Below are 106,235 nucleotides of genomic sequence, written 5' to 3' on the forward strand. Positions count from 1 at the left end.
ATGACAAAGCCATAATTCATCATATTTATATAGAAACATGCTCAGGTAGTGTAGATTCAATTTTGTTCAAATCATGACCCCCGGGGGTAGGGCGGGGCCAAAATGGCCGACCAAAGTTTTACATAGAAATATATAGGAAAATTCTTTAAAAATCTTCTTCTCAAGAATGACAAAGCCATAATTCATCATATTTATATGGAAGCATGCTCAGGTAGTGTAGATTCAAGTTTGTTCAAATCATGACCCCGGGGGGTAGGGCGGGGCCAAAATGGCCAACCAATGTTTTACATAGAAATATATAGGAAAATTCTTTAAAAATCTTCTTCTCAAGAATGACAAAGCCATAATTCATCATATATATATGGAAGCATGCTCAGGTAGTGTAGATTCAAGTTTGTTCAAATCATGACCCCCGGGGGTAGGGCGGGGCCAAAATGGCCGACCAAGGTTTTACATAGAGATATAAGGAAAATTCTTTAAAAATCTTCTTCTCAAGAATGACAAAGCCATAATTCATCATATTTATATGGAAGCATGTTCAGGTAATGTAGATTCAATTTTGTTCAAATCATGACCCCCGGGGTAGGGCGGGGCCAAAATGGCCGACCAAAGTTTTACATAGAAATATATAGGAAAATTCTTTAAAAATCTTCTTCTCAAGAATGACAAAGCCATAATTCATCATATTTATATGGAAGCATGCTCAGGTAGTGTAGATTCAAGTTTGTTCAAATCATGACCCCGGGGGTTAGGGCGGGGCCAAAATGGCCAACCAATGTTTTACATAGAAATATATAGGAAAATTCTTTAAAAATCTTCTTCTCAAGAATGACAAAGCCATAATTCATCATATATATATGGAAGCATGCTCAGGTAGTGTAAATTCAAGTTTGTTCAAATCATGACCCCCCGGGGTAGGGCGGGGCCAAAATGGCCGACCAAGGTTTTACATAGAGATATATAGGAAAATTCTTTAAAAATCTTCTTCTCAAGAATGACAAAGCCATTATTCATCATATTTATATGGAAGCATGTTCAGGTAGTGTAGATTCAATTTTGTTCAAATCATGACCCCCGGGGGTAGGGCGGGGCCAAAATGGCCGACCAAAGTTTTACATAGAGATATATAGGAAAATTCTTTAAAAATCTTCTTCTCAATCATTTTCTAAAAAATAGCAAATCCATGATTGGTCATGGGACTACTTTTGGATTTAAACTTTACAATAAAAAGCCATTTTATACTAGTCCTACCCTTGGTGCTCAGGTGAGCGATGTGGCCCATGGGCCTCTTGTTACTAGTATACGTGACAACAAATTCTCAATACCTTTTTAAAGGGGGGGGGGCTAAATTAATGATGGATATCTGGCAACCAATTCTTCGTTCTTCATATGATTTCAATGAGTTGCTTAACCTAAATGGTTATTGCCTAAATATTGGGTTTAGTGCTCAAGCCCTGGATTCAGGGTTAGGCGTAAAATAAAATTGAAAATACACTGATATGTACAGTAAATTTTGAACATCGTTTCTTCAGTACGAAAACCTGTTGTGTAATCAGTAGTGGCATATTTCTGTGTGTCCCCTATGAGCAAGATAAATTATATCATAATTTTTTAATGCCAGAAACTTGTTTTTGTGAAAAAGACAGTAAGTTCCAAATATGGAACAAGTCTGGTAGTGTCTATCCATAGATGCAAGATCTATCACAGTATATAGCTTATATGATAAAAGGGCTACACCCAAGACGTTACCATGGTCCCTCATTTGGAGAATGTGTGTATATTCAGCATCTGAGGCATGTCTGGATGTTTATCCTTAGGAAATTATTCCTTCTAAATTGGTAAAAATATGGCAAAATTCACTCATCTTGAAAATGTAGGTCAGATCAAGAATCCAAAGCAAGTTTGGTAGTGTCAATGCCTATATGCGTCATCCATTAAAGTTTGATACAGGTAGAGCTTATAATTACATGGGAATAAACCTGCTCCAAAAACTTTCACCTGGTCACTAAACTGGCAAATAAAGGTCGGCATCATCCGAAGAAACACTGGTAGTGTACATCCCTAAATGTATCATATAAGCAATATAGGGCTTAAAATTACTTAGGAACAAGATAATTCAGAGAATTTGTGTCCCCCGCTTAAGGAAAAAGTAAAACATGCGCAGTTCGGGGGGAGGGGGGGGGGTCGGATCCCCCTCACTGAATTTGTAGAATTATTAAATGTATACATGCATGTATACTGAAGCAAACAAAATATACCATTATGGATATAAAGATTTAATTACTTATTCTTTATTATGTGTATAGAAGATTCTTTTTATATGGAATATTTATCACACTGTAATGATGATTTTATAAGTGTGTGTAAGTTATGTTTGTACAAGCCAGACCTCGTAAATTTTTCATTTCGCGTGCTGAATACTATTATTAAGTAAAAAAAAAAGTATTTCTTAAAAAAAAAAAAAAAAAAAAAAAAAAAGCGATCCGTCCGGGACTTGAACCCAGGACCTCTCACATGAGTTACGAGAAACATACCACTAGACCACGGAATCACTTGACATGGAGTGAGGTATATGCAGAAGTGAAGTCACATACATGTATATATTCATGTTCGGTATTGTCAAAATTTTACACAATCCATGGTGTTTGATTTATTTAGCCTTTATTAAACAGTTCTAATAGATGTAATAAGAAGTCCGCCGAGAACCTGTTTTACACGCAATAACTCTCCTCATGCAACTCGGATTTCCTCGGATGACTCGTACCTCGCACATAACCTCGGACGTCAACGGTGATCTACCATCTTGCTGATTCAGTCATGTGATCTTATTTGAATTTCTTTCACGTCAGTTATTTTGTGGTACACTCAACAGTTTTTTCTTGCTTTCAAAGCCTATTAACATGAGGATGTAATCAAAATCTGTTTACGATAAAGAACTGCACAAATTAAGAAACATTTTCGAAGAACGTTATGCAGAGCGAAATATGAAATGAGTGATAAGGCAGTTTCCGGCGAAGAAATGTAAGGATCTGTTGCGTATTCCTCCACTAATCACATCCGAGGTTTGAATGGAGCATAGCGGAGTCAGCCGCGGATTGCCGATTGCTCCTCATGCCCCTGTGCTAAAAATAGCGACGTGTAATACTATAAATACTAATAAAACAAACGGGACGGGGCACTTTGAGAGGGGTGAGAGAGGTCCTAGGGAGTTTTGGTATAAGATTACATTGCATGAGCTCAACATCTTCTTGAAATATCGCCCGGAAATGATAGTGTTACACACAGACAGAATGTATAAATTTACGACATTGAACTTTAACCTTTTGACCTCAAAATCAATAGAGGTCTTCATTAGGCCTTAGGGAGTTGTTGTGTAAAATTTCGTTGCAATAGCTCAAATGATTTTAGAGATATATCGTGTGGAAACGAAAGTGTTATAACAGACAGAATTTGCTTATTTATGACCTTGACCTTTGGACCTCAAAATCAATGGGGTTCTTCTTTAGTCCATAGGGAGTTGCTATGCTAAATTTCATTGCAAAAGCTCAAAGGGTTCTCGAGATATCGTGTGGAAACGAAAGCGTTACAGACAGACAGAAAGACGGACGGACAGACGGACGGACAAACCCAAATTAATATCCCCCACTTTTCAAGCGGGGGACAATAAAGTTCAATAAACCTGCCCCAAAAGTTGAACCTGTTTGCTATAATAGCTGTGTGATGCGTACAGTGTGTGTGTTTGTGGCTGTGCTTGTCACTCTCGCTTTCAGCACTACCCATGGCTAACAGTTTGCAGTGAAAAGGAAGTCAAATATGTAAATCTTCCCTGCCAGGTACAGGGGGTACTGTAATCCATAATAATTACGGAAAAAAGGACAAGAAATTCATGTATTTCTACTAACGTCGAGTCTTCAGCATATCAGCAGAATATCGCATGTTTGACTGTGAACAGTAAAAGCTGATAGAAAGCAGTCCACACGAGATGTATACTGAACACACGAACTATCAAAGTACTCAGAAGTACAGAGAGCCGGGCTCATTTACAGAGTAGAATGGATTTCTTACATGAATCACGTTTATATTCTGATAAAAAAATTATTTTAAAATTATAAATATAAATGATAACACAATGACAGTGAGTTTTTCAATCCTAATACCACGGTCCGATTTTGTCAGAATCAGAATTAATCTGGTACCGCAGCTGAATGTAAACAAACAGGCCAGTCTGGTTCCCTCTCCTGCTTTACCTCGTATGTGTAAAGAACTACGGTAACACTGATTATCAAAAATCCTTACTCTAATGAACTATGCTCTTTGACTTATGAAGTTTTCAAAGTCATTACTACTAAGGTTTATTTTATATAGATAAAACTTCGTTTTATTTTTGTTGCTTTATTTAGCGTTTGTATTATCTCAAAAGCGGTTGAGAGTAAGAACTATATTTTTGCACGTAACTTTGAAATGGCGACTATGGGGTTAACATCCTGCCTTGAACAGGATCACATAAGCTGGCAATTGCTCTTTGAGCAATAAGCCCGGCTAAAAATGAGAGTCGGTTTCTGGAGTGTACGAACCGTGTATGAAACAGGTAAACAAGCTCAAGTTCTTAGAGAGATGAAGAAAAACAGGCTTAATGTACTAGGCATAAGTGAGTGTAGATGGACAGATTGTGGGAAGAATATTGCCAGTACAGGTAAAGTTATTGTGTATTCTGGAAGAAGGAACAATCAACATCATGAGGGAGTAACAATCATAAGTAAAACCGCAGCAAAAGCATTAGTAGAATTCCATCCTGTAAATGAAAGAATCATCAGAGTAAGACTAAAAACAAAACCTGTACATACATCTATAATACAGCTTTATGCCGGTATGCCCCTACAAATGAAGCAGAAATGATATTAAAGGGGAATTCTATGAGGCTCTACAAGCCGAATTTCAAAAGGTCCCAATGCAAGATCTGACGATCGTCATGGTAGATCTCAATGCGAAAGATGGAAGCATAATGTCGGTTATGAAAGAGTTATGGGGAGGAATGGTTGTGGAAGTATGAATGATGAAGGTGAATACTTCACGAAATTCTGTGGAAGTATGAATGATGAAGGTGAATACTTCACGAAATTCTGTGGAAACAACAACTTGGTCAAAGGTGGAACACTGTTCCAGCATAAGGAGATATACAAACACACATGGGTGTCACCTGGAAGGAGAAATGAAAACCAAATCGACCACATTGCTATCAATGGAAAATTGAAAAGGTCTTTTAATACAAGATGTAAAAGTGAAGCGTGGGGCTGATGTAAGAAGTGATCACCACCTTGTTGCTGCCAACATAAAGCTCAGGCTGATGAAAGTAGCGCTAAAACAACATTAGGCGAATAGATACAGCCAAGCTGGGAGAAAACAAAGTGAGACAAGACTTAGATTAGAGCTCAAGAACAGATTTCAGGTCTTACTGTGCGGTGATGTTGAGAATGAGGAAGTGGTTGACGAGCACTGGGGTAAAATCTGCAATTGATTCAGTGAACCAAGCAAGGTGACTCTAGGGTTGAAAAGACAAGTGCATAAGGAATGGATTACACCAGATACTTGGAATATCATCGACAGAAGGAAAGACCTTAAAACTAAGTTATGTAACACGCACTCAGAAAGAATAAAAGAGAGACTGAGAGAACAATATTCCAACTGCAATTGAAATGTGAAGAAATCAACAAAAAAAGAATTTAAAAAAACGAAAATGTTTTATAGCAGGCATAGCAAGAGAAGCTGAGAAAGCTGCTTCTGAACAAAGAATGGGAGATCTCTGTCAAATAACAAAAAATTTAAGGGGGATGTACGGCCACCTTTAGTGCTGTGAGAACAAAATGTAAACATTTAATCAAATGGCTACAATACATCATATTTTGATCAAATTTTAAGTCCTTATGATAAAGATACTATAAATATTCATAACTGAATACATGTTGTGCATATATAATCTATACTTTTGCAGAAAAATGCTTTTGATATGCTCCTTAGAACTGCGCAGCTACAGAATTCAGCAGAGCCTTAAAAAATCCAAAAAAATATGCAAAATGTGCATCAATATTCTCTCTACAACCATTTGCTGAGAAAATGTCTAAATTTTGCACTTTTAAATGATAATTTTAAGTTCAAAACAAGGTATCGTTGTCTTCAAAAAGAGTGTAAAGAACCATGAAAGTAGTTTATGGATAGCAGCACGTGGTCTATTTTTAGCACATAATTTTGTTTTCCAGACCTCTTCTTAATATGGAGGGACATAACAATCTTTAAATGTAGAAGAGAATTACAGTTGCAAAATATTTCAAATAGTATGAACACTTTTAAAAGAGGAAATGTGTTATAGTATGGCTTGAAGTAATTTATTTAGTATTATTATAGAACGGTTGTTAAATAATGTACTTATTGATATCAAAGAAAAAAAAATCTTAAACTCTTTGATTCCAGGTAAGGAAAAATGAGCACCATCAAAGTTAAGAATTAAGAGTTTGTAAGTTTGCCACAGATAACATAATATATATCAAAATTTTTATTATCACCAATGAAACACAAAGAAATTAAACACATAAAATCGATATGAAGGACCTTGATTTAGTACCTACTAGTACGAGGGGTGATCACAAAGTACGCGAACTATCTCTATATCTACAAAACCACATTTCAGATTAGAAACAAATTTGATGCACACATAGCCAAACACAAGTTGTATAAAATAGCATATGCTGAATAAATTTTTGCTCATAATGACGTCATTATGCAGGTACTTGTGACGAAAAATGGTTGCCTCAGCGGAACTCGTTTAACAAACGACTAAAATATTTATAGTATATCTTAAAAATGCCTTTGAAGTAGCACATAAGAATTTGTTCATAGTTTATTAAGACAAATGGCTTCCTACAAATTCAATCAATGATTGGGTAGATCGTTTTAGTGAAGGAAGGTATATGGTTTAAATATGATACTTGTTATATTGCCCAGTGATATATTAGCAAGTTTGAAAAGGGATGTGTTTTTAATTAAGCAATATGCTATCAAAGACCTCCAATTTACACTTTGAAAAATACTTGAATATTTCAACAATAATATAACTATCAAATATCTAAGATATATCGTTTACTTTTTGATATACCCTCGTATACTCTGTCAAATAAACATTTACAATTTTGATTTTAGCGGAGCAACATTTGAAAAGGAATGAATTCATTCAGAATGGGTTATGAGATTTAATGAATAAAAAAACTTTTTTATTTGCCCTTTTTGTCAAAATTACAATTTTACAGAGTAAAGAAAAAAATCAACATTAATAAATATTTTATACCATCTTTAAAATGACGTTTGGTGATCCTCCCAACTCAGGGAAAAATTATTGGGTCCGTATTTATAGGTGAGAAAAAAATTCCTAAAATTTTAAACATATTCGTTGACGGAAGAAGAAAAAACATGTAATGGGATGTTAAAAAAAAATAGTCGGGCCATTTCTAGGCAGTAGATCGGGAGAGAGGGCAACCAAATATTTTTATAACAAATTGTCTTATAAGGCTCGTACACTATTTTGAAAAATAAACATAGGATTTTTTTGGGGGGGGGGGGGGGTAGCCTCTCATTTTTTTTTTTTTTTTGGTCGATAGACATAGCATATGCAATGGACTTTTCTTTGCAAACATTGTGCTTTCTTCTAAATTTCAACGAAACATCTCAATATATTTTATCAAGCTTCGTATGTTCAATGAGCGAGAGCTTACAATGTTGTCAACATAATGAGACATGATGCGTTTTTATGTCCAAACATTACTCCATACAATGTGTGGTTCATTGCAAACAATCTAGCTATTTATGTGAGGTGCCTGAAGGAAATCCTATAACTGCATGCCTATTTTTTCTATCTAACTGCTAAACAAAATAGACACATGTACCAACTTTTCGAATGTAAGACATGTAATTACAATTTGTTTTTCATGCACCGCATATTGTATAACATTTTCAAATTGAATGCTAAGCATCCTCCTTGCAGTGCCCCATTTGACAATAACTTCTATCGCCACAGAAAAAAGACCCGCCGTAATCACATATGTTTAGGACATGTTTTATCTTTTTTCTTGAGTTTTAAAGAAACCAACAAATCATCAAGACTTGTTCCATGAAAAATTGAATATAATCATGGTAATAAACGCATCTATCCACAGCAGATATATGCACATGCCAACCACGTGCTCAGTGGAATGATATTATCGAGGAATCTCGAGCTGTAAACAGAACAGTTTTTCCCGATTTGCTGGAGTAGGGTTTAAATCGCTTTCTTTTAATTAATCAGACGATGCAATGCAACAAATAAAAGTAGTAAGTAATATAACATAATGTTTATTACTTAGTAATTTCTTGTCTTGATGTTATTATGGTCGCATTTATTCTAAAACCAATGCTATTCGAACACTGTGTGACAGAGGAATGGCGGACAAAATAAACACATGGCCTCAGGAAGACACCCATATGAAAAATCAAATTTTCAAGAGTTATGGATAATGATAAGAAAAAAGCGAAACAAATGGTTGTAGCCATATTATCAATGAATCGAACTAACACTATATTCAATGCATTTTTCATCTCGTGAATGCTGTAGCTGCGCAGTTCTAACATGATTAATTTCCTCCTAATTAAAACAAAATAAACTTAATTATTAACTGATTTTGGTCTCGAACAGTAGGTAATTAGTGCATTAGCACTTTGAGTAAATTTGGGCTAGTTTAGTAGAGTATTAAGTGCATTCTTGGTATTTCTTATTTTACACCAGACTAGATCCAATATGGCTTGTACATCCCCCTTAAGTGGAAGGAAAAGAAAAATCACACAGGCCTGTGAAAGACAAGCAAGGCAATCTCATTACATCCGAAAGAGAACAAGATGAATGATGGACAGAACGGTTTGAAGAAGTGTTGAATTTTCCAAAGCCTAACGAGCTGGCAGCTGACAATGATTTAGAAATTGAAACAGAGGAACAATCTAAAGCTGAAATATACAAAGCAATAACAGCCCTTAAGATCAACAAAGCACATGGAAATGACCAACTGCCAGCAGTTATTTAAAGCAGATCCAAACCTTGCAGCAGACATTTTACACCCACTGTGATACGAAGTTTACTGTCCTGTATTAGCAAAACAGAACGGGACTATGGTGGGCGGAGCTATTTTCCGTTCTGTATTAGCCCAGTATACCGTACTGTTTTTGCCAACTATTCTGTATCTAAAATACAGCACGGTCTAAAAATAAATCTGATTCAATTTAGCAAAAGCACATACAAATAGTAAATGCTGATGTTTTCCTATTATAAATTTTGGAGAAATACCCGGTATTAATCCTGAGAATGTAAAATATCAAAATTTCTCAGTCACTTTTTAAAAACTTATTCTACACAGAATCTACACGTAAATTAGATCCAAAGGAAAGGAAAAATTTGAAATAACGGAAAACATCCTCTACACGTAATTTCGATCCAATCGAAAAGGAAATTGAAAAATGGACATCAACAGAACTCTGGCGGAAGTTTGGATGCTGCACAGTTATAAAGTGGGAGGAGCTATTTTTGATTGATCGTGCCACAAATCATTTAGAGAACCCGACAGGTTCTGTATCGTAGATACAAATTTGGGGGTGGAGACTCATGCTACGCACTCGTCCACCCCCAAATTTGTATCTACGATACAGAACCCGTCTCGTTCTCTAAATAATACTTATTAACAAAGATCTGGAATAATAACACAATACCTACGACATGGTCCAAAGGAAATATCATAAAAGTGCCAAAGAAAGAAGATCTAACTAACTGCAATAACTGGAAGGACATCACATTACTATCAATACCTAGTTAAATTTTCAGCAGAATATTAATCGACAGAATTAAAACTGCAATTGATGCCAAAATAAGAAAGAGCAAGCAGGATTTAGGAAAGGAAGAAGCTGTTGCGACCAGGTGTTTACCCTACGAAATATTATAGAGCAATGTATAGAGTGGCAAAGACAGCTTATGATAAAAAAAAAATTTGGAAAAAGTTTTTTGACAGTATCCACAGAGAGCTTATGGAAGATCTTTAAAAAACATTATGGAATACATGTACCATCCAAGATAGTAGAACTGATTAAAGCTCTTTACTTGGATTTTAATTGCTTTATAGGCAGCTCATCAGATGCATGCTTCATAATAAAATCTGATGTGAGGTAGAGATGTGTGATGTCAACTCTCCTTTTTAGCTCACCTCGACGAAGTTGAGATGAGCTTATGCTATACCCCCGGCGTCGGTGTCGGCGTTAGCGTCGGCGTCCCAGGTTAAATTTAAGGAGCAGGTCCAATCCCAAGCATCAATAAGCCTTACCTGGACCAAACTTGCATGGATAATGCATCTAAGAATGGATACTACCAGACTTACCTCGGATGCTGGATCTGACCTAAATTTTTCAGTGATCAGGTTAAAGTTTTTGGAGCAGGTACATTCCCAAGTAACTATAAGCCCTACCCGGACCAAAGGAGTTTTCCACTTAAGTATAGTAGCGTGGTCCCTTTTTTTGCCCTTATTTTACAGAATATACATGAAGATACGGTATTATTTTTAGTTTCATTGTGTATAACAAAGTATTTCTAATTAACATTTTGTACAATCATTATTAATAACTTGCAATATCAAGAAATACAAGCCGATTTCCAACACCTACTGAACACACAAATTCCGGAACATTTTTTTTCGAACAGAGTACGGTTCCTCTATTACATACAAATGGGCGGAGACATTTAAATTAGGTATTATATAAAGGAATAAATAAGGAATGCCATATACGACAGCCAACTGCTTACTGCCAACTGCTAACTGCTCACTGCCAACTGTCAGCTGCTTACTGCCAACTGCCACACATATTTGAATAAATTTTCATATTTATTTTAATATATTCATGTGTATTTTCAAAAAACAGACGCGGATCCAGGATTTTTTTTCCAAGAGGGACACCCGGGTAGAAAAAAAAAGCAACCCAGAAATTTCTTGACAAGAATATATAACTTTTAGTTGGTTTAGTTTGTGAATTAAATAACTTTACAAATTTCAGAGGGGTGTTCCGGACCCCTCTCTCTAGATCTATGCATATAAAACATATTTTATTTGTACAAACAAAGAGATATAAATGTTTGATCGGCGTTTTCTAAGTGGAGGGTCCAAGATCAGCTATACCGGTAGTTCGTTTAGTTTATCTAACGTATGACTGTACAAATTTTAAATGCCCCCCCCCCCCAGATCTATGCATGTGAAACATTACAGGGACGTAGCAACGGGGGAAGGGGGGGGGCAACATTACCTTTACTATTGAAAATGTATATTGAAAGGATGGTTGCCCCCCCCCCCCTCTTCTTACCATAGTATAATGATATCAAGGATTTGTAGTATTGTGTGGGAAAAAATGTAAGTGAAAGGTAGTTGGCATTAAAAAAAAGTTAGCCACCCCCCCCCCTTACGAAATAGGATTTTCGAGTTCGGGAGACATTTCCTTTTTTTTTTTTTTTTGCTTGTCAACTTTTTCAGGTACTCTGGTTGCCCCCCCCCCCCCACTTTCAAAAACGAAGCTACGTGCCTGCATTATAACACACAGAGATATACATCTTTAATTTGAGGAAATTTTTAACTATAGAATATATTGGAAAACGGAAATTTATTTTCAAAACATCTTTCTCTGCGAAATGACAAATATTTTTTTTATTATTATTCTCTCTTCAAAGGTTTTGTTGTCTCCGGGGGAGGGGGGGGGCTTCTTTAAAGATTAAAAGCAGAAAATAGTCATTTTATTACCTATTTCAAATAGGAAAACAAATAAAAAAAAAATAAACAATGTATTTTATCAACCGCATATATTGAATATTACATAAGATAAAACATATTGGTCATTTTATTCAATTCAATTTTACCAGGGTGACCCCTTGGAAAAAATGTCCTGGATCCGTGCCTTTTTTTTTCCTTTTTTTGTGAAAATTCATATAAATATCAATACAAATATAAAATTTATTCAAATATGTGTGACAGTTGGCAGTAAGCAGCTGACAGTTGGCAGTAAGCAGTTGGCTGTCGTATATGGCATTCCATAAATAAAACCGATGAATTGTAGCGTGAGATAAGAAATAATAAGCAATATACGATGGGTAATAATAATCTACAATACGTTTGAATTTTATTTTGCATCATTCGTATTCTTCTTAACTTGGGGTGAGTGGGAGTCTTTTTTAGTACTTCTGGTATTTTTGTCGGGGTTTTAAAAATCCCCCTAATCGCAATAATTTTTTAAAATCTATCATTGTTGAATAAAATGTCAATATATTTTACCCACTACAATAATTTTCTTTTACATGATTGTTTGAAAAGCACAGGCGATTGCATAATAATTAACGGTAAATACACACAGACATACACTACCATTCTTTTGTAAAGGGGGGAGGGGGCTGAGAAAAAGAAAACAAGAAACATGAATTTGATAATGCAAAAGAAAAAGATCGAGGAAATCCTTTTCCAAACTTGAAAACGATTAATGTAGAATTAGGAGTTAATAAAAAATACTCATATTTTTATTTGAAAAATTAAACTTCAACATTAATGTGTGTTTATTCATATTGTAGCAGCGTAAAGGCGTATGAAAGTTTTTTTTTTTTTGGGGGGGGGGGTGGGTGGGTGGGTGGGGGTGGGTGAAGAACTCAAGATTTATCCCTGAAAAGAATGGGTTACCCCTTCCCCAGATACTATCTGCCTGACATGTATATATATTTCTTAGCTTCGCTGTAAATTCTGCAATGAATATTCCGATTTACTTATCGATTATAAATGCATTCGAAGTTTTTCCGAGTTTATATAAAAAATTTTATGCATTCAGCTAGCATCCAAAAACGTGACAAGAGTATAAAGTTGCTTTGAATATTGAAGTGGTCAGTATGCGAGTGCATTAATTTTGTTTAGACAGTGATTAAATGTGAAGAAATTATTACGTCTTTGGTATTTTCTGCTTATAATATTTTGTTTCTTTTTCGCAAGAAATTGATTAAATGTGTATTTATATACATCTACGCGTGTGCTTTAATTTTCGCAATGAACAGGAATATTGCGATTACGTGCAGGAGAATTAAAAAATGTCCCGGAAAATCGTCAAAGTTTATCATAAGTGATATTCATCGAAGTCTATAGAGAGTCTTTTTTTATTTTAAAAATTAAAGCTGGTGTCTGCACTTTTCAAATACGAGCTACAAGATTGTGTCACTGACTCGCTTCCTATAGAAAACACGCTTTCCAAAGGTATTCACCTGTGGCGGAATGGAATCACGTGACATATTATCTATTCTTAGCAGGTCAACAAGAGGTTAATCCTATGTAAATATACTCACCGAACAGATACAAAATCATGATACTTTTAAGTAGAAGACATAGAGCGCAATGTTGTTCAACAAAGATATTTTCACACAATCTGTATAAATATAATATACACATTATATTTTGATGTCGACTTTAAACAAATCTGCGCTCGATGTTTACGAAAGCTCTGAAGTGGGTACCTGTCACATATTTCTTTTGATATTCATGAAAATCAAAGGACCCCACCTTCAAAACACAGGTTCGCGTGTTCTTTTTTGCAATTATTTGAAATTTTTAAACGTTGGACCATATACTACAGACATAAGAGATCAATGTAATTTACTTTTTAAGCTTTTTAATGAAAGTTTAAAATTTGACGAGTAACCGGGGACCAAAGATAATGGCTTATTGAGACTTCTTCTTTGCATGGGTGATACATCTAGGGATGGAAACTACCGGTACCAGACTTGCTTTGGATGTTGGATCTGACCTACATTTTCCAGATGAGTGACCAGGTTAAGTTTTTGGAGCAGGTTCATTCCCAAGTAACTATAAGCCCTACCTGGAGCAAACTTGCATGGATGATGCATTTAGGGATGAACACTTCCAGACCTGCTTCGGATGCTGGATATCACCTACATTTTCCAGATGAGTGACCAGGTTAAAGTTTTTGGAGCAGGTCCATTTCCAAGTAACTATCGGCCCTTCCCGGACCAAACTTTGCACTGATGATGCATTCTAGGGATGGACACTACCAGACTTGCCTAGGATGCTGAACCTGACCTGCATTTTCCAGATTACTGACTAGGTTATTCCCAATAAACTATGAGCCCTACCTGGACCAAGCTTGCATGGATGATGCATCGGAGGATGGACAATCGAAACTTGCTAAGGATACTGGATCTGAACTACATTTTCTAAACAAGTGACCAGGATTTTGGAACAGGTTAATCTCCAATGAACTTTAAGACCTATTTAAACAAAACTTTCTTGAACATTATTGTCAGGATAAATATTTGTTAAAAAATATGAAGTGAGATTTGCATCACTTAAACTGATAACTTTCGTCGAGGTGAGCTTCGTAATCTTGGATTATCTATGTTTATACTAGCAATTGACTGGGTAATGAAATCAACCCTTAGTTGCAATAACACAGGAATGAGACATGGACTCTTTTTTACCAGTCTTGAAGACCAAGACTATGCAGATGACTTGGTCCTACTATCACATTTAAAAAGCATATACAAAGTAAAACTTCAAAATTACGGAGTAATGCAGAAAAATTGGATTAAAAATCAATACCAAGAAAACTGAAGTTATATCATTAAAACACCAAACAGTCAGCAAGAATACAGGTTGATGGAAATGACCTGAACAACACAACAACATTTACCAATCTTGGCAGCATAGTAACATCAGATGGGGGTGTGGACAAAGATATAAAGGCCAGACTAAGTGAAGCTAGAGGTGCCTTCATCAGCCTCAAGAACATCTGGAAAAAAATTGACGTAAGTAAAAGGACAAAAATAAGAATCTATAACAGGTGCGTTCTGTCTGTCTTATCTATGGGTCAGAATGCTGGAGAATGACAGAAGGAGACATATGCAGACTTTCTAGTTTCCATAATGGATGCCTCAGAAAGATCATGAGGATTTTCTGGCCAAATAAAATTATCAATGTGAAACTCCATGAGAACGCAAACACAGATGATATGAGAACTTTATTGACAAAACGGAAATGGCAATGGATAGGGCATGTGTTGAGGAAGCCAGCCAAAAGCATCACCAACGTAGCTCTTGGACACTGGAAGGGAAGAGGAAATCTGGTCGGCCAAAGACCACCTGACGAAGGACTGTTAAAAAGGAAATGAGAGATCACAAACTAACTTGGGGAGAACTGGAGATAATACTCAAGACAGAGAGAAGTTGAGAAGTCTAGTCCTTGTCCTATGTGCCTGCGGGCATAACAAGGACTAAGTAGGTAGGTTAAAGTTGAACTTTGTGACTCATCTAGAAAAAGTCTCAAGCAAATCTGTTAGTGTCTATCCCTAATGTTGGATGACATCATCGATGGAAGTTTGCTCCATTACTTGGGAATAAATCTGCTCCAAAAACTTCAACTTGGTCACTCATCTAAGAAATGTAGGTCAGATCCAGAATCCGAAGCAACACTGGTAGTGTTCATCCCTCGGTGCAGTATCCCTGCAAGTTATCCGTATAGTTACTTGGGAATACACCTACTCTAAAAACTTATACCTGGTCAATGAACCCGAAAATGTATCAGCTCCAGCATCCAAAGCAAGTCTGGTAGTGTCCATCTACATGCATCATTCATATACCGTTATGTTTTGTCCTTGTAAGCATTAGTTTCATTCTAAAGTAACTATAATGCTTACAAAAGAATTACGAAAATATCACTTTATTTTCCTTAATAAATGATACAAACATAAACAATAACTGACAATATACTTAACAATTCATACAAAACAATTCCTAGATAAAAACACATTTCTAAACAGAGCAAACAATATAAAAAAATCATACAGATTCCAAATCTTTTCAGCTTGACCTTTTCACAGAGGAATATGGGTGGGGTGTTTAACACATTACTGTTTTAGATTGTTTAAAACATTACTGTAAATATCATGGGCTAGAGGTTGGGAATTATCTTCGATGAGTACTACAAGACTACAGGAACTCGATGTAGAGTTTAGAGGTCCAGTAACACAGTTTGTTAGCAATACTGAGCAAGAAGGGGATGTAGGACACGAGGCCGTGATATCTGTGATCATGTAGGGCAACACGGTACGTAAAGAGATTGTGACGGTCGTTCGAGATTGAGGTGAAGTCGTAGTCCTCAGAAAGGAACAAGTTGAGGCGTTGGTGCAAACGGTCAATCTCGTCCTTTAATATTGGTTCTCTCAGCCGACGAATGCTATTACAAAAGTCACAAATCTTTCTATACAAAGCGTCATTTTCGCGTTTAAGCATCAGCATTTCTTCCCAGAAAAGGAGAAAGCCAATCATTTTCCCTTTACTGCTGTCACGTGGTGTTCCGTTGCTAGGCAACTGTCCAGAAAATCTCATGACTTTTTTGAAGTTTCGGATGCTGTTGATTTCCCGAGGTAAGAGGTCACCTCCCAGAATGTGAATGAGTTTTATGGAGTCTAGGAAGGACTGCTGGCATCGGAGAAACCAGTCCATGTAACGCATTTTGAGCGAGTTGAGGCGGCCGACATGTCTGTTGGCCTCGTTCTTAAGATCCTCCAGTTCCATCATCTTCAGCTCAAACTTGCTGAAGGATTTGTTGCTAAAGAAGAAATATATTAATACATCTTATTACATGTACATACATTATTGTAGATTATTAAATGTATATTTTACTTTATTTCGAGCAGTAGCTAAATAGAGGTTCGTTAGAATATGCGACTTTCCATCATTTTTACTAAATCGTAAGACTTTTTCAAATATTTTGATATTACTTGTGTATTGATTGTCAATTACGATTTTTGCATTAGAAATATAAAAATTGGTGATATATTTTTTATTCATACTTATTAATTAGTGTCCAAAATAACTTGTCCAAGGTTTTAATATTTATTCATAACACAGGTGGGCATATTGGAATGATTTGACTGTACGTATTTTGACATGAATATGTCGATAACTTACTGGTAATCCCGATAGGTCAGTGCCACAGCCATGTTAATTCTGATATCTCTACAGCAAACTTGTCCAAATTCTGTCGGCCTAGTCAAATGAAAATATTGAAGATATAATAAATCGGACGTGTTTTCGTGTTGACAGTTTAAAAAAAACCTGGTAAGACATAAGGCACAGCACGATTTGGAGTAAAACAACACTTCACAACATTGAAAGTCAAAATTCAAAACGTTTTTGTACATAATAACTTTGATGGATGAAATATATGATGACAAATTAAAGTTCTTTAAACCGGCAATACAAACTTGGAGCAGAGCAATCACGGACCTCCAAAACATCAGCTAGAGGTTGGATCAGGTGCTACGAAGGAGTGAGCATTTCTTAAATGTTATTTTAGACACAGGGATGTAGCGACGTTTTTGGAAAGTGGCGGGGGGGGGGGGGGGGGGGGGAGGGGGCAGACTCACTGTTTTAAGAGGAGTTTGTGACAAGATGATAATGATTTAAAAAACTCGTAATAATATATATATAAAGAAGAACCTCTTCATTAAGTGTTTTGTTGCTATCAGATTGTGCACGTAAGAGGAGGTATACCTTCGTCTCTCAATCAGTGTATATCTACAGCACCCATGGTATCATTATTTTCGTTGACCAGTCTTCGGTTAAGGAAGTTATCTTCAAAAAGAACACAGATGGTTTCACGATTAGACAAAGAAGTAAACAAATAGAAATTGAAACATACAACCTTCAGATAAAACTGAAATCTCATTTAATGAATATCATTTAAATCGAAGCAAAACATTGTCAACAGGATATAAAGTATTATTTCCATTATGTAAATCAAGTGTGCTTTATCAAAATTTAAAACTTGCATTTCATTTGGACTTGTCAGGCTGTAAAATTCATTTAAATTATCGGTTTTAATGTCACCGAAAAAAAGATCAGTGTCATTAAAGTATATGGTTTCTTCAGCTCATATGAAAATGGAATTTTCAAAAAAGATTTAAATGTACATAAAAGGTTAAAAATTTCTCTACCGCGCGCTGTTTACTGTTCTTTTTTCATAATGGTAGGATCAATGCCAGCTGCATCTACCTGAACTGAAATTATGGGACGGTCCGACAATATATCAACACGATTCTTTATTGAAATTCAAATTGTAAATCAAGTTTTCGTTTTGCTGCTAAAGATTTAATCTCGCTGTTTGAAATGAAGTGTATATGATTAGAATTTCCATTTGATGGTGAACGTTAATTTTACATATTGGCATTTTATAATAGTTGATGTACCGTGTAACGCATAATCGAAAACGGCATTAATAAAGATTATTTATCTGTAATATTATTGATTTTATTCAAAGTTTAAAAAAATCAATGAATTGATTGAAACATACTGTCAAATCCTACTAATACACAAGAGTTGATTCCTTGTTGGGAAAAAATCCATTTTTAAAAAAAATTAATCCAGGGTAAATCGGCTTAATATTTGATAATTAGTCAATCCCTTCAGAAATATAGGTCAATAAAAAAGTTACATTTAAAATACATAATTATTTTTATATAGAAATCGACCGTATTTAGCCCTTGTTCTATTCTCTTTAATTTCAACAGTATAGCTGCAAACAATTAACAGTTGGGACGAATCAATAGATGATTTCCGTGTGAAATACGCATTACTTTCAAGACCAAATTTAGTTTTACATACTTTTCCAATAAATCATAAGCACTGCATGATATCAATGCTTCTCGAATGTAACGGAATTACTTTTAATCATGAAACCCCTTCTTTGGAATTTAATTATGAACATTGAGTAGACCAAATTTATCAAAAATATTTTTGTTTTTTTAAATTTATTTTTTGTAATTAGTTTGTTACAAACACCTAAATTATTTAGTTTAAACACATTTAACTCACTTTGTAGAAATTTAATCCATGTTCACGGGTATCTTGCCTGTAAGTGTTGACAAATCGTTAAAACTCCTTTGCTGGACAGTATTATTTACAGTAACTAAGTAAAGCTCTGGGTAGTCGGTAGCACGCGGAGAAACTGCGCACTCCGGGGTAAAAGGCAATGCCGTTTAAATTGACAGCCGTATTTACCCAAGATTTCGATAAATACTTAAGCTTCTCTGTACACCTACATTTGTTCAATGCACCACTTTCTATGAAGCCTGTGGCACTCGTAGATTACGATAATTTGTTCGAACTCGAAAGATTGATCACATCAATTGTAACATTCTAACCACAGGTACTTGTGACCCCCCCCCCCCCCCCAGATATTAATTCAACCCCGGGGCTTATTTTACATTTTTTTCACAATTTATATTTAGTACACTTATTCAACATGTTTGCAATAGGAACAAATCGTCAAAACCCCAAAATAATAGCTCCTCAAAAAAATACCCCACTATACATTATAAGAGAGATCTTATAATGTATAGTGGGGTATTTTTTTGAGGAGCGATTATTTTGGGGTTTTGACGATTTGTTCCTATTGCAAACATGTTGAATAAGTGTACTAAATATAAATTGTGAAAAAAATGTAAAATAAGCCCCGGGGTTGAATATCGGGGGGGGGGGGGTCCTGTCCACAAGTACCTGTGATTCTAACACTTGCATACGAACACGATAGGCACACGCTGTCATAAATATCCGTTTTGAACTTTAATTATTTCACACAACTTCTCATTTAGGATTGAATATCAACATTTATTATGCTGTAGATTTTGTGCTAACTCGCCTTTAGTCACCAGGATTACGTAGAGCAATATTCCAATAACAGCACAGGTCATACAACTTCGCCATGTAACTGATAAATGTCATCAAATCATACCATGATCAACGTCCTTTGACACCTTCTCTGATTAAATATTTTGAAAAGTATTGTTGGTAAATCGAAGTCAGTATTCTATACATGTATATCATTTCTACAGTTCAAGAGTCGTTTACTTACACGTACTAACTTATACTTACATTGTCTTCCTAGTGTCTTGAGCAGATAAAGCCTGGACCGAGGGCCTCTATCTCTGCCTGCCCACTGATATTTGCTGCATCACGCCCCAAGCCCTTTCCTGCATGATTTCTCATCTCTATCTCTCCACTGATCGTCACCATATCTCCTTAAGGCTATCCTTGGCTTCTATCCTCAGTTTTATCTCGGTTTTACCGATATCTCACCTGAGCCGATAGCTCTTGGGAGTTTTTTTTTTCAATTCTCTATTGTCCGTCATCCGTATAGCTTTCCGTCATGCCTTCCATCTGTAAACTTGTTACATTTATACTTCTTTTCAGTAACCACTAGACTATACAGCTTTTACCCTATTTGGCAATATGCATCCCTGGGTAATAGGCCGGGTTTGTAAATTCTCGAAATATAGGGAGAATCTTTCAAACTCTTCTCAAGAACCACTGGACCAGGAACCCTGAAACTTATGTGGAAGCTTCCTGGGGAACAATAGATTCTTAATTGTTCAAATCGTGGCCCTCGAAAGTTGGAGGGAACCACGATGAAGAATCAAAATTTTACATTGAAATATATTGGAAATAGTCTCAAGAAATACTGGTACAGAAAAGATGAAACTTTTGTGAAGCTTCCTAAGGTATTGTAGATTTTAATGGTTCATATCATGGCCCCTGGGATTATAGGGAATCAAAGTACAGGTGTATACAGGGAAAATCTTAAAACCTTCTTCTCAAGAACCACTGGACCAGAATTTAAAGCCTGAAACTTATGTGGCTTCCCAAGATAGTGCAAACTGTTAATTGTTTAGATCATGATTCCGGGTTGTGGGTAGGCACATATATAGTCGGTATTACAAAGAGAAAAATCTGTTAAAAAAATGCCTTTAAACAAGAACAGCAGGGCTATCATGAATTAAATTAAATCATCTTATAGTCGTGTAAATTCATATTTTTGTTCAACTTTGACCCCTCTTCATAGGATGGGGCCACAAAATTCGATCAAAATTTGACATAGAAATACATGTATATTGGAGAAAAAAACTGATGCAGAACTAAGTAGCCCCAAAGGGACGTATGTGAGCGTTGCAGCTCACGGGCCTCTTGTTCTTTAATCTGGTCGGATATGGAGGTTGTGTTTGTTCTTTCATACAGCTCCTCATCACTGATCTTATTCGGCTAGAATATAATATAGTATTGTACCGAGGCGTGTCTTGTTTCTTATTTTTCAACTTTCATAACATCACTTTCAAAAAATTATACTAGTATACAGTATTTACTGTATTGTAAAAATGTACCTGAAATATCCATATTTAAGTTACATCATGGTAGCTTTGCCATTAATTTTGAAGTCTAATCATACAAGATTCAAGTGCAATAAATCTGATAACAAAGGACAAGGTAGGGTAAAGGCCAAGTATGGCCCCTTATTTGATGTAAAAAATGACTGAGAACACTTGTAAATTGTGAAAGTTTGTAGTTACCTCTAGTTTGATGTAAAAATGACTGAGAACACTTGTAAATTGTGATAGTTTGTAGTTAAAAATCAGAATGATGCTGGCTTTAAACCCAGTACCAATTTGGATTCAAGTCTTACATGGAAGCCACTAGAGGGTGCAGAAGTAGGACATTTTCCCTAATTTCTGATAGAATTTCATCATATTTGAGATACTTTTCTCTTCAAAAAATATAGAGCACATGCTTGCTATCTAAGATTTTTAAACATTATTTGCCTCTGATACTTGTTTATAAAATATATAATTAGGTAGATAGGCAAGCTTGTGCTCTATGTTTCTCGAAACAAAATGTGTAGTGAAATTAATGAAAATTTAAATAAAAAATGAGAAAATTCAAAAATTGATCTATTTTCTTCTCTGTGACCTCTGTGAATTTCAAAACTTAGAACCATTACTCATTTTTTGTAATAGGGATGACAACAAGTTTTTATGGATAAAATGTTGCATCATTCTGAAAGACAACAAAAATCAGGGGCCAAAAAGGGTCTTACCCTATCTTGTCCTTTGTGATTAGTGTCCGATGTCTTTTCCCAACAGATCTTGCACTTTTCTATTTCTAGCTCACCTGTGATCCAGTGAGCTTTTCTGATCAAAATTCGCCCATTGACTGTCGTTGTCCTACACTTTTTCCCAAAATATTTTCATAGTATTTTCCAGAACCACAGGGCCAACTTCAACCAAACTTGGCACAGACTACCTGCAGGTAAATTGCAATTCAAGTTTGTTCTAATGAAAACAACACCATCTTCCAATGCCGGGGAGATTTAAATTGACTGAGAACCATTGTGGCAAGAAAAGGTTATATTTACATGTAGATGTAGATAGTGTAGATTCAAGTTTGTTCAAATCATGACCTCTATGGGTAGGGTACAGGCCTCTATATATGGCACGCCAAATTCACAAAAATGAGCAAATCATAGTTTCACAATCGATAAACTAGGTTTATCGGTTGTAAACTATAGTTTACGGACTGTAAACTATAGTTAACAACGTTATTAATCTATATTTTACATCTGTAAACCATAGTTAACGCGATAATCTATGTTTCACAGCCGTAAACCATACTTAACACCGAAAACTATCATTTGCGATTGCAAAACATAGATTATCTGATAAATACAGTTTCACGATTTGTAAACTATAGTTTACAAACCGTTAACTATGGTTAACGATCTGATAAATATAGTTTCACGATTTGTGAAACTATGATTAACAACTCTTAACTATAGTTTACGATTGTAAACTATAGTTTACAAACGTGAATCTATGTTTATCAACAAAATCTATTGTTAACGCTTTATTCAGACAGATAAACTTAGATTAGCATTCGTAAACTATAGTTAACAGCCGTTAAATATAGTTTTGCAGATGAAAACTATAGTTAACGAATTGTTAACTATAGTTCACGGTTTGTAAACTATAGTTTACAGTCGATAAACCTAGTTTATCAATTGTGAAACTAGGTTTAGCTCATTTTTGTGAATTTGGCGTGCCATATCTATATATGCAGACAGATTTTTAAATGGTCACATACATAAAAAAACAAAACTAATCATCGGACAGTATAGACTCATATTTGTTCAAATTATAATCCAAGGGGTAAAAAAAAGAAGGGGGGGGGGGTCAGCCCGGGAAAAAGCTTTTATGGATTACCAAAAAGTTTTTTTTCCAAAGAACGGGAATATTTTCCTAACCCGAAAATCCCATTTTTAAAGGGGAGGGGTTTCTTTTTGTTTTCACAACCAAACTTCTTCATACAATACTATACATAAGCCTTTATCTGAACATTTTCTATAGTAAAATCACAACAAAAATTTAAGACTCTCTTATTTCTCTCTCTCTTTAGCAAATCCAAAGGGGGTTGGGTGGGGTGAGGGCCGGGGTGCAATACCCGTAAGCCCCCTTGATCCGCCCCTGCCATGAGGGATCAAAGTTGATGAAAATCAATAGTTCAGGTGAGCGTGTATATATTCATGTTTTCATGTTCGGTATTCTCAAAATTTTACACAATCCATGGTGTTTGATTTATTTAGCCTTTATTAAACAGTTCTAATAGATGCAATAAGAACATAAAGTCCGCCGAGAACCTGTTTTATACGCAATAACTCTCCTCATGCCCCTGCGCTAAAAATAGCGACATGTAATACTATAAATACTAATAAAACAAACGGGGCGGGGCACTTTGAGAAGGGCGAGAGACGTCCTACGGAATTTTGGTATAAAATTACATTGCATAAGCTCAAAATCTTCTTGAAATATCGCCCGGAAATGATAGTGTTACACACAGACAGAATGTATAAATTTACGACCTTGAACTTTGACCTTTTGACCTCAAAATCAATAGGGGTCTTCCTTAGGCCACAGGGAGTTGTTATGTAAAATTTCATTGCAATAGCTCAAATGGTTCTAGAGATATCGTGTGGAAACGAAAGTGTTTTAACAGACAGAATTTGCTTATTTATGACCTTGACCTTTGACCTTTTGACCTCAAAATCAATAGGAGTCTTCCTTAGTCCATAGGGAGTTGCTATGCAAAATTTCATTGCGAAAGTTCAAAGGGTTCTCGAGATATCGTGTGGAAACGAAAGTGTTACAGACAGACAGAAAGACGGACGGACGGACAGACGGACGGACGGACGGACGGACAAACCCAAATTAATATCCCCCACTTTTCAAGCGGGGGACAAAAAAGGAGACTAAAAGATGAAGATACTGATATTTCAAGGAATAAAATAAAAAAAAAAAATCATTTCAAATTTGGTATTTAAATGTATGAATCTGTGGGGAAAAGTATGTATATGCATAGGTTCATACATTATAATTTAATTTTATATATATATATCACATAGATTTCATAAAAAAATTATTACAGCGTATACATGAAATGGACCCTCCCAGAAAACAAAAATTATATATGTTTACATGTAATATATACTCACACAAATATATATCAATCTATATATCAAATTATCATTGCATATAATTTTTTCTATAATTGCCATTTTGATCAAGTGCCGTTTTGACTAAGTGCCGTTTTCACTAAGTGCCGTTTTGACCAAGTGCCGTTTTGCATAATCTAGGTGCCGTTTTCACCAGGTACCGTTTGAACCATAATTCTGCATGTCCATTTTTTTAAATTTTTTTATCGATTGTAGAAAATTCGGGATCATACTGACCTAGGGTCGAAACAGTCTAGGAGCGACAGTATAAAATCCTCACAAGAAGCAACATGGCGGACACAGCACCGACTCTGACTGTTGGAGGCGACAGAACAACAGGACAGTCCGTCAGGACACAGAATGGTTTGTTATATATATTTCATGAACTCATGATATACTGTTAAAAACCTTTATGACGGTTAGAATATTCTTAATTTTCAGGATATAGTAATTTGTTATTGTTTGTGTCGTTCACATGGGAAGCACATGGGCATGGCTACCTCCAGAATATTCCTCAACATGTATGAACTAGTAGGAAGCATAATGGACTAAACTGTCTGAATGTAAACAATTCTTTAGTTTTTCATGATATAGAAGATATTTAACGACAAAAAATAGATATATATCCGATTCTAATAACAATGATCATATTTCAGTTTCCTATTTTTGTATTAAGGGGGGGGGGGGTAATCATATTATAGGTCACCATGCTCTATATGACTGTGCTCATCAAGTGTTCAAAAAAGATATTTAATTATTTGAATGAATAAAAAAATGAATATCTGCCTAGTAAAGACCTGTTGCCAGAGACAGACTGCACAGCTCAGTCCACAAAGAATAGAGAAAGTCAGCACTAATTTCTGGCCATATATGACAAACAATAATCTGTGTTTTGGAACAAGCCCTCGCCACAGTTAGAATGCCTCCCATCTGTCTGGTTCTTGTGATTTTCATGATTATGGATAATTTTGACCTAATTTTTTTTTCCATATAATGAAAGATTAAGCATTTGTTTTAAAATCTGTTTACTCATTTCAAATTTACATGCTATTTTTACATTCAGAAATTTCTTTATGGTCAGACATGTGTATCACTGAAAGGGGAGGATCCCTGCCAATGAAAATCACAGAATTAATCTCATAAAATTTATAAATAACAGACTTGTCGAAATTTTTTAATCGCTGTCTGACATTTGGTCTGACACAGTCGAATGTTTCGTCGGACCAGTCAAACTTTTGTCAGACCAGATACTTGTACGATATTTTTATGCTGGTAAAATCATATGAATAACAGCACCAAAATGTCCTTTATTATTTTCAATAGCCTTCAATCTAACAAGTTTCCTTTCTTGGGATAGAGAGTCTTTAACATAGACATAAATGACAAGTTTTATGACTTTGCTATAACAAATTTACTTAGCTATCGTCAACATGCTGCGTACGCGGCCATTTTTTCTGTGTTTGTGACCTTGAACTGCGCATCCCGATCCCGACCTTTATTAAATTAGCATTACGCTCATTTTTTTTTCAAACGGTCATCTGGACCGACGTTTTCTAAAATGTTATCGGTCCAGACAAATTTTTACCGGCCTTGCCGACAGGACCGACGGATTTCGACAAGTCTGAAATAAATGACTCTAATAATGGAATTATTCTATTTTAGTCCTTGCTGCAAGTTCCATTGCAAACATTGTCAAGAGCAGTCTTGGACCAGTTGGTCTTGATAAGATGCTGGTTGATGATATTGGAGTAAGTTTATTCAGTTTTCAGCTAAGATAAAAGAGATAAAATATGGAAATGTTCATATATCATTATTTCAGAATAAATTAATACCAAAATTCACTATCAAGAGAAAGAGTTCATAATTAAAAATTGTTATTCATAATATTTTAGGATGTCACCATAACTAATGATGGAGCTACAATCCTGAAGCTGTTAGAGGTGGAACATCCAGCAGCTAAGGTCCTGGTGGAACTAGCTGAGCTACAGGACCAGGAAGTGGGAGATGGCACCACCTCTGTTGTAAGATGATGGTCACTTTGTAATTATTTTGTATCTACCCCAATACTACAACATTGCCAAATGTTTTTCAAGAAGCTTATTAGTCAAATCTTTAATAAGAGCATGATTGTATTTTGATTTACAAAATTATTTTTATGATTAGAGAGTTGAAAGCTGGGATGAAAAATTACTAAAAGAAGGATAAAAAATAGACCTAACTTGCACACATCATTGACTGGTACATACCACAAGTTTTAGTGTATATATTTGTTTAAGTGTTGTATTTTTTTCTATACATGAGGCAGCATGAGCTAATTTTTAATTTCAATGACACTTTGTAGGTGATCATTGCTGCTGAACTATTAAAGAATGCTGACGAATTAGTAAAATGTAGGATCCACCCCACCTCAATTATCAGTGGATACAGACTGGCGTGCAAGTAAGAAATCCATGTACAGCATTGAACAAAATTATTAGTAAATATATAAGAAATGGTTTTGTGCTCTGAAAGTATATTGAAATACCTGTAAAGTTAGTTTAACCTCTATCTGATTAAATGGAAGCCATTATACAGTTCTCTATTTGACTGAAACGAGCTTGTGTAGAATAAATCCCCAGCAACCTATTTCATTTATAGAAACTAATAAAGAATAAGCTACAGTCACACCCTGTTAGCTTGAACTCAATGGGGGCAGAGAAAAATCTGAGAGGTTTCTAAGGATTCGATATACATGTATAAAAAATAGATTACTTATAGAATGTTTTTAGGAATTTCTAATCACGTTGACATATGTATGGTATTAGAGATATTGGTGTTTGAAATAATGTAAATGAAGTTCTACTGTATATACACACAAGTTCCCATTTTTTTGCTGCACCAATTCTATGTTTGTGACAGTTATACGCATGGGAAAAAGAAATTGTCAAGAATATGTGCCAGGGCTCTTGTTATTATTTAGCAAGTGCTGTGACATTTTCACTGATACACGTCCTAAAAGGTCTGAAAAGAACATGAACACATTTAAAGTAGTTTATGAAAGAATAAATATTTAAAATAATTCTCAAAATGATTTGATATCTAGTAAGTGTTCTGTGTAATCAGTTCAAAGTCATTGAAGGTTGAAATGTTTTAGTAATAAGGCAGTGAAATGCCTATGCTTACGCCACAGAGAACTCTCAGTGTCGCATAGTATATTTCAAACTGAGCCTCAGTTCATTGCATTCAGGTCGGGTTAAAGCCTTCCGAATTGGAAATCACTTACCTAAAACTAATCTACATATATGTTTCTTCAAATGCAAAGGAGCAAGATGAAGTTTTCAATGCATTTTAAAAACATTATTCTAAATTTATAATTGTTTATAAATAAAAATATGAATAAAGGATATATGCCTACAGCCTGCTTTTATTCTACGATGAAAGATGTGCAGAATGTTACCAATTTCTTAGGATAAATGCTCAGAGCACAATATTGAATTTTGTACCTTTGTTCCCATTTATTTGCTGCACCAATTCTATATTTGTGACAGTTATACGCATGGGAAAAAGAAATTGTCAGGAATATGTGCCAGGGCTCTTGTTATTTATTAACAAGTGCTGTGAAATTTTCTTGATACACGCTTTAGTTTTATAGAAGTCCAAAATAAAGCAGATTGGGGTAAATTTACTACAGTATGTACTGGTATTTTAAAAAAGTTAAAAGATTTAAAAATAAGAAAAGATTTGCGTCTCAATTATCAAGTCATTTTTCATTTTGTCAAACTTGATAGGCATGTGAATTAACTTCGGATCTGAAATATTGTGAAAATACTGTTAAATCACATATTTTCGAGGGGTCAAATTTTCATGGTTTAAGGGAAAAAAATGTGAGTTTGTGGGGATTTAATTTCATGGATGAAGAATTGTTTTATATTTAAGTACCAGGTAGGGAAAATCTTTAAAAATTTTCTTCTCAAGAACCACTGTGCAAGGAAAGATGAAACTCACATGGAATAATTCTTATGTAGTGAAGATTCAAGTTTGTTCAAATGCTGACCCCCGGGGTATTAAATATAAATTCATTCTCAAGTAGCAGTAAAATACTGTTAAATCACATATTTTTGAGGGGTCATATTTTCATGGTTTAAGGGAAAAAAATGTGAGTTTGTGGGGATTTAATTTCATGGATGAAGAATTGTTTTGTATTTAAGTACCAGGTAGAAATCTGTGAAAAATACATTTCATGGTGGATATAAATTTGTGGGTCTCGTCATACCTTGAAAACCCCAAAAATAAAACCCCCACAAAAAATTAGTGATTTCACAGTAATACATGTACATAAAAGAAAAAGTGGTTGTATCTTCTGATTTACTTTTACTTATATATCGGTGATAGAGAATCTAAAGTTGTATTGTAAAATTGAGTTTCCTATTTCTTTTCAGAGAAGCTTGTAAATACATCCAGGAACACATGACCATTAATGTTGAAGAATTAGGAAGAGATTGCATCATTAATGCAGCCAAAACCAGCATGTCCAGTAAAATTATAGGAGCGTATCCTTTCTTACATGCATTGTCATGCAAATGATGCGCTTATATTTTAATTTTTAAAACAAATAATATATCAATTATTTCAAATCTGTTCACTTGAAATTTTCCTTAGCTTTTTCCAGTGAATCTGAATTCTTTTCAAACATGGTTGTGGATGCAGCCAATGCAATCAAAACTCCAGATGGAAGAGGGGGTTATAAATATCCAATCAAAGCAGTCAATGTTCTAAAGGCTCATGGGAAGAGTTCAAAAGAAAGCATTATGGTTCAAGGGTATGCTCTCAACTGCACGGTGGCTTCTCAGGGTAAGAACATGTACATGTCTGATGTTCACTGCTGAGTTTGTTGTATTGTGGAGGACGTTCAATATTGTCTCGATAATTTTAAGTTTTCCTGGCCTTCAAGTTATTTACAAAATAAACGCTACACAAATTTTTTAATTTCCAAAATTTTTTTTTTGTTTTCAGCAATGGCAAAGAAAGTAGTAGGGGCCAAAATAGCCTGTTTAGACTTCAGTTTACAAAAGGCGAAAATGAAGATGGGTGTTCAAGTCCTGATAGAAAATCCAGATCAGTTAGACGGGGTGCGACAAAGGTTAGTGGTGTATAGGAAATATAGTGTTAAAAAAACATGTCTCCAAATTTATATTTAAGGACTTGTATTGTTTTTCTTTCTGTTTAATATTTAATCAATGATAAGATATGCATGACTTCTGTTATATTTTTAGGGAGTATGATATTACTAAGGAAAGGATACAGAAGATTTTAGCTGCTGGAGCTAATGTTATTCTGACCACAGGTGGAATCGATGACTTGTGTCTTAAGTATTTTGTTGAAGCTGGAGCAATGGCTGTCAGGCGGTGTAAAAAAGCAGATCTCAAAAGGATTGCCAAAGCTACAGGAGGTGGGGCACTTGTCTAGTTACAATGCCATTATTGCTATACAGGGTTTAAAAAAATCTTGCTTCTATCTTAGGGAGAAAAGTGGAATTCTTTGTACAGCATAGGGTAGTTAAAAGTCTCTTTTGCCAGATTCACAAACCAGGAAAAAAACAATCCTCTGTAAGCTTCAAAAGGTTTATCATAAAATATTAGTACATGTATTGGACTGTCAAGGCTTAACCAAGAGAGGGTCTGGAATTTTACAGAAATACAGGAATAGATATCACAAGTTTAAAAGGGTGATACAATAAAAGCTGCTGCTATATTTTTGACCAGTAGTAAATGATGTATAATGGTTCAACTTTTTGATGGAATTCCATTTGAAGTTTGGTCAGCCCCCAGTAAACAGTACCAGTAAATCTTGAGATAAAAATGTTCCAAGTTTTGAATGTGTTTATTTTCTAACAGGTCAGTTTGTAATGACCTTGGCAAACTTGGAGGGAGAGGAATCCTTTGATGCCTCCATGTTGGGAAATGCAGCGGAGGTTGTACAAGAACGTATTTGTGATGATGAACTTCTACTTATAAAGGGGTAGGTCTGAAAACTAAATATGATTTCATAAAAGAAGATTCTTCAGATTGTACTTTTGGTTATTAGAATATGATATTACATTAAACATGAGGAGTATTTCTTTACAGCCCTAAGGCTAGGACTGCGGCCTCTATCATTCTGAGAGGAGCTAACGACTTTATGTGTGATGAGATGGAGCGCTCAGTTCACGATGCTTTATGTGTTGTTAAGCGAGTCCTGGAGTCTAAATCGGTTGTCCCAGGGGGTGGAGCAGTGGAAGCAGCATTGTCTATATACCTAGAAAATTTTGCTACATCATTGGTACGTTAGCTAGGGCATTTTTTGTTTGTGTCATCTTTGTGATTGATTAGAAATTTAGTCAAAAGTGTAGCATACTGAAAACTTCTCTAAACCACGAAACCAAGAATGTTTAAAAAATTTATTACATTGAACTTGTTCCAGCAGTTTCCAAATTATACTTGCATGAAAATATCATTTGAAAAAAGTTTTTCTTTCCTGTACAGGGTTCAAGGGAACAGCTAGCTATTGCAGAGTTTGCACGATCTCTGTTAGTAATCCCTAAACAGCTGGGTATTAATGCAGCTCAGGACTCCACGGACTTAGTCGCCAAGTTACGGGCCTACCATAACATGTCCCAGACCAAGCAGGAACACAGGGACCTCAGATGGTAACGTCAACAAATATGGCTTTGTTATGCCCTCAAAATGAAAGGGCCAGGCAATATATTGTTACCCTCTTCCACCTGTCTTTCTGAAAATGTTGACAGAAAGGAAGCACGTGTATTTATTATCACTGATTTCAAGCAGTGACTGACCAGTAAATAGATGCTAGTATGACGACTTAGAATATATATACAGGTGACTCTCGATGGCTCGAACTCCGATCTCTCGAAGTTCTCGATCTCTCAAAGTGAACCTCCGGTTCCGTTTTTTTCCTCTATATAACTAAGCAAATTTATTCCTGATCTCTCGAACTTCTATCTCTCAAAGTTCTCTATCTCTCGAACCAAAACCTGGGTCCCGTTAAACATATTTAATTGAATTTTACTCTCCATCTCTCGAAGTTTTGATTGCGTGTGTATATATATATATATATATATATATATATATATATATATATATATATATATATATATATATATATATATATATATATATATACGCCGATCAAGTGTGAAATTGAGACTGGACTTACCTGAAAAAACAGTTAACGCCTGGGGCTGGCATGGAGGTGTTAATTGAGTGTTTACATAGATGACACTACACCTGTGGGTCGTCCGTGTATTGATATCATTAATTGGTTATTATTGGTAAATTATAAACGAATTCAGAAAAACTTATTTTGACTTGAAACCGAGAGGATAATTTTTTAGAAAAAAAATTTATAGACGTTCGTTTCATTAAGTTCCCACAGAGTATATAGACTATGAATTTTTACATAATCCCTGTAAGGCAGTTATTGCACAAGAAATTCCTTTCTCAAGGACTGAAAAATCTGATGAACACTGGTGAATGACCCGATCAAGCCGCGGAATAGCCAAACCGAAAACTGCTTGTATTCGGGTTTCATGATATTATGAAATAATTTAATTTCACTTGTATCAAGCAATTTCATTGGCTGAATCATTCAGAGGAACATATAATATTTTGGATAACATAACTTGCCTACGTCACAATGAGTTACATCAAAAACGTTTTACTCCGCTTGATGTTACTATTAAATTATGCTATATTTGAAGCCTTTTTTTTCGGAGGAAAAATTGTCTTATTGTCTACACTGAAATTAAATTTTAAGTAATGAAGCTAATTTCAACTTATGCTATACGATATAACATAACTTGGGGCAGTTTACGCTTTTTTATAAACCGCGAAACTTCAGGAATTCGCTTTATTTATTCGAAATACGGTCATTGTTGTTGATATCAAGTATATTACCTGTAAAATACGATTGAAAACGTGCAATAAGTTTATTTACATATACTTCCGGTATCTATAATAGTAGAACATCAATGATCGGAACGGAAAATTCCGGATTTTTTTAACTTTCTATCTCTCGAACCCTTCGATCTCTCGAACTTTTCTTGCGGTCCCTTGAACGAGAGAGATCGAGAGTCACCTGTAGTAAATGGAACGTGAATAAAACATATTAAAATTTAAGCAATTCTTTACCTATTCAGTATGAAATACATGGTATTTATTCTAACCTATTGTATTCTACATAGGGTTGGATTGGATCTGTATCAGGGCACAGTAAGAGACAACAAGAAGGCCGGGGTACTAGAACCAGCAATGTCCAAAATCAAGTCCCTCAAGTTTGCCACAGAGGCTGCTATCACCATTCTTAGAATTGATGACATGATTAAACTTATAGATCAGAGTCAGGGCCGAGGTAAAACTTACCAAGATGCCCTAAATGCTGGAGAGCTGTAGATCCAGGATCAACAATTGACTGATTAATAAATCCATGCTTTTTGTGAACAAAAAAACCCTGAATATGTATATGCTTGATTAAATGTAATTTATCCTCCTCATATTTTCTTTTTCTTTTTGAATTAAAGTGCAGAAAACATTTAAGATATTTGGCAATACTGTATACTGGGGCAAAATTGTTTGCAAGCATTATAGGGTGAAAATAACTCTGTATACAGGAAGCTTGAAAATTAAGGTTGTGAAGTTCAAGTTGTCTTACTAGACATCAGAAACAGTCTGGAACTATAGGATCATTATACATTAACAAGTATCCTGATCAACAGGATGCAAATTAAATTCATTCTTATCTTCAGTGATATTTCTCTCCTGCAAACAGAAAGAAAGAAGTATTTCTGTTAATACCAGGTGCTAGTAAGAAGGATTTGTCACAAAGATCTTCTACACTGTACGAAAAAGAATAGAATAGACTTAACATTGATGTATATTTCTATAGTAACTATAATTCATAACCAGAAAATTTTTATTAAGATTGTTTTATTTATATGTACAGTTCCGTTCCGATGAAAAATCGTCTGGATACCGAAGCATCTGGATACCGGTATACTGTTCCGATGAAAATCGTCTGGATACCGAAGCATCTGGATACCGGTATCTGGCGTCCGGATATCTGAAGGTCCATTGTATACATTTGGAAAGATGAAGTATTATTGCTAAAGAGCTGTAAATATATGCTGATTTTCCCTCAATTTATTTTGTATCACTAATGTTAATGATAGAGTTTTGTAACATCTATAAACTGTGAAAACTTGGGCAAAATCTATCTAGAAATGAACTAGATATGAGGTCTAAAAATAAGCATCTAGGAAAAACAAGATGTATTTATCAAATACTGATGCATCCGGATGAAGGTTTAAATTTCTCTTATGCAAGTCAAACTCCGAGGTCAAAATTATTGGTATCAATAGGAAGGTCTTCACAAGGAATACACTTGTAAAATAAGAAAATCTAGTACTAATTATTCAAAAGTTATGGCCAAGGTTAAAGAATTTTACAAAATGGGTCAAAGTTCAGAAGATCATCATGACATATTGTGTCAAATATGAACCCCCTACAATATGTCATTCAGAAGTTATTACCAAAGTTGATTTTTTTAAAATTAGATAAATCATAAAGGTCAAGGTCAAGGGGTCAGAAATCATAGCATGTTCATAAATATCGTCACATGTAAATGTAATGCACAGTTTAAATATGAAAGCCCTCTCTCTTCTCAATCAGAAGTTATAAGAACGATGTGTTTGTAAAACACTGATGCCCCCGTATGGCAACATAGCGAAGGTTAAGCTTTCTCAAATGTAGATCAAATATGTTGGTACAAGGTTAGTGTTAAAGGTAGGACAAAGTCATGGTCAAAGGGTCAAGGTTGTTGGTTTCTAAAGAAAGGTCTTGTCTCAAAGATAAAATATAGGAAGCATGAAAGTGCTGGCCTTTCCTGTTCAAAAGTTATGGCCAAGGTTTAAGCTTGTAAAAAGTAGGTCAAACTCCAAGGTCAAAGGGTCAAAGTTGTTGATATTTAATGAAAGGTCTTTCACAAGGATTATGTGATTATGTGAGGTTTGAAAGCTATAGCCCTCATTGTTCAAAAGTTTTGGCCAAGGTCAACATTTGTAAAAAAGTAGGTCAAAATCCAAAGGGCCAAAGGTCTTGCTATCAAATGAAAGGTCCTCTCACAAGGATTACATATGTTTGACCCACTTTTACACAAAATTCTGAACATTTACTTTGGTCATATCCTTTGAACAGTAGATACTAGGACTTTTGTACTTCATATATGTAATTTTTGTGGAAAGACCTTTCATTGGATACCAACAACTTTGACCTTTTGACCTCAGAGATTTCTATTTTTATGAAAAAACTTTAACCTTGGCCATAACTTTTGAAGGGTGAGGGCTAGTGCTTTCATACTTCACATATGTAATAAAAGAAAGATCTTTCATAGGATTTCAACAACTTTGACATTTTTGACCTTGGAGGTTTCCCTACTTATGAAAAACTCTAACCTTGGTCATAACTTTTGAACGGTGAGGGCTAGTGCTTTCATACTTCACATATGTGTAATCCTTGTGGGAAGTCCTATAATGGATACCAAGAACTTTGACCCTTTGAACTTGAGTTTGACCTACTTTTTAGCTCTACTGGTCAGAGAACAGAAGAGCTTATGCGATAGTAATGCGTCCGGCGTCCGTCCGTCTGTCCGTCTGTCTGTCTGTCTGTCTGTCCGTCTGTCTGTAAACAATTTTTCAAAATGCTACTCCTCCTACAGTTTTGGTCTAATTTTAATATAACTTGGCACACAAGTAGACTATACCAAGATACATAATTCTGTGTATCGGTTTTTGATTTCGATGAACGGTGTTGCCGTGGTTACTAAAAATAGAAATTTCTGTGAAATTCTTTCAAAATGCTACTCCTCCTACAGTTTTGGTCTGATTTCAGTATAACTTGGCACACAAGTAGACTACACTAAGATACATAATTCTATATAGCGGTTTTTGATTTCGATAAACGGTGTTGCCGTGGTTACTAAAAATAGAAATTTCTGTGAAATTCTTTCAAAATGCTACTCCTCCTACAGTTTTGGTTGATTTCAGTATAACTTGGCACACAAGTAGAATACACTAAGATACATAATTCTATGTATCGGTTTTTGATTTCGATAAACGGTGTTGCCGTGGTTACTAAAAATAGAAATTTCTGTGAAATTCTTTCAAAATGCTACTCCTCCTACAGTTTTGGTCTGATTTAAGAAATAAGGTATCATTTTTAAACATCTATCGGGATATAAAACTAAATTCCATAAAGCCCGAAGGGCTTTATGATGAATTTAATCTCGTACCGACCCGTATTTATAGCCCGATAGATGTTTTAAAATGATACCTTATTACTTATATTTACATTTGTGACTAATTCATACTTTATATTTGCATAATTGTGACTTTTAACGTGTGAAATGCATTATTTTTCAAACCCAACGGCAAGTATGTAATTCACTGAACGCGCGTCGACCCTTTATGACGTCACTGAGAAATTACGTCAAACGATTATCCAAACGCACATCTATGACCTCTTGACCCCATACCTGTATTTATACAGTTATGCATTCCTTTCAGTAGTGTTATATAAAGGAAAACATTTGCAAATGTAAATATTTCAGTATAACTTGGCACACAAGTAGACTACACTAAAATACATAATTCTGTGTATCGGTTTTTGATTTTGATGAACAGTGTTGCCGTGGTTACTAAAAATAGAAATTTCTGTGAAATTCTTTCAAAATGCTACTCCTTCTACAGTTTTGGTCTGATTTCAGTATAACTTGGCACACAAGTAGACTACACTAAGATACATAATTCTATTTATCGGTTTTTGATTTCGATGAATGGTGTTGCCGTGCTTACTAAAAATAGAAATTTCTGTGAAATTCTTTCAAAATGCTACTCCTCATACAGTTTTGGTCTGATTTCAGTATAACTTGGCACACAAGTAGACTATACTAAGATACATAATTCTGTGTATTGGTTTTTGATTTCGATGAACGGTGTTGCCATGGTTACTAAAAATAGAAATTTCTGTGAAATTCTTTCAAAATGCTACTCCTCATACAGTTTTGGTCTGATTTCAGTATAACTTGGCACACAAGTAGAATACACTAAGATACATAATTCTGCATATCGGTTTTTGATTTCGATGAACGGTGTTGCCGTGGTTACTAAAAATAGAAATTTCTGTGAAATTCTTTCAAAATGCTACTCCTCCTACAGTTTTGGTCTGATTTCAGTATAACTTGGCACACAAGTAGACTACACTAAGATACATAATTCTGTGTATCGGTTTTTGATTTCGATGAACGGTGTTGCCGTGGTTACTAAAAATAGAAATTTCTGTGAAATTCTTTCAAAATGCTACTCCTCCTACAGTTTTGGTCTGATTTCTGTATAACTTGGCACACAAGTATAATACACTAATATACATAATTCTGTATATCGGTTTTGATTTCGATGAATGGTTTTGCCGTGGTTACTAAAAATAGAAATTTCTGTGAAATTCTTTCAAAATGCTACTCCTCCTACAGTTTTGGTCTGATTTCAGTATAACTTGGCACACAAGTAGACTACACTAACATACATAATTCTTTAAGCGGTTTTTGATTTTGATGAACGGTGTTGCCGTGGTTACTAAAAATAGAAATTTCTGTAAAATTGTTTCAAAATGCTACTCCTCCTACAGTTTTGGTCTGATTTCAATATAACTTGGCACACAAGTAGACTACACTAAGATACATAATTCTTTCTATCAAATTTTAATTTTGATGAACGGTGTTGCCGTGGTTACTAAAAATAGAAATGTCTGTAAAATTGTTTCAAAATGCTACTCCTCCTGCAGTTTTGGTCTGATTTCAGTATAACTTGGCACACAAGTAGAATACACTAAAAACATAAAGAGACTTTATCAGCGATCATTATTCTATTCATTGCTGTTGTAAAGTTTCAAATCCCAGCTGCTTAAGTACTTTTCTCTTCCTTTGCTATAAGTTCAAACCAGTAGAGCTTCAGTCTCGACAGAGACTTCTGGTTTTTTTTTAATAAGTTTTTTTTATAATTTTTAACTTTGGCCATAACTTGGAGATTTCTGTACACAAGAAAAAACTTTATCCTTGACCTACTTTCATATTTCACAAAGAGAATCCCCTCCTTTGTATTTCCAGGGAGAATACCCTACTTTAGGTACCAATATATTAAATTTGCATTTAAGAAAAGTTTAATCTTCGCTATGTTGCCATATGGGGCATCAGTGATTCACAAAAACATACTTTTCTTTTCTTAAAATGTTAATTTAATATATTAGTATCAAAAGTAGATTATTCTCACTGGAAATACAATTGTAAAATATGAAAGTATGCCAAGGTTAAAGTTTTTTCTATAACTATGGAAATCTCCAAGGTCAAAAGATCAAGGTAATTGGTAGCCAATGAAAGGTCTTTCCACAAAGAATACATATGTGAAGTATGGAAGACCTAGCCATAACCCTTCAAAAGTTTTGGCCAAGGTTAAAAATTTTAAAAAGAAGGTCAAACTCTAAGTTCAAGGTCAAAGAGTCAATTCAATAGTCTTGGTATCAAATGAAAGGTCTTGTCACAAGGATTAAATATGTGAAGTATGAAAACACTAGCCATAACCCCTTAAAAGTTGTTATCAAGGTTTGATTTTTAAAAGTAGGTCATGGTCAAGGGGTCAAAGTGTTCTTGGTATCCAATGAAGGATCTTCTCATAAGGATTATATATATGTGAAGTATGAGACCACTAGCCCTAACATTTCAAAAGTTATGGCCGAGGTTAAAGTACAAAAATATCCAATGTCAAAAGATCAAGGTAATTGGTATCCAATGTAAGGTATTTTTTTTAAAAATAGGTCAAATTCCAAGGTCAAAGGTCTTGCTATCAAATGAAAGTTCTTGTCACAAGGATTAAATACGTAAAGTATGAAAGCACTAGCTCTAGCCCCTTAAAAGTTATGGTCAAGGTTTGCTTTTTAAAAGTAGGTCAAATTCCAAGGTCAAGGTCAAAGTTCTCGGTAACTAATGAAGGGTATTCTCTCAAGGATTACATATGTGAAGTATGAAAGTCCTATCCCTTACCGTTCAAAAGTTATCACCAAGGTTAAAGTTTTTTTCATAAGTACTGAAATCTCCAAGGCCAATGTCAATAGGTCAAGGCTATTGGTATCCAATGAAAGGTCTTTCCACAAAAAGGTATATATATGAATATAAGTGTCCTGGCATCTACTGTTCAAAAGATATGGCCAAAGTAAAAGTTTAGCATTTTTGTGTAAAAGTGGTTAAAACTTCAAGGTCAAAAGGTCAAATTTGATGGTACCCAAAGAAAGGTCTTGTCACAAGGAATACACATGTGAAATGTGATATTCATAGCTCCACTTAATCAAAAGTTATGCACAAGGTTAACGTTTTTAGGACAAACAGACAAACAAACAGACAAAGAGACAGAAAGACGCAAGAGAGACAGACAGGAAAACAACAAAAACTGTATTCCCCGAAACTTTGTGTCTCTCAAATTTTACATGTGTATTCCTTGTGATGGAACCTTTTGACCTTGACCTTAGAGTTTGACCCACTTTTAAACAAAAATTTCAAACTTTTACTTTTGCCATATCTTTTTAACAGTAAATACATGTGCCAGGACATTTATACTTCACATATGTATATTTTGTTGAAAGACCTTTAACTGGATACCAATAACTTGACCTTGACCTTCGACATTTCAGTACTTGTGAAAAAACTTAAGACTTGGTTATAACTTTTGAAGGGTAAGGGATAGGGCTTTCATACTTCACATATGTTACATCTTGATGAGAAGACCCTATACTGGATACCAATTACCTGGACCTTTTGACCTTGACCTAAGAGATTTTTGTACTTATGAAAAAACATAACCTTGGTCATAACTTTTGAACGCTAAAGGCTAATGATTTCATGCATCACTTATGAAATTTTTGTGAGAAGATCATTCATTGGATATCAAAAACTTTGACCCTTTGACCTTGACCTTTGAGTTTGACCTACTTTTAAAAGGCAAACCTTTGACCATTACTTTTAAAGGGCTAAGGCTGGTGCTTTCATGCTTTACATATTTAATCCTTGTGACAAGACCTTTCATTTGATAACAAGACCTTTGATCTTGGGTGTTTGACCTACTTTTTAATTATTTTTTAAACCCTGGCCATAACTTCTGAACAGTTAGGGTTGGCTTCCATACTTTACATAGTACGTATTTTTGTGGCAAGACTTTTCAATGGATAGTAATGACCTTGATCTTGAAGCATGTGAAGATTTCCGTGAAAAAACTTTAACCTTGGCCTACTTTCATATTTCACATTGTATTTCCAGTGAGAATACCCTACTTTTTAGGGCTGGGTATTGGCCAAAGATTTCGTATTGCGATATATTGCAATATTTTTAACTGTATTGCGATATGTATTGCAATATTTTAAACGTTATAAAAATGTCATTTTCGTATAATATTAACATTAATTTACATGCAAAATTTACATAACTATAATCAGTAAGCAAAAAGAAAAAAATCTTGTTGATTTTATTAGATTTCTGCTTTGAAATACACCCATAAAACAGCTTCTGTTTTACTGTTTGACTTAATAACAACCTGTCAAACATTTATTTTTATATTTAATGATGAAATTCCTTAGTCTAAGCGTTTTGCCAATATACCGATATTACAGAAACGTATTGCAATACGATATTTTTTGTCACTGTATTGCAATATACAGAAATATCGATATTTTTGCCCAGCCCTACTACTTTTGGTACCAATGCATTTAAGCAAAGTTTAATCTTTGCTGTGTTGCCATACGGGGGCATCAGTGTTTCACAAACACATCTTGTTTATTGAACAGGTGCCTGTGATTTATAATAGAGATTCCTGAAAAATTACATTAGGAAAATTTTATCAGAGATCTATATAAATACTGAGTATCTATTTATGTCTCTGTTTTCATATATAAAGCACATTAACAGTGAAAGGGGGGCTAAACGAACAAAAAACATATGTCAACAATTTTTTTCCATATACATGTATATACTAAATCTTTGCCAAAAAAGACGTTCCGACGCCCATTAATAATTCCGGATTTAAATACGTTTTCTCCCCGAATGTTACAACTCATTCGGAACTTTCTCGCAATTTAAAAAGACCCGAGAAATCTTGTGTCGTCCTAGCCTTAGTACATAAGTCCTCGAACCGCTTCATGCTTCACCGGATATCGCAGTGGAGTAGGCTGTGACGTCATAGCTAGTGTCGTCCCAGCAACCCAACCGCGTCAAAGTGTTTCAAAACATTATGTGAAATAAGAAAAACATTAATTTTAAAACTTTGCTAAGTTGTTGGAATAATATTCAATAATGTCTGGTTCCAGGTAATATGCTGCTTTTACTGAAATAGGTCAACGGAATATTTTTCGATTTGAATTTGACATTTACTAGAATTTCCTCTGTTATTTCATCAATCCTGCATTAACGCTGTATAAATAGTGTATCTTACATAACACGTTATATGTTGTAAAGTAAAACTGCTTTGGTGTATCAACATGACATATATGGCAGTTGATATGTAGTTTTAGGAATGTAAAATAGGCACTTATCAAGTTGTCATGTGTCACCTGTAAATCATGCAGGTCCAGCACAATCTCTTGGTTGACGACTTTTCATGAGAACCGAATTTTTTAATGTTATTTTGTCTTGTTTGACTGGTAATGCAGATATCCGGATGCTTCACATATCCGGACAAATTGACTAGGAACCAAAGCGTCCGGATAAATGAGGCTCCACTGTAGCTTTATTAAGCTATCAAAATATCTTGATAAAGCTATTCATATGCAGTTTTTTACAAAAGTGTTTATTACAAAATCTCTCAAGGAGATGCATTTGCCATTTGGTGAGTGATTTTTTCATGCATTATATTCAGAAGAATTAGTTTAATATTTCTATTGCACCAAGGTGCGATTTTTTGCACATACTGAAAAAATAAAACATTTGAGAAAAAAGTCTGATAAAATAGCTTAATTAATCAAGCTATTCTGGTTAGCTTAATAAAGCTAAATAGCTAAATCAAGTTTTATAGCTTAATCAAGAGATTGTGCCAGACCTGTAGATGTAAATGTGATTATTATTTTTTTTTAAAGTTGAAATGAAGTCAACTATTCATGTTCAATCCAAATTATATTCGTTCCCTTTATCCTAGTAACTTTTGTATATGCATTTTGTTTATTCAGTGTTGTTCCACACACACCCAGAAAGAAAACAGAGGCATTGCCATCCATAGATGCCACAAATGAAATACAGGATCCACTTGATTATTCATTTTGTCGTCTAAATAAAGTAGAGGGTAAGGGATAAACACATATTTTCTTCGGGCCTTTCTCTATTGTATGCAGCAAATTAAATATTTTTCAGAATAAAAAGAACCTGAATGCATGAACGTTACTTATTTTATTTATTTAATACACATTTTACATTTCATAGATGCACTAGATGAGGAGCCCAGATCATCTCCAAGAAAGAATCAAGGCCTAAACGAGGATGGCAAATCTACAAGTCGATGTCTCCGTTTAAACAATAACAGCCTTCAGACAATAGAACGACTTGGTGAAGTCATCAATGCCAAATTTGAAAATCCCAAGAATATTGCTTGGATCGATTTGTCTTTCAATGAACTCACAACTGTTGATCCGGTAAAATATAGCGATAATTTTTCTACAGGCATATGATTGGACTTACCTTATAAGTGGAAATTTTAGTGAGATGCAAATTTAGTGATTTCTCCTTAAAAACTGGTATTTTATTTTTGGCGAGAAGTAATTTTAGCAATTTTAAAATGCTCACTAAAAAAAGCTAGTACAAATAACACCCAATTTATTTTTAGCGATATTCAATTTTAGCGATCTCAACAGCCTTGCTAATAATGCCAAAATTAAATCCTTGCTAAAATTTCTACTTATACAGTATTTCCTTCTCACTTAGTTTCAATGGGGTCATTTCTTCTGATCTTTGTTAGGCCTTAGGTTAGAATAGATACACACAAAAGATTACAGAGGTAAAATAATGGCTATACCATTTTCCCACTGCTTTCTTCCTTATTTCCTTCTCACTTAGTTTCAATGGGGTCATTTCTTCTGATCTTTGTTAGGCCTTAGGTTAGAATAGATACACACAAAAGATTACAGAGGTAAAATAATGGCTATACCATTTTCCCACTGCTTTATGCAGCCAAGGACAACCCTTTTGGGCCATCTTTGAAATAATCTTTGCCCTCTTCCAACTCAGGATAAAAAACTTGGATTGGTAGGTAGGGGAGATTTTTTTTTCTCCAAGAAATTTTAAACATCAATGCTTATTGCTGACTCTTCAAAATCTTGTAGTAGGAAAGGAGAAATGCACGAAAAAACATATGGCTGGACCGGGAATCGAACCCGGGACCCCTGTATTACTAGTCAGGTGCTCTAACCACTGAGCTATCCAGGCCGATATCCACGGTCCGTAAAGCCTGAACTTCTACATTCCTCCCTCCTTAAACAGTCTTCGACCTCGAAGACATAAGTTCTAGGGCCCTGCCAGGTATTACTAATTTACACATACACTGTAACCTGAACAAAGCCCCCCACACTGGCCACCAAGTGTAGTAGGAAAGGAGAAATGCACAAAGAAAACATATGGCTGGACCGGGAATCGAACCCGGGACCCCTGTATTACTAGTCAGGTGCTCTAACCACTGAGCTATCCAGGCCGATATCCACGGTCCGTAAAGCCTGAACTTCTACAATCTGTTAAAACTGAAGGTACTTTAATATCACTACAGATCTATTATAATCTTGAGAATAGTTGATGTTTTATTGAGAAAATTTCAAAATGAATAAAAAATAATGATTTCCTAAAAGTTAAATACAGTACTGTTTTGAGCCTGCCCATTTTTAGGCAGTCAGTTGGGAGAGGGCAAATAAACAATTTTTTTAAGATGGCCTTCATAAATTGACTATCTTCTTTTTTTTTCAAAGAACTCTTTCAATCGTATTTGTATTTCTGATTTCAGATATTTTTACCACATTAATTATTTCATGTTTTGAACCAAACCAAAAGCTGCCTTATAACCATTATGACTATCATAAACATTTACAGTAAAACTCGTTTAGTAGTTAGTACGAACACGGATATAGTGAATTCAGGGATATAGCGAAGTTTTTCTGGGTCCCCGGCAAAATTCTTAACAAATCTTTGTAAAATTTTACAGCTATAATGAATTGTGATATAATGAATTTACGGATATAGCAAACTGATTTTGAGCCCCGTTGGGTTAAATATAATGAAATTTACATCTTTTATAACGAACTTTCAAAGTTTATAAAAAGTTTGATAAATTGAACTGACCTTATTTTCTTTTAGCATTTGTACTTAAAATTCAATTCAAAATAAAACCTTGGTTATCGAAGATATGTTTTGTAATATTTGCTTCCCTAACATATTTAGTAGTAATAACTGAAGGAAAACATGCATATTGTGAATTCCCTGTAATGGTTATACGAATTCGTTATACGGATATAACGAATTACAGATATAGCGAAGTTTTACTGTATCTCAATTTCAAGCTGTCTTATAACCATTATGACTATCATAAACCTTTACTATAATTTTTGTAGGTTCTGTTAGAGTTTACCGAGCTTCAGATCTTATATCTCCATGGCAATCAAATAGCTGACATTAAAGAAGTGGCCAAGCTTTCTGCTCTGAAGAATTTACGAAAGCTGACAACCCATGGCAACCCATTGGAGAAAGCAAAGGTATGAAAGAAATGAAAAGTTGCTATATATAATTGGGGAGTGTTATGTATTGAAAAGTTATTGTTTGGCCTATGTAGATTTTTGTTAAAGTTGTTTATTTCTTGGAAAGTTTAAAGAGCTGCAGCACTATTTGTAAAACATTAAAATCAACAAAAAACCTTGAAATATAACGACTCAAGGAAACAAAAATGCACCATTTCTGCTTTGCATTGTAAAAGCCTCTACATTTATTGAAGATAAAAACTGGGTTGGAGTCATGAATCCTGGGAAAGATGTATAATGTTTATAGATTTCCTCAGAAAGTGTACAATAGAATAGTTTATATAAATTGTAACTTTAATAATAAGCCTCATTAATTTATGACCATAGCTTATACAATTGTTGAGAAATTTGGTTAATTAGTTTGCATACAAGTACTCATTTTTTGAGACATAGAATTCAACTTCAGTGGTTTAATAAATAAGCAGTCATCTCCTTTTGGTTTATTCTTTTAATTTCATTATTTTGATGCTGTATGACATGATCTTTGGTGTCTGATCAGGGTTACAAGTACCAGATTCTGGCAATGATTCCACAACTTCAGGCCATAGATTTCAGTCGGGTAACAAAGTGTGATCGAAAAACATCCGAGGTCTGGAACAATCTTCACAGTGCTCCAAAGAAAAAGAAAGAAAAAATAGAGGATGACTGAGAATGTTACAAGGGATGCTCATTTTATTGTTTTATATATTGTTAAAGTATATTTCACATGCATTGTAATTTATTTACTTATTGGAAAAGTACAGATTCACCTAATAATTATTAAGAGTTTACATTACAAAGTAATGTAAATGTTAAAAACTTTGCATTTATATTTTAGTCAAACAAAATGAGAGTTATTTTTAGTATTTAATTTGATAAAAGTTCACTGTTGCCATGTTTATTTCTGTGATATTTTAAATTGAACAGACTTTTTTGTGAATTTTACAATAATTCAATAATTTGCTATTATAATTTGAAAATTATTTTTATACTTGGGTGTAAAAAATTTAATTAAGACTGACATGTACAATGAAAATAAAGTCACGTAAAACATACCAGAATGGGTTAGTATTGATGTTTGCAGAGAATGGGTTTACACTCTGTTTATATTTAGAAATTGTTTGCTCTATTATTCCAAGCGTTCCGACTGGTTAAAATGCATTATTTGAACACATTTTATAGTAATTTAATTACAAAGGGACTAGGCACAAGTTCGGAAAACATTAATGCCCTCTCCCTACATGTAGATTACAAGTTTAAATCGTGTTAGTTAAACATGAATTTAAAAGAATACAGTATTTGCAAAAGTCGAAAAAATGATGCATTTTGAAATGCATATTGATCTGATGTTTCCAAAAAACGGAAATTATCTTCTATTAAACAATGACAGTGTTGACTTTGCATAGTTATTACAAAATTATTGATGTTCCGAATGAACGAAATGCAGAGTACTTTAGTTCTAAATATTGTAATTATATATTACACAGTGTAATTGTTAAGAAGTACATGTAACAATCATACATGTTTCCGATGATGGATATTTATGTACTCTATGTTAAAACAAATTTGATGACTTTCCATAAATGGATGAAAAATAATAGTATATTAATAAAACAAAATGTAGCCGCATTAAACATGTTCAAAGATAATTTCCCTCAAACACTCTGAGTAAAAGTAATACATTGATATTAAACAATACATGTAAGTAAAATTTTATATCTATATGTAAATTTAAATCTTGCTTTTATTATTTTCAAATTCGATCTGGCCTGTCAAACTTTTCTAAAATAATAATAGTATAAAAAATGTAGCCCTTTCATCCAGTCAATCCATAAATATATGGACTACACAGAAACGCATACCCATGCTCGATTGATACGCTTTTTGTTGATCTTTCAAGTTAGTAATGCAGTTCAGTCATGATTTGCAAACTTGTGTTGCATCTGGTGAAACAACAACAAACACATCAAAGTACATGGTTTATTACGAAAGCCTATTAGAATCACTCTAAAGAGAAAAATTGTTTTAAAAGGCGTTATAACGCCTTTTGAAAAGGCGTAGTAACGCGAAAAAAGGCGTTATTACGCCTTTCCATTCAAAATGGCGTTATTACGCCTTTCCAAAAGGCGTGATTACGCCTTTCCAAGAGGCGATATTACGTCTTTCCAAAAGGCGTTATTACGCCTTTTAAAAGGCGTTATCATATACTTAGTAGTAAATACACCGATTCTGCACGGTGTGATACGGGTGACGTCACAATACCCCATATCACGGCCCGGTCCGAAAATCCATATCACGTATCGGACCGGCGGGCCGAAAATCCATATCAAACCGGAAGTAACGCTTGTATTAAGTTCAAAAGTTAATTTACTTTATTTTATTTAAATATTCATGTAAAATATTTCTTTAATGACATCTGTGGTCTTATTTTTTTTTTCCAGTTGCCGAAAATTGGCTCTTTTAGATTTTAAAGAAAAATGTCATAAACAAGCACGAAACATTCTTCAATGACAATATATGAACTCGCACATTAAGTATTTTAAATATATGATAAATAGAATACTACATACTAAAATCCATATCATATGTCACATCAGCCCGAGTGGCCCCATATCAGCCCGAGGGCCGAATAGTATGTAATATTATATAAATATTGCATGTAGTTGAGTGTAACATTGAAAATTTTCACCCCAAGAAAACCATTGTCAACCGAGGCGCAGCCGAGGTTGACAATGATTTTCGAGGGGTGAAAATTTTCAATGTTACACTCAGCTACATGCAATATTTATCATATTATACTGAATGTTTTATACAAATACATATTACAGTGAACCGTACGCGCATAAATTCCGCGCAGTCGCTATTTTTTGGAATACCACCCGTCGTCAAGCAATGTTGACTGTTGCTACGCAGTAGGGCGTGGTTTCATTATTCAGCGGGTAGTAGTGTTTTTTATCAAATGTTTCTCGACGAATCAGATTCAAGTAATTTACATGAAAGTATGATATTCTCTATTTATTGCACCTTTTTAAAAGGCGTTATAACGTCTTTCCAAAAGGCGTTATTATGCCTTTCCAAAAAGCGTTTTTACGCCATTCTAAAAGGCGTTATTATGCCTTTTCAAAAGGGTTACTACGCTTTTTTAATAACTATTATTTTGCATCTAACAGGCCTGTGCTTCTAAAGCCTCCCCCCCCCCCAACTACCACCACCTCCACTATACTGGCCAAACTCCTGGGTGACTTCTCGGTAAAACTTTGTTTATTAAATGCAATAGTTTGCCACAGTTTTACACACTGCAACAAAATGTTCAGGAACTTAGCAACCAACAGTTAATTATAATATTTAAACTGTACAAGACTTTTCCCAAAAAAGTGTGTATGTGTGGAGGGGGGTTACCCCATTTGCATTCGTACTACTGGCCTACTTGAAAAGGAAAATGGAAAGGCGTTATTTTTATGTTAATAAATATATGAAAGATTTAATTAAAACAATCTTTATTTAAGCAATTCTCTATATTCCTGCAGATCTCACTGACAACTGTTTGCATTCGTATTAAGAGAAGGCAACACTCTACTTGTGAAGATACGATATACTAGTAGGCAGATGTATCTTGGAGCTTTGCTTGCCATGTATTAAAATTCATGTCATTTGAAGATATTTTTCTCTCTTCTTGGAAAAAAGCAGGCAGACTATTTGCTATCTGTTTAAATTATTTTTTGAGAAATTAGTCCTATTTTCTCTTCATCTGCCATAAATACAATAATCATAGGTTAACTTTTGAAAGGAATTTGATGAATTTTTTCCATGATAAATATTTATTAATTAAATATATTAAATATGTCTAATACTCAAAAAGTTAAACTTTGCTTTAATAGCCATTGTCCAGAAGTACTGAAAATAACAAACTCATTTATTAAAAAATGTATTACATCTAGAAATGACTGCATAACATAATTATTTTACAAATGATGTACAATTTATCTATGATTATGTATAGCCTTACATTCTATATCAGATTATTGTTTATATATAATGAACAATTGATGATGTGCCTTTGCCAATTATTGTAATTGTGTTTGTGCCAATAAATATTTGTATTTGTATATCAAACTGTGAAATTCATGTCCCAAAGGTAAGATTTCTGCAACACCCCCCCCCCCCACTCGCTTGGGCTATATGAAAATAAAAGACGTAATAACGCCTTTTGGAAAGGCGTAATAACGCCTTTTTAGAAAGGCGTAATAACGCCTTTTGGAAAGGCGTAATAACGCCTTTTTAGAGAGGCGTAATAACGCCTTTTAAAAGGGCATAATAACGCCTTTTAGAATGGAAAGGCGTAATAACGCCTTTTAAAAAGGCGTTATAACGCCTTTTAAAAAAGCGTAATTATGCCTCTTGGAATGGAAAGGCGTAATAACGCCTTCTTGTAAGGTGGGTCAAATACATGTCTATTATATAAAATATGAAGGAAATCCCCCCTCCTCCCACCCAGTCGAGCGAAGAAAAATGAACATGCAAATACTGCATTGAGATGTATTTTTCTAGGGACCAGGCAAAATTTAACACAATGATGGGACCAGTACAAAACAAAATTCTCATTTTAAAAAAGTATGTGTCCCATGGCATTCGTGTTTGAAAAAAAAATATCTGTCCCATGCCTTAAGACTTAATAAAAGTCACTGTCCCATGGTAACATCTTGATTTCAGTGGAATAATTGGAAAAAAAACAGAGTCTTTCAAATTACAGATATTTCAAATATCGATAAAGTTTTTGTTTGTTTGTTTGTTTGTGTTTATACTTTGTAATATTATCCATTAATTTGAACATTTATGTTGCCATTTTCAGAATCCTTTGTTTGACTTTTGAAGATATAGATATTTTTAAATAAAATGAATATCTCTCTTAGGTTAAGTACTGTAACTCATTAAAAAAAAAAAGTACGTGTCCCATGGGTACTGAATGCTAAAAATATTTTTGTCCCATGGTTTTCTTCGATGAAAAACTCTTTGTCCCATGCCTGTTTGTACCGGTCCCATCATTGTGATAGATTTTGCCTGGTCCCTTATATATGAGCAAATGACACAAAACCTCAACTCAGCGGTATGGGTAAGGTTCCAGGCTTCCAGCTTCTTTTAGTACCATTTTTAAAAACTGAAACATCGCATTAATAACCCTTAAATGACCCTTATTTGACTGCAACAAAAGTTGGGGGCAGACTTTCAATGAACATTTTCTATAGAAGACCTTCTCTTGAACCCCCCCCCCTCCCCCTGATGCTACTGACATGCCTGTAATACTATGTTTCGACCCCACTCAAAGCACCAAACCTTGTACATGCCTGTATATTTTACAGTGTTGTAAAAAAAAAAAAGACCTGAGTATGGCACGCCAAATTCACAAAAATGATATAAACATAGTTTCACAGTTGTTAAACTAGGTTTATCGGTTGTAAACTATAGTTTACGGACTGTAAACTATAGTTAACAACGTTAATCTATATTTTACATCCGTAAACCATAGTTAACGCGATAATCTATGTTTCACAACCGTAAACTTTACTTAACACTGAAAACAATGCGATTGCAAAACATAGATTATCTGATAAAAACAGTTTCACGATTTGTAAACTATAGTTTACAAACCGTTAACTATAGTTAACGATCTGATAAATATAGTTTCACGATTTGTGAAACTATGATTAACAACTCTTAAATATAGTTTACGATTGTAAACTATTATTTACAAACGTGAATCTATATTTATCAACAAAATCTATTGTTAACGCTTATTACAGACAGATAAACTTAGATTATCATTCGTAAACTATAGTTAACAACCGTTAAATATAGTTTTACAGATGAAAACTATACTTAACGAATCGTTAACTATAGTTTACGGTTTGTAAACTATATAGTTTACAGTCGATAAACCTAGTTTATCAATTGTGAAACTAGGTTTATCTCATTTTTGTGAATTTGGCGTGTAAGAAATCAAACGACCAATCTATAATTAAAATTAGATGCTCCGAATCCGCTACCGCTAATTTTAGTTAGATTGTCAAATGGCACAACTTTTATAGCGAAAGCTTTCAGAAAAAAATAACATTATAGATAAATATTTAGTGTAAAATGCAATTATGACTCACTAATGACCATATTCTGTATATTCGGATTTATTTCAGAATCATCCACCCGAAATACTACCGACTCGCATTAACAATCGGAATCATTCTAAGTACGTTCTAACCTATAGTGCTCAACCGGAAGTGTAAAACTGCTTTGGCATTTTATCATCATCTTCAAACAAATCTTGCTGTTCATCTACATACTGTAGAAATGGAACAGGATTGCACTGAAAATTCACATTCTAGGAATGTATTGGACACGGATATTCAAATTTACGAAGAACTAGAAATGAAAGTTGAAGAATACGACCCATCATATGAACAAGACTACGGTGAACATTTTTTGGAAGAACAAGGGCCTTTAACAGAACCATTTGAAAATGCAAGGCAATCCAATGACAACTCCAAATCTACTTACCCAAGGGGACAGTTGACAATGGGACAAAAACGAGAAATGTGTATTTTCAAGGAAGAAAATCCTAAATACACAATGAGAAAAATTAGGGAGCACTTCCAAGAAAAATGGAATCGCCATATTGGTCACTCAACAGTAAGCGACATTTTGAAGCTCAAATCGAAATATTTAAGTCTCCCGAAGTTGAGGGAAAACTGTCGGAGAATCAGAAAAACGAGGAACTTCGATATGGAAGAAAAACTCTACAAATGGATAGTGGATAATAATATGCGCGGCATTGGGATTACAAACAATGCAATAAAAGAAAAGGCACAGTCTCTAGGGGAAGAATTTGCAGTCGATGAAACTTTCTCGTACTCAAATGGATGGTTACATTGTTTCAAAATAAGATATGGGCTCAATAAAAGAAAGATAGCCACAGAGACAAGCCCTATAGTAGTAGGATCACAAATTGATTTCATGAATCAGATACATTCAGAATTGAAATTTTATGACTTAAATGAAGTGTACTGTGTTGAGGAACTAAAGCTCATTTATAACTTGAAGCCATATCGTCAAGCATCAACTATGGCAAGTGTCGTAGTAGGTTTGTGTTCAAATGCTAATGGATCAAACATGCTAAAACCTTTTGTTTTCATGCCACCATCAAATGCAAAAAATCTTGGAGAAGGATTTCAGCCAGACAACTATGCATGGTTCAGGATTATCAATAGCAAGGATGCAAATCTCTTCTCTGACTGGATACTTGATTTAGATGAACAGTTAAGTGCCAACAAAAAGAAAGCTCTGCTTCTACTGAAATTTTCTCTCCAGCATGAAGAAATAGAAGGTGGATTAAGAAGCATAAAGCTTATGTATCTCCCTCAAAGTGTTGAAGAAGTGAGTATGAATAATCCGTTTGATGCAGGGTTACTGGATGAATTTAAGACCCGATATAGAGGTTATTGTCTACAGCATTTTATTGAACAGCAGTCTAAAGGTGAACAGGAAAATGTGGGATTGAGAGATGCTCTAAGATACATTTACAATTCCTGGATTACTGTTCCCCCACAGACTGTCCTGAAGTACTGGCAGCAGTCGAAGTTGTTGTCCTGTGTAGAAGTGCTGAACATTCCATCCAACACAGGAGAGAATATAGGAGACGATGCACAAATCTTGCTGCGAAAACTTGAGGGAGATCACAAAATGACCATAGAGCATTACCTTAGATTTGAGGAGATAAATAACATTACACTGCAGAGTGAAATGAGAACAGAAAATAGAGGGCAGGATACGGAAGCAACAAATGAATGTCCAAGAGTCTCTTGTACTGAGGCGAGAGAAGGACTTTTAAAATGTATCAGATTCACCGAACAGACAGAAAACGCTACTCAGAAGTTACAGACGATGTGGAACATGATGAAATGGTTGGATAAACAACAATAAACTTCCTGTAAATTGGTCACTGTCACATTCCTGTAATTCTTATACAAAGAACATTCCTTTCAAAATAATGAAATGCTACATTTCTCAATATGTGATTGATTTATTCTATTATTTGAGGTCCATTCTTTCTTTTTTTGTTAGAAAATATGAAGATAATAATAAACAGTTTTGGAACAAACTTAGACTGTCAATTTTTAGCAATTCCTTACTTTCTTATTATTGTAATCATGGGAATTACTTACCAGAAAGAACTTTGGGCATAAAAAATATGAAGGTACTGTAAACCAAGTTTTATTGGCTTGTGAGAAATTTTCGTGAAGTTTGCGAAAGGATTGTAATTGTGAATATTCACTGCGAACCAGTCCTTAAAGTCTCTGTGTCTGTGAAAACTACAGAAAAAAAAGATTAATCGCGAAAATTAATCGTCGTGAAGTAGTTTATCCCTGGTAAATTGCAAAAAAAAGTTGACGCGAATAAAAGTTGGTTTACAGTATTATGCATTTTCAATGACATGTCCTCACTGCAAGCTGAAACTCTGCAGTAAAGGAATATAATTTAAAAAAAAATGTTTTAAGGCCCATGTTTATTAATATACCAGGCAAACTCTTTACTTGTAAGGATATTCAGGGAAAAACCATATTTCCAATATATGTTTGACTCAGCTTCACCATGGAACTTGAAATTAATTTGAACCCAGAGGCCATGAACTTTGAACATTACGTCCATCCATATAATTAAATAGTGTGCCTACTAATAAATTGAGAATGAAAATGTTAGAAATAGCATTACTTTTGATGGAACATTCGCTCAGGCCATTTGGGGATGGAGAATGTGAATGAAACTTAATTATCCCAATGGTGGATACTGTATAGAAAGCTTTTTTCAGGTGTTTTAGAAAAGGAAAAGATTTTCAGTTGTAACATAAAATGAAAGAGTACATCCTAAAATAATGAACAAAAGAAAACCAAACTCATGTGATGCAAAAAGTGAATCATGATTAACTTAATGAAAGGTCAACAGATGTCCCAATTAGGAAAAAAAAAGATAAAGTAAGCAGTTCTCTTTATCAACAGCATCACTATGTTAGACCATGAGGCATGACCAAATTCAGCTGGACCTCTATTTTTAGGTCACTCAGGTGACCTATTGCTATCTGTTTTCCTCCGTCGTTGTGCTGTATGCATCGTGTGTTAACATTTGAACATTTTTAGCTTCTTCTCTGCAACCACTCAACCAATTTCCACCAAACTTGGCATAAAGCATCTATGGGTAAAGGGGAACAAAATTGTGATTTTCATGGTCCCTGCCCCCCTGGGGCCTGAGGGGTGGGGCCAAAACCACTAAAATTAATGCAATCTTTAAAAATCTTCTTCTTTACTCCTGGACATCAAGCAGTCAAACTGTTAGTATGAATGTAATGACCATTGTGTCCTCTACCAGTATTGTGAAATTCATGGCCCCAGGGTCAGAGGTTCTTGTGCTAGGGTGGGGCTCTATGGATTATATAGAGAAATGCATTAATTCTTTAAAAATCTTCTTCTCTGCTCCTGGGTATTAAATAATCTAACTACGTACATAGGTATGGTGAGCAAGAATGCCTCCTCCAAAATTGTGAATTTTATGGCCCCAGGGTCAGGGGTTCTGGTGTTAAGGCAGGGCTCTATTGATTATATAGTGAAAATACATGAATTCTTTGAAAATCTTCTTCTCTGCTCCTAGGTATTAAATAAACTATAACTAAGTGCAAAGTTATGATGAACAAGTGTGCCTTTACCAAAATTGTGAATTTTATGGCCCCAGGGTCAGGGGTTCTGGTGTTAAGGCAGGGCTCTATTGATTACCGGTATATACGGTAGAGAAAATGCATTAAATCTTTGAAAATAATCTTCTCTGCTCCTGGGTATTAAACAAACTAAGTATATAGTTATGATGAGCAAGAATGCCTCTTCCAAATTTGTGAATTTTATGGCCCCAGGGTCAGGGGTTCTAGTGTTTAATAAGGCAGGGCTCTATTGATAATATATCTAGAAAATGCATTATTTATTAAAAAATCTTCTTCTCTGCTCCTGCATTGGGTTTTAAATAAACTAACTGCGTACATAGTTATGATGAGCAAGAATGCCTCTTCCAAAATTGTGAATTTTATGGCCCCAGGGTCAGGGGTTCTGGTGTTAGGACAGGGCTCTATTGATTATATAGAGAAAATGCATTAAATTTTTGAAAATTTTCTTCTTTGCCCCTGGGTATTAAGAGATGAACTACCTAAATAGCTATGATGACCAAGGGCCATTCTTTCTTCTGAATTTCAAGGCTCCTGGGTCAGGGGTACCATGGAGGGGGGCTCTACTTATATACTGAAAATGAATCAGTTGATTGAAATCTGCCCCTTGGTATTAATCAAACATTTTTGATAAGCAAGGGTGCCTTTTCCCAAATTGTGAAATGTGGACGTGTGGACCAAGGGTCAGGGGTTCAAGTGTGTTAGTGGCACTACTGATTATTGCAGAATATTACTGATTAGTCGAAATGCATCTTTTTTGTTCCCCTACTCTGTCTATGGGTATTAAGTAACCAAAGTAAGCATGCTTAGTGTATAGTTATGATAAGCAATGTGCCTCTTTCAAAATGTGAATGTGAATATGATTGCTATGACATCTAAGTTTAAAACATGAACTAAATTCAATCATTGGAAAAGTGTTGCATGATGCTCAGGTGACCTATAAGGCCTATGGGCCTCTTGTCTAATAAAATACCTACACATGCAATTTTCAACCTTATACATATATACATCCCTACAAAAACTGATTGCTTTATTATAGTTCAAAAAGGATAACTCTGTCAAAAATCATTCAACCATGACCAAATTCAAACTTAACCTGTGTGTCCCCATGACATATCCACTAGGGCTAGGAAAAATATTGGTATTTAGATATACTGCAATACAATGACAAAAAAATATTGTATTGCAATATATTTTAATAGTACTGATATACTGGCAAATGCTATTGGACACAGGAATTCTATCATTAAATATGAACTTGAAAAAGTTATGACAAAGGTTTGTGATTAAGCAAGACATTAAGACAGAAGTGTTTTATGGATGTATTTCAGTATATAGCTAATTAAATCAACTTGATTATTTTCCCCTTTGGTTACTTTATTATCATAATTATTTACATTCTGCATGTAAATTGGAAATTTAGAAGTTTGTATCAAGAGAAAATGCCATTTTAATTACATGTACATTGAAAATATTGCAATACATATCACAAACTGTAAAATCACATAGATTCTTGGGATCAAAGAAGATGGGAGCATTTGGCGTGTGATCTGCAGGAATCATTTGTACGAAACATTTATGGTTTAAATGTCCATGATTTGGTTAGCTGAACATAGCTTGTCATAGGTTTTTTTTCAATTAGTTTGAAAGTGCGAGATTGTAACATTTTAGTCCGTTTTTCCTAGGGGGTACTATAACATAGTAATGTTTCACAAAAAATAAACACCTAAAATATTTAATGCATATTGATGCATGATACGTGTACATGATGTACATTATATAGAATAGAAGATTAGAATTGATTTCGCTCGAGAAGCAAACTGAACCAAAATTAATCAAATCAAAATTTTAATATATCGGTACATAAAACAAAACTGAGAAAATAAATGGTTGTTTGCATGAAAAAAAAAAAAAATTAACGCCCCATGCCAGGCTCGAACCAAAAACTTTTCGAGTGCAGTGCACTGAACAGGTTGCCCTTCCTACTGAGCTATCACCGCTACACATACACAGTTGATTTTAAAAGGACAAAGAAGCACCACATTCACACATTTGGATTTTTTGGGGGAAAGTTCCTTTTTCGTGGTCTCTGGGTCTTCTCTCCATTTTCTAAAAAAGTGTATTCATTTCTTTGAATTAAAATACACACAAATAACGTTTCAAAATTATGGAGAGAAGACCCAGAGATAGAAAATTTTTTAGAAAAACGTGTTTAAAAATGTACAATTTTCTACCAAATGTCTGATCTGGCCAATTTTCAAGCTATTTTTAGCAAATCAAAGCTCAATTTCGGGAAAACATTTTCCTTTCCTGTTGTACAGGAACCCGATAAATAAAATAAATCTTAAAATTTCATGTGACATGTCGATAAATTTTCACTTTTCAATTACGCCCAGATTCCTGCCGAATGCAAATCAAAAGCGCCCTCGTTCTTTTCGTGGTTTGAGGAAAAACTCTTTGTTGGTGGGAATTTGATTTTGTGGATAAATAATTGTTGAATAGTTATTTATGTATAACATTTTACATTTCATGGTAGATATGATTCATGGGTCTCTTCACACCTTGATAACAACGAAAATTAAACCCCCACGAAAATTTGTGATTTCACAGTAGTTATAAATATTAGTATCGCAATACGAAATCTCTGGCCACTACCCAGCCTTAATATCCATATGTCAAATTTCTGATGAATGTGTGCAACTGTTGCCAAGATCATGATGACAGAATAACAAGAATGACAGAACAGGGGAACACTATACACCTCCCACCATTTTGTGGCAAGGGCATAAAAATTTCTTGTTCATGTGAAATCCATTTTCTTTGATGTGTACATTACAGTATATTTTTTATCACAGAAAAATGAGACAAATATTAACCAACACAACACATTCATAGAGAACAACAACTATACTTCATTAAAATATTTTGCTTTATTTATGCAAAATATAATTGTTACATACAAATAATGATCATCCTGAGTATCTAGTACAGAGTGTTACCATGGCAACCTACACTGAGTAAATCAGACTGGTGTTGTCCACATACAGTCTAAACAAAATACTGTGCATTCAACCCAGAATACTAAAGCCTGACAACCCAAACCAAGACGTACAGGAATAGAGCCTCCCCACAGGGCGAAATGTTGTACAACTGAATCATTCAGAAAGGAAATAAAAAGCAGGGTTCAAAACAACCGATAATAACAGGGTTACAAATTCTGAATAAAATACATAAATCTAGATCTGAATTTTAGAATATTAACAACATTCTACACAAATCCAAAGTTCAACTAACTGAGATTCTTGGAAATGCTTGTAATTGATAGTTGTGAAAGTCATTTGTTGTAATTTTCCAAATGTTTGAAATGATGCGATATTAATGCTTGTGAACTCATACAGTTGATAAGCTAGACTTTCAGTCATAACAAATGTATAATGATATGATTGTAAAAAATAAACAAAACCACATATAACAAGAGCTAAAATGAAATAAATATGATCATTCAACATACTAAGCTATAGTGTAAATATATAGATAATACATGTATATAGATATATGGGTATATATATATTAAACATCTAAAACAAATCACAATCACAATTTACTTTCATATGTAAGATATCCAATATATATACAAAACTAGAACGAGTTATAACATAATAAACTAAATTAAAATATATCCAAAGTTATTGCTAAACAAGAATTTCATTCACTGTATTTTAACAAATTAATTTCTTTTTTATAATTTTAATGTTTAAAACAAATCTTGATATAGTGTTAAGCTAAAATCAGTTGAAATGGTATATAAAATGCAACATTCTTTGGTTTCACAATGTTATGAAATTAAAACATCCTTATCAAAACAGTGTATATGATATCAAGAAGTAAGACATTTTGATTACCATTTAAGTAACTGATGTACATAAAAAAATACGAAGTGTACCCTTATTTCTCTACAAATATCACACACCTTTGATTAATATCTTCAATGGTAAAAAATACCAATATTGCAACAATTTGTTCACAAATAAACAACATACACATACTACAGGAAGCTGGTGATGTTGAGTCCACTCGTGTCAAAAATAATGATAGTTTGTAACCACTGTCTGCTTGCATAGATAGTAATTGCACTATAGATTATGACAAGGTTTGAATAAAAATATAAAAATCACTGAATGAATTACACATATTTTATAGTAGTGTAATATTGACTATTTAGTCTTTACCCAACTGTGAATGACACAACCATATCAAGCATGAGGACTCCTAAAGTCAACATCACACTTCGACTCCTCTCCTCTCATGTCAATCAAACATCACAACAAAACTCCTCCTCTTTCTTTTTTAACTGACAGCTGTCAATCCCTAATGCCCATGATGGCAGATCCTGTGGTTAGGCACCAAAAATAGCATTCACCTGCTTGCTCTGTGGAATCTATTTCTTTTTCAGGTACATATGGAATGGTTTGATCACAGCTTGTTCAGCATATACAGTTAAATTAATCTCCATAACAAGTATTGTGTCTCTGAATATTTTTGTGTGTACGTTTCATACTTCCTGTCCAACTCGATCGTCCTTCAGAAATTCCTCCAAGCGGTTTTCTTCATTTGGTGTGACAGATGTTTCATTTGGAATTACAGGCACTGTCATGGAAACATTTGTGAAGAAAGCCATCTTCTCTCTAAAACAGATTTAAATTTAACAATTTAATTTCAAATCAAAATGTTTTAAGATCTATCAAACAGATTAAATCTAGGATTACAAAAATGTAACAAACATAAAAGTTCCTTAATTTTACAAATGTTATATCCCTAAATGGCTGAGGGTAACAAGCCTAAAGGGATGAATGCTACACATCTTAGGTATGAGTGTTGTATACCTGAGGAACTGAGTGTTACATAGGTAAAGGACTGAATATAATTTATATAAAATACTGAATATTACATGTACTGAAGTACTGAATATTACATATGAAAAGGATTAAATGTTATATACCTGAAGGACTGGGTGTTCGAGTGAGGGCTATTCCTTTTCAGCCTTTGAACCTCTCTGGTGACTTTCTTCATCATCTGTTCTGCTCGTCTGTCTTGTTTTGATAACTGCTTGCTGTCTTTATGAGCCTGAAACATCATCATGGCATTTACATGTAGCATTATTTTATATCAATAGGCTTAATTCATATCATTACCTATAAAGTAAATATTCATCCATTCAGACAAAATGTGACAAATGTCTGCAAGTTAATTCTCAGAAAATACTTTTTTCTCCTTGAAATTAAAATGAACCATAACTTTTTTATGTTTGGGTAAGTCCAATTCTTTATAAATCCCTCTCAAACACAGATAATGTTCATTTTTATAATATGTTTTTGTTAGATACATACTTTCACGTAAGTTTAATACATGTACTATGATAAGTACACAACACTGAATGTGTTAAAAGCCTATAAAAATAGATAAGTAAATCATTTTATTGATACATGTTTATATACTGTTAGTGAATACAGCTTCGGGTAAAATAAATTACCATATATATGCTTTATGGTTTATGAGTTAAACTGAAATGCCTATTTTTTTTTTTAAATAGGTTTTTCATTTCAACTAACTTTTTTATGATCATCCTTAGATGTATGTAATCTAATTATAATCTACATACACACATGTTTAATCAGTCAATATTTTTTTATTTCTTTAGGATTTTTGCTACTATGCATTCTTTTGTGAATAACTATGGTTAATTTTAAATGCAATGCCAGTTTACATAAATGGACAAATTGTTAAAAGTCTGAGAGTACAGGGATTGCACATTCTAGTGGACAAGATATATGTCATGCATAGCATGCTGTCGAACAAGTGATTCCTTACTGTTCTAACAGCCTCAAGGTCTCTCAGTTTCTGGAAAACCATTACATTATCTATTTATCACATTTGATCAAAACATCTAATTTTTATCCAAGGCTTCAATCTTCCTTTAATTATGCCTATGTGACTTTGCACAAATAAAGGTTTATCACTACTGACAATGAATGTGCAAGAGAATACGTATGTAGAGAAGACCTTACCATTCGATCTGCTTCTGTTAGAAGTTTCTGAAACTGTTCATTGTCAGCCAACCAGGAAGGGAGCTCAATCTCACCTATAGCAAATACAAACTTGTTCAAGAATTTGTGTCCTCAAATTTGTCTCTCTCTTTTCTAAATATATTCTTCATATTTCTAAGATGACAAAATTTCAATGGAAAATGTTTACAATTATTGGATAAGAAAAAGATAAATCTTGATAAAAATGAAACAATATTCTGCAGATGAGAAGCATTTTTCCCCTTTCTGATATCTGTTCAACACCTACCCTTGGCTTTTGCATTCTCCAGCAATGTGTGAAGCTCTCTCAGTCTCCGAATCTCATCGTGGAGTTGTGCATGTTTAGTTTTGGAAGCTTGTAGGTCCAGTTCCAAATCTATTGAGGTTCTCAAAGGGAGTTTTTCTCCACGGATACCGTGAATAGTTGACTGAAATAGACAACACGTAGTAATAGAAAATATTTCCACAAACTACATCTACTGAATTTTTATAACACAATTTCTTTTGAAGAGTTGTCTCTCTTTCTAATTCTTTTATCATCACAAAATTTTGGGGAGGGATTTTTAAAAAAAATCAATTTTATACAAATGTATCTACCAATAAAGATGAATTTTTATCATCAATGACATGTTTTTCAGTGAATGTCTTACTCTTTTCCATCGCATGCTTCTGCGATCCAGTGAATTTCTCTGAAATGGACCTTTCTTGATATGTGACATAGCACTGTCACTGTCACTTCTGTTCAGCTAAAAACCAACAATTTATAAAATAAATACACACCAATAAACAATGCACAATGATTGCACAACAATGTAGAAATTCTGCTTAAATCAAAATACTCTGTCATTTATTGCTGGGGAAAAATCTTCCCCGTTTGAGGATAGCTTACCCTACAGACATACCTACTGCCTGGTTTATGAAAGCTTACCCTACATACATACTGGCTGCCTGGTTTATGATAACTTACCCTACACACATATTGACTGCCTGGTTTATGATAACTTACCCTACACACATATTGGCTGCCTGGTCTACACGCTGGGGAGAAAGTCTGTGACCTCCTGATTGTGCTACTCCTGGTTCCCTCCTGAGGTCTCCTCTTTATGGTGGCACGGTCCGAGTACATTGACACTGTGTTAGTTTCCTTGTCGCAGGTTCCTGTTGTCATGGCGTCCTCCTGGTCAGTGGAACTCCCACTGTCGTCTTCTATGTGAACTGCATTGTGGAGCTCCTCCATGACTTCATTTATTTGCTCATCATAGTCCTGCAAAATAACGCTCAACTATTTATCAAAATTATTACTTTTCAATATTACATTTAAACTTCACTCTACACTAAATTTCGCTGGAGAGACTTGGAAATGATTGACAGTTCTTGTGAATCAAGGCCTCTGACAACTAAGTACATCTGTATGTTTTTATGTAGGTTAAAGAATGCCACTTTACAACAGTTATTCGGATTATTAATGTTTTTACTATTCTTTATAGAAGTCACGCCCTGTGTCTTGTGTTGATACTTACAGCTTCATTTTCTACATCCTCCTCCTCTTCTTCACCTGTCAATGTGTTCCTGTTGTACAACTTCTCAAAGTCTTCAGGACCTATAGAACAAAGCAAACAAAGCATTACAATCAAGTCTCACAACTTTAGCATTTTGTTCAAGTAAATAGAGGTAATAAACATTGACACATTGAATATGTTGGTAGATTTTAAAAATAGTTGTCAAGACGAGTATATAACACCTGAATGGCACAGCAGGTATACAGCCATGACCTGCTGTAAAAACTCACCATGATTTCGTGTCAGAGTGGATGTCTGGGAAGATATGACTGTGGATTCATCACTACTCTCTTCTTTCAGGTACATCACCAAGGGATGCCTTAAGTGACTGAAAGATAAGAAATTGAGCATTTTATTTGCATGAGAAATCAGACTAAAACTTGTCATATTAAAGCATGTGAGGTTGGAGAGCTGCAAGACGCAGTTAACAGCTGATCTCACACACTTAATGGCCTTCAACTTTTACAATCAACAATACTAAACAATACAGGATAGAGAATTCAAACTGATGTAATATGTGCACTTGTTCAACTTAGCCTTATCTTTTCTCTCTCATCAGAACATAAACCCAGTGTCAGAAGTGGGAGTATGCATTTTAATTCCAGACAAATTGCATCATCGGTATTATTTTCTAGAAGATGTTAACAACTGTCTGGGGCATTTAAACTTCTTATTCTCTCCTCTGTCTAACACATGCATCACTGGTGTTGAGTGCATTTGAAAACTGCTAGCATGCAATGTGTGCATGTAAACCCAATATTGAATTCCCACTGTTCTAATATTTTTCCCCATAGAACTTCTCTTTTTCAGAATCAATTCATAAACTATTCTCGAAACTTGTCAGAGAACACAACAAAACCATTTGTACTCTATATTTCTTAAAATCTTAAATGGGAAACGTCTGAGACAATAAGTTATTTATTTGAGCCACATCAATAGTATGTACCTGCCGTCTCGAAGTCCCTCTGTGGGTGTCTGTCTATCCTCTGTTTTCTCCAACCTGGCAGAAGAAGCTTCCAATAGCTTTGTTATGTCCTCCTGAAGTTCACATAATCAACTTATTCAGAATTTACAAACAACAAATCTACAAATCTTATTTTATTCACTGCATGTATACAGTTTTGATTAATCCATATGGTTTTTATACAATGATCGTATACCTGTGCTTTATTTTGAGACATTACATTAACCCCACCTTTTGACTTTCTGGGGAGGCCACTGGAGTTTTATCTTTGGGGGTATCCACTTGTTTCTGTGTAGAATCAGAGGAGTCCGACTGCATAAATTTAAAGCTTAATACATTGTACCATTTCTGGGACACAGACTTAGGGTCAAAGTCTGCCAGGCTAACCTGTGCACAGCCCTGTAAAAATATAATAATACATGAAATTTTATTTTGTGAAATTGTTTACATAGTACTGTATATTAACAATCTTTCAAAAAACAACAAAGTTGATTTCAGAATCCAGATACCCCACATACCAGACATTCTGAGCCCTGTTGATTGTTTAAGCTCCAAATCTGGACTTGTAGAGTCTTGTTAATGAGTAGTTGTTCTGGTATTGATATCCTGAACTCTTCACAGAACTTGGGATGCTTTAAATCTGATAAAGCCTTTGTTGTCCATGATGCATTCTTAATATTGGGAAGTAATGCTGCCTTTATGCATCTATAAAATATATTGATTCACTTATATTTTTTCCGAAATATGCCAATTTTTCAAAATTGTACTTGCATCTTCACTCTCATCACAAGTGTAAATAATAGTGGCACATGATAAGACCATAAAAGAACAGATATCACAATTCCAAAATACAGCGACCTAAGTCATCAATAAAAAGACATATCATAGGTTAGCTTATAATCTACAAGCACGACGAAAAATATCTTGAAAGTTTCATGTGTAGGTATGACAAAACAATGGGCACATAGGGGTAATACTATATGCACTCATCGTTTCACAGTAGAGCGAAAAAAAAATCATTTCTACAAACAGAATCATAATCACTTTATATGTTTTCCTGTTCTTTCTATTTATATTAATTGAATGATGTTTGTAACAGACCCCACATCAAACACAGGTTATAGAACTTTGATTAGAGAGAACTTACACATTGCTATTCTGTGGGAAAGCAAGTGCTGAGAGATTCCTGGCCTGCTCTATACCGATGATCAGCTGGCTGTCAACACTCTTGTATCTAAAAGTAAACACAAGTCAAGTTCAAGGATTCTCTCACATCACACACTCTCTAACAAGAAAGGAATATCAAAGCTGTGAATACCTCCAGGAATCTAAAGATGTATATAAACAAAGACTGGAATGCTTACTTGAGTTTTATTTGAATTTGGGCACTTTCCAGGTTCATTTCAAACATGTCATCAATGGCATCTCTGTAAAACAAATTATTCAACAATTTTCTTAATGATAAATTGAAATTTGAAACAAAGCCATTCTGATAAATAATTGGAGGTTTGACATATAATTTAACCATATAATTTTTCTATTCAGTGTTAAATCTTGTACATTGGGATCTAAGTTAAAAAAAATTCTACTCAATATATTTAACACTTCAATCCAAAGAGAACTACAAACCTTTTGTTGGAGACATTCATGGAAGCCTCAAATACTCCACTGTCACCAGCCACTGACTCATCACTGACAGCTGCTGACACACTTCTGGTATTGCCACCTGACAAATTATTGCATACACCGGAACTACTTTCACTGATTGGGCTGAGTGGGGGGTTAGACACATCCATGATGTCTGCAAGCTGTGACCTTTTGGCACTGATAACACTTTCATTTACTGATTGTCCTGGAGGGGGACTGGGCTGCACCAATGATCCTTTGCCAGCTTCTATTCTAGGCCCAGAGGGCAGTCCATTCAAGGGGTCTATGTTTGATTGATCTGCTACGAGATTGGCACCGGCATTATATGATAATGGTGGTGGTTGGGGTATGTTATAGGTGTTCACTTTTCTTGGCAAGCCAGCAACATTTGTCATGTGTTGGTGATATGAGGGAGGTGGTCCAGCGTCATAGGGGGACACGGGGGGTGAGGAGGCAATTGAGGATGAAGATGAAATATCATTATTACTGGCCATAACACTTTGGAGATAACTGTTTGTGGCTGCTTCAGTCACATCAGAGGACACCTGCAGTTCGTGTATAGGAGAAATACTGTGTCCTTGTAAGAGTTTCTCCACCCTGCGATGCAGGTCCTGTAAATTTGTGTCAGGAGAATGCTGCTGGCCATAAATGTCCAGCATGTTAAGAGAGTTCAGTGACCCGCGACTACATGATGATAATGAACCTAGTGATCCCAGGCTTGATCCCGATGACACAGAAAGAGTACTGAGAGACAAACTGAAAGTAAACAAAAGTAAATTGAAAGTAAGCAATGAATCTTTTCTTTGATCTCCTAAACCAGCTGTTTAGAGATATCTAATGTTTATCCTGAAAACTAACCTGCGTAACTGTGACTCAAGTAATGATGTAAGTCTGGTGGTCTCTGCTAATTCTTGCATTATTGATGACTTTTCTTCATGAAGTTGGAGTCTATAAACAAATGGTTGAACAATATAAGCAACTGTACTTCAAGTTCTCTAGTGTCTGTATTTGTCAACATTATTAATTGCATAATTTTAAAAAAATATTTAGTTCAACCAAGTACAAACACTGTCTAAATATTATCTTAAAGTACAGCTGAATCCTGATGATCGCAGCAAGTGTGCACCTGCAAAGCACTTTAGGTGCACTTTAAGTGTGGGAATTCATTTTTTTTTTTTAATTGCAATGCCTATACTCACCTATCTGCAATCTGTTTGTTGGATATCTCCACCGCAACATTCAAATCATACTCTAACTGACTTATTCTCTGTTGTACATCCTTCATTTCTACCTGACTTCGACCTTTAGGATTAATTCCTTTAAGCTCTCGAAGAAGCTGCTCTTTTTCTTGCAACAACATTAGTCTGAAATGTCAAAGTCTTACTTTAATAAAATTCAATTTTCAAATTTATACATGTGCTATAACCATGGAAAAACAGAAACAAGGTAATAAAATTCAATGAGTAAATTTTTCAAATTTATACATACATTTGGCTGTGTAACCACCGGAAAAAACACCGCTAAATGTCTTGCACATATACACATAAATAAGAATATGAAGAAAAGCGCTAAATCAAATCCATTACTTATCAAAATTCAACTAAATATCGTACTCGCTTAATATAATAATTATTTCATCATACCTTGCAGGGCAAAACTTGATACACATTAGAATTGAACTTCATAATTTTTAAAGGAATGAAAGACATATATTTCAGTAGAGTTATCTCTCTTATCAGAGGGTTGAAGAACCTTAAATCCATGTTCTTTTTTGAGTTTTTATTCTTATATATTTCTATTTAAAACTTTGATCTCCTAATTGAGCCCACCCAAGACCTTAGGACCAGGACTTGTGAGACTAATTTCCTCTTGAGGAACAATAAAAGATTCCGTTTCATTAAATATAAAGTACAAAATCGCAAGTGTTCTGCAATTTCATTCACAAATCCCTCTAGATTAGCTTGAAAATGATATAAACCTTGAGTTAACCTTGTTTATAGTGAGTTCAGTATTTTATTATAGGAATATAAAAACAAACATGATCCTAAGTTAGTAAAATCATGCTTCTCTGTAGACACTGTATCAGGTGTGTATTACCCCCCTTGGCCACTGACCTGTCTTTGTCTGACTCATTCTGACCAGGTATCATCTGATCCTCAATGTTAGCCAGTTTATGCTTGAGATTCGAGAGCCTTCTCTTAGCTTCATCATACTGAAGTCTCAGGCGTGTGATTTCTGTGATGTATCTGTTGCTGCCAGGTCCCTGCTGCAAGTATCAAATTTTATCAAAATAATTCACAAATATAATACTGAACACAATATACAGTCTTCTTTATCAACTACACATAAACTGCAAATGCACAGGATCACACTCAAAGAATAAACAAATGTAATGTTCTATTCATGAGAATAGAAAATTGTCAAAAAAGTATAACAAATTCAAGATTTATATTTTAAATCATTATCTTAAATACTGTATCTTCTAATATACTATAATGAAGAGGAAACAATAGTTACCTCCCCTCTGAGGTCAGTTTGAGAGGCAGTGCTTGATTTGAGTGGTATAGACAGAGTCGATACATCTGGGGAGGATCCGCCATGTTTATTCATCAAAAACTCGTCTTTCAACCGTGACAGGGACTGCAGAGTAAAAATAATAATTTATAAATGCATTCAAACTCATTGCACCTGTCTTGAAAAATTTTACCATCGTATAAGCAGAATTTTTAGCACGGGTTTAATTTTGGCATTATGCATGGATGCTGAGATCACTAAAATTGAATAACGCTAAAATCAATTCCATTTTATTTGTAATACATGTAGTTTCTTTAGTGAGCATTTTAAAATTGCTAAAATTACATCTCGCTAAAAATGAAATACCAATTTTTAAGGACAATTTTGTGGATCAGTAAAATTTCCACTTATACACTATATCATAGGGAAAAATAATTGGTAAATATTTGCATTTAAAAAAAAGAAGAGTTTCAAATATTAGTTAGATTAGATCACTGAGAAATATGAGAATAATGCATTCTGCAAAGTTATATAACTGCTGCATAAATAGAAAGTAATATTTCATAATACTGTATATATGCACTCCTTATTAACTTGTGGGAGACAAGTATTCACATTAACTACATCTCCAAAGCAATTAGCATCACAGAATGACTCAATACTTGGGTTTTGTTGTTGCCAAAATTACATGCAAGTTATTCTCATACACATCCTGCACAAAAATTGCTTGCAGCTATGCTAGATGCTATGATTCATAACCAGAAAATTGCAATTTCAATGAAGGTTTATGTGAAAATAATTAATTCACTTTTCTCTATTTTACCTAGGATATTCAGGGGAAATAATCTAAGTGTTCACTGAAATTCTTTCTTATTGTGATTTTGCAAGAATTGCTGGCAAATCTTCAAAAGTTATATAATACTGCAGTTCAGCATAAAGCACAGTAAACTCCCATCTCTCACATTGTTAGGTGCACTCTCTACATCCATTCATTTCAGACAGTCTTCTGCTAAAACAATTTCTAAAACCCTTTTTATCAATTATCAGATATTGAAACAGATTTTAATTATTACAACTTTGCCAATCTCTAAATCCTTCAACACTGATCTACCTCAGTGCACCACTAATCCAGTGGAGAGTGAGACAAACAATTGCAGCTAAAGCAGGTTCTGATGTTTTCTGTAGGAGCAGGGAAGTCTAGGAAGGCTTGGCAACCCTCAGAACATTAGAATTTTTATCAATTGTTCTACAGGTGTTAAGGGCTCAGCTTATGTTTTGTAATACATTATAATCATCAACAAAACTTCTGAATGAACAGGTAGTGACTCATCCAGTCAGCCCCCACTTCCCTTCAGCACCTCCCAACTCTGTAAACATCTACCAGCAGTATTCCCATTTCAAAACTGAATAGTGCATTATCAGGGTTTTACACATTGTACTCCAATGCAGAATCACATCAATGTGGCACTGTCACATTGTATTTTTTATGAACCATGATTGGGTAAACATTTAAAAGTCAACTTTATTATCCTTGAGATCTGCCAGGATAATTCATTAGTTACCTGCATAAGGCCCTGCTTTTCTTGTTCTCCGTTAGACAGTGAGTTCTGAAGCTGTCGAATCTCTGACAATATTGAGTGAGCCTGGTCTACACTGTAGAAACCACCCTCTCCAGACAACTTCTTGTCCACTCTGAAACAAACATTAATCCATTCAATTGCTTCAGAGCATTGGTTAACAAGATATCACTAAGTCATAAGTGACTAGATTGCAAAGTATTCAGTTTAAAATCTGAAATGGTTATCATGATCAATTCTGCATTAGGTGCTTCATAAAAAGAGCTCAGAGATCCAGGGATGCTCATCCATCCATCTCTGAATATCACTCACTAATCTCAAGTTAATAGGTCAAGGTCAAAATCTAATAATGGAAAAATTTTAAATACATCACTTTCCATTAGTATGAACTTAACCCATTAGTATAAACTAAATAAAAGTGTCAAGTTTATAATCAGAATTCAACAGACCCGTAAAATTACAATTTACCTACTATTCAGGTCAATTCCAAAGGTACATTGTATTACCAAAATGTTGACCAAAATTTTAATAATATATGGTGTTTGAAGACAATAATTAGGAAATTTTATCATTAACAGGAATTTTTCCCTTTTTACATATGTCAATAGAGCTAAGGTAAAGGAAGAAGACAGCACTTAACACATCTTAAATAACTGTGTACATTGTGAATAGGTCATGCAAAAAGAGCAATAAAGAACAAACTTAGCAAACTTGCTATTATAGGACATGGAGGATGGAAATCACAAGTCAATACTGTATACAGGGAAATTTTCGCCCCCGTTTTATTTTCACCCCTTTCGCCCTACTATCATTTGGGCGAATTTAAAACCGGGCGAATTCAAAGAATACAGTATAATTTCTTAAACAAAACTATGACTGGGCGAATTTTAAACGGGACAAGATTGTTTGCAAGTGTGAAAGGGCAAAAATAAGACGGGGCGAAAATAACCCTGTATACAGTAAATCAGAGATTACTTTGCATTCTGGCAGAATTATACACTGAAATACATGTAATAAAATTGTATTAACGACAGGCATTAATAATCATGAGAATGGAGACTACTTGAAATATGCTAATTTCAAATGACTTTTATAAGTCAACCATTCTAAATATCTATGTAGATGAAATGTGCGAGGAAATAAATCAAGCAAAAACTTTTTTTTTTCTATTAAGTGAATATATTAGGCCACTAATTAGAATCACTGAGGTAAAATTAAGATTTACAGGACAGATCCTGTGACAAAGCTGTGCATTTATTATGCTGACATTACTAGGGGATTAGGGTTTTGATACACGTGTATCTGCTATACATGTTGGACGATTTTTAGTTGTTTGTTTTCCTATGCCTCTAATCCGTAGGGGTCATCTCTTTACACAGGGTGAACTCATGGCGCTTCTCACAAACAACATTCCACACATTCCTGACCATCTCCAATTTTACTTATGATGGGGGATTTTTTGACAAGGCCTAGTCTCATTAGCAGTGATAAAGTCCTATTGTTCACTGACCTTCCAGTGGTACCTGATTTCCTATAACATTTCTACAGTAACATAGATTCTTCCTGTTAAGACATTTTCTTTTGTTAGCTGTTGTGTCAAACAGACAGGAACTACCAGATTTTTGGCATTCTCAAACAAGATAATATATCCTGATATTGTAATCTGTTCTTTTGAACTTTTCAAATAGCTAGGTTATTCATCTTAAATAAATACTCAAAAACAACAACAAATGATAAAGTGTTAATCCCTGAGATTTCAAATTAATTATTTCACATTTTTGGGGGGTGGAGTAGTTGGTAATAAATTGGAGTGACCTTCAAGAAGAAAACACTTATAGGTAAATGCTTAGAACTGTAATTCAATAACTTTGGATACATTTATGAAAGATTTTTTGTTTGAAATATTGCTGCAAATAAACTAAATCTTAAAGATAGCAGTAGACTGGCTGTAAGCACATTGAAACATTATTTAATGGGTAAGGCATGTATTGCAGATTTTATTTCTATTAAATTGAAAATCATTCACAAAACAAAAGGTTGTATATTCAACAAGCTCTATAGACCCTCTGTGAATGTGGGATTGCGTAATATATGGGCGTGTCTTACTGTGCTAAGGTCTCCACCCCCTGCTCCTTGTACACCATCTCAGCCCGGATCTGTTCCAGCTCCCGCTTCAGTCGAGCCACCCTGTTCCTGGCCAGGTGTACATCCGACTTCAAAAGGTCAGGGTCATACTTAGTGCTGCCAACACTGGAGTTGGAATTCACTGCAAAAGGAACACCAATGTGATGCATCATGCAAAAAGTGCAACAAATCATGTAACTTGTAGTATGAAATTATAAAATATTGACAAAAAGATGGTAGAAATCATTTTATGACTTACAGCTTGTTCTTGATGATTTCCATCCCCCCAGTGTGTCATTTAAGTGTTCAAATTCATCCTTTGCTAACTGAAGTCTCTGTTCTTTGACTGAGAAAATCTCTCTCTTAGCCTGCAAGAACATATTAAGTTCATATTTAAATTCATAAGATACTATTATACTACATTGTTGATTTTATAAAGCAATTTCTATGTTTCTTATGTTTCTTAAAATATCATTAATAAAATTAGGTCCATGGTGTTCTCATTAGCATATTGCAGGATTTTTTTTTCAATAACTGCTTCATATACATGTAAACATATTTTTTTTGTTGCATGCCATGCTATGTTCTGATAAATTCTGTTCTATGCTCACAGAAGAATTTCCATATTTCATTCCCAATGTCCCCTGCCTAACAAATATAACCTTGACCTTGAGTTTTGAGAGTTTCTGATCAGAGCAAATCTGAATCACAAACAATAGTATGTAATGTTTCTCTGTTTCTAAGTTAACTTTCACTCAAATTTTTAACTTTAAGGAGACAAAACACCAAACCAACATATACGTCCCTGAAGAATTATGATAATTCTGAAAAGTTAAAAAGATTTAGTATTTATTATCACATATACCCTCAAAGAATTTCAATGAATTCAAAATTTTGTTATTTATAGAATTAAACTTAAGTGAAAAGTTTTTTCCCAGCAGGGCTTGGTTCCAAGGGGTAAAGCAAAATGTGATTAAATATTACTAAAATAATACCATTAATGAGAAACATTAGTCTATTGTAGGCATGAAAGAGAGACTTAATGTCTATGGAATTCTAATTTTCCAATACTGAAATAATTAATGAATAGCATAGTTATGCAAACAGGTTGCTTCCTAAATTAGTAGGGGGTGACAAAAATACTAGTAAAGAATAAAGATCTGCAAACTGTGAAGAATTTTATACAGATCATTGTTTCATATCATACTTGGCCTTATGTAAAGGAAATATTTATAAAACTACAATAGCAAAATTAAAATCTGTTTGCTAAATATGAACAGATTCAAACGTATAGTGGTTATCCCAAAACTTACAGCAATCACCCACAGACAACTGCAGAAGAATCTCCTTGTGATATTTGATTGACTTTTGGCACAAGGTTTATAATTCTCCATACAAATTTCTTTTGTTTATTAGAATTTCCAGAATAAGAGATATTTTTGAAAAACTTATCAAATTTTACACACATCTTCATCTTCTTATTCTCCCATTAGGCTCTACCACCAGACATAGGGACCTGAATTTCACAATTTTGGTAGAAGACACATATGGCTGTCCCAGTTAATCAAAAAGTTGTTAATGTGAGCTGCACAGTTCAAACACCAATAGTTCAGTTTATTGTGTTTCCCTGATTTTGGTTTTGTTTAGATTTTAGAATATCCTGGTAAGAGAGTTGGCTCTCTAGATATTATTGGAATAACTCACTCCCAAGGATATAAATATTAATATTATTCCAAGACTAAATAACTATTTGTTTCAAAAACAGACCTAATTTCCAAAAAGGTTTGTAAAAATCATTTCAGCATGCTAAAAATGTTTTGTAGATTAAATCAAATGAATTCTGCTGATGTTCTAAAGGAAAAAAACACTAAGGCAGCTTGTATTACTCATCAGAAGTCTTGCCTAATAGTTTGTATAAGTAGTTTTCAGAATAATGTTGACACTTCAAAAGGAGTTCAAAACAGTTAAAAAAAAAAAAAAGACTCAACTCTATTTCATTATGACATTTGAAAAATTCATTTAAATTCAACATGTGTAACAAGGCAGGAAATATGTTTTTTTTTACCTTGCATAAAAGCACTAGAATAATGTAGAAAATAAACAGAAAAGAGAAATTAGTCACTTGGTGCTTGTTGACAAGGTCTCATTGAGCCAGACCACCAAAGAAGATGGAGCGTAAACATCAAAGTGAACGTTAAAGTATGAAATAAGAAATGAGCTGAATAGCAATTTTTTTTGTACTTTATGAGGTGTACAGAAGTGTGGAGGTCTAGTTAACACTGATGAGTTGTTGTATGGTAGGAAACTTGAACACATTCAATCATTTCAAATGGTAAACTTATACATCATTTTAAATAAAACCATAATTGTAACACCTAAACTATTAAGCAGCTGATTTATTTGGGCTAACCCTGCTGACATTTGATGTTTAGTGTTTAGACAGGTGTGTATAGGTGAGTTACCTGCAGGTCCTCCTGAGCTGTCACCAGGTATTCCTTCAGCATCATCTCCTGCTGCTCCCGCCATTGTTGTCTGGGATCTTCAAGCTGATTGGATTCTGAACAAATTAAAAAAAACTTTCATTGGGTGTACAACTAACAAAATATATCATTTGGAGTATAGTTAACAAACTTCTCTGTAACTGGGTGTACAGTTAACAAAATACTCGGTCACTGAGTGTACGGTTAACAAAATACTCTGTCACTGAGTGTACAGTTAACAAAATCCTACGACATTGGGTGTACAACTAACAAAATATACCATTTGTAATACAGTTAACAAAATACTATGTCATTGGGTGTACAGTTGACAAAATACTATGTCATTGGGTGTACAGTTAATTATGTACTCTGTCATTGGCTGTACAGTTAACAAAGTACTATGTCATTGGGTATACACTTCACAAAATACTATGTAATTGGGTGTACAGTTAACAAAGTACTCTGTCATTGGGTGTAAAGTTAACAAAGTACTGTGTTGTTGGGCTCAGTGTCCAGGCTGGTAAAATATGAAGTCCACTATGATAAGTACACAGTAATATCTACTACCCACATTGAAGACAGTTTGATAGTTATGACCTCAATCATACAATGTGAATGGTGAAATTCAGAATACTTAGTAAGTACAAATAATTATAAGATACCCCATGTCAACCCATTGCAGAATCTTTAATATTACAGTTAAAAAATCTTAGATCAATCCCCTGAAGGTCTAATGCATAATGCACTGAATTTTTTCCAACCAGCCAGAAACACATCTAAGACTAGATATTCAACAAATGACAGGAATTTCAAATAAAAAGATAAGTTATTGGTGTTTATAGATTGGAAGCTGCTCAATCTGATGGTAAACAGCCGGGGAGATTTCTCTGGTGTAAGCGAGTGCAGAAAAAAGTGCAGCATAAACTGCTGACTCTCTGACTTCTCATGTCATCACAACCACACTACAGCAGCGGTTCTCTGGCAACTGATTCTAGCCAGCCCCTCTATCATAAACACTATCTCAATAAGTATCACTAAATGTTGGATACTTCAATGAACCCCACTATAGTCATTTTGTCATTAATCTATAAAAGAATGTAGAACATGCAATGCATATTAAATGCAGCCTCTTTAGTTTCTAAGCTATAAAACATTTATCAAATATTTTGATTGTATCAGTGATCAGTAAAATATGATATGTATGCAGTGAAGGCTGTCCATCATTTTATTATATCTGACAAACTGCTACCCTGTCTATAACCACTGGCCTGATCCTCACGCATCTTTGTAATAGAACATGTAGCACACATATTTTAATCATCTCTGATTGCCACCTAGACATGTATAGCGCACTATAAACCTGGTGTAAATGGGAGAAGGATGGATGTTTAATTAATGCTACCATCTGCATTTTATCAAAGTAATACTGAAAAGCATGTATTCAAAACCAAACACTTAAGAAAAATTCACAGCCTTGAAATAAACTGATGATGCTAATCAAAACTTATAATGGACAGTCCCCATAATGTCACTATAAATAAAAGTCAGACAAAACATTTTTCTGTTGGAAAATTGAACATTTAATTTATAAGTACCAAATTTATGAATAAACAGATTTCAGCATAAATAACATGAATTATGCTAATAATTAGTCAACATAAACCAATCCTTGTGTTTTCTATTAAAAAAAAAAAATAAAAGTGACATTACACTATCCAGCTAAATTTGAAGACCTTATTTATGAAAACTGGGACTTCACAGCAAGAACGTTTCTAAATATTTCCATATCCAATAAAAGTTCCTGGGCAAAGGTACTCTTCACCATTGGGACAAACTTCACTCAATTTAATTTAACATCTATATATAGTACATCTACACCATTTACATGATTAACAGCCTCCAGGTTTTAAAAATATCTATTTCTGGGTCTCATTATATGGATCAACATTTTAAATTTACAATATTTGCAAGTCAATTAACATGCGACTAATTGCAAGTAAAAAAGCAGGTCATGTACACAAAAATTAGATATAATACTTTTTTGCATATAATACTTTCTTCCTTTGTTTTGGTGATACTTACGTTCGTTGTGGTTGATGAAATAGACACCTATTTGTTGGTCCACACATTCCTCCCACCCGTAGGGGAGCTCATCCCCCACACAATCCGCAAACGTCTGGGGTTTAGTATACCTGTAAAAGATTGCAATTCAATGATCAATGATCATTCAGAGTGAAAATACAATCCCATATATACGAAAAGGAATTACAAAATATTAAAACAAATATCTCACAGTGTTTATATAACTAGTTGTGCATATTATGGTACCATGATTGTTGCCAATAGCTTTTTCAAAAACTTTTCACATAAAAATTACCTAGTACATATTCTTCCACAATTTTTACAGAACGCAATCCCCCCCCCCCTTTTTTTTTAATCAGAATGCTATTAATGAAGAAAATATGCCTGAATTTCACAATGTTTTAAAGATTCAACTTATGATCCAAATTATTTCAAACCAGGGTTATATTTCACGAATTTCCATTACATTTGCAAATCACAACCATCCATTGTTGTCAGTAAAATATGTAACCTAATGCCATACAAATATATTTTTTTTAATGAGTTGCACGTTGTTTTATTTATTTATCAATATTTTAACAATATTCTAGATTTCTTTTTTGCTATCTGTCGGTCAATTTCAACAAGCTCTACTTTAACATTGTTCATAATTTATTTTATGTCCAGGGGCATTTTTGTATTGGTGTGCATTAGATTTTGACAGAGAACCTCTGTTTGTGCTGTTAAACTTTTCTCTATACTATGCAATCAATCTTTGACATACTTGGAATTCTTCACAGTTAACACATTGATCTTGCCAATAATTTGAGATAAAGGACCAGTGAATTGAGTTGTAATGCCATAAACAATAATTCACTGACCACCATTGTTAATGTCACATGGAGTCATACAAGTTCTTTACATTCTATCCAAATATTGACACTTGAATCTTTTGAACAATTTAAAGCAAATATCTTTCAATGTACTAAAGTAAACTGTACATGTATTTTACAGCAGTGTAAATAGACATATTAATGTGTGAAGTTCTTTTTATTCATTTTTTCCTCCTTTCCGATCACTGACATAGTACATTTCCAATAAAAGATGTTTATTCAATTAATCATATCTGGGGTTTAAGCTATCCTTTAATTTCTTGCATTCCTGATTAAAGTGCAAACACACATCATAAAGCCATTCAAAAAATAACTATTCAACATATTTGTGGTAAAATAAAAGAGCGTACAAAAAAAAAATAATGCCAACTTCTACAATCAATTCAAAAATAATCATTGGACTTGTAGACCCTGTCATTACATTAACATCCCACTTGGAGCTTTTAAAAGAAAAGCTCTGCATGTGTAATATGGAGCTTTATTGCAATTAGCATCTTTCTACGTACAACTACTTGCTCAATATTTATAAAGACATGAATATCGCCTCATTTCATAACAAATCTTGATGATGCAGACTTTTTATGCTTCATAACAAACTGAAAATCTGAATCTAATGAAAAAGACATCACTTCTTTTATGAAAATTAAATCATAAAAATGCTTTGGAATTAAATCTCTTTCATCACTTCCTAAAATTCCACTTGTTTTAAAACCACTCAAGCTGAACATCATAAACAATCTAAAGAAAATCTCAGGCACTGTTCTAAATCCAGGTTTTCTTTGTTACACACATTTAATACTCTGATGTGCTCCTGGCAAGGATTAAAGACACTCAGTTCAGAATTAAACACATCATGTACACCAGAACACAGGAAATTCAGTATAAATAAATACAAATAAAGTATCTATCACACTTAAGTAATACATTTATCGCACTTGCATGAAGTATGCATTCTTTTTAAAAGATAATTGACACTCCCTGGCAAAACATACCAAGAAAATTTTACTAGACAAGTAAATGACTGAGTGTCAAATCTATTTCATTGACAATCAAGTTGACAATGTAAAATATTTCTCGTTGTATTAAACACAAAATTTATCAAAAGTTATAATTAGAAATGAAACTGTGTATATCAAACATTCTCCATGCCCCCTCCCTCCCCCACTAGTGGCCATAAAATTTATTTATATAGCTTAATTGTACTTTGACCTTTTTTATGCTTATCGAGTCTTAAGATTTATTTATTGCATTGCAATTCATTTCATCCCATCTTTTTTAATAAGTGAATGCATAATTGAAAATTTATTAAAAACAAACAAAAATAAATGAACAAAAACAAAAAATGTCAAATCTAATTTTCACTTTTTCCATCAAACTTGTTTAACGTGTGTTGTCTTTGATAATGTGCAGACAGCCTTCCTACTTGATACTGAAAACAAAAACATCCTCAGATCCATGCTAATTAATACAATTTTTTTTTTTAATTTTAAATTCTAAATTATAATAATTAGGGTGCAAATAGTGACCTTTGACTTGATCAAATTCATTATGATAATCAGAATCAAAATCAACAAATTACATACTTCTTTCTAGTTCACACCAGCTTTGAATTTTTCATATTCAATTCTTTTTTTAATTTTGAAAATATAATTTACGCCAGAGTAAAATCACTTGTTCAATTTCCAAGCAAAACACATTTTCACTCTTACCAGACAAAGAAAAATATTGAAGTTTTCACATCAAACCCACTTATACCTGTAATGCGTCCTTGATTAAACTTTAATATGGATGTATCAGACTGAGTATGGAATGCAGCATAAATTATGTCTTAACCAGTTTCTCGACTGGATATAAAATTTGAATAGACATACTAATGAAACTATCTTTACATGGTACATCCAAATTTTATTGTAGATACAGTTCTAGATCATTTTGTAACATCATGTATTTTCATTTTAGTTTCCTATTAAGACTCTTAAAGTTATAATTTGAATATAGAGGCGAGAATTACTCTGCCTAAATACAATATCATGCCAGTTGGACCAGTAACAGCACACAACTGCTGTCAACATGTCACTTACAAGTTGCTGATGGTAATAAAAATGTTAAAGTAAGAATAAAAAGCCTGGTATTCAAAGGAACGAAAACATTTTCTTAGTTGATACAAGGTGTCTTTGTCCTGGTCAACACATAATCCCAATAAATAGGTTAATGTATCTATTAACATAGATGTATATTATTCATACAACTTATACTTAAGTGAGACATTCATCAAAACAATGCAATTCGAAATATGCAGGTAAGGACTTACTTCCCTTGTCGGAACGCAATTTCTTCGTCAATACACACTGCATATTTGAGATTGAAGGTGCAATTACAACTCTCTCAAAATATTAAACAATTCCAAATCATACAAACACGCAACAATGCCACTTAAAAAGAAACCATTTGTAGAAAACAAGATAAAACAAAATACAAGGTGCTTCGACATGGGAAACGCCAGGAATAGCTCACCTGTCCCGCGGGTCAATCCAAGTTGTTCGATGGGTAGTATGGTCTATAAAGAACTTTTTTCCATCGTAATCAAAACATTCCTCCCAGCCTTCGGGAAGGGGTAGTTCCCCCTTTCCTCTCTTTGGCATATCAACCCAGTGTTTTGCTTTGCACAATCCATAGACTTGCACGTCTAAATCCTAAGCGAACCACCATTTTCTTTTGGCAATTAGCATATGTGACGTCATCCATTTGTCATGCCTTAGCCAATCAGAATCGTATTGGAATCCCGCGAATACTCGATACACAAAATATTTTCAATTTTTGTAAACAACACTAAAGTTGGAACAACATAATGATAAATAAACAGCCAAACACGTCAAAAAACAGAGATTTTTTCAGTTTTATTTTTATCATTATTTTTAAAAATAAATTATAAACATCAGGGACCTTTATACTTAGTATATATAGGGCCCTGAAACAATATGTATATGAAAAACTTTTATTTAGCAAAAAAAAAATTAAGGTTTACTCGAATACTTTTAGTACACAAGTTCATGTTTAACAACGTTTCAGTAATGATATAAAGGTCGAGGGAACCCATAGGAAGGATAACAAATTAATGTTTTCCATGTTACAATGATAACGTATGGGCCGGACCCTTGTCAAAATGTCAAAGAATATTTTCATTTTAACCCCCCCCCCAAAAAAAAACACACTAAGAATAGTGCCAACTTCTCAACTGAATAAACGACAGCCTGGTCTAAAAATATATAACTATACCGTCCACCTGTCTGTCTGTTTGGCTGTTAATCATAATTAAATCTGTTTGTCTGTAAAAACTTAAACCTTGCTCATAAATTTTGATTATAGTTAATTGGATATATATATATATATCAGTGACTTTAATATTTCACAGTCTTTTCCTTGTTACAAGAGCTTTCTTTAGAATGAATATATTTGACCTTGACCTTGAAGCTTGGCCCAATTTCGCAAAAAATTATCGAATTTTAACCCCGAATTTAGCTTTTGTCTTTTGATTGTACGTTTGGTGAAAAAGCTTTCATACTTCAAATGTGCATTCACTGTGACAAGAACTTTCCTCGGGCATAAATATTAAAGTATACCTTTGAACCATGACCTTGGAGTTTGACCAACTTTTTTGAAAACATCAACCCTGGCCTAGTTGCAATAATAAAAGTAGCCCCCCCCCTCTCCTCTGAAAATATCAGTTTAAAAAATCGGAGAGGGCCAAATTATGCAGCTAATCTTGTCCATGACTTTTGAATGGTTTGTTCTTGGTTGGTTTTCATATTTCACAGATCTATATATTCCTTTCTTTGGAACGCAACATTTTTGTCTTGACCTTGGAGTCTTGCATCTGAGAAACTTAACTCTTCATCAAAAGCTGCCATTAAGAAGGAGACATCAATGTTTCACAAGCACACTTTGTTAATCTGAAAATTTCATGAACAACACACATTATAAAACAGCCAGAGTTACCTCCTCCCTCTGATTTGTTCTTTTACGGTGGGTGCGAGTGTACGTCCTAGTTATGTTGGTTGAGTTTTTATGAAAATTCTAGATTTAGGCTTTAATATTTTTAATAAAAAGCAGAGACATAAACAATTATTTATGTCTCCGTTGAAAATGATTGAACTTTGAAATATTACATGTTATGAAAGAATTTGTGTTATCATAAATAAAAAAACGTTCTGGAGGACATGCAGGCGGCGTTATAATGACAATTTCATTTCATAATTTTAAATTTTACCCTCTTGTTGCCCAGTTATCTCGACTTTTTGAAAACGACGCTTTGGCATAATCATGAAAAAAAAACTCAAACTATTTGCAATCAAAGTCTTGGAGACTTATGTCCAGAACACGATTTTTTGACAGTGTGCGTTTGAAACCTTAAAAGAAGGAACATACTTTTATGAACGAACAATTTCTAAATCGAAGGGACTACTGACAAAGAAGTAGATAATACAAAGTCAACATTTGGAAAATTTATGATCTTTAGAGATTTATGTCCAAAACACGATTTTTTGACAAACACGCATTTGAACATTAAAACAAGGAACTTGGTTCTACGGACGAACAATATCTTAAAAGTAGTCGATAATACAAGGATGGTTGCAACCTCTTTCAAAGTCAACATTTGGCAAATGTTATGATCGATGAAAGGACTTTATAAACAAGTACAATTCATGTATATTGTTAGGCCGTATATTGACTGCTGTCTTGTCTTTCAAACGAATGGTTAGGTTATTTTCACAATGAATTTGTCTATGAATATTTCTGCTTACCCGATATGACAATGGACAGAAGGCGGGTGTGACCGGTCATCAGAAGAACTCACTCCTCCATGGTACCTGGCTTCGGTACCAAAAAAACTTAGACGAGCTCACTTTTGATCTCAGTCTTCCTTTTACATGAGAATATATGCAATGTGAAAAGTGAGACTGAGATCAAAAGTAAGCTCGTCTAAGTTTTATGAACCCGGGGCCAGATCCCGCCTACCGGGTATGTTTAATGCCATTTGGTTCAGATCAAGATTTACCATAATGTCACCGGGTTCACAGATGTGTGAAAGTCAGTCAATTATATCGTGTCTCAATAGCTCAGTGGCCAGAGCACTGACACTGTACGTCAACGGCCCTGGGTTCGAGTCCCAGCTGAGACTTGAATTTTCACCGCATGTGACATTTGGTCCCAACGTGGGCGCCATATATCACAGGGTCATCGTTAAAGAAAACGCTGGATTCGGTTTTATGAGTTTTTAATTAGGATATCAAAAAGAAACATAGAAAACACGAATCATAATTAATGTGACTTTGCAAGTGAAGGTCTAAAGGATCGATGGGAAATTGATGAAATGTACAATAAAACTGCTAAAAAAGTATGAAAAATGAAATAATATCACGTAATGCATTGGTAAAATATTTATTTCTTATCTGTAAGTGGTGATGGCCTGTGGGGGAGTGGGGGGGTGGGGGTTAACAAAATGCGTCGAAGCAGGTAGAGTTAAAAAAAATCAGTGTAAATGTTCCATCAGAAAAGTCAATTATTGAAAAAAAATACTACATACATGTATTTCTAACTTATTTACTGTGTCAATATATCGATACATATCGATATTCAAGATTCATATCGTATCGAAAAATAACTTCCAATACGTATCGGATATACAGTATCCTTTCTAATTCTTTTAAAAAGATGGGAATTTCAATCACCAAAGATTATTTTTCACTTTTTTGAATTAAAACTGATCAGTAATTATATAGTTTCATTAGTTTGTAAGGAAATAACACATTTTTTTTTATAATTATTACAAAGTACAAAGAAAATTTTATTTTAACATGTTGATTTTACAGTCATTAAAAGTTTTAATTTGAAGAGTTATTTGTAATGACAATGAGACAAGAACTTTGAAATGGGTAATAAAACACTTAATTGTTATGAAATTCGTGCATTAAAATGATTTATAAGCCTTTTTTGATGGACTTGTTTTAGAATCCACTATATAGCATATCGTGTCGGATCGAAATTTTTGGCTCAATACACAGCCCTATTATTTACCCTGACATTTTTCTTGTCAAAATTTTAAGAAAGGCTTTCTTTTCTAAATGTATTATTAACAAAAGTTTCATCTGACAAAGACTTTCTTCAGAATTGTCTATATTAAAGGACAAGACAAACTTGACAAAAATGACTGTATGGAAAAGAAAGTGATACATTTGTTGTATCAAAAAAAATATTTATGACGTACTAATTTCAGTAAATTTACTATCAAGTCTTCAGATTTTAATAGATATTGATTTAGAATTTCCAAACACATATTACGGTTCGATTTTAGTGTATATTTCTGTCTAAAAATCATTTCGAGAACAGTCTAGCTGTTCTCTTAGACTTTTACTGTGACATGAAAATAAAGATGTAGGCCTAAAGAATAGCTTTTATTATCTAATTTTTATGAGAAAATTCACAAGACATTTCGGATATATGCCTCGCCCTCATGATTTAATTTTTTTTGTCGGCCGATCATTTTTTTTTTTCAGACACGCGAAAGAAGATTGTACGATTTAGTTAAATCACCAAACCGGAAGTGCAATCCAAAATTGAAAAAAAGGAGCAAAGCTGAAACGTTCAAATGTCGCGTCGAAGAACTGTTAGTAGACTATAAGAAAATGTGTTGAAGTTGATCCACAAGACCTAAAAAGATGGAGAGCATCGGAGAAGAAAGGGAGCAGATCGAAGAGGATATTGAGCGTCTTAATCTTGCCTTGCAAGTTGAGGGTTCTGAAGTAGAACTGCAAGATGAAGACGATGAAGACGTGCTTTGTATTAATGAAGATAGCATTGAGCAGGAGAGAGAGAGAGAGAGAGAGAGGAAGAGAGAGAGAGAGAGAGAGAGAGAGAGAGAGAGAGAGAGAATAAAAATAGATAACTTTTATAAATGAATGACTGAATGAAGGAAAAGAAATTGCTAAAAGAAAAGACCTGTATTGATGATTGATTACTGTATATAGATAGTTTTCGATAGGCCAGATTTTAGCAAGAGTTATTTCCCGTTGGTCGCCATATTGGAGGTCCAAATGCTCATATTCCTTCATTGTTCAACCAATTTAAAATTTTTATATTTGCTATTTTGAATTAAAAATCATTATTTTTTTTAAGTATATAAATTTTAGGAAACCCCATTTATTTAAAGAAAATTATTTGATAAAAATTTTCCACCAAATATTTCTGCTATATTTTCTTAAACTTGATAAGACAAAGAGGGAAAATCAATGAGTCGACCTCCAATATGGCGACCAACGGGAGGTAACTTTCGCTAAATTCAGGCCTATCGAAAACTATCTATTCCTAATTATATGTGAGGAATTAATTATCGCCTAATTTCAGAGAAGCATCACTTGTGAAATAAAATTTCTTGCTTTTATTTCTGTGGTGCTGAAATCTATGTTAATTTTCTTGATCAATAGTCCATTTGCTAATTATAATTCTGGCAATTGGATGTGAAAGAGCCATTTTGCAATATTAAGTACTCAAGGAAAATATGGAATCTACAGTTTATGTTGTTTTACCAAAGGAAAATAGCTTATTTAAATTGCATCTATCAAAATCTATCTATTAAGTATTATGTCAAATAAGTATTCAAATGTTAAATGCTTACTCCATGTTTTCTGTCAACTTGTAAAAGCCTCCTTCTGATTGGTGATTTTCTTCATACTTCTAGGTACCCAGTGAAATAGATCAATTTTCAGGGATGTCTGAAATTAGCCATTTACCCATTAATGCAGAAACATGTCTAGCACTCAACAGAACATATCAAGAACTCATTCTTGAATCATTGAAAAAAATTGAATTGGCACTGAATGAAAACAGGGAAAAACAGGTGGGTTAACATTTTTCTAGTTTGAAAAAAAGGAACATTCTTTGAATATATTGTGATTTTTTCTTACACATTAATTATTATCTTTGATGACCAGACTTTTACGGGGCTTGAAGAGAGTTTGTTTGCAAGTGAATTTCCATATACATGAATGTTTTCAAGGCATACTGTTTCTTGGACAAGTCTTACTTTATCCACCTCTTAAGTTTCCATTTAATTAATTAACAAAGAGGTGTTCTGTTTATCTAAATCTCACATTCTTCCAAGTTACTGTAAACTTGGAAATATTGATATTTGGAATGTTTTTTTTTTTTTTTAAATATCTACTGACATGCATTTTATTATACAGTGTTATGGCATTATAAATTTGAAATTTCAAACATAGATATATCTTTCTGAGAAAAAATATTTGGACCATGACCTTTCAGGTAATGCTAACTTCACATTTTATTTTTTGTTTATATTTTGACATTTTGGAAATTATGAAAATCATTTTAACTTTATCACAGTTTTATGACCTTGAACTTTCCTGAAATTCTATATACAAATCATAATTACCATTGTCCTTAAAGAAGTTTTCAAGTTCAGTGGATATATATAGAATTTAGGTCTGTTTCTTCCTAGATTTACTGGTTGTGTGGAGATCTTGTATTTTGCATGTACAGTATTTAAAGGTTTTCTACATGCCTGGTGGTTGATGTAAGATTTTATTTCTAACTGTGAAATTTCTGTTTTAGAGAGTATTAGAAGAAGGACTGGAAGTGAAATCTGCTGGGGGCTCCAAAAGTACAGAAAAACAAGGAAATAAAAGGAAATGTTCCACCATGTTTTGTAAACCATATTTTAAAGACAAGGATCAGAAGGTATCTTAAATAAAAATACAATTAGATCACACTTATCTTAATAAAGACAAACAAAATTGATATTTTTCCCCTATAATATGCTTTTAAAGATCTTATATGATTTCTTTTTTTCAAGTGTGCACTCCCTGCTTACATTCATTCAGCCAAGTACTGTGGTCACATTGACATTTGAATTTTAATAGAGAGTGGAGACCTTGCAAATTGTACTGCATCAAAACCTGATCCACAGAGAATACAGTTAAACTTGTCTAATCCAGTCACCCCGGGTTCCAAACAAAATGGCCGGATTATGCAACATTTCAGTTTAGACAACACGTAATGAATTTGTTAATTTGTACTTGACCCCCTTTCCCACAATTTTAGGAATTGTCAGAAATTAAAATAATTATAATACTTAAGGAGGGGGAGTGGGTGGTGGTGAGTGGTTGGTGGGTCTAAGTAGAATTAGTTAAGTTAAATGAAACAAAACAGTTTTGTTTTGCAGGTCTGAATCTGTCATGGTCAGTTCTAATAATTTAGATTTTATTTTTATCTGGATTGCAGGTGCCCCCTCCTAATACAGATGTTCAGATGAAAAAAATGACACAAGAACACAAACAAGATATAACACCACCTCTGCCATGTAAGTGATTGCCAACATTTGTCTCAGAAGAAGGATTCTTTTTAAAATTACATTTTTTTAAATCATATTCTCTCTTATACAAATTTTGATTTGTAATTTGCAGAGAACTGCTGAAGTATTAATTATAAGCTGTAATTTGTAGGGAGTGTTATTAATTAGAAGCTATAATATTGTAGGGGGTGTTACTAATTTTATGCTCTAATATTGTAGGGAGTGTTGGTCAAAGGTGTAAACTGCAGGAAGCGGTGAAGGAGGAAGCCCTGAAACAAAAGCTTGTCCCCATCATGAACAGGTAAATGTAGACAGTTATCAGGCATGGATCCAGGATTTTTTTTTGTTCATTTAAAAAGTCTGCAAATTCAAGGGAGAGGGGACCAAACCCCACCCCTTTAGATCTGAGCATGGATGTCTTCTCTTTGTCACCAGTAGGAACAGATAAATTTATGTAGACATTCTTGACTCTTCTCCCAGTCATAAACAGGTAAGTGTAAGTATTTAGATCTTGATTTGTACCCATCATGAACAGGTTAGTATAAGTAGGCACACGTGTAGTGTTGACTCCAGTCTTTGACAAGTAAAGGTCGACAAATGTTGATTATTGTTTTAACTATGAACAGTTTATAGTAGATAGGACTTCAATTTTACAACAAATTTACTTTAAAAGAATGAAAACTATGAGCTTGAAAATAGTAATATGCAAGTTTTGAGATTGTAACTCTCCTACGAGAGAGGCGTAAAAAGTATCTATATCAGTATGGAAGTGGGACAGGTTGGTAGTGTATACATATATGCATAAATAAATGAACGATGTTTACAGCTTTTAAAATTCATTTAATGTTATAGAAAGATAATAATGATAAGCTGTGATGCATTTGATGATTTTATCAAGCTCAACTATACAAATCTATTTTCAATTAGGATACTGTAAAACAAAAGAACTATCATAGTCTTTATAAAAAGTAAAAGATTTCCTTGATTGAACAATCTGTTTCTAAAAATGTAATTGGCTTTTTGAAGTAATAATATAGGAAAGAATCAGTGAGCCATTTAGATTGCCGACATGCAATGATCAGATGCATTTGTACTGTATTTATTAGAGGTCCATATATCTTCCCTCGTCTGAAAAGTCTTACATCCACTGATATTTTTTTTTGGTTCCAATTTATTTAAAAAAAAAAAAATGTCAGACACATTTACATTAATTTGGTTATTCTCAAGTTTAAGAGTGCATCCCAACAAGCATGTAGTTATATTAAACCAGTATATCGATGATGCAATATATCCAATATAGAAATATCTGTCCCACTTGTCTGTTTAGGCGGCATCGAAACTCCCCTCCTCAAAACACACCAAGAGAGTTAATCTCGAAACCTGTGTATTGGGGGAAAAAAAATAAATGAAAAATGCAAAAAACTTTAAATAAATCTTTGATCTGAAGACAAAAAAGGTCAATAAACGTTATTTTTTTTAAAATGAAAATAATGGGGAGCAGTTATAGAACATGGGTACCTATTGGTGCTTGTTTGATATTCACCATGTAAGTTTCATGGCTGTCTCAGGAAGAGGTGTCCTCTGTAAAATCAAACAGTTGTCATTCCACTTCTTTCTTTATGTTGACATATACTGAAGAGAAAGCCTTTTCTGTTGCTGGATGATTTTCTGAACTACAATCTGTCTTTCCTATCCCAAGGAACTGAAAACTAAATGTAATGTTCAGAAAATTTCATGCAGCCCACAGAAATTTATGTGTGTTTCATTAATTTTATGCATATAATATATGGTGTATATTTTATTTTCAATTAGAAAAGAAGTTTATGTTGAAAAAGTCAAGAATCTGGAATCCGAGCTGGTGAAAATAAACATAGATAAGTCAGAGGTGGAAGCTGAAGGGGAAGATGGGTCCAATTTGATTGAACTGAATGAACTACATGAGAGAGGGTAAATATACAGTCAGCTGATTCAGTTCTTATAAAATGACCTGAATCTCTATGGTGACCTATTGCTCTCTGTTTTTGTCTTGTCATCGTGCAACTGTTGTAAAGTTTTGATTATTTTTAGCTTTCTCTCTAGAACCACTAAATCATTTTCAACCAATATTTTGTATAACATGTATAAAGGGGAACAAAAATTGTAAATTTTATGGTTCCTGCCCCCAGGGGTCTAAAATGCCAAATTTTACACTCATCAAGAAAACCCGCTATATGGTATGTTATGAAGCTGTTTTCTTTTAAATGGTGAAGGTCCATAATTATAAATTGTCTTTGTGTAAATACAGTCAATTCTCGAATTATCGCCATTCGATTCATCGCCATTTTCGCAATACCGCCATGATTTCCCAAGAACGTTTTTCCTGCTATATAAAATTCTCTTTATAACGCCAAATTCGCATACCGCCATCCGCCACCCTGTTTTCACAACAAACATCCATTTTTAAGTGTCAATTATCTCGATAATACCGCCACAGGTGCATATGGTCAGTGAAGCTAATTGGTTGACGCTATCCCTGTTGTAAAGCATGCAAAGCCAGTCAAGGTACATGCAATTAACATGATTAAGTAAACAATAATTTTAACATGAACTGTTAGAATAATTTTGTTTTCTGTTTAATAAAATCATATAATCAAGGCTTACCCACGAAAGCGGTCGTTGTAAAGTTTGCCGATAACGATATTATATTGATGATCTCTGCTTTTAAAAACAATGCAAAGTTTGCTTTAAAAATAACTGTAAGTCAGAAATTGTGAACGTTTCATTAACAATGAATTTATTCAAGAACTTATTTTACGTACTATAGGCAATATATCACGACGATCGACCACGCATTTTTTTCAATATCAGACGTGCAGATTTACATGCATACATATGTACTTTTCTTAATTTCATAACTGAATATTTTGTTTTAGTGAAATTGTACATAAAAAAATTACTTGAAGTATTTTCAATATTAGAAATATGTTTATAAATACATGTACATGTAATAATAAGAATAGAAACGCTAAATGGTATTTCTAAGAACGATAACTGTACGTCTTATTTCCTAAAAGATGGAAAATTCAATTCATCGCCAAATTCGTTATACCGCCATGATTTCTAAATCACAAAAGGTGGCGGTTTATCGAGAATTAACTGTATGAATAAATGATGTATTATTAAGGAAAGCCCAAACTTAAAAAAATCAACACATAAATATTGACTGATTTGATTTACTTTTCATTTTTGCATTATAGACAGAAAATGGAACAAGAGCTTGCAGAATGGCAGGAGAAGATAGAGCAGCTAGACAAAGACATGGAGAAAGATAAGAGTCAGAAGCTACTCTGTAACAGCTAGAAGAGACATGGAGAAAGTCAAGTAAGAGTCAGTAACAGCTAGACAAAGACATGGAGAAAGTCAAGTAAGAGTCAGAAGTGGGGGTCATAATCTGTAACAGCTAGATAGAGACATAGAGAAAAACCAAGTAAGAGTCAAGAGTGGGGTATGATCTGTAACGGTAGAGTCAGCAACAGGGATCTGAAATGGCTAGACAGAGACATGGAGAAATATTTAAGTCATTGATAAGTAAAAGTTAGAAGAAAAGGAGAGAAGGTGGGGGATTCAAAAATTGTACAGAGACAAAAAGAAAATCTGGAAGAGTCAGTGTAAAGTGAGGAAGAGGGTGACGTTATAACGTAATAGCTGGGTAGGGAAATGAAAAATTGTTTGTTTACCTTCTCCTGACTGACTAGCTAAAAATTAACCTATTTGACCAATATCAAGGTCAGACATGAGTAGACATGGGTAAGTTTAGGTTCAAGTAAGGTACTCTTCAATAGGAATAATGCACCTCTGGTAACATTGATTTTTACAAGGTTGTCTTATTAGATTATAATTACTTTACAGAGAGACATCAGAAATTGAGCTGCTGTTCAGTGTTGATAGTGAGAAGGTGGACTGGCTAATGATTGCCAACTTCATTGTAAGTATTATTACATAAGTTGAATGATCTGTATTGGAACCAGAAGGAGATGGGAACAAAGTTGTCTCTGTTCCTTTTTTTATACATTTACATGTCTTTTCGTTTGAAATTGCTTACAATGTATATTGAAGTAATATATCATATTAACTATTAAAGCAGGACTATGGTCATTGGAACTGATTTAGTTTATACTGAAATCCTAAATGAATAAAAACTTGGGAACTTTATTCCATTCATCATTCATTTATGCCTTTACAAAGTTTGGTGGTAAGCGAGAGGAGAAGGAGTGTGAGATCATGTGGAACAATGTACTGCACCCCTCCATTAACAAGGAGAAATGGTCCACCCAGGAGACCAAACATCTCCAGGAACTGGCCAATAAATACAGTATGAGGAACTGGCCTGCCATCGCACAGGAACTAGGGGTATTTGGAATCTCATTTTTCTGCCATCTTATTGTTATTTAAGGTTGATTTCCAGCAGATAAAGGCATTAATATGTTAAATATGTGTATATACTATGTATTATGAATGAATGGGATCAAAATGCATTGAAAAGTTGAGTATTCCAAAGCAAAACATGTGTAATTGCATCAAGTTTGACATTGTATTACGTACAAGACTGAATGTGAGATAGGCTGGCAAAAGTCTTAATCTCTAGTAATATAAACATTCTTGTAGAATTTTATCTATATTGACATTTTCCTAAATTTCAGACAGGAAGAACTCCCTTTCAATGTCTGCAGTTCTACCAGCACAGTCTCAATGATGCCTACCACAACAGGTGAGCCCCATGCTTTATAAGTATCTCTTATTTAACACAGTAACATTTAAACTGAAATTTAGAGCCCGTTTGGTTGCCCAGCAGGTGCTTTGTTAATCATGGTATTACAACAATGTTATCTACTATAGGCCCTGGTCAGAGGAGGAAGATGAAATGTTAAAGGAAGTCGTGGACAGTGTCAGGGTTGGAAACAAAATCTCTTTTGCTCAAGGTACATATACAAAGGTCAAACACAGAAGTAAAATCAAGAGAAAGGGATAAATCAGATAATGTCATCAGTAAATTACCAAATACCGTATCTTTTACACTGAAAGCACAAACGTTGCATTTTTAAAAAGTAAAAGTTGCTTCATTTTCTCTCTACCAAGTTGTTGAAATAAGGTGAATTAAGTTTGCATCTCTATAAATAGTGTCCTACTTCATGGATGGGAGGAGTCAGAATCAGTGCTTAGCCAGGTGGAACCAGATTAACCCAAATACGAAAAGAGGACGATGGACTCTTCAAGAGGACTGTGTAAGCTACTCAATGTACTAATAAACAAAACATATTGCATGGTGTTAAGGGAAATTTTTTTTACATGTAGAGCAGTTCTGTAAATTGAATAAAGCTTACAAGAAACTTGAATTCCATTTTAGTTGCTGATGACTGCGGTTCAGATGCATGGTGCTAAGAACTGGCGACTGGTACAGGAGTATGTGCCAGGCCGTACAGCCCTGCAGTGTAGAGACAGATATAATCACTGTCTGAATCCCGCCATCACCTCTCCCGAGCCCTGGACGTACGAGGAGGACAAGAGGCTACTGAAACATGTCTACACCATGATGGATACAGGTAAAAATACCATTTGCTCCTTGTTTATTAGGATTAGACAAAAGTAGTTAAGAAATTATGTTATGAAAATCGATTTAATAATATACATTTTATACAATAGTTCATCTGCTGCGGAATATAAATAAAATGAAATCTTCATAAATTCATGAAGCAGGATACCTTCATGGTTCTTTAAGACTTTTTTAAAAGGATGACAAATTTTTTTTGCATTAATTGATAAAATAAAATCAACAATATAATCAAAATTACTTTAGAAATTACTGATATAAAGATTACAGGAGAAATTAAAGGACTTTTTCACTTTCAGAAAATGCTGTGAAATGGACAAAGTTGGCATTGGAGTTCCCAGGTCGTACGGACAATCAGCTACTCGGCCGATACAAAAGATTACAGACCTGGGAGATGAAGACTTCATGGTTGGCTGAACAGTCGGTAATTAACAACATTCTGACAACAAAACATTTATACCTCATACAGTGATCGTAACTATTCAACAGCAGTTACATACTTGGTTAGAAAATAAAATTTACTTCAGAATAATTGTTTTGAATTAATTTTCATAGTTATATAATTATATTTTAAAAGAAACAGCAAAGAAGAGATTTGGGTGTTATGGAAGGAGAGGAGCTTCAGAAGGAAATAATTAAAAAAGAGCCAAGCATATGTTTTCAGGTATATTATTTCACAATTTTTCATGCAGATTAAATAGTATTGTAGATTCATTTGGTTGATGGTTTTTATAAGACTGTAAAAACTGTAAAACTCTATGTATAAAGATTATACATGTACATTTGTTTGACAGGAGACAGAGCAGTTATTCCCTGACGTTGTTAAAGAGGACTATCTGAAACAAATGGAGGACAGAAAGAGAGGTCAGATAATTCTGTACTTAGATTGAACTCTTCTGTATTTTAGCAAACAATTGTTCATGTAGATGATTTACTGACATGCATTTCCCAATAGTGTATTCTTATCCTCTCTTTATTTTCTTTTGAATTTATTTGTCACCTGATATCTTAGAATGGTGGTCATTAAGTACAAGGGATGACTTCATGACTTTAACATTTGAATGTATGGAGAAAATGCATTACCTCCCCCTACAAACTTTTTATTGAGTTGATAAATGTTCTGGGTTCTTTGGGATAGCCTTTTTTTCGTGGAGATCGAGATGCACAAAGAGAGAGAGTCCTATTGAATTGATAAGTGAGAGGAAATTTTGGTGAAATCTGATTATTAATATTGTTTTTTATAATCCATAATAAGCAGAGAGACTTGCATTTTATGTGAATAGATACATAGTTCCAATGATAAAAAATAAATAAAAATGTTTTATAGTAGTAACGTTTAATGTCTTGACCTGAAAGTTATTTCTGAATTAAATGATTCTGTTCTTTCATGTGCTTCAAATTTTCATAAAAACATTGAGATGACCTGCTATCTGACAGTGATTGAGTTGTGAAAATTCCTGCAATATAATTTCCTGTTGTTGTCCTAAAATCTTTCAGTCTTGAGACATACACAGAAAAATCACACAATGACATAAAGAAAACATTTTGTTTTGTAGGTGATATAGTGGTCCCCAGACCTCCTGTGATGACTAAAAACAACACCCGGTGCTTTAAAGCAGTCTGGGAACGGAAGAAGCAGTTACATAGCCTGGTCAGCCAGCACCTACAGAACCTTAACTCAGCAGTGCCACATAACAGCACTGCCATTAAGGAATTCAATTCTCTTGGTGCTCTGGTAATAACATTATAAGCTTCATAATGTTACTCTTTGATATTTATTTTTTTCTGTTTGGCTGAAAGTATTTTTTTAGATACATACTTAATCAAATAAATTACTGTTTGTTTAAGCTATTTATAAGTATTGAAAGAATGGATTTTTTGAATGTTCAAAGCAATTTTTCAAAGTTGGAATTTAATTTTTTCTACCTTGTTATTTCCTCGTTAAAATAAATTGGAAAAAAAATCCAGAAAATAAGATCTTTGTGGGAAAACAAACTGTTGACATTCTTTGTTGTTTATATTGCAATGTTAATAGAATAAAGACCAACAGAAGGCTGTACAGAACATGATGTCGAACCAACCCAATCAGATTACTGTCAGGGACATGCTTAACCTGACCAGGAAAATAGCAAGGGCAGAAAACTGTCGAGAGGCCCGGACCAAGAGATGGGAACAGGACATTCTGTATGATGAGCAAGTAAAAGACGTCCTGATCTGGAAGTGCTTCCATTCCCTCATGGTGGAGAAAAGAATTGGACGTCCAAGGAAATTCTACTTGTGTAAGAACCTCAGATATTTTTAAAAATATTCATAGTGAGTAAAACAGTGAAATATGTATGTACTCTTTTTCATACATGCCGTTGTTTTTTGACAGTCAGTCCTTCAGGTAGAAAGCCCCATGTTGCTGAAGATGAAGAGGATGAAAATGTCGAAAAAATCACAGATATCACACTGACTCTGTTAATGAATGTAAGTGTGAGATACACATACACAGATATCACATTGACTCTGTTAATGAATGTAAGTGTGAAATACACATACACAGATAATATCACACTGACTCTGTTAATGAATGTAAGTGTGAAATACATTACTGTAAATTCCTAATTTTTTGCGAATACATGTACTTATTATCATGAAATGCCTCTTTAACGTCAAAATGGGAGAAATTATTCAGAAATGGGGGGTTGATCAAGAGATTTTACATTTGGTTTCTGCACCATAAAAATGAAAGCGAGAAATTTTATTTGGCGAGTTATGCTTCTAGCAAAATTACTTGATAATTAGATTAATTCCTTGATTATACGAGGGCTGTTAGAAAAGTTTGCGGACACATTGAATTACGGAAAATTTATTGTGTACTGTGAAGTATGACCTATGTCTGAATAAATTCCTACATTTTGTTTATTAGTATGTAAAAAATCAGGTCCATTTACTCAAATCTTGAAAATTTTCAGCAATTTTTACTATGAGGTCATGGGATTCACGGAGCAATTGCTTGACGTAAGGCGACGTGACAACCAGATTTCAACCTCTTAAACTTTGTCTAGTTCTATAAATCTTTCACTTCTTCAGTTTTTTTGATATTTTTTCTACTTTAAAATTGAATATCTATATCGAGACATGTTTCTTTTCTACTATAATGTCTTTTGTACTGATTCGTGTATTATTGAGATCTTTAAAAATGTCTATGCTGTAAATCGATCAGGAATGAAAACTTTGCAAAACCAGATAGGCACAATGTCCATGCGATAAGGGGGTATTGAAGTATCGATGGAGTTAATCATTCAAAATGTTAATCCTTCCATTCTTATAAAGGTACAACCATTTGAAAACTTTGTGCTTTGTATGTGTAGGAATTTCCCGGTGTCATATAATATTTAAATGTCTTTTTTTGTCAAATCGGTCAAAATACTCGGCTCGGACGAAATATCGAGTACCCCCCTGTAAAAGTGTAAATAAATATGAACAAAATATTATGGCCATAAAACATTGTAAACTCGTGTCCTTTTAATTGATGAGGGAAATAAAATCATATGGACATAAAATATCCGTAAATGAATTTCTGCCCTTTAAATTTGAGCAGGGAGGGAAGTTTAATATTATGGCCAACAATTTTTAAATTCACTTTAATTTTACAGGGATAAACACAATGGCCATAAAATCATAAGTTTTTTAATTGTGATTTTTGTTTAAAAAATTATGGCCATAATTGTAATGTAACTCTTTGCCCATTTAATTTTACAGGGAGGGGTTCAAAATATTATGGCCATAAAACTTGAACTCGCCCATTTGATTTTACAGGGAGGGATTTACGATTTTAGTACACTTATTATGGCCATAATTTATATAGTATTACTGCCCGGTATTTTGTAGTTTGATGCAACGATGGCCATAAAGTTTTTTAAGCCTTTGCCTTTTAATTGTTTCGCATGTAATCAAACACAACCATATCAACAATCGCCATGTAATTCATCCCCCTGCCCATTTAATTTTACAGGGAGGGGGTTCAAAATATTATGGCCATAATTTATTTAAACATAATGGATCTTAAACGATGTTCAGTGAAAACAATAAAATTAATGACAAACAAAAAATAAGGGAAGAAGACAGCCGAAGGTGAGAAAATCCAGGTACCCCAGGTGCTTGGTCACGATAATTACAGTAACTGTATAAACACTGCCACAGGCAATAACGGTCATTTAGAGTCGTAGTAAACCCTAATTACTGTGTGTACAAGTGCAATGAGCATTTTACGTTTTAAAAAGGTAGGGGTTTAATGCATTAATAAATAAGGGGGTTAGAATATATCGCAGCGAAAAATAACCCGGGTTCAAAATATTATGCGATATTTCGAACCCGGGTTCAATATATCGCGGTATCAAAATATTATGCTACACCGGCAGCATCTTGAACATTTTAATGTCTTTTTAGACATTTTCCTGTCTGCACACACAATTCTTACGTAGTGCAATGCTCCATGACGCTCGATGACGTTCCGATTTCTGGCTGTGTTTTTCCACATTAATTATTTATAAATGGCTATAAAACAGTCATATACCCTCCAATGGTATTCAAAATTTCTCCCAGTAACGTTTTATGAATACTGTAGCGACAGGTAAAATATCATAAATCTCTTTGCTCTACGATTGTGCAATTTTTAATTCTAATAAAGGGTCTTTGTGATAAATACGTGCCGAAATGTAGTATGCTCCATGAAGCAAGATTTATCAAAATAAAAAAGCTCTCTTTTTTTCAATGATTACTGGTCTGGAGAGCACCAAAGTTTTGTATATTTACTGGAAAATAGGTTAAGATTTTATCTGGAAAGTTTGACAGGTTTCGTATAAATAGGGCACTCACAATAGAACTTCTAACACCCCTCTTATTTAGGAATCTACAGTATACACTTATCCACTGGTTGTGATTGGAATGAATAGCTCTTTTATCAAACCCATGACAGGAACTATTCATTGAGGGCTTGCTCTCAAATAAATATGAAACCTTTTAGACTTGTACAGTGACAGAAATATACAGTAAAACTTATTTAGTGTGAACATTGATATTGCAAATTCATGGATTTGCAAAATCAATGTTCACACTAAATAAGTTTTACTGTATATTTCTGTGATTGTACAAGAGTTTGTGCTTCAAGAAATTATTAAAAAACTAAACTCACCTGGTAGTGAACGAGGGTATCTTTGAATTTATTTAATTTCATTTTTAATATTTTATGAATATTTATATTTTCATCTAAATGCTGCTAATTTGAGGAAAAAAATAATCATAGGACTTGTCTTATTGGTAAGATTTGAATTATATTTTTATTTCTTACTAGTTTCAAACCTTTTTATATTTTTCAGGCTTTAGATCTTGATTACAAAAAAGCTTTGATGAAGAGCAAGCATATGGACATAAATGATCCCACAGTGAAGGAAGACATTGCTTTCTTGAGAAGAGTCACTCCCAGCATATTACCATCTAATCCAGCTGAGAAACGATTCACTAGTCCCAATATTCAGAATGTGTCTGCTTCACCAGCACCAACTCGTACTGGACCGGCCAGGACCACAGTTCTGTCTACAGGAAGATCATCAGCTTCTGAAAGTCAGAATAATCCATCAACATCCACAGCGCAGAGTTCACAAAGTCAAAACAATCCTTCCACATCCTCAGACAAGAATTCACAAAATCAGAACACTTCATCAACAGAACAAATTTCGCAAAGTCAAAAGACTCTGTCACCATCCACAGTGCAGAAATCACAAAGTCAGAACACTCCTTCATCCACAGGAAAGAATTCAGCAGGTGGACAAAACAAGGGGCCAGACTTGGATCGGAATACGCAGTCTAGTGGAACTCGTCAAGGTAATGTTATATGTCAACAGGATAAAACTACATGTATGTCAGTTAACACACGGAAGAGGAAGGCAGGAGGAGGTGAAGAGGAACAGGTTAAACAAAAGAAATCCAAAGAAACTTCATCTCTGTCAAACAAAAACAAGGACTCTGCTGAATATACAGTTAATACCAGTAACAAAACCACTGTAAATGGTACCACTAAATCACAGGCAGGTAGAAATTCTGTTACAACTGGAGGGGCACAAACAGTACCAAACATAAATCAGGCCACAACAGCACAGAGACCTACAACAGCATCCCAGCCCTCTGCTATTCCATCTGGGACTAGAGTCATTAAACTTCCTCCAGGTGTCAAGCTCAAACCAGGTGACAAAATACAAGACATTCTAGCAGCTCATAAAGCGTCTATGTCTCCAACATCTCAATCCCAGCAATCGCCTCCAGGACAAAGTGTCCAAGGCTCCCAGAATCCACCGCAGACTCAGACCACTGCTGGGAGGGAAGCCACTAGTAGGGGAGGGGGGTCTCAGGCTCAGAAACAGAGTGTGGTGGTGATCAGGCCTCCTAGTGGAATACAGGACCCCAACAGGGTCAAGATCCTGCCCCCCGGGACTGTCACAACCTCTGCCTTCAAAAGCCTGCTACTACACAGAAAATATCTGATGAAAAAAGCAGATGAAGTATACAGCAGACCGTTTTACAAAGTTCGAGGTGAAGAGCTCCAAAAGAGAATAATCATGGAACTGGCCAAACAGTCTGGAGTAAAAGTGGAGGAGAATGTCACCGAGAGTGCACATAGAGCGGGAACATTGACTGAAACAATACATGCTGCTGACAATTCTATAGTCAGTGACGTGACAGTCAACATACTGAAAAAACGTAACAAAACTAATGTTCATAAGGATGCTCTGGCAAAAGTGAGAAGAAGCAAGGAGTATAAGATGTTACAGAAGAGATTCGAAGCTCTGTTTGCCTGGCCTGCCCTATTATCCACCATTTGTCCAGATAATGTAGAAAATCCTGCCAAAAGTATGCCGACTAGTGTACAAAACACTAAGAAGAAAAATGTCTATCCAAAGGTCATAACAAAAAAGGGTACACCATACACTGTTGTTGACAAAAGTGAGTTGAATAAAAAAGACCAACCGGTCTGGAGGAAAAAGGCCAGGTAAGTTTGATTTAGTCATGGAAAGATGTAATAATAATATTCTTTTATAGAATTCAGGTCCTTCCAATTATGAACTCTTAACCTGTAAACAAAATTATATCAAAAACTGTTTCTTGTTTTAAACCTTTGTTTTTTTTAAAAACATTTTCTTAGTCTAACTAAATCTGAGAGATCAGGGTTTGACTGTATTTCTCTTTATCATATGTTGTTATAGGAAGCCTTCTTATCCTTGTGTGAAAAGTAAACATACCTGGAGGAGAGTTGTTATGGACAGAGAACTGAAGAAAATAAAGAGAGAAGCCAGGATGAAAAAGCTGCGGGAAACATTGGAAAAGAAGCGAAGGGGAGGTAAATAAGACTTGTTAAGGAAATATCCTCTGTCTATCCTGTCTTGTTTGAATTAGCCTTCTCTCTTTTTTTTTAAGAAATCCATTTTCAAGAAGTTTGGGAGTTTTTTTTTAAACCAATATCTTATCAGTGTAGGAAACTCACTGTAAATGTAGCTAGACATGCAGGGCTGACTGCTAGTAAAAATTGCCTAGTCCTGCCGATGATTTACTAGCCCTTGGAAAATGATTACCCTTTTTAAAATATTATTTTTATCTTACCTTAATGAAGTTAGGGATCTTATCTTTTATCCTTATGTTGAACAAATTTGCATGGATGATACATCTAAGGATACACAATACAAGGCTTGCTTTGGATGCTGAATCTGACATATGTTTTTACCTTTTGAAATAAAACATTTGTTGAGGTGAGCTCTGTAATCTCTGATTACCCTGTTTTAGGGTTTAGGTGAAGAGGAATACTAGCTTTGATCCAATTCAACAGTCTTGTGAGTTCTGGGCCATGGTTTGTTACACACTGCTACGGTAGCATGATCAATTATTTTGAGACAGATTTATTAATCTAAATTTTAATTACTTGGCAGTAGAAATTTCAACAAATCAAATCTGACATCCATATATAAAGCAATTCTTTTTGCCCATGACAAAAGCTTATGAATATTTCTGGCCACTCATCTATCTGGCTGTGTAGCTTTCACATTTTCAACAACTTATCAAGAACTACTGGGCCAGCAAAGCTGAATTTTATGTGGAAGCTTTCTAAGATAGTGTAGATTCTAAATTGTTTAAATCATGGCCCCCCAGCAAAGCTGAATTTTATGTGAAAGTTTTCTAAGATAGTGTAGATTCTAAATTGTTTAAATCATGGCCTCTCGGGAAAGGGTGGGGCCACTCAAGTTTTACATTGAAACATATCTATGAGGAAGAATCTTTGAAAATCTTATTCTCAAGAACCTCTGAAAATTAGAGGAAAACTTCCTGAGGTATTTTGGATTGTAAATTGTTTATTTCATGGACCTCAGAGATAGGTTGGGGTCACATTAGGGATTATACAGTGAAAATCTTGGAAACTCCTCTTCGCAAGAACAGCAAAGATATGAAGAATACAATAAAACTCAGTTATAACGAAGTCACTGGGACCTGTGAAAGTACTTCACTATATCCGTAATTTGTTATATCCGTAAAAGAAATTCTTTAAATTTATATAGCTGGGAATCCAAAAAAAAATTCGCTATATCTGTGAATTTGCTATATCCATGTTCGCACTAAACAAGTTTTACTGTAATAGTTAGTGGAAGCATTCTCTGGTATTGGAGATTTATTTTTGTTCAAATCAAAGCTCTTGTTCGTAGACTGGAGTTGCAATGGGCAATCCAAAATTTTCATAGGAATACATACATGTATTTATTGGGAACAAATATGATGGAAGAGCAGGACCAAAGTTGCCCAAGTGAGCATTGTTGCCCATGGGCCTCTTTTACCAAAATAGTGCACTCAAAATTCAGCACATGATCCTTTTTAACTGATTAGTGCATTCATAATACATTCATCTATAGACTTAAAAGTGACATACATGTATATGTATTATTTCTAATCATTTATAAGAGTGTACATAAATTAACTGTTACAATACTTTTTTTTTGGCAGAGTTTCAACCAAAGAAAAAGGAAAAGAGAACTGTCACCACCACAAGTACACGCAAGAGTCAACGAATGGTAGTGAAAAGAAGTTTGCCATATTCATCAGAGACGCAAGAGGCCTCTGCCCCCAAAAAGCTGAAACGGGTTGTGAGGAAGAAAAACCAAGGAAACAAAGCGCAAAACTCAGATGGTAAAAACTTCCAGCTACTAGGGGATGCTGTTGTACCAGTGGCTTTGATCAGCAACATCTCATCCTCCATTGCAAATGGCAGCATTGCCGGCGGTAACGGGGAAAACACTGTGTCAGTATCTCACCCCTTCCCAGTCGTTCAATCAATAAATAGCATTGGTGGACAGATATCTTCAACAGTGGGTGGTGAATCTACCCTTGCAGTGAGTAATGGACCTACAACATTGCCCCTACAAGAAGGAACCCTGCCTTTAGTGGCTATAACTGACATGCATATCCAGACTCTACCCTCCACAAGTGGAGAGGGGGAACCCCCAGTTGTTTTTGCCTTTTTGCCATCTGCTCTGGGTGATGGTCAGTTAGAACAAATACAAGTTACAGAAAGTATGGAGATACCGGGAACATCCTCCTCTGACAATGTGATGCAGGTTTTCCCTGTCAGCGATCAGGAACAGATAAAAGACATTCAGTAGTGTCTGTATACAACTACCAACTAATGAAGCATATCATTTTTAGTTGTAATGCTCCAATGATTTGAAAAATTTTTAGATTAGAAAAATCACGGATGACTGACATACTCAGGTAGTCTCACAATGAGACAATTTAAGCTCACCTGCTTAAGGCTGAAGGCTCAAGTGAGCTTTTCTGATCACATTTTGTCCATCATCCATTTGTCTGTTTGTAAACTTATCACATTTTCCACTTCTTCCCGAGAACCACTAAACCAATTTTAATCAAGGGGAGATAATCAAGAAAAAAAACAAAAATAGGGTGGGGTCATTATAAAATCTCCTCAAGAACCACTGGCCAGAAAAGCTGAAATTTATGTGGAAGCATCCTAGGGGTAGTGTAGATTCTAAATTGTTCAAACCATGACCGCTGGGGGTAGGGCTGAGTTTTACATTGAATTATATAAGAAAAATCTTTAAAAAACTTTTTCTCATGAACCAGTGGGCCAGAGAAGCTGAAACTTAAGTGGAAGCATCCTGGGGTAGCGTAGATTCTAAATTGTCCAAATCAAGACCCCTGGGGGTAGGGTGGGGTCACAATAGGTATAACAAGGGGATGGCATCTGTTGAGGAGCAATAGCCAAATTTAGTCAGGTGAGCAATGTGACCCATGGGCCTCTTGTTTGATTCATCTTCTTTATTAAGTGTCATTTTTTTTGATTCAGTATAAACTTTTCTTCATGCCTGTTATGTTATTTATTAAAAACTATATTGTACACTACATATCTTATCCCACAGCTCAAGCGTTATATGGAAGAAAGACATTCTTCCCTATCATTGTGTAAGACTCTGGAACTCATCAGACTAATTAGTTTGACCTGTTTAGCAGCATGTAGTTTGTGAGAAATGATATTTGTGTTAAGTACCGTATACATTGGCATATTATGTTTACATGTTTACTTTTGTCAATTCAGCCAGTTATGTTTGGTTTTGAAATAAAAAATTGTTACAGTCTTCAAAGAAAATTCATTCATTTTAATAGGAAATACATTGTTAGAATTTTTACCATTTTTTGTTGCTGAATAATGACAGAACAGAAGTGTAACTTTGTCTTTTCTTTGTCTGAAGGTTAATAAATCAAGATCTAATCAGTAAACCAGAAGTTTATGATGAAATTGTAGCTCTACTGGTTTGCTCCTATAATATAGGAAGAAAAATGAAGCACTTTTGAAATCAAAACTGTTGATGTAATTAATTTTTTACTTCAAATACTATTATTTTTTTTTTAGGTTACCTGACAAAATATTGAAATTTATGGCCCCTAGGTCAGGGGTTCTTGGGTTAGGGTGGGGTTCAGAAGTGAAATTGCATGAGATTTGATCTTCTCTACCCCAGATTTATAATCATATAAAATAGTGCATGGTTATGATTGGCAAGGGTGCCTCTTCCAAAATTTTGAATATCATGGCCCCTGGGTCATGGGTTTTGGTGTTTGCCTGTTTTTTTTTTTTTAGAATAATAGCAGAAATGCTTCATTTCTTTGATTTTACACTGGTCCTGGGTATTTGGCAGACATACTCAGCACTGTAATGATGAATATGATGCCATTTCCAAAAGTATCAAAAGCATGGTCTTTGAGGCAGGGGTTCTTAGTTAGGATCAAGCTCTTTTGATTATGTAGTGGAAATAAGTGCATTATTTCTTTGAAAATCTTTGCTTTTAGGCATTTAGCAAACATGCTAAGTGAATGGTTACAAAGAGCAAGGATGTCTCCAAAATTGAAAAATTCATAGCCCCTAGTTTTGGGGTTTATTTTAGAGCGAGTTTTTAGCTCACCTCAACGAAGTTGGGGGAGCTTATGTAATACCCTCGGCATCGGTGTCAGCGTCGGCGTCCCAGGTTACTGTTAAGTTTTTTGGAGCAGTTTTCTTTTTAAGTACTTCTATGTCATATATTGATTAGACATGCGCAAGTGAGTTAAGGCTAAATATGAATATTTCTATTCAAATGAGCTAATAAAAATTCATAAGTTGTATATTTTATGTACATAGGATGTTCAAATTGATTTTGTAATACATACTAAGTATCCACAGTTTATTAATGCAAGTGCACACTATGACGTCATATCATGACGTCACTTTTCTCTCCCATTCAAGGTAATAAATCACATCAACAAAATCACGTCGGCGCAAGGGCATAACCTATCTAATTCAAAATAAACAATGTATAATATTATATTGTTAAAATTAATAAAATTGCTGCACAAATCCATCGATAAAAATATTAGGAAACTTACATACTCTGCATTTTTACCCTGTTTAAACTTAAAACTGCACGAATAGTAACTAAACAATTGCAGTGCCGACATTTGTGCAGCAATGTCTTAAATCCTTAGAATATCCCGCCCCTTTTTCTACCTTGTTTCTGTAAAACAAAGTAAGGTATGCCCTTGCGCCGAAGCAATTTTGTTGATGTTTCTTATAAACTTGTGTAGTAGAGGTTAATGACGTCATCATATGACGTCATAATGTGTACTGGCTATCGCATGTCGTGGGTACCAAGAATGTATTATAAAACAAGTCTTAACATTTTCTGTGCGTTAGGTAGAGCAATTATGGAATTTAATTAGATATTTTGCATAGAGACCTCCATATGCAGCCTTAACTCACTTGCGTGCATTGAAGATGCTTATAGTGTGTTTCATTGTACCAGTCAAAGTTTCAGATGCTGCAATATCAGCAAAGGAATGACCAGGTAAATTTTTTGGAGCAGGTTAACATTTTTATGCCCCCGTAAACAAAGTTTCGGGGGTATATAGTTTTTGTTGTGTCCGTCTGTCTGTCTGTCTCTCTGTCTGTCTCTCTGTTTGTCCGCAAAAACTTTAACCTTGCCCATAACTTTTGATTTAGTGGAGCTATGACTTTCATATTTCATATGTGTATTCCTTGTGACAAGACCTTTGTTTGGGTACCACCAAATTTGACCTTTTGACCTTGGAGTTTGACCCACTTTTACCTGAAAATTTTAAAATTTTACTTTGGCCATATCTTTTGAACAGTAGACACCAGAACATTTATACTTCACATATATAATGTTTGTTAAAAAACCTTTCATTGGATACCAACAATCTTGACCCTTTGACCTTGACTTTGTAGATTTTGGTACTTGTGAAAAAACTTTAACCTTGGCCATAACTTTTGAACGGTAAAGGATAGGGCTTTCATACTTCATATATGTAATCCTTGTAAAAAGACCCTTCATTGGATATGAAGATCCTTGACCCTTTGACCTTGACCTTTGAGATTGACCTACTTTAAAAATGCAAACCTTGACCATAACTTTTAAAGACTAGGGCTAGTGCTTTCATACTTTACATATTTGATCCTTATGACAAGACCTTTCATTTGATAACAATAACTTTGACCCTTTGACCTTGACCTTGGAGTTTGACCTACTTTAAAAATACAACATTGACCATAATTTTTAAAGGGTTCGGGCTAGGGCATTCATACTTCACAGATTAAATCCTTGTGGCAAGACCTTTCATTTGATATTGACCCTTTGACCTTGGAGTTTGACTTATTTTTTTTACAAACATTAACCTTGACCATAACTTTTGAACAGTAGGGGCTAGAGCTTTCATATTTCACATGTGTAATCCTTGTGACAAGACCTTTCATTGGATATCAAGAATCTTGACCCTTTGACCTTGACCTTTGAGTTTGACTTACTTTTTACAAACTTTAACCTTGACCATAACTTTTGAACAGTAGGGACTAGAGCTTTAATATTTCACATGTATAATCCTTGTGACAAGACTTTTCATTGGGTATCAAGAATCTTGACCCTTTGACCTTGACCTTAGAGTTTGACCTATTTTTTAAAAACTTTAACCTTGGTCATAACTTTTGAATGGTAAGGGCCAGCGCTTTCATACTTCCCGTACATAATCTTTGAGACAGCCTTTCTTTAAAACCCAACAACCTTGACCCATTGACCTTGAAATGGAGTTTGTCCTATATTATAAAATGTTAACCTTGGTCATAACCCTAGAACAGGTGTAGCTAGCATTTTATTTTTCGCATTTCTTGTGAAAAGGCCTTACTTTGGTACCAACTTATTTGACCTGCATTTGAGAAAGCTTAACCTTCGCTATGTTGCCATTCGGGGGCATCAGTGTTTCACAATACATCTTGTTGGTGAAGTTTTTGGTGTAGGTCTCATTTCCAAGGAACTATAAGCCCTATGTTGACCAAACTTGCACAGATGATACATCTAAGGATGCACATTACCCGGCTTGCTTCGGATGCTGAATCTAACCTACATTTTCCAGTTGAGTGAACAGGTTAACGTTTTTGGTGCAGGTCTCATTTCCAAGTAACTATAAGCCCTATGTTGACCAAACTTGCATGGATGATACATCTGAGGATGTACACTACCAGACTTGCTTCGGATGCTGAATCTGATCTACATTTTCCAGTTGAGTGAACAGGTTAAAGGTTTTGATAACTATAAGCCTATGTTGACCAAACTTGCATGGATGATACATCTAAGGATGTACACTACCAGACTTGCTTCGGATGCTGAATCTGATCTACATTTTCTGGATGAGTGAACGGGTTAAAGTTTTTGGTGCAGGTTTCATTTCCAAGATACTATGAGCCCTATAATGACCAAACTTGCATGGATGGTACATCTTCGGATGCATACTACTAGACGTGCTTCGGATGCTGAATCTGACCTACATTTTCTGGATGAGAGAACGGGTTAAAGTTTTTGATGCAGGATTCATTTCAAAGTTACAATGAGCCCTATAATGACCAAACTTGCATGGATGAATATCTTAGGATGCATACTACCAGACTTGCTTTAAATGCTGAATGTGACCTACATTTTCTGGATGAGTTAACAGGTTAAAGTTTTTGATGCAGGATTATACATCTATGGTTGTAATCTACCAGGCTTGCTTTGGATGCTGAATCTGACCTACATTTTTTTGGGATGAGTGAAGGTTAAATTTTTATGCAAGTTTCATTTCTAAGTAACTATTAGCCCTATGTTGTGCAAACTCGCATGGATAATACATCTTAGGATGCACACTAATGGATTTGCTCTGGATGCTGAATTCAGCATACATTTTTCAGATAATGGACCAGGTAAAAGTTATGAGTGCAGTTCTATTACCGAGAAACTATAAGGCTTATATAAACCAAACTTGCCCAAATGATGCATCAAGGGATGAAAACTCTCACACTTGCTTCAGATGCTGGATTTTAATCACATTTTTGTGATGAAGAACTAGTTTGAAGTTTTTATATAGGTCTATTCCAAATATCAGATCAAAATTGCATAATTTTTGCATTTTTGAATATACACTTTTTGTTGGGTAATTGTGTGACTTTGCCTTACTTAAAGATGACATTCGTTGAGGTGAGCTCTGTAATCTCTGATTACATATGTTTATTAATTAAAATTATCATGATTATAGTAAAATTGCAGTATTTCTCTTCCCTTCCCTTTGGCATCACATTCCGAGTAAATGGTTAAATGGTGAGCAATGGTTTCTTTTCCAAATTGAGAATTTCATGGCCTCTGGTGTTAGCTTTGGGCTCTATTAATGAAATTGTGAAAATATAATGCATCAATTCTTTTAAG

The 106,235-nt window shown here is 34.3% G+C and overlaps 6 protein-coding genes and 2 non-coding genes across 9 annotated transcripts; 4 read left to right on the top strand and 4 right to left on the bottom strand.

Moving 5' to 3' along the window:
- Window positions 1-15,784: 15,784 nt before the first annotated feature.
- On the bottom strand, window positions 15,785-19,281 carry LOC134234078 (uncharacterized). The gene is made up of 4 exons (XM_062716143.1): window positions 18,959-19,281; window positions 17,639-17,719; window positions 17,054-17,131; window positions 15,785-16,691 (listed from the first exon to the last, which is right to left on the bottom strand). Exons 3-4 carry the CDS (start codon window positions 17,083-17,085, stop codon window positions 16,070-16,072), a joined length of 654 nt encoding a protein of 217 aa, XP_062572127.1. The 5' UTR covers window positions 17,086-17,131; window positions 17,639-17,719; window positions 18,959-19,281; the 3' UTR covers window positions 15,785-16,069.
- Window positions 19,282-24,709: 5,428 nt separating this feature from the next.
- On the top strand, window positions 24,710-32,985 carry LOC134234057 (T-complex protein 1 subunit alpha-like). Its single transcript, XM_062716103.1, has 12 exons — window positions 24,710-24,821; window positions 26,121-26,206; window positions 26,351-26,479; window positions 26,800-26,897; window positions 28,877-28,987; window positions 29,107-29,288; window positions 29,451-29,577; window positions 29,711-29,886; window positions 30,332-30,455; window positions 30,563-30,755; window positions 30,959-31,122; window positions 32,677-32,985. The coding sequence occupies exons 1-12, from the start codon at window positions 24,749-24,751 to the stop codon at window positions 32,882-32,884; spliced, it is 1,671 nt and encodes a 556-aa protein (XP_062572087.1). The 5' UTR covers window positions 24,710-24,748; the 3' UTR covers window positions 32,885-32,985.
- Window positions 32,986-40,761: 7,776 nt separating this feature from the next.
- On the top strand, window positions 40,762-45,223 carry LOC134234079 (leucine-rich repeat-containing protein 51-like). The gene is made up of 5 exons (XM_062716144.1): window positions 40,762-40,885; window positions 41,741-41,853; window positions 41,991-42,199; window positions 44,159-44,299; window positions 44,841-45,223. Exons 1-5 carry the CDS (start codon window positions 40,872-40,874, stop codon window positions 44,988-44,990), a joined length of 627 nt encoding a protein of 208 aa, XP_062572128.1. The 5' UTR covers window positions 40,762-40,871; the 3' UTR covers window positions 44,991-45,223.
- Trnat-agu (transfer RNA threonine (anticodon AGU)) lies at window positions 42,917-42,990 on the bottom strand. Its single transcript has one exon. It is a non-coding gene; the product is annotated as a tRNA-Thr (tRNA).
- Window positions 43,179-43,252, bottom strand: Trnat-agu (transfer RNA threonine (anticodon AGU)). The gene has a single exon. It is a non-coding gene; the product is annotated as a tRNA-Thr (tRNA).
- A 5,436-nt stretch (window positions 45,224-50,659) lies between the features above and the next one.
- On the top strand, window positions 50,660-52,288 carry LOC134234074 (uncharacterized). Its single transcript, XM_062716139.1, has one exon. The coding sequence runs from the start codon at window positions 50,660-50,662 to the stop codon at window positions 52,286-52,288; it is 1,629 nt and encodes a 542-aa protein (XP_062572123.1).
- A 4,691-nt stretch (window positions 52,289-56,979) lies between these two features.
- Window positions 56,980-78,704, bottom strand: LOC134234060 (protein WWC2-like). 2 transcript variants are annotated; one of them, XM_062716123.1, is made up of 25 exons: window positions 78,485-78,704; window positions 75,099-75,208; window positions 72,999-73,093; window positions 70,796-70,904; window positions 70,519-70,678; window positions 68,398-68,527; window positions 66,839-66,961; window positions 66,436-66,587; window positions 65,521-65,685; window positions 65,180-65,269; window positions 64,304-65,077; window positions 64,039-64,101; window positions 63,822-63,908; window positions 63,193-63,379; window positions 62,906-63,073; window positions 62,657-62,748; window positions 61,941-62,038; window positions 61,672-61,751; window positions 61,158-61,415; window positions 60,802-60,897; window positions 60,420-60,579; window positions 60,134-60,207; window positions 59,937-59,966; window positions 59,068-59,192; window positions 56,980-58,753 (listed from the first exon to the last, which is right to left on the bottom strand). In XM_062716123.1, the coding sequence occupies exons 1-25, from the start codon at window positions 78,610-78,612 to the stop codon at window positions 58,621-58,623; spliced, it is 3,687 nt and encodes a 1,228-aa protein (XP_062572107.1). In that variant the 5' UTR covers window positions 78,613-78,704; the 3' UTR covers window positions 56,980-58,620. The 2 variants fall into 2 exon arrangements, with proteins under 2 accessions (XP_062572107.1, XP_062572108.1); XM_062716124.1 differs by lacking the exon at window positions 59,937-59,966.
- A 4,990-nt stretch (window positions 78,705-83,694) lies between these two features.
- LOC134234064 (uncharacterized) lies at window positions 83,695-101,592 on the top strand. Its single transcript, XM_062716127.1, has 21 exons — window positions 83,695-83,864; window positions 84,599-84,724; window positions 85,268-85,346; window positions 85,557-85,638; window positions 87,150-87,284; window positions 88,574-88,650; window positions 89,228-89,301; window positions 89,562-89,726; window positions 90,017-90,084; window positions 90,213-90,295; window positions 90,495-90,598; window positions 90,721-90,916; window positions 91,224-91,348; window positions 91,502-91,588; window positions 91,719-91,788; window positions 92,481-92,659; window positions 92,960-93,203; window positions 93,299-93,393; window positions 96,288-97,954; window positions 98,169-98,302; window positions 99,949-101,592. The coding sequence occupies exons 1-21, from the start codon at window positions 83,736-83,738 to the stop codon at window positions 100,602-100,604; spliced, it is 4,575 nt and encodes a 1,524-aa protein (XP_062572111.1). The 5' UTR covers window positions 83,695-83,735; the 3' UTR covers window positions 100,605-101,592.
- Window positions 101,593-106,235: the final 4,643 nt, after the last annotated feature.

The sequence above is a fragment of the Saccostrea cucullata genome, unplaced genomic scaffold (genome assembly GCF_032062105.1).
Source record: "Saccostrea cucullata isolate Sc308-1 unplaced genomic scaffold, CSIRO_AGI_Scuc_v1 ctg221, whole genome shotgun sequence".
NCBI lineage: Eukaryota > Metazoa > Mollusca > Bivalvia > Ostreida > Ostreidae > Saccostrea > Saccostrea cuccullata.

Excerpts from the sequence above, each read along its gene's own strand:
- LOC134234078 (XM_062716143.1), bottom strand. The coding sequence starts at position 17,085 with ATGGCTGTGGCACTGACCTATCGGGATTACCA. Across the intron at positions 16,692-17,053 it reads CTGACCTATCGGGATTACCA|CAACAAATCCTTCAGCAAGT; the intron begins GTAAGTTATCGA and ends TTTCTTCTTTAG.
- LOC134234057 (XM_062716103.1), top strand. The coding sequence starts at position 24,749 with ATGGCGGACACAGCACCGACTCTGACTGTTGGAGGCGACAGAACAACA. Across the intron at positions 26,898-28,876 it reads GGATACAGACTGGCGTGCAA|AGAAGCTTGTAAATACATCC; the intron begins GTAAGAAATCCA and ends ATTTCTTTTCAG. Across the intron at positions 29,578-29,710 it reads TTAGACGGGGTGCGACAAAG|GGAGTATGATATTACTAAGG; the intron begins GTTAGTGGTGTA and ends TTATATTTTTAG.
- LOC134234079 (XM_062716144.1), top strand. Across the intron at positions 42,200-44,158 it reads AACTCACAACTGTTGATCCG|GTTCTGTTAGAGTTTACCGA; the intron begins GTAAAATATAGC and ends TAATTTTTGTAG. Across the intron at positions 44,300-44,840 it reads ACCCATTGGAGAAAGCAAAG|GGTTACAAGTACCAGATTCT; the intron begins GTATGAAAGAAA and ends GTGTCTGATCAG.
- LOC134234074 (XM_062716139.1), top strand. The coding sequence starts at position 50,660 with ATGGAACAGGATTGCACTGAAAATTCACATTCTAGGAATGTATTGGAC.
- LOC134234060 (XM_062716123.1), bottom strand. The coding sequence starts at position 78,612 with ATGCCAAAGAGAGGAAAGGGGGAACTACCCCTTCCCGAAGGCTGGGAG. Across the intron at positions 68,528-70,518 it reads GGGGTGGAGACCTTAGCACA|AGTGGACAAGAAGTTGTCTG; the intron begins GTAAGACACGCC and ends TGTTTGTTTCAG. Across the intron at positions 65,078-65,179 it reads CTTGAGTCACAGTTACGCAG|TTTGTCTCTCAGTACTCTTT; the intron begins GTTAGTTTTCAG and ends GTTTACTTTCAG.
- LOC134234064 (XM_062716127.1), top strand. The coding sequence starts at position 83,736 with ATGTCTGAAATTAGCCATTTACCCATTAATGCAGAAACATGTCTAGCA. Across the intron at positions 85,347-85,556 it reads TATAACACCACCTCTGCCAT|GGAGTGTTGGTCAAAGGTGT; the intron begins GTAAGTGATTGC and ends CTAATATTGTAG. Across the intron at positions 87,285-88,573 it reads AATGAACTACATGAGAGAGG|ACAGAAAATGGAACAAGAGC; the intron begins GTAAATATACAG and ends TTTGCATTATAG.